At 40.3% G+C, this 144,179-nt stretch overlaps 2 protein-coding genes across 9 annotated transcripts in view; both read left to right on the forward strand.

The window, feature by feature from the left end:
* The first annotated feature begins 15,177 nt into the window (after positions 1-15,177).
* On the forward strand, positions 15,178-114,965 carry OSBPL3 (oxysterol binding protein like 3). 8 transcript variants are annotated; one of them, XM_068405566.1, is made up of 26 exons: positions 15,178-15,379; positions 28,929-29,013; positions 35,510-35,635; positions 62,423-62,665; positions 74,448-74,564; positions 74,780-74,833; positions 75,042-75,155; positions 75,940-76,110; positions 77,015-77,089; positions 79,365-79,491; positions 80,335-80,438; positions 80,585-80,677; positions 81,289-81,445; positions 83,825-83,955; positions 86,813-86,920; positions 89,796-89,930; positions 90,629-90,722; positions 93,758-94,008; positions 95,953-96,090; positions 98,752-98,815; positions 101,805-101,883; positions 104,759-104,903; positions 106,237-106,381; positions 107,079-107,205; positions 107,764-107,886; positions 109,452-114,965. In XM_068405566.1, the coding sequence occupies exons 4-26, from the start codon at positions 62,573-62,575 to the stop codon at positions 109,546-109,548; spliced, it is 2,742 nt and encodes a 913-aa protein (XP_068261667.1). In that variant the 5' UTR covers positions 15,178-15,379; positions 28,929-29,013; positions 35,510-35,635; positions 62,423-62,572; the 3' UTR covers positions 109,549-114,965. The 8 variants fall into 8 exon arrangements, with proteins under 8 accessions (XP_068261667.1, XP_068261664.1, XP_068261665.1 ...); XM_068405563.1 differs by lacking the exon at positions 28,929-29,013 and having other exon boundaries at positions 15,178-15,392; XM_068405564.1 differs by lacking the exon at positions 28,929-29,013.
* Positions 114,966-129,200: 14,235 nt separating this feature from the next.
* Positions 129,201-144,179, forward strand: part of GSDME (gasdermin E) — a 24,134-nt gene continuing 9,155 nt past the window's right edge. Inside the window, exons 1-5 of the mRNA XM_068405435.1 lie at positions 129,201-129,280; positions 130,791-131,021; positions 132,175-132,367; positions 142,187-142,358; positions 143,384-143,504. Coding sequence (XP_068261536.1) covers positions 130,811-131,021; positions 132,175-132,367; positions 142,187-142,358; positions 143,384-143,504 — 697 coding nt within the window. The 5' untranslated portion in view covers positions 129,201-129,280; positions 130,791-130,810. The remainder of the gene's footprint in view (positions 129,281-130,790; positions 131,022-132,174; positions 132,368-142,186; positions 142,359-143,383; positions 143,505-144,179) is intronic.

The raw sequence follows: 144,179 nt of genomic DNA on the forward strand, positions 1-144,179 counted from the left end.
CAGTGTACAAGGATGCTAAGTGTGCACACTCTTCTTAATGGATTATTTTTCTTAGAGAGAGAAAGAAAGAGCAGGTTTGTCTGTTTTTTTTTTATTTTCGTGTCTTAAGGAAATAAAGTCTTTGGCAAAGAGTTTTGAACATGTTGGCCAATTTCAGCGAAAGGGGTGGCTGGGCAGAGATCTGAGAGACATGAAGATCTGACAGGTGACTGGAATGGGGGCAAGAAAGAGGAAGCAGCAAGGGAACTCAGCTGCGATTTCTCTCTGACAGCAGCTGGTTAACCAGTGACTGTGCCTGTAGTTCTTCATACCCTGTGCTTGCTCATGCGCAGCAGGAAGCCTGAAGGCTGTAAACAAGGGACATAAGTAGATCTTTGGATGTTGTATGAACAGATCAAGGGACTGTAAGAGGAGCTTGAAGGGGAGGAGGATTTAGGAGATACAAAGATTGGGGGCATGGTGATGGCAGTGTTGCAAGAAACATAGGTGAGAGTTGGATTACATATATGGATTAGTGCTCAGGACATAGAAAATACATTTGTAAGAGTCAGGCTTAATTTTCTTTACTGCTAATGGAATAAGTTATTTCCCTCTTCAGTCCCAATTGCCATAGCTTTGTTTTTGTATCGGCTCTCTCATCAGCAATAACTAGAAAGGCAGATGCAAACTTCCACAGCTGCTTGAAATTTTAGCATGGCAAAAAAGTGTTTCCTAGCCAGGGAACAGCCCCCTGAGAACCGCAGTAAGCAAATGGAAGAGTCACGGCTCTAAAGCGCATGTGTGCGTGTGTCAGGAGTGGTTCTCTCTTTCAGTGCAGCAATCTGTACGAATTAAAGGCAGAAGTCACTACAGAGCCAGCTCGTGTAAGTAGAGTTACCCGAAGTGTAGTGTTTAACATCTTCTCCTGCTCTTGGCTTTCTGATGTGTTTAGTGTGGGTGTTCTGCAAACGTGAATAGGCCTTATCAAGCTGTGACCTTCAAAGAGCTGCTGTTATGCAAGAAACCAGATTCCGCTTGTACAGTGCTTGTGTAAAAGTCACTAGCAGCCCACCATAGAGTTATTTATTTGCCACTTCCTCGGTGAATGGAGTTTTTTTCACTTGGCTTTATGCCTAGTTCAAAGTTCATACCAACCAACTACATGTTACCTACTTCCAGGAATAGCATTTGCAATAGATCTGATCACTGTTCCCTTTGTCAAGGTAACTGTCACCCTTTTGCAGTTCAGTGTTAATGTTCTTACACGACTTGAGCTTTACTGAAGTTCTAAGGCAGATGGCAACAGCAATAATATTTCTGTGAGCCTCCAAGAAAGTGGTGAGATAAAACAAAGTGAAAAGACACGGGATAATTACCCCCCGACTTCCAGGATCCACGTTACTCATCATGTATATGATCTGATGTAAAGTATTGTGGAACTTTACAAGGACCTGAAAAAGGAAGCGCTGTGCCTTGTCAGGGAACAAATGGCATCTGGAAAGCCTGGTTTCAGAGAGCAAACCAGAGGCTTTGCACGATACTAATTTCACCAGGCTGAAAGATGCTGCAGCAATATTCTTTGCAGACAGGCAATCGACACAGTCTGCAAAAATTGTCCAAAACAAAAAAAAAAGAGCACAAGTTTACTCTGCAGAAAATAAGAAGACCATAATTTATTTTTGTCCTAATCTAGAATTTGGAAGAAATATCAGTAAAAAGTGAGATGGAAATGATTTGCCAAGCCAGTGACACCCTCCTTTTCCTTCCAAGAGTTACAGTAGAGCCAGAGTCCTTGCTAGTTTGTCTTGCTCCCCTCACCAGTAAGTTTCACAAACTCTCTGAGAAGATAATTGTTTGCAGCTTTTATGATTACATCACTGGAATGTTGTCAGAAGAAAATGCTTGCCCTGAGCTGCCAAAGGATATTCTGCTGCAGGAGAAAGTGGCTCTTTGTAACCAAGGAACTAGAGATCTCAGACTTTTCTCAGCAATGCTTACAAGACTTGTTGAAAATAGTGACAAAAGGCTTCATCCACATGGACAGTTTAATGTGTGCATGAAGCACATATTTGACCACCAGAAAGAGTTGTCAAGAATTTATTGTGGAGACAGAGGAGAAAGGAGAAGCAGATTGCTAATACAAGACTAGTGCTTATTATCTAGATGAGCTTAATGCACAGTAAGATGTAAGATGTCATTGCGAATCTCCAGTGCTTCACTTCACAGCATGAAAAGGACTTGGGCTTAGTCACTCAAAGGCATATTACTGTTGTATGCCATCAATTTGTTTGAAAAATAAGTATTACTATGACTCAGCTACCCACTAATCAATTTTATTGCTTTGTAAATGAGTTGCATTCCTGATAAATTGTTTTTAATTGCACACATTTTAACAGTTTGCAGACTTAATATTGGTGAGTTTCTGTATTAGCTCTTTTTATTACACCTGTAAAAGGCCCTTCTCCTGCACAAATATTTAGAATACCAGCAGTTTTTTGAACCAGACCAGTGTTTACCTTTTATACTGCATTACTCTTGTTCAGGGGCCTACTTTCAAGGTTAAAAATGTCAGTGTGCCTTTCCCACTGAAAGGCGTGCTTTGGAGTGCTTTTGTATTAGCTGAGAAATCTTTGGAGGAATACAGTATTTATATGACAATGTTCTGTTTAATCTTTTGTATCACAACAGCAAAGAAATGTACAAAAGTCACACAAGCTGACACCATCTCTAGCCCAGGAAATGCAGGCTACTTTAAAAAGGGCAGTGTCATGGATGAGACTGAGTAAATGACAACCCACAGTAAACTGTGGTTTACTTAACAACCAAGAAGATTACAACTTTTACCCTTCTTAATTATTTCACACATTCACTCCCACCACCACCCCAGTGTTATGTCTACTAGGTCTCAACTTCCCTTCCTAGCAGGGACATCACTGTCCATCCAGGAAGACTGGTCAGAAGGTTGTGTCGGTTCATGCTGTGCCACTGCTCACAGTTAGCAGTCTCAGATGTTAGTGGCCAAGGTCTCTGGCCATCCCCTGGTATTCACCTACACACAGCCCTTTGGTCTCTAGGATCTTCCGCCACTTTCAGGACCTTTCCTCTAGCCAAGACCTTCATCTTCCTTTTTCCATGCCACCTTCTTTTTTATCGAGACCACTTCTTTTCAGGAACCCTTCATTTTATCACCAGCTCTTCTTTCCAGAATTCCAGGACCCCATTTTTCCCAGTCTAAACAGCCCATGTGCAGAAGCACAATGTGCATGATCAGCCTTGTAATTGGTGGTTCTGTCTCATGTCTCTTCATTAATTGCAGGATTCAGGATGTGCCACTTCTGTTTAGTCCAGGTGTTACCAAAATTTACTACCAGCTAGCACCAGTTGCAGTTAGTAAGTAGCAGGCTTCTGCCTGACAGTTCAGAAGTTCAGCTTCAGACATTCACCCCCACACCCATACATCTAACTATCTGTCTGCCCTGTTAGCTTTCATAATTTAAGACACTTTTTTCACCTAGGACAGAAGCTTTCCACATTCCTCACCCACGGCATTAGCTGGGACTGGGATTAAAGGGCTTGGGGTGAATGCTTGAGGACAACTAACTTTTAAAGTATATCTGGCTGGAGAAACACTGCTGAATCTTACCTGGGTTCCACTGGAAGAAATAATCTAGTTGGGAATAACTTGGTCATTTCTATCTTCCCTGGCAGAGTCCACAAAGGCCACCATCAGGTTGCTGAGTGAGAGTCAGGAGCACAATCCTGCCAAGTTAGTTGTGAGGAAGTTGTTAGGATAAGCTAGACAAGACAATAACAACATTAATACAAAACACCAGTAAAACTTGGCATCAGCACATATAAAGAGATTTAATAGTAGGCAACTCTGCAGTACAAGGCTCTCCAAACCAGCATAAACTCAAGCCAGTAAGTCCTAGAGTGCATCCCCATGAGAACATGGGTATATTGCTTCCATATTCAAGCTGTCTCACATGGAGCCTGTGTGGCTATCTCTGCACTGAGAGCACAGTTACCATGCCACCTAGTTAATTCTTCCCCAGCCAGCTAGGAGGAGACTGTAATTATTTTGGTTTTGGATCAGTTAATATCAACTAAAACTCACTTGTCTGTGTTTCATACAAGCTAAAAGAGACAAGAATGACTGGATCTGGTGCCTAGGATGGCGGTATTTTACCAGAAGTTTGCTTCATACTTGCAATGCCTCAACCCAGCTTTTATTAGAGACTTTTTTTCCTTTTTCTTCCTTTGTATTTCCAGGAGCTTATTTCCATTTACCAAGTTATTTCAGCTTGATCAAATAGCTAGGCTTTACTTCTTTTAAAATGACAGAAAATTATTTAAGTCTATTCACTGTGAAAAGAGCCCCCAGAGTGCTGGGCATTCACAACAGAAGACTATTTTTAGTCTGTTCTCTTAAGGAAACAATGCCTACGCAGCCAGTGGTTTGTTCACCCATCTATCAATTTAGTTCTAATAACTATGAACCTGCAGACTTGTTTCAGCCAGATTTGGCAAATTTGCAAAGTTCTTGCAAATCATGTAAAAAAATCTGTGGTTAGATGGAAAAAGCCTATTATTTCCTTCATGATGCAGGAAGAGGAAGAAGAATTCAGCCACTGTTCTTTTGGGTGAGAACAGGCTGGTCCATTAGTCTGTGCTACTAATTGACCAGGTTCAGCACATCTAGCCTCTTGCCTGCCTGGTAATTAGAGGACACAGAGTGAGGTGAGATTGTTGTAGGAGAGCTTGGGGATATGTAGGTAAACTGGAAAAGATGAGGGGAAAACTGGGGTTATTGAGTGAAGCTTTGTAGGAAACGTAGAGAAACAAATCTGCAGGAGATCAGACTTCGTTAGTTCTGCTACCCATGAAATGCTGTCTTCTCTTTCCCTCTGGAGTTTCTTACTCTGAATTTTTTTTTTCCATTTATATTCAGAAATCTCACCTGAATGACTCAGATCTTTTCAGCTGGCAGTTTGAAGATGTCATTGCCATTCAGCCTCCATTTGCTGGATAAAAATGACAGCCACCTTTCTGGGCACCGCCTCCCTGAGCTACTTTGAAAGCACAGAAGCGCAAGAAGCACACTCCGTCCCCCGTCCCCCCCCCCCCCCCCCCCCACCATTGTCTATGTCACTTTCCTTTCTTTTCTTTTTTTTTTTTGCGAGTGACTACTGAATATACACCTCACACTGTCACTGGGGAACTTTTATGATGACAGCCATGATTTGTGAAAGTGTCAGCTGGTTGTATCTGGATCATTTTCTTTTAAGTGTGAGATTTCAATTGAAATTGAAATTGAAAGCATAAAGATTTTTAGCACGTACCTGCTAAACAAGGTGCTTTTCAAATTCAAGTTATTCTCAATCTCAAATACACACAGAAGTTACAGGATGGCCACCTGAGGAGGTGAGAGGGGAAAAATAGTACAAGGAATGTTTGGGTCTGCACTTATGGTACATGTGGGTCTGGTGAAGGAACGAAAGAGAAAAAAAGTAGATGAAATGAGGGAGTGGAAATGCAAAAAGCTGCACAAGAAAGAAATGTGGGATGTCTTTGAAAAATGCCTTTAAGTTTCAAACCTCCTCTGTAGCAGCCTTTTGTTAACTGACAAAGTGAAGACCAGAACAACACTGCGTGGTATCATATTGTTTTGTTTATTACCTTTCATTTTCTTCTTACAAATGTTAATACTTTACTCACTTTTTGACATCTGCTGAGCACTCAGCAGATGTCTTGGATGAGCTGTCAACAGGCATTTCATCTTGAGCACCACAAATTGATTTGACAGCTAAACTGGACAATTTAAAAAAAAATTGGTTACAATCAAGACTGAAGTCTATCTTCTCCTTACCAAAATAAAACCCTGAAAAACACTGGTTCATTTGACAAAAATATTCCGTTCAGCCTCAGAGAAAGGCTTTGCTTAGAAGTAGAGGAAAATATAACTCTCCAACATAACTGGTCCTGCTTCTTCAGTGAGTAAGCGCTTACCCATGATATGGGAGCCCTAACCACTTGTCTAAAGCATTCTCTGGAACAGCTGAAAGGAATCAAGGTTTTTTTGGCATACAACTAGTTGAACATCCTAGATCAGGTAGAGGCATTAAAGCATTGCATCTTCTTGGGAACAGTTTAATCACTGCCAAAGTCAGGGATTCATTCTCCTTTTTTTTTTTTTCTCTGAGTAAATGAAACCCCTCAACCCACACCCTTTGGCACAGCTTGTGCTGTGGTAGCTCTGGCATTCTCCCATGAGATATGTACCTCCCTCACAGGGGAGGAAGGGGAACTGCTTCTCCCACATCTTTGCCAAGTGCTCCAGTTACTGCTTCACTTTTTAAAATCTGGCCCTCAAATACTTATGGGTCTTTTCTTGCTGAAACTATTTGGCAAAGTCAGTTCATATTTGCAAACAGTCTCAAGATGACAGCAATCACACTGGTGGTTTTACTGGTGTTTTTTTAATGGTCTTCTTGCCAGTTCTGCTTAGAGCTGTCCTCAGAGGTTACAGTTCATTCAGAGCCCACTGCACACAAGTTTCTTCCAACAAGCTTTATCTTGAACTTTCTCTGTTGGCATTTCATTTACAATTATATTGCTTCCAAACATTTACAGTAGCTTTATTAGATCCATCTGGTATTCTGCATAATCCTCCCCATCTGTGCCAAACCCAAATAATCTGTATCACAAGCAAATTTTACTAGCAGACAATTCATCCTCCCAGACTCTGAATAATATACAGAACACTGGCTCCAGCCAGGGTCCTTGGGGCATCCTGCTATTAACCTTTTTCCATTTTAAGAGGTAGCAATTTATTCTAGCTCTTCGTACTCTCTCTCTCAGCTAATTTTTAACTCATGACAGAACTTTACCTTTCACCCCTGATTCTCAAGTTCCTTTACAGCTTCTTTGAAAAAGACTTTATTGACAGTGTTTCAAGGATCTGAATTAATTGCATCCCCTCACCCTTCGTTAGCCATTATTTTAATATTGAAATAACGTTTGCGTCTTAGAAAATAAATGCTTTTCCCACCATTAGGAAGTGACTTTACTTTGGCTTATCGAAGCCAGTGCATGGGAGGCATATTTGCTTGCTTTTCTCCCCCTGTTGTTATGACTGCTTCCAGCTGCCTCAGAAATGCACCTTTGATTCTTTACCTCAACACTGAGCTAAAACTCTGTAACCTATATGATTCCTAAAGTCAACATGAGTTCCACTTTCAAGAGTAAATACTATGTTTTTCATTTTCTCCTTGCAAAGGAAATGTTTGCCATGACACATTGCCTTAGCTCTTTGAGGTCAGATAAACAGCCCATATAATTGAAAGTGCATTTTTCGTTTTGTGGGATGGGTTTTCCTGACTTCAACTGCTTCTTATGTTAGTTCTCACTAGACATTCTTATATCACCTGCTCCCAATTATGTAACGTGATTTAATTTCATCTTTTCAAAGACGTCTCCAGAAGTCTTTTGCCTTTATTACTTCTAAAAACCAAGATAAAACCCTGACTATAGGTAGTTATTTCTTGCTGTTCCTTATATTAACTAGTGTGACAATGAATGTACATAAACAGCTCTGTGTCTCTGCCAAAATTTTTCTTCTTCCTCTATGAATGGAGGTCTTACCCTTTTTAAAGACTTTAAAATACAATTGTTCACTCTTGGTTCCTACAAATGTGTACAGACCAATGACCTCAACATTTCTGCTATAGTATTTGCTTAACTTCTCAATATTTTTTTTAATTCCATTAAAAAAATAGCAGCTTATTAAAATAAAAATCTTAACAGCTGGTGAATCCGTGTCTATTTGTATTCACAAAGAGATTTTAAAAGTGGCTGGCTTTAAAACTTCGTACTGATATCTCTTTTCCACACCTCTTCTGGAGGCAGGAAAGTGGAAAGGCAGCTGCACGTCTGTCATGGTTGAGGGCACTGTTAATTGAATTTGTGCAAAGTGACTACTTGCCTGATTAGCAGCTGACTGGATTGAGGTGACTGTGATGAACTGACTACACCTGGGCTGCAGGTGAGTAAACTTCTTTTCATGCCTTTTGCTAGTGACCTCTATATTTGTGTTTGCCCAAGGCAGGCGGTGTGGGAGGTTTGCTTTTCCTCTATTTCAGTTTGTCAGTCAGTCATGTCAGACTGGCACTAATGCCATAAATACTTCTGTTCTTCTCTTTCTCGGCAATCACCTTTGAGTTCAATTGAAGGCTTTAATTGCTTTATCATTGTCAAAACTTTTTTAACCACAGAGACACATTCCTCAGCAGTAAACCCTTAGAAAAACTGCACAGATGAAAGGATGCATTGAGCAATAGACTAGGTAGGCTGTCTTGCCTCAATTGTCACGAGGCAATAGAGGGGGGAGGTGGTTGTCCTTCCAACAGCTGCCAGGATTCTCATCAATGTCTTGAGATGCAAGGGAAAATCCCAACTACTCAACATTTTGATCCGTTAGGCGAGGCATCTGACCCAAAGCTTGCTGAGCTTGAAGGATGATTTTTCCATTGATTTTAACAGCTCTAGATCTGGTATGACGCAGCTGCCTGGAACTATAATGCTACTTCAAATAAAGGCGAAGATTTCATTTCTTGGATGTCCCTTCTGCCTGGAACCATTGCAGGCTTCTTGCAAAAAATAAAAAAGCAAATCTGTCTGGACTTACTGACTTGTTTTGTGTGGAGTCAGGGTTATGATGTCTGGGAAGACGTATTTTTCTGTCAAATAAGGTCTGGCGGCAGCATTGAAAATGAGAAGTAAGCCATACTAGTATGCTTCTGAATTGTTTTAAAATTCAGGCCATGACACTAATGGCTGTGGTACAGAGAGAGGAGAGGCAACTACTGTACATCAGCAGAACTCAACCCACCTAGCTTAGCTTTTCCCCACTGCAACTTGGCAGCCAGACTGAACAGTTTTCCTGTTGGAAATCTCCTGATGCAAAATGAACAGTTAATTCACACCAGCAACAGGCACACTTTCTACTCTCCCCTAGTGAAATTCTTACCAAACTACATATATCTAAGAGCTGTGGCAGTGGACAGGTCTGGTACATTAAGATTTTACTGAAGTGCAGGTCTGGGGGTGCAAAGTATCAATAGGCACAAACTGGCTGTAACTATGCCCAGTCTGAGAACTGGGAGACTGTCTGATCACTGGAGCAGGAAGGCTCTGGAACAGCTCTTTGGCTGGAGGCCAGAAGCCTAACTTTCAAGTGAGCGTGAGCAGAGTTGATTCTCTGCTCTTTCATTCTGATGCCAGTCAGGAATAACTGTTTGCTAACAAGTTTAATGTCCGCAGCTGGACTTGCACACATTGTCAGGGTCATGCTTGTTACTGCCATTATTGACCCTTGCTGAGTATCACATACACTCAAATGAAGCACTAGCAACTTCAAGGAGTTCGCACAATGGAAAACTTGGCCCATGCTGGCAGGAAATGTACCTTGTAGGTACAATTTACAAGGTTTGAACAATATCATTTATTTTTACTTTGAAGTTAAATGCAAAGGCATCTATCCTATGGCCTTCCAGAAAATGTCTTCCAGATATAAATCCAGTGCCTTAACTTACCGTTTGCTTTCATGATCCTGAAAGAATGAGATAACTCGATGTCAGCAGTTTTTGTGCATTAATGTTTCCACATTTTTTCCTATTGTGTGTATTCAAAGGAAAAGAATAGCAAAGCTAGCCCTAATAAGAGAAATCTGGATCCCATTCTCACTGCAGAAAACATGAGTCTTCAAAGATTAAAGAATCTGTGTGCTGTTCCTCTAGGAAAAGGAAAGCAGGGACCTAACCCCTGGACTTGAAGTGCTCCACACTGTGTGCAAAAATTACGGAGAAAGAATAACACAAGAGGTATGCCTGGGCCTCACCCGGTGTAGTAAGTAGAAACTTTGGTTGCAATAGACAATATGTTAAATCTTCCATCTGCAACTACATAAGACTTTAGAAAGGCAAAAGACCCGTGGGTGTGGAGTATCTGTGCTAATCCTTTGTGCCCCACAGGAAGTTTCTGTCTCTCCTACTCCAGAGAGAACCCCTCACTAGTAACCCAAATAACCAGGCTTGCATCACTAGGGAAGAATAATCTGGCCTACAGTGTACTGAATTACACTGTTTCTTAATAGCTGCATTGCCCTCAGCCAGTTGAACAGCATCTGGATGCCAGATTCCGCAGAGACCTGTATCACAACTCTGTAAACATGCTTTCTGAATACAGTAAATATCCATGTACTTTGATACTTTCTGCCTTAACTAATATGGAAAAAATAGGACTATTTTCTTCCATCTGACTGCATTTTAGATAAACACTAAAATCCCAGAATATTTGGAAGAATGAGTAATAGTCACCAATGAGGGGGAGGAGGATACATGTTATAAAACAGCGTCTGGCGTGTACGAAACCAGCACAAGACTGACAAATCCAGAATCTTCAATTGCCAGTTTGTTTAGCTTTTCTCCTTAAAGGAAAATTACTATTTTTAAAAAAATCAGAATAATTTTATCTTGAAAACTTCGGAGTTGCCTCTCATTTCCAAGTCAGTATTAAAGTTACTGCTTGAAGCACATCCTTGTCTCTGTGAATCAGAAGCTTAGTGATCCTTAACTCCCTGTTTCTCCAGCGCTCTGGATATTAGATTTGCTCATTCATCACACGGTGACCACTTGACATTCACAAGTTGGACCTCAAATCCAGTAAGCCTGGGAGCTAGACCCAACACAACTGGGCCCTCCCAGTTTCCCTGGAGCTAAATGGAACAGACAAATCAACAGCAAGAAAAGTACTTTTAGTACCAGTGATGAATGTTACTATTTGGAATTCAACTCTTTCCAAGTCCACTGATCCTATTGTGGCAGGTGCTGCACAGACAGACACACAAAAAAGACAGGGCTCTCCAGAGTCTGCATTTTCAGCTTTTGGGGTTTTTTTAAAGAACTTACTTACGTTGCATGCTTTCTCTATTTCTTTGGTGTGCACTGGTGCCTTCCTGGATGGATCAGTAGTGCTATGGAAAGAGGCTGTAAAGCTATCATGTATCATGTTACCCAGCAGGTATACACCATGCACAGTCATGGCAGCTACAGTAAATCTGTGCATCTTATTAATGTTTGCTGCCTAGTTCATCTTACTCCAGCTTTGTAAGTCTTGGGCCAGAGCGAACTTCTTTTGACTATTTAGCACAGAGACTTTCTTGAAGAGCAGTTTGTGTATGGGGAAAGGAATGTCTGCTTACTTTCTTCACTGTGGTACAGTCCACAGGGGTAATTCCTTGCTGAGTGCCAAGCTCGTGGATGTTCACTCCTTTTCAGTTTTTCGCCTTCCCATTTTGACTAACTTCTGGCCACACATCTGCTTTGCCAACATGGAAAGACTGTAAGACTTCCTGCTGTCTCTGCCCTCATCTGAATAAGTAAACTACAGCCAGTTAAGCAGTTTGTATGAAGAAGAAGAGTGAAGGCTGCTGTGACCGCAGGTTTGCTTTCCCCCACAGCTGTAGAGCTCTGATCACCATACAAATGAAGGGCAAAATCAAGACTGCTAAAAGTATTTGCCACAATTAATGAATTTTGCAACACACATGAGATGCTTTCACATGGGCATTAGAGCATCAGGCACTTCAGAGGTAAACTTGGTACCTCAGAGGTATTCAGAAAGGCTCCAAAGGGAATTTAACAAGGCTAATTCTAGCTGAGAAGCCAGAGAAGCCATGGAAGAAGACCCAGTGACTACTGGATCATGTGAAAAGACGCCTGCGCACATTAGGGAGACAGGCAAGCATTCAGACATGGGAAAGGTAGTGCCAGTAGCTCACATAATACCAGCCTGTAAATGCAACAGGACAACAGCAACATCTGCCAAAGCATTGTCAATGGGATAGAAGGCTTCTCAGTGGTAATTGAGAATAAAATAAAAGGTACTGGCATAAGGACAGAAATGACATGATGGGGAGGGCTGGTGGAAGGAGGAAAGCTACCAAGGACAGACTTATTTTGGTGCACAAGGAAAGACGTTGCTGAATTTCAAGACGGATAACTCCTGCCCAGGACTGAAGATACATGTGCATAGTCATCTGAAGAGAAAGACAGATTAATCCAATAACTGCAATGTACACAACTCTGCTGCTGCTCACACCTTCTCGGCCACAAGGATACTAATACATATATTCCTTTGTTGTAGATGTAGAAGCTCTTCACAAGTCTTGTCTTAGTTTTTCAGCTCAAACCACAGGATATAACTTGTATCTCACAATAAGCCTTTCCCTGTCTGGTCCATATACATAGTATGGAAGCTTGTTCACTCACACGAGACTAAGATTGCTTAAACATGAAACATCATTGCATGTCTTTGAGTTCAATAGAGATGCAGTAATTATTTTCACCTAATAATTAAAAAAAAAAGCAGCTCGAAATCAAAAGACAATACCTTTCATTGCACCACTGGAAACATTATTGTGAACTGTCTTTACAAAACCACAGGAAAGAGCAAGCTAAAAGGACACACATAGTGGTAGAGTTTTAATTCAGGCCATGGAATTTAATTCTGAATTATATTAGATAAAAGGGAAACTGAATTAAAAAAAATACCTGTTGGATTATGCCGAATGGAGTTCCTCCCCTTAATAGCTCTGGAAAGATTACAGTGTCATTAGGCTCCATCAATCAGAACAGAAAAACCAAAGAGCAAGGATAAATCAAAGGTTAAGTGCATGGCGCTGAGGAACACCCTAACCACCTCCCTTTTACTATTATGAACCGGATGGGTTTGTGTTGATGGATCTATTAAGAAGGAAAAACAGCAATCTATATTCAGACAGAGGCTTTCTGCCTATACATTTCCCTTGATGTATACAATCATCTTGTATTTTGCCATGTCAGTTAACAGATTGTCACTATTTCTCTGTGTGTTGATTTTCTAACAGAAAGAATGATCTTATTCTTAAAGGGCTGCATTAATTTATTTCTAAACTTTTCTTTAGCCCAGGAAAAGAGAGCACTCCAATATTTTTTCATTGTTTCTGTTCAACAGACAGGCAGAACAAAAGGAAAGGAAACAAAGCCCTACATCCATAGAAAGATCAAACTCCTTACTGATGTAACTCCAGTGAAATCATTTAATGTAGCCCAGAAATGTGCTCAGTCCATGTTTTTCGCCGTGATGAACACAAGAACAGTAAATGTCCTAAATGTTTCAGGAACCTCAAATAGTGCAATGTCTATACAGCAGAACTCAAGATGGAGATTTTGGACTGAAAGATAATTTTATTTTTGCTTTGTAAGTTTACTTTTCATTGCAGGGCCTGGACACTCTACATGCTCAGGGAGCCACACAGTTCTTTTCTAAATCAGGAGGTGGTCCGAGTTTGGTTTCAGTGGGAGCTGGAACAGGTCACACATACATAGGAATCATACTGTTACCTAATAGTATGTTATTACATCATGTGATCACTGGAGAGGTGTACCGTCAACATATTCCAGTTGCCTAATTTTTCCTTAACTGATTTGCTGCTGCAGGCTACTTGGTGCCGTTAGTTCAACAACTGTGCTCTTTAAAAAGACAGGGCTAATTTTGTCCTAAAACTTGTATTTAAAAAAACAAACTTTTCTAACACCTGAAACCTAAGGAATTGCTGCTGTATGCTATTTTTAAATTCCAGTTGTTCACAAGCTGATAAATACCCTCTGGCAACACCTGAATTCCCACACAGCAGCAACTTGAAGCTACATTAAACAACATAATCAAAACTAAAATTGCTTCCGTTGCTTTTCATCGACTTTGTTACTTGATGCTGACCAAAACATCATTGCTTGAGTTTTCATTGTGTAGGCAGCAACTCCTTAAGCTATCATCAGGGTGTGTGGCTACAGTCAGCAGCGGAGGCAACAGAAGCCCTCTCTGCTGTAGTGGCACATAGGCCAGCTCTGAAAGCAGCATTCAAGGTGTTTGAGTCACTTTGGCATATATGGTTTGGGAAGCCTCTGCTGGATAGTGTTTTTAATAAATGTGTTCATACTTTGTGGTGTCTCTCACGCCCTTGTAATATTTAATCCAAAGTGCAAGGTACTACTCTACTCCCAGGTTATGCTACCACAAGTTCTCATCCACCAATACCTTCCCTGCCTTTTGAGATGTCACTTGAGCTTGCTTTTCCAAGTGCTCCAGCTCTTTTCTAATGCATTATGAATGGTATAAATGAAGAAAAAGGGTTTTGATTCCTATAACCACTCCAGTTGAGAAAAGCACCAATTTCTGAATGGAATCGAAAAGCAGCTGATGAGTTTCAGGCACATAAGGCTGACTAGGGAAATCAGGGTGGCTCTTCCCGCCCCCCTCCCCTTCTCCTAAGTGTGGATTAAACGGCACTTCGTAAATAAAAACTGTGTGAATTGTGAGCCCGGTCACATTCCGTCTGCATCCTCGCAAGCGGTAATCATTATGGAAAGATTTAGCGCACACATTAAAGGGTTCGTGGAAGCAGCCCAGAGCGCTTCTAACGGCTTGGATCTAATTAGTCATTTCAGTTGTTTCTTTTTAAATAAGACTCAAGAGGAACACGCTAATTTTAGGATGCCGGTGCGGGGGGAAGCGGAGCGGGGCGGGGAAGGGTGTTTCTCTCCCACCGGAGGAGCCGTTCCCGAGGCGGCGGGTACAGCCGGGCGCGGGGAGCGCTCCCCGGTCGCTGATGCCCTCAGGCCGCTGTGGGTGCGGCGGCCCCCTCACAAGCCCTGCCTGTCAGCGCCGGCTCGCGCTTCTCCCCGAGGGCGCGGGAAGCCGGGGCTGAGGCAGCCATCGCTCCCCCGCCTCCGAGGCTCCCGCAAGGCCGGTGCGGGATCAGCTCCGCTCCGCGCCTCGCCCCCTTCCCTGAGGCACCGCGTGCCGCGCCCCGCCCGCGGCCTGCCCTGTCCCAGCTGCTCCAGGCCGGCTTGCGGGCTCAGCGCCGGCTTGGCCCGGGGCTCCTGTCCCCGGGGCCCCTCAGGGACCGCTCCCCACCTCTCCGTTGGGCGCCGCCCGTGACGTCATGGAAACACCCCCTTCCCCCGCCCCGGCGGACGGACGGACGGGAATAACGCCTCCTTAGCACGGAGCAGGGGAGCGAACGGGCTCTTCCCGTTGGTCAGAGTGGCTGCCAATCGAGCGCGACTGTCCCGCCCCCAGCCCCTCTCGTGCACCCTGCCCAGAATCCACAGGGAGCAGAGGTCTTGCTCCGCGCGCCCCCGCCGGGACCGGCGCAGGTAGAGCGGCTCTTTATGGTTGCGGTTGTCGCTCCCGCCCGACTCCTTCCTCCCTCTCTCTCTCTTTCCTGCTGGCTGCGGGGCGCTGCTGCCCGGGGGCCATGGCGAGGGCGCCCGGCGGGCGGTAGCGCGGCCGGCGGCAGGTGAGGAGCTCAGGTGGGTTGCCCGGGCGGGGCGCGCAGCGGCGGGGCCGCTTCCCCGCCGCGCCGTAGGGACGGGGCAGCAGGGTGGCGGCGTGGCGGGGTGCAGCCCCCGGGCGGGCGGGCGGCGGTCGCGGCCCCCCTCGCTGAAGCGCCGCGGCGTGCCGGTGGCCCGCGGGCCGGGCTGGGGGGGGCGGCGGCCGCTGACGAACTCGGCACGCGAGAAAAGTGGCTTTTTGCCACACAAAAAGCACCTTTCTCGGCCGGCTCACAGCGAGAGCCCCGAGAGCTTCTGGCCGGGGCGCGGGCGGGGGGCTGCTGCCGGCGCAGCGCCTTAGCCCCGCCGCCTCCCGCCTGCCCCGCCGATCCTCTCTCCGGTCACCTTCTGCGGCCCTGTCACAGCCCCGGGCCGCTGCTCCGGAGCGGCAGCCAACTTAAAGCACCTTTCCCTGCTTCGGGAGAGTGCTGCTGAGGGGCCGCTCGTCATTTGTTTCACTCCCGATATGCTCCGTGTGGCAGCGAGACGGAGCGAATTCCAGATCAGCTGCGATACACCGGGCAGCTGCTTCCCCAGAGCAGCCTCCCGGCGGAGGGGTGGCTTTCCCCGAGCGGGTGGGCAGGGGCAGGTCTCCCCGCTTGCTGTGTGCTCTGGGGAACCGAGCTGGCAGCCGGCTGGCTCTTAAATGTAACTTCAGAAATCCTGGGCGTGTTTGCAAAGCCGTCACTCTCGTCTAGGTCTGTGGTTCTGTGATCGTGTAAAACAAAAAAAGGGCACCATTATTATTGGTTTTGGTTTTTTTTTCTTCTTGCCCACATCTTCAATAAAATAGGTTAATTAAATCTAGCCACTGCAGTTGCCAGGTTGATTTAACTTCCATTTGAGGACAAATGAGGCAATATAAGCATTTAAATACTCCACTACTTAAAAACTGTTTGGTACAGTTCACTGACAGGGAGGTACTCTTCACTGGCACTTGCTGATTTATTTTTACTAGGAGTACATCTGGAATGACTAGAGAAAACGGCATTTAATTCACTTCTTCCTTGTAAGGTAATTTGTCTGCCTTACGTTTTTGTCCTGGGCCTCTAATGATGGTAACAGTGTTCTTCCTTCTCTGCTTTCTTGAGAAGGGACACAGGGAACATTTGGTTGTTGCTTCATCCCTTGACTTTCATCGATTAATCATAACATTCAGAATGTTTCACTCCACTTAATTTCAACAGAGCTTGTAAGTCTGGTTTGGGTATTTAAAGGAAGTGTTTTCATGAACGTTTTCTGTGAAGCCATGGGTAGCAACAGTTTTCATTTCCATGAGCTTTGTTTTATATTGTTGAAAATTTAAAAAAAAAAAAAAATCTTAAGTAATACTCCCTAGTCTGTACTTCTAATCAGTTAAGCTAAATATTTTCCCTTGTGGCTCCTAGTCCATTTTCAAAGCAATAGCATTCACAATTATTTATTCTCTTTTTCTTTACTCTGATATCCCCCTCCGCACACACTGCATTAGGCCCATTTATATCCTCTCTTATAATTTTGTATAATATCTGGGTTTGTGTGCAGGAAAGGTGGGAGGGGAGTTTTAGGGATTGGAGGTGCTCTCTGTGTATGACTGTGCGTGTGTGTGCGCTGAACAGTCATGGTTGGGCTGAAATTACTGGCCTGTTCACCAAGGACAGGAAATGATGGTGAGACTCAGCTGGAGTCTGCTATTGCAACACTGCACGTGTGGCTAGCTCGTTCCCTTTTGCAAATGTAAGTATACTGTATTTTATGCAAAACCTTGTTTGGTTTTTTTTTTAGTAGCTGTGTGTATGTCATCGTAAAGAATTGGGTCTGGTTCAAACCGCATCTATTATAAACAGTTGCATGTCAGGCTGACAGCCTTTCTTCGTTTGTTGCATTCTGTAGGTCTTGTTACATGCTACCTAGAAATTGGGGCAAAATAGGGCATTATTCTGGCAGTCTCGGATCTTACGGTTTCTAATTGTAAAACTGAGTTTTCAGTTGCTATAAACAGTGATCTTAGCTACAAAATGAGAAAACCCTTCCTGTTCAAAAGGTAATTCACATATAAATTGCTAATATATTTTAGGCTTAAATTCAATTTGCTGTAATGTGCATTTCAAAAAAATGCAGTAATGAATGAGGCAGCAGAATGAGTATGTGACTGCACAGTCATGGGGTACTTTTCTATGTCAGAAGCAGCATAGTATCTATATCGGCATATCTTGATCTTATTGAAGTAAATCTCAATTGACTTCAGTTATGTTAAGATTTGACTCACCAAAGACACAAAGTTTGGCTGGTAAAAGGCTAGGAGATAGATACTGTGATACACCCCTACTAAGGTAGTGAAAGAAACTTCTAGGAGAATCTAATTGCCTTTTTCTGTATCAAGTTTCAGTTAATAGGATGTAGATATTGTGAGATCTGACAAACAGCTCTCCAGACAGGGACTAATGTGTTTCTGTTACCAAATTTACCCAGCTCTGCTCTTTGAGATGCTGGATTTTCATGTTTGTCTTCTGCCTTTGTGGTTGTGTTCAAGCAGTATACTTTGGTGGACAGACATTGTTTTTACTCTCCTGAAGCTGTCACTTGTGGTACAGGTACATAAATCCTTGAATATCGTGCCTCGAAATACATGTTTCATTGCTTTAGTTTCTCGTTTGTCAGAAGGACAGGGAGGTTTTGTGTATGTAACATTCTGTCTTGTTGTGGGTGCTTGTCCTTATTCTGCTAACATAAAATATATCTCCTCGATGTTCATTTCTAATTACCTTATGGTGATATTTGCTGTCTGCCTTCAAAGTTGAGTGATGTGGGTGTTGATGCTAATGAATATGACAATCTAGGTAAAGTTGGAAACGTAATAGCTAAGAAAAGCGCGGCTGTGGGTCTGATCCTGGGAGGCAGGATATCCGTAACTCCTTCTCCTCTCAATCTGTTTTAGCTTGCTGCTCATGCACAGTTCTTGAAGCTGCTTGTGACTTCCGCGTAGTGCATATGTTCAGAAATAGCAGATTCTGTTATATATGAAGTTATGATGTGAATTAACACAGTGTTGGAGTATTGGTTTTGGAGCTCTGTCAACATGAAACTCATGGCATATTGTTGCAAGTTGCTTGAAACATTTTAAAAAAAGTTGAGGACAGCCTCGGTGGAGGAAGAAAACAGAAAACTTGCACAAATTCTGTCTGATTTTCTGTATTGAAGTGTCCCAATTGAGATAATTGTTAAATGATCAGAGTTTTGTTTTTTTTTAAATACGAATTCAATGGCAGTTCTGGTACCTGCCTTGTTAGTAAAAGCAGTGAGTGCTCTGAGAAGCGCTAGCTGAGACGGAGAAACGCATTTGGTCAGTTCAGCGCAGTGCCGCTCAGCCGCTGCTGTCCTGCCTGCCTGGTGTGCCAGAACAGCACTGACTCAGTGCAAGCTCCTTAGGGTAGAAGTCACGTGTTAGTGGGTAGCACTAAGCACGGCGGTGGCTTAATCCTGTTTCAGTGTCTGGGCGCTGCATGGTGCTAACCACGAAAGTAAAGAAATAGTTGAGCCACTTTTGATATGGAAGGTGCTAAGCAATTTTTGCAATGCCTGTTTGCTAATGGTTCACAGTCTTTGGATGAAGGCTATTCTAGACGTGGCTCTTGAATCTTTTTCTGTGGAAAATAAGTACTGATAAGCACAGCTTGGCAGGAATTCCTTTTATGTGCAACAGGAGGGAGGAATAAGAGTGAGAGCTGACTTTCACTGACCTCTAAGCCCGAAGCTGAAGTAGTGCATTGAGAATTGCTATGAGTTTCTAACTCACAAACTTGCTAATTGTATATCTGGCTGTAAGACAACCTGACATAAAGATAGCGGCTGCCTAATAGCATCTGGTAATTCCCAGAAGGAATGCTGCAGATATGATTCTTTATGTGCCTCTGTGCGTTGTTTTTCAGTTTTGTAGCAGTTTAGACTGAATTTGAAAAATCCTTCCTCTGAAGTTGTTGAATAGCATATTAGCCAAGCTCTGTGTTCCTTGTCTGACCGAGAGGTATGTATATATTTGTGTTTCTAGATTTCTCGCTTTCAAGTCCAGCTGTTGAAGATTCCCTCTTTAGTCTTTAAGTTGTGGGATTTTGATGGCTGAATCATATTTAGGTTGGCAAACACAGCTGCTGCCATGTCAACACTTAATTATTTCCTTCTGAACGTTTTCTTTGGCACTTATATTAACATGGGTGTGCAAACAAATCTCCTTTTCTTCTGTCTTCCAATGTAATGCATGAATTGGGAATTAAGACAATTTTTCTTTTGATTTATCTTTCCATAATAGCAACTTTTTAAGTGATGGCTTCAGATTCTGCCAGCATGTTGGTTGAGCTGAAACCTGAAAAACCATCACAGCAAAAACATGACGGTATGTGGTGCTGCAGTTGCCATGCAGCACTCGTACTTAACTGCTGTTCTTAGAATGAAGACGGTAATGATACAAAATAGTAAAGGTGAGAAACTAATCCTTGTTTGTACCAGTGTTTATAACTATTCGGTGTTTACTGTAATGATACCAGTTGGATTTCAGTAATGACTTTTTATTGCCATTAGAAAAACCTGAAGCACTGGGCTTTCTGGCCATTTGGTGTATCCTTTGATGAATGTTTTTAGGGTAGAAGTCTGAAATGTTTCCCTGGCTGAATGTAGTTGTACTCTTCCCTCATCTTAATTTCTGACAATTCTGTTATTGCTGCTTGTGATGATACTGCAGAGAGTCTGTTATCACAAGTGTCATCTCTTAGCTGTTGTGGTGATGACTTAGGTCACTTTTAGGTCACTTCTCTCTGATCTGACTTACGCCACTTTTTCTTGTGATTCTGGAGGCTTTTTTCTAGTCACATAATATGCGTTGTTACTGTTCTGATTTTAGTCTGTTCCATTTTCATATAGTTACTGGTAAAAATGAATGAATCTCCTGGTCTTAATGGTTCCAATAAAGACCAGCTTCGTGGGTATACTCCATTTGTCTTACATGTTTACTACTTCCTGCCTGGAGAGTAGCTGAAACCACAGAAAAGACAATTTCTGAACAGCTTGTCAATCACCAACAGAACCGTTTGTGCAGGAGACTTTATCCTTCTCAATGCACAAGCCCATCTGTGTCACTGTTAATTCTGCTTGTTATAGAAGGTTAAGTCCTGCCCTTCAAGTTTTCACATGAGCAGAGTAGCATGTAGGTGTCTGGCACTGCTTTCTTCCATCTGGCCAACCACTCACGTTAAAAAATTTTGTTCCAATGCCTCCCTGTTCAAGATAATTGCCTTGTCAGTGTGTCTTGGAAAATAGCCTTGAGGAGGGATAGAGAGAGTTTCTTCATACTCTTAGTTCTCCAAGTGAAGTGTACAATTCCTATTGTTACAGAACTTTTGCTGTCCTGTCTGCAGTGGCAACAGATGGCTTTGAAACCAGCCTTGATACGTTTTATTGTCAAAAGGGTTCTGCTGCTGCCTCAGGCTGTGAGGCATAATAGCAGCGTCTCCCCTGAACACGATGGAGAATGGGTCTTGCTCATAGTGGTGCCTGGGACTATGCTGGCTGCAACTGTATTGCTAGAGAAGAAGCATGTTTAATAGTCTTATAAAATACTGTATTCTGAAGGAGAGTGAATGGTTCTATCATTTCTTTCTATATCCCTTGCTTGTCACAAATACAAATACCGCGATCTCCTAGACAAAGCTTTGACAATATGAACTGTGAATTTAAGTGCAACTTATAATGCAGGGGAGGGAGGAAGTTTCACTATGAATGTGATTCAGTCATTGACTGTCTTGTATACCTTAAAAAAAGAAACAGCAAGTGTTCGTTAATCTTCTGTGGTGCTGCTTTAGCACTTTAAAATAATGAGGTATAAATCATCAGTAGCAATGGGGGTCCCGAAGACATGCTAGCGATTACTGTCTGCGTACTGGGGAGCTGATGAAGCTAACTCCAAAGGACGTGGGCTACTGAGTCCTTGCTGGTTGAAGATGACTGTGTTAGGAGTTTGTCGCGGCTTTCTCAGGTTTCCTCCCTAATACCTTGCTGCTCGACAAAGACAGGCAGGCTGGTACTTGCCGAGAGAGATCTTTCTACAATATGGTAAATTTGTGGGGTTCCCCCCCCGCAACTGAATGTATCTGCGTCTGTGCAGCTTAGTGGCACGTGACCTCTCAGTTTTTGGGAACTACGCAGCCGTTTAGGTAGCAGATGTTCTAAAAACTTGTTAGCCCATTCTTTTAGCAATGATTTCACCACCTCAAAAGAAGCAGGCCGCCTAGCGCGCATCAGGCTATTTGGAGCTGGCATTATTGCTAAAAGATTGCAGGTTTTTGCTTTTTAAATAAGTGATAATTGATCAAAGAAACAAAAAATAGTAAGCAAAAGGTGTTAAGACTATGCCTGAAGATAAATTTCTCCCTCACTTTTTTTTTTGCTTGTAAGTAAGAGTAATTAATAAGGCTCTGTGGTCTACCCTGGTGCTATCATGTCCTGGAAGCTTCTCAGAACTGCATCTTACTTGCTGTTACTGTTAAATGGGGTTAGTTGAATCACCCAGAACAGCCATGTTTAGTTTCCTTAAAAGATAACATTCTGATAATGGTTTTGTCACTTGTTAAGATATGTAACAGGACAGGACCAGAGGCAATGGGCACTGAAACACAGGAGGTTCCCTCTCAAGATCAGGAAGTATTTTTTTCACTGTGAATGTGATCAAGCACTAGCACAAGTTGCCTGGAGATGTTGTAGAGTCTCCCTCCTTGGAGATGTTCGAAAGCTGTCTGGACATGGTCCTGGGCAACTGGCTTCATGTGGCCCTTCTTGAGCATGGGGAGATGGATCAGATGACCTCCAGAGGTCCCCTTCAACCTCGACCATTCTGTGATAATTTTACTAGTGTATTCTGAAGTTTAGTGTAGTGCAACTCTGCTCTTCAAACTCTGTTAGATCTAGAAATTATTTTGGAAAAGCTAGTTAGAGTCCTGGTGTTCTTTTCCGGTCCTGCTTGGGTCTTAACTAAGTCAATAAGCAACCTTGTGGTTGGGATACATGTCATCTTTCATACAGCAGGGTAGAACCATTATTGGAATAGCCTTCTTATGGAGGATTGGTGGTGTCTATCTGGCGGAATTTGACTTCTAGAAATAGAAGTAGAACAACTGGGGTTTGCTAATTTGCTGATACTAAGGTCAGATAACAGGCAATTTGTATATGAAGAGAGGAGAATCTATGCTAAATCTAGCCCTGTTGAACTCTAGTTACAACCATGTTGGGAAAGAAGAGTTGATATTTCTTGTTTGGTTTCTGATCAAGGTTGAACAATGGAAGGAAAAGAATTTAGGTGTTGGTCTGCAGGACTTTGTCATGTCTTGGCAAGAAAGCTACTGTTTTTTAAGAAGTGAATTCAGTAGGTGTACCCTTAGTAGCATCAACAAATACTATTTACTGAATAAAATGATGGACAGCTAAGATGTATCATGGACGCTCATTTGCCTACCACTGTGGTACCTGTACAGCTGCAAGGCTGAGCAGGCACCCAGCTGGGTTTATATTCCTGGGCTGGGTATGAGGGGCTGTTTTACCATGTTATTCTTGACCTTCCATCCAAAAAACAGATCTAAAGGGAAATGAAATCTGAAGTTTGGGTGTTGAGCAAAATATTAGGCCAAAGTACTAGGACTGATTTTTGTCTTCCTTAACTGAATGGTACTGATAATTTTTTACTGAGTGACCTGGCTAGGAAGTAACAATTCAAAGCTCTTGTACTACTGCCACAGCTGCTGAAATTCAGGAAGTATAAAACCCATTCATTTTTTCCTGTTTTTTTTTTTTAAAAAAAAGTTATATCACTGAGTTTATTTGCAGATTTCTTACTGTCCTTCAAATCCACCTATCTCATCTACAATGCATTAAAACCAGAAGCACTCAATATTATGATAACCTTATAAAACTAAGGCTCACTTACTGAATATTTCCCAGTGCTTAAAGAATCTCAAATTGTTGAGAAAGGAGAACTTAATGAGGTAGGGAACTGCTCTTGCGGGTAAAGTTCTTGCCTTTTAGTTGATGTCCAGCTTGTTTTGTTGAAACAAGCTTTTTAACATGCTGTTTCTTAAAATAAGAAGAAAAATGCACTGCTGAAATCATATGCTTTCATTCATTCACTGAATAAGTATGGAACTTCATTTCAGATTCAGAGATAAGATGTTAGAATTTTCCACAGGATAGCTGAATCATAGGCTGCTTCACACACACACACACACACACACAAAAAATTCATTTCACAGCTTATATTCCTACGTATGATACTATGTTGTAATGTAGTCTTTGAAGTTCGGCAGGATCAACACTTGGACTTGAAAATCAACAGCAGAGCCATTGCCAGGATCACACTTTGGCAGATGAGACTTATTGTTTGTTTGATTGGTTGGTTGTTTTTTTTTAAATAAAAAGGAAAAAAAAAAAGTATTGTCAGGCTTTCATAAAATGGAGTGTTAGTTAAGGGTGACTTGTAAAATTTTTTTTTTCCTTTATTGCAGGAACACTTAAGTATACAAGGTCACTTTCTTCTGCCATGTCATATGCATGCAATTACTGGTGTACTGAAGATCCCTTACTGGTGATAATCTTACATTTTAAAACATTGAATTTCAAGTAATGGGACACCATTGAGTGTTTTTAAATGCATACAAGGTCATTGTTTTCATCAGGCAGGCTTTAATAATCTGCTTTTAGCCCTAGCTGATTAGTTTGATAAGCTGAGCAGGGAAGATGCAACTTCCCATTTATTTCTAGCTGTATTGTCAGCAATCTCTTTTAAACAAGAGTCTTCCTTAATTTCGTAGTAATTCAGTGGTAGAACAGTGGCTGTATCTCCGTATCATTAAGCAACTGAGTGTTCTCATTTTGGGAAACATTTGTAGGGCTTGTCTGTGGTGGTGACTGCTTCCTACTTGAAGAGGCTTAGGAAATCTTGGTTTCTGAGGCATGGCTCAGCATTTGAAACATCCACATTTTCCAAACTCTGGATGCCATTTCAGTCTTGGTAACACAGACATAATGACAGTTCACATTGAACTACCAAATGTTCCTTGCCAAATGAGCTTGCAGTACTTACTTTAATATGACTAGAATGCATGGTTAGCATAAACGCACCCTCTATTCCGTGCAGGATGAGAGTTGTTTGCTTCTGCTTTTCTCAAACCATTAAATAGTAGTTCAGTGTGCAGAGCACTTATGCAAAAGGATCATCTTTGCTTGCTGTTAAGTGAATTTAATGTTCTAAACAACAACAAAAAAAGTTTGTCACTTGAATATTAGGAAGATGTAATGCCTTTCTCATTATGGCCTGTCTCCCAGCACTCTCATCTTGCAGAGCTTCAGTTCTTGAGGGATTTTCATTCTTAATGTCGTTGCTCAACAGTCCACAAGTGCATTGCCACTAGATCCACCTCGCGATGGGTTACTAAAGGAGAGAAGGTGTAAGCTGTGCATCTGTTGTGCATTACTTTATCAATAAAATCATATCTTCTATACTAGCCTAGCCTAATGCACTTAGAGCTGAGAGGAAGGGTGGTATTTGGTAAGGGAACTAGGGATGAAGGGTGGGAAAACAGATTTTTATATATTAGTGTATATAACATTAATTATCACTTCTTATTCTAGTTGACCAAACAGCTTTTTTACTTCTCTGTGATTCTTTTTAGCCCTTGAAAATAATGGGGGTGTTCTGAGTAAATACAGGCAAGTCATTTTATGAAACTTTTTTGCTCAGTCTGTGAATGCCACTGAAACATTTGCATGCAAGAATGTTTTCTGGAATGTAGGAGGAGTGCAAACAAAAATCACAAGGCATAGATTGGCTAGACTTGTGCTTGCATTGGCTTTGTTGAAGAAGGGAATTGAAGAAAACTGTTTTGATCCCCTAAATCCTCCCTGCACTGAGATTCTGAAACACATGTTTCTGTGTCTCTAAGTCCCAGAACTCTGGAAACTACAGTCATCATTTTTGGAAAGACATGGGCATGCAAAGTATTGACATCAAATCAAGAAGAAAATATCAACAAATTTCATTGTCATGGTGTATGTCTGGTAGCCTAAACGTAGATTCTAAAAAGTGCAGTTTCCTTGATCTGCCACTTTGAAATTAATATTCCTTAAAGAACACCAAACCTATGTTCACAAAAGAAATACATGTAAGTGAGTAAAGCTGAAGTAATTTCTCTTTATTAATGGAAACTTTAGACTATTAAGGCAAGGTCAGTTTGCAGCCCAGGTTAAATCAGTAATAGTAACGTTGGTAAGTGGTATATAAAGACTTCCTTGCTGAAAGTGGCTGTACTGACACATCCCAGGACTGCAAGAGGGTTCCTGGATACTCATGTTCAATATTTGTGGCAGTCAATGCATTTGTATATTCCCTTTTGTAAAGTGACCAAGCATCATCTTAATATAGTCAGAGCTTTGTCCCCAGGTGTCCCATTAACAAATTATTTCAAAACTTCCCTGCTTTGACTAAAGCTTATTCCAGGATTCTGGCTAAATGTATCTATGACTAGTTTGTACACCTGGGTAAAACTAGTATTTTCTCTGTGTTTATAAGAGCATCTGCATTCCCTCTGAGCCTTTGTAAACTGGTTAACTTTTTTCTCTGTTCACATTGGGGAGACTCTCCCTTTCCCTCAGTCAGTCTAATAGACTTCCATTTAGACTTGAAGAGATGCAGAGAATCTTGTGATGTGGCTGACTAGGTATGCTCATGGTATTCACTTCAGGACAATATTCTGCTGTCAGTCTTCCTTGCCTAAGCTTACAGTGATCTCAGGTATGTCTTAGGTGCAATTTTTTTGGTTTCCTCACCAGACTAGATCCTGGCAGTGCCTTGCACAATGGCTTTTTTTTTAATGCTTCCCTATATGTCTTTGTAGGAAATGCCTTACTTTATGTCAAAGGGTAGTTTTTTTCTGGTTTTGGACCTTCGTGAAATTGGTGATGGAGTTAATGTGTAATCAGCTCATGCATGTGAGTACCTTCCCCTCCTTGGTCACTTCCAGCTGTCATAGCAGAACTTCTGCTTGTCTGTATTCTCGAGTCCTGACCTTGCCTTCAGAACTGATGAACTGCATTCCCTATCACTGCTTCTGTTCATGTGGTTCCTCTCACCCGGTGTTCTAGTCGTTCAGTGCATCAGAAGTGCCTCTATACTTTTTGTCAGCAGCAATTTTTATTAGACAGCTCAATTCTCTTGCCACTAGTAGGACCGTTAAATAAAACTAGGCCCAAGATAGTTCTTGGCAACCTCTCCTGGTGATCTGTGTCCAGCCTGGTATTTTTTTATCATCTTCAGTTACGTAGTCACTTTGCAGTTCTTCTACTAAATAAGATTATTGCCAGCTTTAGTAATTTTTTTTTTATGCAGCTGTTGTCAGGTCCAGATGAGATCTACCAGTTTCCCTTGTCTTTTTAATTTTTTTTTTTAAACAAAGTTAATCTGTTACCGTTGGCTCTGGTATTTCCTTCTTACTCTGACTTAATCTGAAATCTTGCATGTTATTGATTGTAGTAGGGCTAATTTCTTTTCCCTTTTCTCCCCTCACCTCCAACTCTAAAGACAGATATTCTGTTTGCTCTCTTGCCATCATAGAGTATATCCCACTGTTTTTTTTTTTCTACTTGAGAAGTATAGATTATGGTTTTTAAATGTTTATATTGGTTAGAGCTGAAGTAGGCACAGTAACTTGAGAATGGATAAAAGTTTTATTTGCAACTATATGTACAATTTAGTCTCCCTTTTCTTTCAGAAATCTGTTTCCTCAACTCATGCTCAGGAAGCTGTTACTTTTAATTCCATGCTGGTTGTGATAGCTTCCAGGCCTGTTTCATAGTAGACATCCTGTCTTTGTTTCTTTACTAAGAAATTTTCACTGCCAGGTTACTTCTTCACTTAATTTCGATGTGTTGTTGAAGAACTTTGTTTTTAAAATCTTTAGAATCAATTTTTTTAAAAGTTTTAACTTTATTCCTGTTCTTCCACATATGAGGTACAACTACTTTTTTATTCAGCTCCTTCTTTGCCTTTTTGGGAGGGGTGGGGAAGCTAGTTAGGCCTATTTCATCTTGCAAGTTGTCTACAGCACACTGCATCCCATGAGGCATTTCCAGATTTGTTTCTGCACATTTAATGAAGCAGCGGCTCAGCATTGTAAATTTAGAGGGTCTGAAGTCCTCAGTCTACGTGACTACTTAAACTAGTTCCTTTTGCTTATTACTCACTTGAGACAGAGAAGTTACTCTCCTGTAGTGCCCAATTCACCGTGATATTTTTAATTCTAATAAAACAAAATCTGTACCAAGACTGGTTTCTTGGGATCTTCTGCAGGCTCCCAGCACTCTGAGCAGGACTGTCTTTAAAAAAAAAGTTTGTTTTTTGGACCCAGATGGATTCTGTTTGTTCTTTTGCAGTGGTGTGTTGGGTTTTTTAATCTATCAGACTTTTAAGTGGTGTAGATATGTATTGCCCCTACTTCTACTGGCTTTTCTGAATAGCATGTACATTTTGGTATGTGTTTTAGCCACTAATATTTTGTTGTCCCTGTGATATCTAGCCTTGTATTTAATACCTAATTCAAATTCATCAGTTTCATAGTATAGGCCTCTTTTATTTATTTTTCTTTTGAAGTACACAAATACTTCAGAATGTTTTATCTGGTCATGCTTGTTTACCAGGGCAGACTACTTGTCTGCCTGACCCCTGTTCTCTCATCTGCTTTAGGACTTTCAGTCCTTTATCAAACAATCAGAGATAAGAGTCGTTCTTGGCCACGTCCTCACTTTCCTCAGCTAGTGCAGTGAGGTTAGATGTGGAGATTGCGTGGGTGTGCAACAACTTTCACTTCTCGCTTTCATCTGTAAGTCCCTTCTTGGGTGTGTCACCTTGTCAAGGGTCAATGTCCTTGTCTCAAGAATGAGACTCTGAATACTCTGGTGTTTCACCTGTCTTTCTCTCTCCTCATTATTTTAATGCCTCTTTATCAAATCCCTTGAGATATAGCTGGATCAATTGTTTGGAGTCCTGCCATATAAATAATCTTTAGATTCTGCACCCCCTCCTCTGTTCTTTGACTGTAACTTAAGTAACCTTGAACACCCAGAAAGAATGTAGCTTGAGATCAGCAGGGAGATGCATAAAGTGCAAGGAAGAAGGGTAAGGGCTGATATATGTGAATCATTTGTTCAGATTGTGAAAGCATTCACTTAAATGTGACTTTATTTATATCCATATCAAAACAAAAACAAAATCTCAAGTTGCATTTAAGTGAATATATATATATTTAACTGAAAATGTTTATATATTATTTTCTTTCCCTATAAAGTCACCGATACAGTAGTAGCTGTTGCCAGTTTTTCAGCAGATATTGCTACAGCTGAGGCAATTTTGCAGGTCACCAGATGTAGAGAAAAGCATCTGGTAAATAAATTAGATTCTGGAATTTGTAGACATTGTAACTGGCCACATCTATTTCTCTCTTTCTGCAGGAAAAATCCTCTGAATAAACTTACTGTGAATAGGTTGAAGTTTCTGCAGGATGGTGTGTATTTATTCGGTGGATCCTTGAGGATGGTATATACTTACTCTGATGGGTCTTTTTGTTTTAACATAATTGCTTTTTAATTAATGCTTCCATGAAAGTTTTGTGAATGTTTAGGCCTCAACTGTCCTGACCTGAGGCTGATGATCCTGCTTTTTTTTTTTTTTTGTGGGTTTCTGTGTATACTGTGACGCTAAGGGTTATACTTACGTAGGTGCTCTAATTTTGGAGAGAAGAGTAAAATCTCTCTGGTATTACTGGTGGCAAGAAAACAAATCACCTTTTTCTGCTGTCTTTTCTCTCCTGCTAATCCCAGATCCAGATTTAGCGGACAGTCATGTAATGCTGCTGTAGCTGCATGCTTACTTTCCCAGACTAATGCCATGGTTGCTTTGGCTGATCTCCACTGTTCTTCCATCCTCCCGCTTGTGTGGGGTTTTCTACTAATTTCTTAGAAGGCAGCATGTTGGTATGTCTCTCCTCAGTGCACCTTACGTGATAGTTTTAAATGTGGGGAGAGGGTGAGAGGTTGTTTGGTGCTGCAGACTTGTGCAGCCACACCTGGCAGCCTGCCCTGCCTGCGTCTGGGTGCCGCTGCCTGAGAGCGGAACAGCTGAACTAGGAAGAGCCCCGCGGAGTTCTAGGTCACTCAGCTCTCATTCATGACAGTTAACACATAGCATTAAGAGTATACTTATCCACAGCAGATGCATGACGTTGTCTATGGTTTGTGTTTGGTTTTTTTTGTTTGTTTTTGTTTGTTTGTTTGTTTTTAAAAAAACATTCGTCTGTACTGAATCAGCTGTTGTGATTGGCAGAGTTTTAAACCAAAAATGTCTTCTGTAAGAGTGGCAGATCTAGTATACAAAGTGCCTCCAGTATTCATCCCTGTTTTTTTTATGCTATTTAGCCACATTTTGGTCTGTTTCTTCACAGAATCACAGAATGTTAGGGATTGGAAGGGACCTCGAAAGATCATCTAGTCCAATCCCCCTGCCGGAGCAGGATTACCTAGACCATATCACACAGGAACGCGTCCAGGTGGGTTTTGAATGTCTCCAGAGAAGGAGACTCCACAACCTCTCTGGGCAGCCTGTTCCAGTGTTTGGTCACCCTCACCGTAAAGAAGTTTTTCCTCATATTTATGTGGAACCTCCTGTGTTCCAGCTTGCACCCATTGCCCCTTGTCCTGTCAAGGGATGTCACTGGGAAGAGCCTGGCTCCATCCTCATGACACTTGCCCTTTACATATTTATAAACATTAATGAGGTCACCCCTCAGTCTCCTCTTCTCTAAGCTAAAGAGACCCAGCTCCCTCAGCCTCTCCTCATAAGGGAGATGTTCCACTCCCTTAATCATCGTCATGGCTCTGCGAAGGAAAAATCTTCTTCAGAAGGAAAAATCTTAATGGCAATGAGAGTCCGATTTTGTGCTTTATCAGAAGTGGATAAATGAAGTCTGTCTACACCTGCACTGACAGTGGGGAGCCTTTCTGTTCTGTGGCAGCTCAGCTAGCAGTAGAGCATGGATGTTCCAATGCTGATCAGCTCATGTCAGGAGGCTCGCTTTAAAATCTCTCTTAAGCAACAAAAAGACATAGTTACTTTTAACCTGTTTTATCCAGCCTGGTCTGTGCCTCAGAAATGGTAGGTCAGAGGATAGGTAAAGCTGTGGCATACCTTTGGTCTTATTCAATGTAGCAGGGAGACCTTCCTGGCAGACCTCCAGCTGGCACTCCTACAGTGAATGCACAGGTCTGTGACACAGGCAGACCTGGAGCCTTAGCTGGTCCATCTCGTCAGCTCTAATGTGGCATTCGGTAATTCATACAGTCTGACAAATACTTTGTTTTCCATAAGTAGCATTGGCTTTATTTTCCCCACTTGCCAAAGATGGGGACGAAGACCAGAACTCTCACAAAAATTAAGAGTTCAGCTCAGTAAAGAAGAGAAGATGGATGAAACCACAGAGAAAATAGGTAGAAGGCACAAGCCAGGTGAGGAGGGGAGGAAGGGGATTTGCAGTCATGGCCTGAGGGAAAGTAGAAAGACTATCATTGCAGTAGTGGCTTTTTTTTTTAATTTTTAATTTAATTCCCAGAATTGTGGAGAAAGTGTGGGCACTTCAATTACATAATGACCTCTAGAGTGAAGGTGAACAGAAATGCTGAATCTGTAGAACAAACTTCTAGGTGTCAGCCAAATTTTCTGCCTGAAACTCGTTATCAGCTCAGAGAGGGAAATGAAAGCCTGCTACATAAAACTTCTCATTAAAATTTTTGGAAAAGTATAAGAAAGCAGAAGAGAGAACTTGTTTCATGCCTTTATTGGGGTGCTGCAGTCTCTGCTGCCATAGCAAATTTTGGACCCCCTTGTGTATGTTATGCCAATACAACTGCTGCAGGGAAGGGTCAGGCTGCATGTGTGTGCAGGAGACTCACTCCTCTTCTTCCTCCTCTGAGGTGCCTGGCTCGGTGGCACAGGAGGAAGCATGTGGGTACCAGGGCAGCTTTCTGGTAAAGGTAGCATCTTGACTGGAAACATGGGGTGAACAAGATTCAGTACAGTCTGCTAATAAAGCAAAAAAATGGCTTAGTTTGCAAAGGAGCAGGTATGCATGCTTCCGTCACCTGCTGTAACGGGAAACAGAGCGGTAGAACAGGAAAGCAGTTGGTCTCTTGAAAATAGGAGTTCTGAATGAGTGTTGGAGACTCTAACTTAATAATCTTAATGGTTTGCTTCCTGCTTCTCTGTGGTAACAGGCAACTGTGCATGCCTGTGTGCTTTTCCTGATGAAAAGATTTTTCTCTCCTTGGAAGACAGAAAAGCTGAAGGGGAGCTATTAAATTCTGAAAGCTATATTTAGCCCAGAGCAATTAAAGCTAGCACTATGTAATGACACTTGTAACTAGCTTATCCATCATGCAAACCGTAAGATTTTTAATGTTTAGTTTCAATCAATCAGACTTGGCATTACTGGCAGCTCTTGCTCTCATGCATCAAACTCTGAATTTTAGAAGGCGTGTCTGTTGCAGGTTGTTTTGGACAAGTCACTTGCTTTCTTACTGTTCCGTGTCGCTTTGTTCCTAGTTCCATTTTCAGAGTAACCAGTGTAATCCTCTTTTGCTTCCAAAAGGGGTAGTTCTGCTCTGCTCTCCCATCTGATTTGCCCTTTTCATCTCCTGTATGCTGGCAGCACGTTCATGCAGTGAACTGGTTCAGTAAACATTGTGGCTAAAAATCTGGCTTTTTTTCCGGCTTAGTTATTAGCTGGATTCATTTCCCACTCTCATTGCGCTCTGTAGTCATGTTGCTACTGGTTTTAGTAGGAGTTACAGCAGAAATAAATGGCTAACTTTGAGAAGCGAGAGAATTGGCTGATTCATCCTCGAGGGTTTAGGTCTGCCTGCTGCAGATTTACACCAAATTACACTCTATTGCGAGATTAGGTCTTTGCACTACTGGTGGGCTTTTCCAGAAATACTTAGAAACGTGTGGCTTCTTTGGGACTACTACAGTACAAAACAGCCTAATGAACTGTTGTAGAGTTGTTAAAAGGTCAATTATTGCACATTCATTCTTTTTTTTTGCCTTGGGTACCAAATAATTAATTCCCTCTGTTCTGCATTAAATGAGCATCCCTCTATGATGCTTACATGAGCACCCACTGTGAGATATGTTTTTTGTTGAGTTTATCCTTTTATTCCAATGTATCAGTCTCTAGAATTTTTCTGGTGTCTGTTTGTGAGTATGTCTGGATAAGTGTGGATTACTTTTTTATTTCACAGGCACAAAAGAAAGTTATAAATCAATCAACAGTGCAGTTCAGCTGGTCTGGATTTCCCAGATGATTTTAGGAAGTGTGTACCTGTATTGCAAAATACTCAGAAACAAAATACCATATGGGTGCATGCCTATGCTCACTGATCAGACTAGATCACGTCAGCACGGTGGTTTGAGCAGCAATCGGGAACATGGGACCTTTTTTTGGACCAACAAGTTGTGGGGAGAATTTTGCCTTTGGAGGAGGAAGACTTGCTCTGTGTGCAAAAATGTGGAAAGATTGTGGAATAACAAAGGAATCAGTTGGCTCTATGGGGTGAGTGAGTGGTTGGTACAAGCCTCAGCTCCCTGTTTGACTTGTCAGATACCTTTAGAAACATCATTCAAGGTGAAGGCCCTTGCATTTGGCTTGTCCTAGGTGAATTCATGAATTCTGCAGTTGCAAAGACAAGGCCAAACTCTTATACAGGGGGCTGCACAATAAAGTGGAAAATTCTGGATATTGTTTTGGGTAACTCTTAGCTCAGTAAAGGCTTTGAGATTGAAATGGTGGAGATGGCAACTCCCCTTTCCTGTCCCACAATCTGTGGAATTGCTGCATAAGGTCTGATCTTGTGGGCTGTGTTGAAAAGCTCAATTGTTTTTATTAATTTTTATTTTTTTTATTTTTTTTCCCCCCTAAAGCCATCATGTGTTTTGGAAGTTAGCACGGAACTGCTGATGGCCTAATGTTCCTCGGGAGGAAGAATGCTTAGGTTGTGTTCTCTTGTATCTGTCACTTCCCTCTGGGGTCTTTCTAGGGTCCTGCTCTTTCAATGTGATTTGTAATATACTCCTGATAACTAACTTAATTGTCTCTAACCTATATCGGATTATTTGTTTTTCCTATTTCTCTTACATTGTTCATGTAAATAGCACAAAGAATTAAAGGCACTGTTTTTTGAAGCTAGGTATTTTTATTTATTCTTTTTTCAAAGGCTGATCATAAGGTGATTTTGTGGCCTTAACCATGAGAAGTTTTTAGTATATGATTAGTTGGAAGTTTGAAATGTAGAACAGCTTAATTTCTGAGTTACTGGGAAAAAGGCCAGCCATAGATTTAGGAAAGTCTGAGTAATAAAATCGTAAAGCTGGTTCACCACTCAAATATGTTATTATTTCATCTGTGTCTGCCCACTGCATGCTCCTACAGGCTAAAAATGTCAATAGGCTCTTACATGAACAGCTATTTCAGGTCTCTAATCTTAAAAGGCAGCGCAAATGAGACAACCTTAGATTAATATAAAATATCAGAGCTAACACATCAAGTATTCTTTCTTGCTTTAGTTTTAAAAACTTTCAGCCTTAATATTTGGATTATTATTAAAAATATACAAGTTTATACATTAAAAACATCTAATCCTAAAATTAGATCACAGATGTTTAGACTCCAAACCAGCTGTGGGTGGTGACATTTTCAGGAATGTAACAAATAGAAAAAGCAAGGCATTGAGTATATGCATGAAATCAGAAGTTACTAAATGTAGACAACTGATAAGAGAAGGCAAAAGTATTGCTCAAAACTCAGTGAGTTGAAAACAGGGAAAAGAATTTCCTTTTTGCTTGGAAAATATGGTAACACTTTAAGAATAATACTAAATAAGGGCAGTAATGTCAATAATTCAAGAAATGCAGAATAATTTAGTTACATTACTGAAGTGAAACTGTGTGGTCTGTTGAAAGCATATAAAAATAATAACTAAGAAAAAAGTTAAATTATAACTACTAAAGCTATTTTAGAAAAACCCCACAAACTACACAGTGGATAACAGTTTTTGAATCTAGGGTACAAATAATTTGAGGAATTCTCTGTTTCTCATATTGATCTTGGAAAAAAGATCAGGAAAGCCTCAGAGCACTGGAGGAAGCTTACTCATGTGCTAATTTTTATAAACAGTAGATGATATGTGGTACCCAGACACGTGTTCGTCTAGTGTTGATTACAGACTTTTGGAAAGATTATCATCAAGCTGATAGGGGAACTGACTCGGTGCAACAGAAATTCCAATCTAATAATTGGAATGAAGCACCATACAGTCTATGAATATAGAGGCTAAACTAGTGATCCTTTTTAGTTCAAGTTGAGCACATTAAACTTTGTCATAAACAATTTCTGTTTGGTAGTATTCATATGGTACAGAGAAGTCCTGCAGGCTGCTAATACTGGAAAATTGGATTGTCTTCAGAAAAAGTGCATTTGACCAGATGTCAAACCTGCATGTTGGTTGCTTCAGAGCAACAGTTGAATAGTGATACGAGTTTGTCACAGAGTTGTACCCTTGGCACCTCTTTCTATGCAGGATTCTTCTTTCTTTTTTTGTGCTGACAAGATGTTTGAGTGGGGTCCCTACACCCTCAGCAGAGTTACACACAATTCTGGATCCTTGCGGCAAGAAAGATTTCTGTTACAAAATGCATTGCTGTGTTAGTGTATTAGTAGGCTGAAACTTAGTTGCTTAGTTATATAGGAGAATGTTGCTAACCTGAACTTCTAATACATATCTTTCAGGAGAGGAAGATGTAGCTGTAGATGCTGTATTTTAGGGAAACTTTTTTTTTAAGAGGGGGGAACACAAAAAAACAACGTAAAAAGTTTTCCAGATATTTATATATTATACTCCTTAACCTCCTTCATGCTTCTCAGGTATGGAAGGATAATGCAGCAGGAAGTTCTGTTTCTCATCTGATTTTTTTGTTTGTTTTTCAGATCCAGCACCAGACTCATGTGAGCTTACCACATCTTGCCTAATGGAATTGCTCAGGCTGTCACTGCTGTAAAAGAAGAGAAGATTTGGATTCTTCATATTTGGCACTGAGAGACTACCCACTCGCTGTAAGTCAGTCTTCCTTATATCATGGATATGGTGCCTGCCCTATAGGAAAGCCGAAGTTAAACTGACGTGGAGCCTGTTTCAGCCTAGGGAGGACATAATGAAAGAAGCTGCATAAGAAGCTTCTTGCTGTGAAGAATCACTTCATCAATGGAGAATGGGAGAGGACTGTAGTATAGCTGGCTTTAGGGATGATATGTTGTGCTTAATTGTACTTCTAGGAGAAGAATTGAAGGATGTAGTAAGGAAATTGAATAGGTAGACTTGAAGTTGTGCTAATGTAACCTTATATTCTGCTGGACAAGGGTAATTGTTCAAAAATACCTCAAAGCTGTGTTACTTTTGAGGGAACTGGAAAAAGCACCATTTGTTGGGTTGTACTGTGTTTGGATTCCCTTTATTTTTAGGCTTTGGGATTTCCACTGGTCACCTACTGGGTCAGGAAGGGACTGTCTTGCCCGTTGCACCATTGGACTCTGTGGTTTGTGTCTCATTCTGAAATGCTCTCTATAGACTGCAGCCCAAGATAGGACTTTGGCAAGGTTGAGACTGTTACCTGTGATATTGAAAAACTTCTTGTGTTGCTGATGGTTGTGTTTTTTTGCCTGAGTGCTCACTAATTGTGAGATTTTCATTAGGAGGAAATTCTGCCCCAAGTCATATTGCCAGTCATGGCACTTGTGGCGTTTTAGCTTCTCTGATAGCATTTAAATGTACTCGCAGTGCATCTTGAATACTTCACAAGTTGTCTTTTGGGGTAGCGATGTTGATAATGCACTTGAACTTCCTGGCTAGCTGCTTGTGCTTCATTTTAACTTTTTTTATATTTTTTAATATATTCTTGGCCTTTTTAACCTATAGGCATTGAATTAGTATTATAGGGCCCATAGGACAGGTAGGATGTTGTAGGTCTTACATGCGTATAACTTGCTTGCAGTTGTGGAAGGCTGGATGTTCTGAACTGTGCAGTTCTTGCAGTCCTGCGATTGTCTGTAAACTAATGTTTTGGAATTAGTCTTAACTGGCTTACATGGATCTTTTACCTGTAAAGCACAATATGGCTCTGCTGTTCTGCACTAATTGCCCATTATACTTATATTTGTGTTTGTGTAGGCTTAGTCACTGCTTTAAGCTTGGTGAATTCTTTTAGGCTACCTCAGTTTCTACTGTGAGCATGTAAAAGGTATCGTTGGCGGTATATTGCCCAGTAGGATTTACTTTCCTCTGGAAAGCTGGAGATGAGTTGTGAAAACTGAAGGATGTAGTAGGCACAAGGGTTGAATCTTTGCTAGATGTGGCTGCTGTAAAGCACAATAACATCTGTGCGTGTTTTCAGCTTCTACAAATTAAAGTTGAAAAATTTGAGTCTGAAGAGGAGAGCAAGGAGTGGAAAATACTTCCACTTGGTTTATTTGTGCTGGTAGGTACTGCCATACTGCTACAATGGGCTCTCTCTGGGAGGTGCCCAGTTGCTGTAGGATCCTTTTACCTATGCGGATAGCAGAGTTTTTATCAAATACTGTTACAAAAGAGTTGGCTGATTATGTTGGGAAGTTTTATGTTAGAGTAGCAAAGCAATGTTTCATGATTGTCTAATGACTTTCAAAAAGTTTCAGCGTACTTGGCCTCACCCCAGTATGCAACATGTGGTTATTTTATTTACAGAGGGGGTTTCTGTGGAACAGGTATGTTCATGACTTCACATGGAGTCATGCAGGAAACCTGCGAAGAAGTCAGGGCAAGCCTTCACTTTGCTTATCCTAACGTTTCCAGTGCAAGAATGTTCTCCATTGAAAGACAATTATGATAGCTGCTAAAAAGAAGGGTGGTAGATCTACAGGGATACAAAACTAACAGCGTTTGAACAGTTACAAAAAGGAGATTTTTCATTGTTCTTCTAATAGCTGTAGCAGAAGGCTGCAATGAGAACTACTATTTATCTTAACAATAGTATTTTTATTTTCATACTGACGTAGTACCATCCTGTTGGCGTATGTTCTTGGAATGCAGTAATAATTTGTAACACCTTTTTTTTTTGAGATTTAATATATCTCACATTAACACGTGGTGTAATTTGACTGAATAGCTCTACGTCCTTGAAAAAGGAAAGAAACAGTACTTGGTGCTCAGAGTGAAATCACCTTGAAGTGAAGTTATCTTAAATTAATTTTTACAAAGTTGAAAACTGAATCTATGGCTGTTATAGAAGCAGTTTCCCTATGTTACTGAGCCTTTAGAGAAATTCTTTACTGCTCTCTTGAAGGTGGGAAAATATAGTGTGGGAAGTGATCCTCATTCCTCAATCCTCATAAATTTTATTTAAGAGGCTTCATGGAACCCCTGTGTATTCCTTTGTTGGTATTTTCTCTCAGTTTTGCCAACCTAAATTCCAAGCTTAGTTCTTCAGTACAAATATTATGTACATTAATTTTTGTTTTTCTCCCACTTGGACCACTGACATAGGAAATCTTGTGAAAGGTATTTAATTTTATTTTGTAAGCTGAATATTGACAGAAATGTTAAGAATATTGGCAGCTTGACATTGTCTGGTGGCTCTTTAATAACTGTCTTATACGAGAAACTCTTTGTACAGAACTAAATTCTGTGCTAAAATATGTCAGTACTTCCTTCGAAGGAAAATGAGGTCAAATCTTAGTGTGCATATACTTGTAAATGCAAAAATAACCAGTGTGCACAACCCAAGCTCTTTGTGCACAAGCTCATGTCTATGAATTTAAGCTACTTCTCTCGGGTGAATTACAAAGTGTTTCTTGTGGATTTGGTTATGAATACTTGCACTGACTTGTTCGATGAATAGCATAGGTAGATATTCCTGCAAAAAAAAAAAAGAGTGGAGAAGGGGAGGGGGGGAAAATCACAGAATCACAGAATGTTAGGGATTGGAAGGGACCTCGAAAGATCATCTAGTCCAATCCCCCTGCCGGAGCAGGATTACCTAGACCATATCACACAGGAACGCGTCCAGGCGGGTTTTGAATGTCTCCAGAGAAGGAGACTCCACAACCTCTCTGGGCAGCCTGTTCCAGTGTTCAGTCACCCTCACCGTAAAGAAGTTTTTCCTCATATTTATGTGGAACCTCCTGTGTTCCAACTTGCACCCATTGCCCCTTGTCCTGTCAAGGGATGTCACTGGGAAGAGCCTGGCCCCATCCTCATGACACATGCCCTTTACATATTTATAAACATTAATGAGGTCACCCCTCAGTCTCCTCTTCTCTAAGCTAAAGAGACCCAGCTCCCTCAGCCTCTCCTCATAAGGGAGATGTTCCACTCCCTTAATCATCTTTGTGGCTCTGCGCTGGACTCTCTCTAGCAGTTCCCTGTCCTTCTTGAACCGAGGGGCCCAGAACTGGACACAATATTGCAGATGCGGCCTCACCAGGGCAGAGTAGAGGGGGAGGAGAACCTCTCTCGACCTGCTGACCACACCCCTTCTAATACACCCCAGGATGCCATTGGCCTTCTTGGCCACAAGGGCACACTGCTGGCTCATGGTCATCCTGCTGTCCACTAGGACCCCCAGGTCCCTTTCCCCTACGCTGCTCTCCAACAGGTCTGTCCCCAACTTGTACTGGTACATGGGGCTGTTCTTGCCCAGATGCAGGACTTTACACTTGCCCTTGTTATATTTCATTAAATTTCTCCCCGCCCAACTCTCCAGCCTGTCTAGGTCCCTCTGAATGGCTGCGCAGCCTTCCGGCACATCAGCCACTCCTCCCAGTTTTGTGTCATCAGCGAACTTGCTGACAGTGCACTCTATTCCCTCATCCAAGTCATTAATGAATATATTGAATAGAACTGGTCCCAGTACCGACCGTTGAGGGACTCCGCTAGACACAGGCCTCCAACTGGACTCTGTCCCACTGACCACCACTCTCTGGCTTCTTTCCTTCAGCCAGTTCACAATCCACCTCACTACCCGATCATCCAGACCACACTTCCTCAGTTTAGCTGCGAGGATGCTGTGGGAGAGCGTGTCAAACGCTTTACTGAAATCAAGATAGACCACATCCACAGCTTTACCATCATCTATCCACCGGGTTACGTCCTCATAAAAGGCTATCAAGTTGGTTAAGCATGACTTCCCCTTGGTGAAGCCATGCTGAGTGCCCCTAATGATCCCCCTATCCTTGATGTGCCTAGAGACAGCACCAAGGACAAGTTGTTCCATCATCTTTCCGGGGATGGAGGTGAGGCTGACCGGTCTATAGTTACCCGGGTCCTCCTTCTTGCCCTTTTTGAAGACTGGAGTGACATTCGCTTTCCTCCAGTCCTCAGGCACCTCTCCCGTTGCCCACGACTTAGCAAAGATGATGGAGAGTGGCCTAGCAATGACTTCCGCCAGCTCCCTCAGCACCCGTGGGTGCATCCCATCAGGGCCCATGGATTTATGGACGTCCAGATTGCTTAATTGGTCCCTGACCCAGCCTTCATCAACCAAGACAGATTCCTTCTCTATCCTGACTTCTTCTGAGGCCTCAGGGGTCCGGGGCTCCTCAGGACAGCCTCCAGCAGTATAGACAGAGGCAAAGAAGGCATTCAGTAACTCCGCCTTCTTTTTATCCTCTGTCTCCAGGGCCCCCACCTCATTCATCAGTGGGCCTACATTGGCTCTAGTGTTGGTTTTACCTGCAATGTATTTGAAGAAGCCCTTTCTGTTGTCCTTGACCTCTCTTGCAAGGTTTAATTCCAAGGAGGCCTTAGCTTTCCTAGTTGCCTCCCTATATCCTCTGACAACAGACTTATATTCCTCCCAAGTGGCCAGCCCGTCCTTCCATGATCTGTACACCCTCTTCTTCCACTTGAGAGAGATGCTTGTTAGTTTATTGTCTTACTAGTTGCTATTGAAACAAATTAATTTTGTGTTATTATTTAAGATTATAGATCTGAGCATCATGGGTGGCTTCTATGGAAGGGAGGGGTGAAGAAGCAGGATAACTTTACCTCATAGGAGCATAATGTGTAATTTTTTGTTTTAGTCATAGATACTTTGGTCTTAAACAGATAATACCTTATTAGACAGAGGAACTGTTCAAAACAACTGGACTGCTGATTTAGTATGATTACAGAATAAAGTAATTTTTAGAATATGTGTCAGTAGAAATCAGATGTTTGTGAAATTATGAAAAGGTGGATCAAATGTACTGGCACGGTTTCATTAATATAGCATTGTAAACCAGTCATAGCTTAAATGCATCTTTGGCATTTACAAGTGACAACTTGCCCTTGTCAGGCTGATGTTGGGCTTGAAGTGGTGCGAAAGGGTTGTAAACTCCTTGGTCCTGGGGTGTCGAGGCCACAGACCATTCCCCCTGCGGTAGTGACATGGTGTGTCTCAGAGTGAAAATCCAGATGTCTTTAATAGTTACTGCTTCCTACCTTCGGAGAGGCAATGAACTTAAGCACTTGAAATAGGCAATTAGCACAGCCAAAAGTCACTTGTAAGAGAAGATTGTGAATCTTGTCTCCTGTTATTCAAACTTTTGGTTCCTTATCCTTATATGCAGAGAAAAGTAGCAATTGCTGTGTGTCTCATCTTTCCAGAGACAGTCAGGTTGGTCACCCTTCAGACCAACTGTTGTATAGCTTCAGGGCCCCTTGCTTTCCAGTTATGCAACAGCGAAGGTTTTGCACACAAGCTAATTGCATGAGAGGGGAAGAGAAGGTTGCAGTTGTTGATGGACTCCTTTAGTAGTGTGGTAATGAGCACGTGGGACTGAATCTCCGATCCTGGCGTGTGTAATAGTGAATGAGGTATGTCTTTGGCCTCTAGTGACCACTTTGCTCATTGACTGACTCCTAGTTTAAATGCCTTATACTCCCATTTGCTTTTGGGAAAAGATCGTATCCTCATTTTAATTCATAAGGCAAGCTCTTGTAGCAGTAGGTATTTGAAGAAGAAACGAAAATTGCATTGTTCCTTTAGGTTTGAAGACGCTCGTACACTAAGCAGAAATGCTAAGCAGGTCCAAGCGTGTAATCTGTTGTAGATTTTTGTTGCACATCTTATCAAAGTGTATGTGAAGGATGAAAAAAGGTCAAACCTGATAATTATCAGCAGTGATTAATGAACAAAAATGTATTTATAAAAATGTAACATTTGCAATATTTGTTTAATGAGTTTTTTAAACTTACTTTATGCACGTGCCACGCAGTTATGAAAGAAAATGTCTGTTGGGGAGACACATGCTTTTTAGTTACATAGCAAGAACTTTTGAGAAATAAAATATATTCTACCATCAGCTAAAGTTATGTTGAAAGAGCATTAAGATACTGGCAGAAAACCGGGCAAGGTCTTCCCTGGTAGGGAGTAAAACATGCTGGCTGGTAACTTGCAGGCACAATAGTGAGCATCAGAGCAATACAGTATAAAATTATTTTTAAAAGCTTTAAGAAGATTTCAGTGCAGCAGCATGTTTTACTGTAACTTTCACTGGTCTTCCATTCTGTCCTGGTGACTTCTGTGCTTTTGTATTTCCTGGAGGAGACCTGGGCTCTGCTGCTGTATTTTTGGAGGATGGCAAGTTATTAAGGAAAAGTTCTTGATCTAAGACCAGATTTCATATGATGCCTTACCTTAAAAAGTATCAAAAATTTTCCTTATCTCTGCACACCTCCCCCCCCCCCGCCCAAGTTTTTTTCGTGTATATATTTGTCCACGGGAGTTTTTTACTCCAAGTACTTAAATATCTGAACAATTTGACAAATGTCCTCAGGTGTGTTTGAATGTACTGCAAGTAGTAGCTTATTTAAACAGCAGGAACTGTGCTTTCAGAAAAATTAAAGAAATTTAAATTATTATTCTACTTTAGAAGTCTAATACTAAGTGATTAATGAAAATGTTGATACTAGAAAATTGTCCTTCTGTAGTGCAGCAAGTGTTTGGAGCTGCTATCAAGCTGTCAAGTGCTACAAAATGAAATAATTTTAGTTCTTAAGGGCTCTTATGTTAGCTAAAAGGTGGATGCTGTCAGCTATAGTAACAGTCAGAGACAGCAGTGCTCGCTGACGGTGAAAAAGCTGAGTGTGTTTCTGGTTGAGAGACATCAATAGAATTTGGTGTTGCTGATGAGAAGGATAAGGAGGACTTCGAAAGTGCCCTGTCCCTTTATGTGTGATTTTAATGCCAGCTTTTATTGGGCAGGAACTCGTTGCTTCTGAAGGTTGAAACTGTTTGTTAATGCAGTTTTTAATGTTTAATGACATGCCACTCCCTACTTGCTGATTTTATTTTTGTCATCAATGGACAAAATTATATTAACAAGTGGTTGGCAAGGTAAAAGGTACCCTAAGATAAGATAGTTTATAATTTGACCTGTAATACCTTCCAGCATCTGGCCAGCAGCTTTTGAGAGAAAACATTTGGTTCAGGGGAAGTGGAAAAAGCATTCATCGTTGGCTCAAGCTTTGGGACTCTGAAAGAAACTGGATTCTCCACTGTATGGAGGGAGACAGGCTGCAAAGTTAAGAACTGAAAAGTTCAGTGGATTTCAATTTATCATGAGGGTAGTATAAATTTGCAAATTTTCTATGCCTGTAGATGGCTTTCATAGCTAGTAAACTTCTGACTAAACTTAGCATGTTGTAATGAAATGGGGATGCGAAAATATAAACAGAGCAGACTCTGTTCTCTGTCCATAAAGAGGAAACATGCTACATATCTCTGTGGTCATGTAAACTAAGGTGATACTGGAAAACTACAGAAGTGTCCCTAAATCCAGAAGAAAATGATATTTTATTTTTTAGTTGGCTTTAATCTTTTTGTATGTTTGTGTTTTATGAAGATATGGAAAGACTGATTCTCATTAAAACCTAATGAACTATATGTGCATATTTGGTAGTAAATTTAGCTTAGCAAAACAAAGTACTTTCACAGACAGCTGTACATATTTGCTTAGTTAAGTAATAATTTATATAGCATTGCATATGTCTAATTCAGATTCTTAACTTTACACTTCTTATTACTGTTGGAATGATGACTAAGATGATATTCCGTGTATGATCTGTGGTAAACTGCATTTCCATGGAAATTGGTTAAAATACTGAAAAAGTACTTTTAAAAATTAAATTTAAAAATGTGCCACATACATAGTACTAATTTACTGAGCCAGGAATGTAAAATTGTGCCACTGATCTGATTTGTTTCTGGTTATACTTCAGAAGGGAAAAGCTGTTCCCTTACACAGTTTGGCATTTTGTTAATTTATTAGGTGAAGAATTAGCAGTTTTTTCAATTCTCATTTGCCTTCCCCCTTTTAAGTGAGCAATATACAACACTTAAGACTAGGCAGCATATATTACTTGAAGATATTGCTGTGTAAAAGTTCATGTTAACTTTCCATAGCAGCCTTAATTCCAAGTGGGTGATTAACAGTTCTTCCTAATCCCATAGTTAGAGTCCCCTTGAAACCTTCCATTTAAGCATATGCTGCTTTAATTTGCTTTTTCAATTTAAATCATGTTTAGTGGACTATTGTCAGGCAGTATAATCATAACTTCAGAAACAAAATTTCAAAATTAAACATTTCAATAAGATTCTCTTTTTGCTGGTGTTTCGTGCTGTCCATAATGACAATCATCTGGGGTGACAGAATCCACCTGTCCTCTGAGAAACAGAGGACACAGCTCTCCTCTCTCCTTCCTTTCAGTTCTTTTAATGGGAAAGACAACAGGTCATAAAATACACAAAAGCTCTAACTGCTGTGCTCTAAATAACAATCAGACAGTAATTTACTCCCTGTAATACATTTTACAAGGAGTAACTACTAAAGAATTTTAAAGCAACACTGGTTAAACTCAGGGTTTATGATCTGTAGCATTATAGTTTGGAAAAGATATTAATGAATACAATGGTTCACTCATATTTTTTTCTAAGTAAACACAAAGGAATGAAAATGTAAATAAAAGTGAGGGTTTTTTTCTACAGCAGACCACTAAGCCTGGAGAATTTCTTGCGTGTGCTGTGTCTTTGCTGTATGACCAGCTGTAGAAGTGTGCACGTCTGCGTCTGAAATACTGAAACTTTTCGGTGTGGTTTTCTGATAAATCAGTCCTTGATGGCATGCATCTTTATTTTTATTTCACCCATTGTTGTTGAAGGATGTGTTGGAGAGAAGAAAAGGGAGGCCAGCAGTGGGTGAGGGAGGACTGTGGCTGTCTGGCTGTAAGAAAAGTTGGGGGGTTTACTGTTCCGGTTAAATAATCTTCTTGGCTTTGTGCAGCATGGGCTCTTCTACAGAAGTAGGCTGTATTGGGCAATTTTCCAGAGAAATACTTGGATGTATCAAATTTGGAGACAAGGTTTCTTTCCTTACTAGCCCAAATCCTGCTGAGGGTTGGTTGAAGAGTGAGGGAGTTCCCTTGCCTGTGTTCAAAGTCGCCTCATGACCAGAAATTCCAAATGTTTTAAAAATCTAAGTGCAAAATTGTTCTTCCCTCAGGCCATGATTTATGCTTTCACTTAGACACTGAATCTAGACGGCTATTTGTTCTGTCTGGCCAAACTGTAGTTTATACTTCACCTTTAAAATTTTTGTGTATGTTTTGGTTTGTTGTGTTTGTTTGTTTGTTTTGTTTGTTTTTTTTCTCCCAGTGCCATACAGTTATCAAGGGAATCTAAAAGAAACCCCTAATTAAGAGGTGGTGATGGCTAAGTAACAGCTGTTAAGGGCATGATTCAGCATCTCCCCCTGCAAGTTGTAAGATTTTGATCTACCCTGTATTTGCAAACTCCTTGGTGCAGGAATGCTGGTGACCGGGGTGCAGGGGCTGCCTCCATGGATGTACTTAGTGCTTCTCTGTGCCTGTGTCTGGCACTGGATGTCTTTATTTTTTTCAAGTTTATAGAAATTGCACTTCCTATTCTAATAAGTGCATACCTTGATGGCATACACGAAGCTAAATAAATCTATATTATAGGGATGACTTTGGATATATTTGGCAAAATATAATGTATAATATATATAAAATATAATATATAATGGTCATTTCATATTAAAAAAAAGCGAAACTACAAAAAAGACAATCCCCAAACACCAAGCTAAAGAAAGCAATGACTGTAATGAACTGTAACAGCTACAATAATAAACAAACGAAGTTGGCCCTTGAAATGAAAGGGGGAGGGGGGAGAACAGTGAAGTAGCTTTACACTGTATCATTAAATCTCACTTGACAAAATTGAGATGTCATCTTCAAGACACTTGCAATGAGAAACTTCATTTTTCATTTGAGGCTGTTCTCTTCCCACTCCCAGAAATGCCTGTGAGTGCTCACTGGTTTTGGCTGTGTTCTTAAGTTTGTTTTGTCCCTGCAGTTGTATTTCAGATGGAAGATTTTTGAACAATATTACAGAAGTATTTGTCAAATGAAGAAATATATAACATTCCTAAATACTGAGTACCTTTCAGATTGTCATTATGTCAAAACAGAATCACTGAAATGAGCCATGCTTTAGTAAAAGTGGATGTGTTGGTAGGAGAGTGGCACCATGCATCGTTAGTCATCATCTCTGTGTGGTGGTGGGAAGTATGAAGGACCGTAGGGCTGAAAGCTGTAACGGGCAGTGACTAGAGCTGTAGAGAAATACAAGGAATGAAAGAAAGGAGTGATAAGGATTTATTACAACTTTGTATTTCTGCACTTAAAATCAGTTATTGGGCTTTGTGTAATACATGTATCTTTCAAAGCAGAAAGACATTTTCAAATCATGAACAGATTTCAGGGTTCTGTAAAACATAACCAGGCTAAAATCTTATTTCTAAATATATTTAATTTTATTCCTGTCAGTGCTGTCTTGCCTCTTTTATATTTTGAAAAAGCAAATTTAAAGGTTTTGAAAATCCCCATTAAGACCGAAATGCAGCTCAACATACGTGACTATCACAGTTTTATTCTTTTCTTTGAAGTCCTAATGGAGGAGGATGTAAATACCTCTGCAAAGTTCTGTTGGTCAAGCCACAGGTTTAGTGTGCATCTGTTTAGGCAGATCTGAATATTTTGGGATTTATCTTGTTAGCATCTTCAGACTTGGTTAATTCATGACTAGCAGCACAAAATTTGAGGAATACTTCTGAAGTGAGATCCTTGGCTATAAGCTGGAGGCCCTTTTAATAGTGGCTTGCAAGGAATAAGGAACCACTAACTCTCTTTTGCCTGGATGTCTGGCTGTGGGGGGGATGCTCCAGCTGTGCTGTTAAGACTCGTCACCTGTGGGAAGATAAATCCATGTTTTTCAGTTACATAACTATGCATCACATGTTATTTAACTTATAGCCCAGAAGTCTGACCACAACATGCTAGATATGATGCATGCATTTAAAGCACAAAGGCGTTGTCATAGGAAAAATAAATGTGTTACAACTTGATCAAAAAAGGATCATTAGCACTTGAACCAGGTGATAGTATCACTGTGGATGTACAGATAGAAAGCATGTATATAAATATGCATACACTTTACATAGGTATTGGAAATAAAGCAGCTTTATGACCAGCAAGAATTGTGGGTTTTGCCATGGAAGGTGCTGCAGAAGTTCTTAGCCTGATAAATGGAATACAGCTGCTGAAGGTGTATTCGGTACAGGGGAAGGCTGCGGTCCACCTGAGTCTCCCAGGCATACTGACGGATCTGAGTACAGTGGCCAGCTCAGAGAGCACAAGTGATGCAGGTGTTGAGTGAAATGTTCACATCTGTTCAGACTCTGCAGTGACTCAGAGCAAGGGGGCTTCTGCCTTGGCGTCCAAACATGCTCTGTTGTGGGGCTCGTGTAATAGGCAGTGACATTTAATTGTCCTTCAGCCTTGGAGCATCAGGCTGCCATGATTTAGTATTAGTCAAATTCCTCTCGTTAAGCTGGAAACTGAGAACAACAAACTTTTTTTTTTTTTAGGGATAGCTTTATTTGAGGTCTAACAAAGTGTCCTTAGCAAGGTCTTTGCTTATTTAGCTGGTGTGAAACAGAGTAACCTGTTACAAAGTTCAGCGTAAGGAAGATGTACATTCCTTTATAAAGAATATTTTATTGCTGTCACAAAAAAGTACTTTTATTTCTGCGGGTGTTTGTATTTCAGAGTACTCTGAAATGATTGTGAAAACCAGCATTGCTGATTTTTATTTATTTATTTATTTCTGTTACCAGTGGTGAACAAGTCCTGATTCAGTATGTTACAGGGGAGATGAAATGGAAGGCTGTTTAGTGGTTTTGGAGAAATTGAGGCGACCCAATTTGAACTGTTCGCTTTCACGTGATTTATTTAATTTGCTACCTGTGAAATATCCTGTTTCTGTGCGTGTGGACATGAAGGCTGATTAAGTGGATGTTGTTGAAATAATATTTCGCTGCTTGCTCAGCTGAAGAAAAATCAGGCATGCAGCATCCATGGAATTGGTTCAGAATATAAAAAAGCCAGTGGTAGATTATGTACAAAATGTTAATTGTTGTTCTGCTCTGTTCAGGCATAACTAATGCGCGACTTAATATAGATACATTAGCTGAGAATCATTACATACACATGGGAAGAAATGCATTTGTCACATGTATTTACTTTCTCATGCTTAATGCATAACATCCAACTTGACAATTCCTGCACTTGTTGGTGAGTTTAAGCCTCTTAAATTTACTATATAAGGGGGTTAGGCTGCTGGTTTTAAATTCCAAATGCCTCATGCTTTTTCTATGTCCTCAACTAGCTCTAAAAAAGTATTCCAGGTACAGGGAGTGAGGCAAGGAGGAAGGGAGAGATGGAACTGTGAATGTACAAACTGGCAGCAGGAGATGTGAGCTCTGTTTGATGTTTGAGCAGTTTGTTGAGTCCCCAGGCAAAATTAGCATAAAGTCAGATCCCTCTGCACAAGGGAGCAAAAACGGTGCATTGCAGCATTTACTGGAAGCTCTAATATTTTAAAGTACTGTATGCTGGAATTGTATAAACAACGCACAAGAGCAAATGACAGACTTTTCAAAATGAGTTGCTGGACACCATAGGGAGCAAAGGCAAACTTACATCCAGTTTTTGGGAATGATACCAAATTTTTTAATAGGTTGGTGACTGGTAATAGGTCAGAATTTGTGTGGCTGGGAATGCTATCATTTATGTGAAAGCAAAATGTGAATTGTGAAAGTTTTTAATGCAGTTTTGGGTCAGTCTAAATGAACTGCGCTTCAGGGTGGGTGTTTTGGGAAGCATGAAGATGCAGTCAGCTTTCACTGTGTGCTATTCAGAGCCTGGCATGTGGCTCCCCATTTGTCCCACTTTCAAAATCTTTGTTGAAAAACCTGACAGTGGTGAAAGGAGAGAAATATAAGGAGAGAGATCAGAACCTTTTTTTCCAAGTAATTTGATAACTTTTTTGTACTTGGAACAAATATAAATTATTTGGATTTTGATGTGTGGGTTTCCTAAATGAGCTGGCATGCAGCTCTAAGAGCATTTTAATTCAATTTACCAAAATGAAGAGACAGAATACAACACCAAGTTCTTAAGAAATGTGTTGTGTTGTGCTGTACGCTGTATTTCTTGACTTTCACCTTTTCACCCATTCCTAGAGAGATTTGCATCTCTCTAGGTGATGCAAATGATACTGGAGTGTTACAGGAGATCTTGCTTGCTTTGTCACTGTATTTTATTTAATCGTTTGGTTGCTGACTTGAAGCAATGGTCAACCTTCACTGTTCATCTGCCTAACTGGTATTGTAAAATCTCGCTAGAGAACCACCTTTCAATCATCTCACTCTGGAAACATGTAGGAATAGCTTCAACAACAGCTGTAGTAATCTCCAGATCAGTGCCAGTCTTCTACTCTGGAAGATCATTATAATGAGGGACATCATGGGGCTGGCTGGTCCTTCAGTCAAAATAGGAACTGTTTGTCCTTTTGATTCTCTGTCCATATGTGCAGGCTTTCAGAGTTTTGTTAGGCAATCAGATATGTGTGGTACTTTTCTTGACATCTTTATGTTGCTAGCCACAAAATGCAGCTCATAAATTTCATCTATAAAGAATTTGTCAACATCGAAGCTGCCCTTCTCTACTCCAGGGAAGCCTGTAAGTGTTTCTGAAAGGGTATTTTTGCAGCAGTCTCTCCATTGCATGTGAAGTGAAAATATGCTCAAACTACCTTGCTCTTTTCCCCAGACGCTGATGAGCAGTCAGGCGAGTTAGCACACCTGAGAACGACAGGCTGAAGTAGGAGCTGGGGGACTGCTGGCTCCCACAGCCACCTTGTTTGTTTGCTGCTGGGACAGACAGTTGACTTATTTTCTTATTTTTGAGTACAGAAGAGAAGACTGGAAAATTGCAAATGCTGATGATGTAACTTTTCCAGATGTAATCCTTCCAACTGCCATCCGTCATTCCAAGATTTATCTTTAATGTGACATTCCATGGAAATTCTTGTCACTTTGGAGTAACAAAAGTAAAATATTTGAATATTTTTGACATATTTCTTGATGTGCTCTCAAAAGCAGTACAACATAATTCTTAGGAGAAAAGCTTGGGTGCATTTTATACGGAAATTTTAAATTCTCTTGACTTAAATTACCATTCACTGTAACTTTTTTTCATATTCCTCTTCCAGCTCTTCACTTTCTACATACATTTAATTTTTCTACCTTTTCACAATTAAATGCATAGAACAAAATAATGAAGTTCAGTTCAATGGTTGTGCTTTAACTGTATGTCACAGGTGTATTTTTTCTAGAAGAAAGTGTGAGTTATGAAAATGCTTTAATGTCTGCAAACTTCAAGTTTTGTGGTCAAGACTTGATGAAAACTTCGTAGAGTTTCAATTTTGCACAGCCTTTGAAAAGACAATTTTACATCAAAAGTGCAATTTTATGGCATAAGCTTTGTAAAGTTGTTTTCCTCCTTTATGCATTCTGTATTTTACCATGTAAAAAAGACTTACTTGAATGAGTTTCTCAGACCTTTTATCCTAAAAGTATCAGTTGCTGGCAAAATTATGGAAAACACGGTCAGTGAAAGATGAATATTAATAAAAGTTAAGATGTAGGTCAGCATGGATGAAGGTGAGCATGACTGTCATCTGTTAAGAAATTAGCTTTCAATATTATGTTTCTTGCAACTTCATTACTGTTACTATTTTAAACATTTTTATTAAAAATAAAACTCCCTTTTAGCTCCTTCCTCTAAGAAATTGCTCTTTTTTCTCCTATTTTCCTTTTCAGAAATTCATCAAGTGCATTATATGAAAAATCGTGGAAAATATCTTAAGTGTGTCACAAGGTACTTTATGCTACACTACTCATAATTAACCACAGGTTAATTTTTGTGTTATAACTCGTGGTGGTCTAGAAAAGCCGGTACCTTATGCCAGCATTTTAGAAACAAACACAAAAATGATGAGAGTTTGGGAGGAGAGTACAGAGATGGAAGGCAAAGACCAAAAATGGTGGCACTTTTCTAATATTAAGCAGTTTAAGAAGAATCTACATCACTTGTAAACACTTCTGTTTATTGCTGCTTTTATAGCCTATAATTAAAATCTAGTTGTTAGTTGCAGTTCAAGTATAGCCAACCTCAAAAATGCTATGAAGCAACAGAGATGCTAGACTGCACACATTGTAAAACTCTTCACGTTGTTGTCTGCTGTCTCTATAGCCTGTTTACAGTGACTGGAACTGCAGTAAAAAATGTGTGTACTCATTAGAAATAAAAAATATGGATTGTTAACTTGTAGCACCCTTTCACTGAGCTCAAATCAAGTTCTTTGTAAATTATTCATTATTTCATATTGCTGAGGCATCCTAATTAAAACCTTCCATCTTTTAAACCTCTAAATGGTTTAGAATGGGAATGTAGCTGAAGCTTTTTTTAATTATGTGGAATTTCTTTTGGTTTTAATTAAATTTAAATAGATAGCCAGTAGCTTGCACTAACCTGAATCTAAATGTAAGATTAGGGACAGAGTATCTTTTTTCAGATCTGTCTGGCTCAGTTGAAAATAATAGTGCTTCCACTTTCTTGCCCACAAGTTGGTGATGACCATCCCTGCATTTTGGCCGAAGCAAAGTGTGCGAACTACCCCCTGTGAAGAATGGCTCGCCACTGAAGTGGATTAGGTGGACATGCTCCTGTGTTTGTTTATTTATTTTCTGTCAGGGGAACTACTGATCTTCAGAAAAGGGACAGTAACAAATTGCTTGGAGGCAAGAATTTCTTTAACTGCTTTAGCAGTTCTAAAAGTGATTATGAATTTGAGCTCTAACCTGTCAGTGGAGGCACTGAGCTGCTACTGAGACTCATACAAGTTCTCAGCAGCTTTGTATTAACTCTGACCTCTGTTGCTGGAGGCAGGCCATATTTTTACATTGGGATGTCATACTGTAGTAGACTTGTATAAACAAACAGTACATTAAAACTCTATGCATCTTCCTTGTTCTGGGCTGTCTGTGGTAGTGTTAAATTATTCAGAGTCTTAATTGAAGCTTTCCTTTTTGGCCAATCTCCTAACTTGCTTTTAGGTTTTGTTCCGTTGTAGCTCTGCAGTGGCAGGACAAGATCTGACATGAAAGCACTCACTCTGAAATGGACTTTCTGTTCTTCCTGAGCATGGTTGCTGCTTCTGCAGCTTTGTGTTCACTTTCTTCCTTTTTCAAGGTCAAAAATTCTCTTACCAGCTCTGTCCATGTAGAGCCTAGCTGGATTTGGGTTCTCCTCCATCATTTCAGAACTTGAGATGGTGGTGGGATCCTATCATTTGAGGGGGGGAGAGGATCCCTTTTATTGTCTCTTTCCTGCTCAAGAGCTACCCTATTAACCTAGTCAGAGGCCCTCCTGTCTAGCCTGCATCTTCTTTGGCTGACCCAGCTCTTGTGATTAATACTTTCCCATTTCATATTGCTTAGGCAAATGTAATCATTCAGATTTATTATCTGGCTTCCCACATCTTACATCTCTCTGCTTTAGGTTTCTTTCAGTTCATCTTGTATCTTGTGCCATGAGGATAATATTGCAGGAAAACCTGATCCGTGGAACCTCTTTCCTGGTTCCCGTTGTCAAGGTGTTCATTACAATCATAAATATTAATGGATTTAAGACCAACTGTGATGTAGAATCTTCCAAGAGTGTTGTTCACTCTATTTGCATCTGCTTCTCACAATTCTTGTCACCTGCATACATGTATGTGATACATGTTTCCAAGTAAAAGGACAGTTGCAAGCATTGTCCTGTCTGTCCTTGGAGAGTTCCAGCCCAAGCCTTAACATTTTTAAGTTTTATTTAAAAGAAACACATTTCTGTGTACACTTTTTTCTTTTTATTTTTGCCTTTTTTTTCATGGAAAGCTTGGAGTTAAAGAATTCTTACCTTTTGGAGTCAATAACAAAAATACTTAGCAATTGTAGTACTAATTGCCCTCAGTATACTTTGGGTGTTAATTGTTTCCTACAACACATCTCTGAAGTGTCAAGGCTTATTCACACGTTGCGTGTTCAGAAACAGTGTTGGGAAGTTAGTGGCCCCTCGCCTAAGATGATGTTAAAAAGGGTTAACGCTCATGTGCTAACAACTATCTGCCCTTGTTCAGAATACTACACACCTCTTTTGATGTTTCAAGCTATCTTAATATGAAAGACGTTCTGTAAAGAAATAATCTGCATAATATTTAAAAGAAAGCTGTAGCTCTGTCTGCATTTATAAATACTAATGTTGTAAAGTACACTGAAAAAGGTGTACAGGAATGGACTTAGAGACAGAAACCTCTGAAGATATGGTAAGTCCATCGAGAAGAAATGTAATATTTTCATAACCCATGGTCATTACACTTTATAAAGTGCATAAATGAATTTCTGTGTATCCTAGGAAGAACTGAATCTTGTTACCATGGTCATAAAATTTAAATCTCATTAACTTTAGAGCTAATAGGCCTGCTTATAAAGGAGAAGCACTAAACATTCTCAAAGGGAAGTGGTGTTTCCTTTGTAACTTTTTTCTTTTAGAAATTGAGTGACATACACAACACATACATGACAATTCCAGTGTATTGTGGAAAAACAGATACCTAGGAGGGGGACCATATTTTGGGGGGGTTTGCGGGAGGGGTTGTGTTTATTTGGTTTGGTTTTTTGCCTTTTTTTTTTTTTTTTTAAGAAAGTAGATGATGCCAAAGTGTGAAAAGTAAAACACCACATCAAAAAGGACAAAGCAAGTTTGTTAGATCCTGCCACTCTTTAATGAATGCATCTAGCTTACCTGCATGAGATAAAGGATCTCTGTGTTGTGTTTGCTGTTCATGCATACCCCATGGTGTTTTTCTGCAGACTTTGGTGAGGATCATTCCTGGGCCACCAAAACTCTTCCAATAGTCCTATTTGCTGTGCTGTCTGAAGCCACAGGTGATTGCTTTTGGGTTTCTTTCTCCATAGTTAAACCAACTATGTCAGCTGGTTTAATAAAATATATTGCTTGATGTCAGCCTTGATAGATTTATGCATCTCACAGCATTATGTAGCTTATCAGGTCAAAAAGAGACAGTCTGATTTGAAGTTATGTGGATGTCTTCAATGATTTGACAGGAAGGTGTTGTCTTTTTCTTGATGTGCAGGCAGTGCTGTCTTAAGATCTTGAATTACTGCATACTGGCAGACTGACAGATATTTCCACGAGAAGGCACTGACTTCCAGAACTAACATTGTTCCTATCAGAACTGAATCTAGGAAAACAAACAGTGTGTATTTCAGTAACATTTTAGCAATAACGAGTGCAGTTTTGGAAGGGAATAAGCCTTGGGCCGTAGTGGAGTATCTTTGTTTTAGTGAACAAAGCAAAGTTTTAAATAGTAACAGCAGAAAAATTAAAAGCCCAAGCTCATGCCAAAGCTCTGATGGCAACGTTTCCACTCGTACCAACTCTGGGATGTTACCACTAACAGATGGGCCTTCCCAAGGTTCTTAGTACAGACCCAGTTCAAGAAAGATAAGGAATTACTGGAGAGAGTCCAGCAAAGGGCTACAAAGATGATCAGAGGACTGGAGCATCTCTCTTATGAGGAGAGGCTGAGAGAGCTGGGTCTGTTCAGCTTGGAGAAGAGAAGGCTGAGGGGGGATCTTATCAACACTTACAAATACCTTAGAGGGGTAGGTGTCAAGAGGAGGGGGCCAGACTCTTCTCAGTGGTGCCCAGTGACAGGACAAAGGGCAATGGGCACAAGCTGAAACATGGGAAGTTTGATCTGAATATGAGGAGGAACTTCTTTACTTTGAGGGTGACAGAGCACTGTAATAGGCTGCCCAGGGAGGTTGTGGAGTCTCCTTCTCTGGAGATATTCAAAACTCGCCTGGATGCAACCCTGTGCAACATGCTCTAGGTGAACCTGCTTTGGCAGGGGGTTGGACGAGATGATCTCCAGAGGTCCCGTTCAACCCTTAACCATTCTGTGATTCTGTGACTGTAAAATGATACCACATGCCTGTTACTTTCCTTACTGAAAATTATTATAAGCCTTTCTCTCTTTTTCTATTGCGTAATCATCCTTTGTCTTTTCACTTGTAAGGTCTTCTCTAGAGGAAGAGCACTTCCAGTGCAAACAGACACACTACTTCTTTATTAATTGAGCACAGGGAGGGCTGTCAACCTCCTTAGCATTGCTGTGTACAGTGTATGTGCTCCCAGTATAGGATTTGATCACAGCTCAGTAGCTCTTTTTTTCTGCTCCATCCTCTTGACAGGGAGACTGTGGACCCCTATGTTACTGGGTCACAAACCAGGTCCTATGATCCCCCAGCTTCTGGCTTCTTAGTCAGGTCTATGAGAGTCGCACTAAGAGCTGAAGGGGGTGTGTGGGACCCCACTCGGTCTGGTAGCTCCTGCTAGAGAGCCCTGAGCTGCCAGGCTGTCCCTAGGCAAGGCTCTTTCTGAAAGGGGCGAAGGGAGAAGGAGAATTAATTGTTTAGGACCTGACTGTGAGCTAGGTCAGTCCTATTAGTTACGAATCTCAACTATGATTAAAAGTTGGGTGTAAAAGGTGGTATTGACAGCTGACTAATTGCTGTAATAATACAGCCATTACAGCATGTGTTTTCTGTATTGCTAGTCACCAAGATTTTTAACATATCTGTCTAGAATATATACACAGCAAGGTTGTTTTACACAAGTGTAATCTATCGCAGATCTCCTAGCGGGGGTAGGGAGGGGTGTGGAAACAGTGTCAAGATTAGGCATTTAAAATGAATCATGTCACATGCAGTATTATAGTGAGTTTCTATGGTGGATGTGAGGGAAAGGTGGTATTTTTATATATACTTATATTTCAGGATGCCAACTGACCTATTTCTAAACTTATATAAGATTTTCCTAATATAAGGATTGAATTATTCACCTCAAGGGTTAGTGAAACAGCAGATACTTGCTTTGCTTCAGCAGAGTCCGACTAGACTTGACATTGAAGCATGTTCTTCTTTGATGTCTTTCTTGGGATGTGTTCTAATGGATTATTTCTGGGTTTTTTTGCTTTCTGTACACTGGAACATACAGGATTTTCTTTCATCAAGTGATGAACATTATACAGGAAAAGTAATTTGGTGTTAAATGTGGTATGTTTGTCGCTGGTCTAGCTTTTTCCCTTTCCCACTGTCTATGTCTCTCTTGATTAGACAATTAGGAGAGTTCTGTTTGAACTAAATTTTTCTCTTTTGGGTGACTGAAACAGCATGATGTAATTACTACAATAGATTCCTTAAGGAGGCGGTCTAGGTGGAAGTAACTGTTTCTTTGCATCACAGACTACTTCAGAGGGTTGTATGCGTCCATAGCTAATGAAAGCATCTGCTCAGCAGAGGTTGTGGTTTGAACGATGTCTAGAGACAACACCTATATGATGGAGGGCAGTTCTGAAATACTTCCTGTTATTGTTAGTCTCCCTAAGTTGTTTGAACTTTTGCTTTCAAAGATAGTTTTAATAGCTTAGTTGTTTTAAACTATTTTGTGTTTGTTTCTGCAAGTTTTCTTCGTAAAGAGAATAGCTAGCAACAGTACAGTATTTGTGTGCTTTGTCCTTCAACAGGTAATTCAGGAACAGCTAATACCCTCCTCGAAAAGACATCTCCAGTAGTTGTACATGGTGTATTTGTAGTCTAGAAATAATTCTTTCCTTTTTTTTGAGCCAGCTGAGACACTGGAATAGATTACAGCTGACAATTTGAACTATAACAGAGAAAGCCATGAAAGCATTACTTGGAAAAAACTGTTGCTTTGTTTGTCCAGGTGGACATGAGTGAATGTAACTTGATAATTTAATAATAGCTACAGAGCAAGGCTTTCAGTATGGATGCTTTTTCAATTCAGTGAAAGTCACTTAATGTTGCTTTAAACTCTGATTGGTATTGCTTAGTCCTGTGCTTGCTGTGTCCACATGATTCTCATCAGGCTTTCTGTTGTTCCTATTCTTCTATCCACAAAACCTGAATTGACTGCAGTTACAGAATGAGATGTTTGCTTCCAGTTTTGCTGCTCAAAATCTCTCTTCAGTGTTCTTTCACTGCTGAATCAGCTCTGTAGCAGCTGTTAAGGCTTTGTATTTCTTCCAGAGCCATAACAAAAATAATTGCATAATGTTGATATTTTTTTTTTTTTTTTACTGCAGTTTTCCATTTTTTTCTGAATTTCTGCCTTTCTTCTTTTGTGAGATGTGGAAAAACTTGGATTTCGCTGTAAGCTTATTGCTTTGAGAGTTGCAAGAGATGAATGGTGATACTGAGAGGTTGCTTTGAACCTGTGCTATTTTAAAGGTTTGAGAACAACTTGGGATGGTAATTTTTTTTTTTTTTAAATTAGGTCTTTCTGTTGTACATATTATCATATGTTTACATTAGCTTTAATTGATGTAGAATGATAAGGCTCTTAGTAACAGATGATAAGTAGAGATAAGTGCTGTTTATGGGTTTAGGATGTAGTAGCTATAAATAATATTTGATACTCATGTATTCTTTAAAATGCACCTGGCGAGGTCATTTGCAAGAATATTCTTGGCCTACTTTTACTGCTATTGACTTGATAGTGAAGAATTAGGCCAGTACTTAGCACTTGTGAAAATTCCTGTCCTAAATTTATTTGAGTTTGCCTCAGCCTCACACCTCTCACACCTTTTATTTGTCTTTTTCGAGTAGACCAAAGAAAGAAGGAGGAAAGGTGGGAATAAACACAGTTCTGAGGCTGTCCTGTGGCATGGGGAGGAACAAAATGTATTGAACCTGAAGCAATTGGATCGTGATGACCTCAAAACATCAATTTTGGCTGCAATCTTAGCGTAGTTAGCATAATACTGATTTTTATGCCTGCTCTAAAGTTGTAATTGCTCTGGTACCTGGTAGCCTTAAGGTTCACACGTAATATAAAATATCAGTTGCCTGAGAAGGGCCCAGTCACTGCTGCTGGCAGCCAGAAGATGAGAGTCAGTTTGGGATGCAGAATCAGTGTTTTCACACATTCCTGGAAGAGTAAGTGGGTTATCTTTGAAGGGCAACCACAGTTTTCTTTTTTTCCTCCTGAACTTGAAGAGAATTTTAAAAAAGGAGCACAAAGTAGTTGCTGAAGCATGCAGCAGTTTTCACAGATGAGATGGGGCCATGTTCATTATTCACATACTTTCATGTTCAAATCTGGAAGTCTCAAGGTAATAAGTTAAATGACTGGGAAACACCAATAAAATAATAATAAAACACTTTGGAGAAAGGGCACATTTCACTCCTGGCTTCTTCAGAGCTGGTAACAAAAGACTTTTCTTCAGCCCATATAGTAAATTAATTTGAAGGAATAAAGGAAAATTCAAAAGTCCAATTTTGGAAGCAGATTGACAAAATACTTCAGGTGCTCTCTGTCAGATTTACTCCACCTGCCTCCTGCTCCTTGTTTAAGCATCTCTGGTGACGTGGCTGAGTCACCTTCACAGAATCACAGAATGTTAGGGACTGGAAGGGACCTCGAAAGATCATCTAGTCCAATCCCCCTGCTGGAGCAGGATTACCTAGATCATGTCACACAGGAATGCGTCCAGGCGGGTTTTGAATGTCTCCAGAGAAGGAGACTCCACAACCTCTCTGGGCAGCCTGTTTCAGTGTTCGGTTACCCTCACCGTAAAGAAGTATTTCCTCATATTTATGTCGAACCTTCTGTGTTCCAGCTTGCACCTGTTGCCCCTTGTCCTGTCAAGGGATGTCACTGGGAAGAGCCTGGCTCCATCCTCATGACACTTGCCCTTTACATATTTATAAACATTAATGAGGTCACCCCTCAGTCTCCTCTTCTCTAAGCTAAAGAGACCCAGCTCCCTCAGCCTCTCCTCATAAGGGAGATGTTCCACTCCCTTAATCATCTTTGTGGCTCTGCACTGGACTCTCTCTAGCAGTTCCCTGTCCTTCTTGAACTGAGGGGCCCAGAATTGGACACAATATTCCAGATGCGGCCTCACCAGGGCAGAGTAGAGGGGGAGGAGAACCTCTCTTGACCTACTAACCACACCCCTTCTAATACACCCCAGGATGCCATTGGCCTTCTTGGCCACAAGGGCACACTGCTGGCTCATGGTCATCCTGCTGTCCACTAGGACCCCCAGGTCCCTTTCCCCTACGCTGGTCTCCAACAGCTCTGTCCCCAACTTGTACTGGTACATGGGGTTGTTCTTGCCCAGATGCAGGACTCTACACTTGCCCTTGTTATATTTCATTAAATTTCTCCCTGCCCAACTCTCCAGTCTGTCCAGGTCTCTCTGAATGGCAGCACAGCCTTCGGTGTGTCAGCCACTCCTCCCAGTTTTGTGTCATCAGCTCATTTGAATTCTGGAAAAGTGCCTGTCTGTCTCTCTCTTTTTGATTCCAAAAGGACAAATGACATTGCCCTAGGAGATCTTAAGTACTTAGGTGGCGTAAGTCTGTCTAGATGATGCCAATGTTAGCAGGTAAAACGGTGCAGTAAAAGTGGACCTTTGTAGTGAACCAGTTAAAGGCAAGGACCCAACATCTAAGCCCGGATGGGACTAGTCAAGACTAGCTCTAGTCTGGTGCCGTAGGCTCAATGCACTCCTGGAGCACATTTCGTCCAAAAGGGATTTGGTTTCCATGCTCCAAGACTACCCTGCAGTGCAAACCTAAATGTGGCAAGAGGAGGGGACCAGGAGATTTGCAGTGGAAATGCCCTTCTGCTCTGTCCTGAAATGCTAATGTACCCACACCGTAATTTTCATTTAGACTCCACACCAAAAACATGATGATAGAAATACTCTTATGATTATATGGCTTCTTTGTGTGTTTAAGTCCAAGAGACCGTCATTTTTTTCAGTTACCTGATGCTTCCAGGACATCACAACCATTGTGTTCAAACAGGCAAAGGGCATTGTATGACTTAAATCTAGTGTGTTCTGGAGATGGTACTTGCAAAGTAATGATGACAGCAACTTTCAGTGCATTTTGCTGCAAATTAGAGCCTGTTTCTTGCCGTGAACTCTGTCAATCTTTGCCAAAATGCCAGATAGTCACCAATGAAAGCCAAGTGATAAAGTGCTCATTTTGAACATGGAGCAGTGAAGAAGACAGGCGGTTACCTGAGCGAACAGTGTGCCAAAAAAGTAAAGCAGTTGCTGCATGGTACTTTCAAGGGAGTATCTGAACGATGAGTTTGCAGGAAGTGTGTTTCTGTTCCTGTTGTGACTATTTGACTTCTGCTTGTTGATAGAGATGTTATCATTAAACTCTTCTACTAATTGCAGCTTGAAACTAAGCAAGAAAGTTATTCTTTATACTTACTCCACAGTCAAAAACCTGTGTGCATTGAGATAAAGCTAAACCTGTTAAAAGTGCTAATCCTTAACAAAATGCCACACAAATTTATCTTCTGGATAGGAAGCAACTCTACCTTCTCCAAAACGGACTATTCCTAATCTCAGTAGTAATTTCAGTGTAAAACCCATGTGCTAGGCCCAATTCAGGCCTTGCTATCACATTGCTGTGCTGTTCTGGTTTTCTTCAGCTCTTGCATTGTGCTTGCTGGCTTTGTACCTGTCTGATGGTTCCTGGAAATAATTGCCAAGCTGACTCACCAGTGAAAGAGCCCTGGCAGAGCTCGCTTTCTCACCTGACTTTTGGAGACCGGGGCTGTTTCATTACTGTTGCTCAGCGTAGATTTGCTCTGGGGGTAATTGAGTATTTCTAACTAGGTAAGGTAAATGCCACGACAAGAGACCTCATTTCAGGTGAAAAAAGGGCATGTTGGCTGAAATGTTACAGCAAACTGTATTGCCGAAGAGGCACTGTAGATTGGAAAAGGTCTTTGAAAGTTTGAATGCTTCAGACTACAGCAGTAGGGGGAGAGGTTTTCTGCAGCATACTGTTGTCTTCATCTTAGATATAGCACCTGGTTTTGTGGGGTTTTTTTTGGTTTTGTTTTTTTGTTTGTTTTTTTTTTTTTTTAGGGAAACAAACTTTTAAAATACACAAAATGTTTTACTAGGGATCTTAAAATGCTGCTTCTCAGAATAGGTTTTTAAGACTCTTCAAGAAAAAAAATCAATGACGAACTTGAATAACCAGTGAGCCCAGTTCAGGAGTGTTCTGACAGTGCAAGCGAGGGAATTGTGAAGTAGTGCCTCCCTGTTTCAGCAATGAAATTTCTCTTCTCTTTGTGGAAACTTCCTTACCTTTATCAGTGGTGGTTCTTGTGCTCTTCCTGATGTGCAAATTCCTTGCCAAAGACAATAAAATCTGAAGTGATACACAATTCATAAAGCCCCTCTACCACCCCAAGTTTTGGAAAGCATCACCCTTTTGTTATGCCCTCTGGTTAAAAAAAAAAATGCAGTTACCATGACAACTCTTGCCCAAACGGGAAATCCGTTATTGGGAGTTTCTGGCATGGCTTTTAGTTGCATATGCTGCAGACAGCACTGTTATTAAACAGACTGTTCATTATTCTTCCAGTCACTGACTGAGACAACTGATGTAACAATAGTTACAACTTTCTGATTCCAGGTAAGAGTGGTCATGCACAGCTCTATGCAGCTGAATTTGCAAGCTCACTACTTTTATGTATTGCTCTTTTATATAGAGAGATTTTTTTTTTTCCTTACAACCTGAAGCCATGCTTACATGTTTAAATTATCAAGGAACTGGGAAAAAGAGGGTTTTTTTTGATTACTCACCATCCTTTTTGTGAGACATTTTGTTAGATGCTGAAAGAGGGTAGATTTGGATTAGATATTAGGAAGAAATTCTTACTGTGAGGGTGGTGAGACCCTGGAACAGGTTGCCCACAGAAGTTGTCGATGCCCCCTCCCTGGCAGTGTTTAAGGCCAGATTGGATGGGGCTTTGAGCAACCTGGTCTAGAGGAAAGGTGTCCCTGCCTGTGGCAGGAGGGTTGGAACTAGATGATCTTTAAGGTCCCTTCCAACCCAAACCGTTCTATGATTCTTCCTATTTTGAGGATGTTTTGGTCCATTTTATACAGGTATTTATTTATACTCTGTGTCTTCATTAATCTTTTTTTTAATTAATTTAAATCTTTAAAAAGATGCTTGATACTGTACTTTGTCCTGTGAATAAATAGTGACAATTAAAGCATGTGTTTAGGATTCAAAATTCATGTTGTTCCTGTTTGAGACTTGAAAATTTGAAAATCACTTGAAAGTGATTGTTGAATTAATTTCTAATAATGTACAGTAATGCAGTCATCTTGTATTATCAAAGGCTTTATTGTGATTCAGGATACAGCATGGCAGTAAGAGATGGTATCTGATAACTTGGCTTTTTGTTTTTCTTTTCCCTTTTAGGAATTTCCAAGGAATGCAGATCATGCCACTGGCCTGCATTTGGGTAAAGGATGAGTTCTGCATTTCTCTCAGGAGTCTTCCAACACAATTTCTAAATTACCTTTTAATGGTGTTCTAAGTGAGCTTATGTGAAACAAATGGTATTGGATCATGAGTGAAGAAAAAAGCTTTGGTGTAACTCAGAAAATGTTGTCTCCTTCAAGAAGTACTAGCAGCTGCTCCTCCAAGCAAGGAAGTCGACAGGTAATGCAAACTTTTTTAATCAAACTGAAAGCATCGCTAAGATTGGCTGTTACTTTTGCCCTTGAATATTGGTGAATCACTTAAACTCTGTTTTCCTGTTGCTTGCTTGTTTTATTTCATCACTTCGTTGTTTTCCTTACTTTCTTTTCTTTTTTTGCTGGTAGCAGCATCTTGTTTTGAGTCAAGTGCAGTAAACACACACTACTGAATAGCAGGCACTTGTAAAACTGGAATGCTAACAGTGAATTTGAATTTCTGTCACATTGTATATATGTTGTCTTCATAGTGAAATATTGCTGTTGTAGAGGCTTGGTCTCAGTGATTTGATCCTGAAATCCTAAATCTTCCCTGTAGGATACCACTTTTGTGGTAGAATAGTGCGTAACTGCTCAGCTTATTTCAAGTTTCCAGGGAAAGGTATGCATGCATATCTGAAAGAGAACGCATTTTCCTGAAACTTGACGTAGGGCCTCTTTGACAATGAAAAAGTGCCTGTGAATGCCTGTGTGTGCAGGTTGTTGCTGTAGAACTGTAGTTAAGAAAATAAGTATTTGTATAATGTGATGCATCTGGGTGCCTAATGCAAAGGCTGCTTTGTTTTCTGCAGAGATGATGCTATTCTTTAAACCTTACCGTTTTAAAAGACATGTCTGTGAGTGTTTGTACCTGACAGGTGAGACTCCTGAAGACAGCTTTTGTTTGTGGACAAGAAAGATTGACTTGCAGCCACACTGAGAATTAAGCTTAAACACGCTTAATCCGTGCTTGCAAAATCATGAGCAATGTGCTCAACATAAACTTTTATTTGTACAGATGCTGGCTTAGTGGAGCTTTTGAAGCTGCCTCAGGTTGAAATATTCATTGAAACTGAGCATCCCAATCCCCCAAAAGCTTTGGAGACCTCAGCTGTGTTCTGAAAGAGCGCCTGCTTTTCGGGGACTTCTGGCCCTGTACCTTGGCAGACAAATCTCTGAACAATTTATGCCTTTTGAAGTGCTGTGCTTGTAAGAAACGCTGTGCATTTCTAGTATACTGAGCAAAGAAATCCTTGCTTTCAGGATGCCTTTTTTATTTTCCTGCAACATTATTTTTTATATCCTCGGTATGAGATTACCTTTAAAAAGCATAATTTAAAACATTTGTATTGTCTTTTTCATCAGTTTATGTATATCAAGTGTTATCATGTAGTATTTAAATAATAAGATCTACATGAGCATGACTAAATCTACTGTTGTGTTATGGAGCCAGTATAAACAGCTATAGTTATGCAGAAGCAATTTCTGCAAGAACCTCGCTTACCGCCATTTAACATGATCAAATCTGTTGGCTAGCTCAGGCTTTTGAAACTGTTATTAGCGGGTCCCTTTTCTTATCCATTTTGTTCTCACCTGCTCTCCTTGGAGAAAAGGAATAATTCAGTAAGGTTTAATATCATCTTGTCAATCCCCAGTTTTTTAGTCTTTGATCCTTGTACAAAAATGCGAGGTGTATTGACCAAGGTGAGAGATGCAACTTGGTGTTTTGTTTGTATTCCTGGTACATCCATGTGCATCTGTTATAGTCAGGCAGACAGTAAATGCACTCATCCATGTATCATGTCAAGCTAAACGGAGGTATAAAGTAAGTTGTTTCCCAATGTATATTGAAGGGTGATACAGTTGATATTTCTTCATGATAACATGGGGCACTGTGATAAGTATCTCCACTTTGATCAAAGTTTCGGTATTAATCTTTTCATGGTCAGTCATTGCAATACCAAGTAACAGTAATAGTTTTGCATCTAGGGAACCTACATGGGTTGACTGATTGTCCATGTTTTGAGGGGGTGGTAATGATAGAGGCAAGCCCACAGCAGTTGGGGAGTTTGTGTGACTTGTTATATGCTGGGAAATGATCACTAAGCAGGGCTAAAAGCTCTGCTTGCTTGTTTTTTCTATATAGTTTGAAAATTTACAAACATGTTTTTTGGAAATTACGTGTGCTTTTTAAGGTTCCAAGGGTCTTTATGATATTTTTATTTTTGAATAGGGACTTCTAATACTTGTAAGGAATACTTTAAGACTTTCTCTATTTCTTTCTTCATCAAGTGTAATAACTTTCTAGCTTATCCTGTAACTTTGTTTGTATCTGCTGAAGTGATCTAGAGGTCTTTCTTCAAAGTAACAAAATTTAGAAAGAAAAAAAATTAATCCTAAATTGCAGGTTTTTTCAGCATTGTCAGTGTTTATGTGCATGGCTCTGTATTGCTGTTCCTTCCTTAATGCCCTGATGTTTTTGGTGTTTTTTGTATGGCTGTTTTTTCACACTGAAGTTGTCCTGCAGTTTACAGAACAAACTGTTTTGCTGGGGAAACCAAAGATTTAAATATCCTGTGCAGTATTCACTCTGGATGTTGACGTGAAAATAACTTCTGTGGGTCATTTTCCCTTATGTTTTTTAAATTTATTTGTTAATCATAGTTTGTGATGGTAGCATGTTTCAGGGAATGTTTTGTTAGACATACTCTTCTGTGCTGCATGTGGAAAGAGGGACCCTTAGGTCTAACAGAGGCAGGACTCTGCAAGACTTACTGGCTTGGACACAGCAGTGCTTTGGGTGAGGAACAACTATCTTCTCCCTGTTCCTGCTCCCCAGAAGGCTCTGGTGTCACAGGTTATAAAGATCTTTACCTTGCTAGGTGGGCCCTCTCTTTAGTGGTGTAAACTGTATAGTATAGTATAATATATATTATAAAATCTAAATTGTCAGTCTGGGCAGCAAGAATGTTGAGAACTTTCTTGTGTCCTGTCCCTTTGCTCTGCCCTTTGCACGGAAGATTTCTTGTCGCACCTGATCCAGTGGTTTTGTTTATATAATTTATTGCTTCTTTTCTCACTCAGCCTCTTGTATTGGTAAATTGGAGCTTCACAGTCTGTCCCTGCTAATATTCACCTGCTCAGGGCTGACAAGACTGGGGATGAGTGGTGCCACCGCCTAAGAGTTATTTAATTTGCCCTTTTCATCCGCGTGTTAGTTTAAATGACAGCACTGTAAGTGTTCTATTAAGAAAACAGCAACAATCTAAAGTTCGATAAAGCTGTTAAAAATCCCCTAATCTAAAAAGTACCACATTTTTTTTTTTTTGAAAGCCCTGGTAGAAGTGTACAATGTAACACTGTCACTGGTATTTTTTATTAATAGTATCATGAAAGTTTATATAATATTGCCATACTCTGTGCAGATTGGGGAGTGAAGTGCTATGATTTTGATATCCTTTCCTTCATCTTCCAGCTCCATGAAGGGCTGCTTATTCCTCCTTCAAACACTTGTGCCTCTCTTGGAGACCTTCAGAGCTAGGCTCGTTGCTTGCAGGTTAACGACAGATCTGCCTGACAGGTGCTTTTCTCTGTGCTGCTGATCTGACACAGCAGTTCTTTTAATCTGATTAAGTAGAAAGAAATTCTGAAACGCGCAGGGAAAGGAACTTGGACAGTTCATTTGTTTTTCTCCCAAAATAGTGGGATCTGAGTTTTGAGTCTCTCTGATTTCCTACACACAGACTCTGTTGCAGGTACACACTAGCACCAAATAATAAGCTACCTGAGACTGGGATATGGAACCCCCATAGCACAAGGCTGCTGTGCCTGATAAAATTTAGTTACTGCTCCCTGCAGAGCAACATGTGTCAGTGGTATAGGGCATAAGTAGAGTCCTGTGATGCAGAAGATGGGCCACTGTGCCAAAAAAAGGTTGACTTAAGCAGGGCTGAAGGACTTGGAGAGGCCTACTCCTTCCTTTGCTTGGTGCCATTTTTCTGCCAGATGCAACACATGTGCAGTGTGAACTGAAGATGCTAACAGTTAATCCTGTTCCTCTAAGTTCACCTACCCCTTGAAGCCCCATAGCAGGTTGGAGGCTACTGCCATCCCACCTCTCCGCTTTTCTCTGCCCCTTCCCTTCAGTCATGGGAAGGGATCTCTTCCACAAAGCCACAACTCAAACTGTGTTCTGTAAGGAAGGAAAAGTGGTGTTGATCTTAAAACCGAAATTGACCTGTGATCAAAAGAAGATATATTGTAATAGTGATCTTTAAGTCTAGTATGTTAACTAACTTTTAAAATAGATTCAGTAGGGAAAAGCTTTATGTCAGGAATGCTGCCTAAAAAAACTCACGTTCTAAAAAAGAAAATTAAATCATTTCTGCCAATTTTATGAACCGTAATAAATGCTTTAGTTGCAGCTGATGCCAACCCTTTTCCTCCACAAAGCAGGTTTCTATTTTTGGCACTTTAAAATATTCGCTACAACTGACTGCATTTTACACTGGAAGAAAGTCTGGCACTGTCATCTGTTTCGTTCAGGGAGCTGCAGTGCAAGCATTGGTCTGAGAGCCGTTCAAACTCATTACTGCATTCTTGCTCCTGAAATAATTCACCTCGAGGAGCTGTATGGTGCAGAATATTGCAGAAAATGAGGAGGGTTTTATTTTATTAAATAAAGAAAATTACTACAGTTACCTAATGACAGACTTATCATTGAAGACCAAAGTGTATGCTTTTTTTTTTCTCAGCCACAGAGCAGGTATAAGCCAAGTCGCAACTACACAGTGAATTTCCAGTGCTGATTTGAAATGAGCACCTCTGGACCTCAGAAAAGTAAAGAGTATGTTCCTCCCTCAGCCTCAAGCGAAATTTGTCGTTGGGCAACAGAGGCAGTGCTGATCATTTTGTGCAGATGTTGGCCCATAATGATACAAAATCTTTTGTAGTGTCATAACCTTAAGACACTACCAATCTGGGCATCAGGCTTATGCTAGAATTGTTAATGCCATTCAGCTGGGAGTTTTGGGGTTTTTTTTGGGGGGTGTGGGTTTGTGTGTGTTTCTTTTTTTTAAGTTAGCGCTGTGGTTTGGGGTATCTCTTTCAGTTCCCTGTTGGGGGATAAGAATCAGCAAAATGGAGCATAATCTAAATGCTTCCAGTAGCTTTCAGGAAATCCTATATCTCCAGTTAGCTTCTCTGCTATTTCAGACAGATGAGAACAGATGATAACTGACCAGCCTGATTCATTTGCCTTCATTTTAGAGAGTAAGCAGTTTTCTTTCTCTTCTGCAGCTGCTCCCAGCAATAGCCAACTGATGCTTTTTCCTCATTAAATGAGATGTCAGATCTCCTGCAAAACAAAATACCGATCAAGATCCTGTAGGGTTTGAGTCAAGAGCAAATGGATCCAAAAGGAGTTGCAGCAGCAGTGTTTTGAAAAATGTGGCAGTTTGGGGGTTCAGGTGGGAAAGGTTGGACTCTTCTGGACGGATGTATGTGGAAGAGGACCAGATGGTATTACTGCAGTGTTGTACCATGCATATATCCAGCAGTTCCCCAAACTGTTAATTCTTTGAGATGTCTCTTTGGGTAACTTAGTTGATTAAATAGTTGTGTGCTTTTAAAAGGATCCATTCTAATTCAGCTGAAGCTACCTCTATGTAAAGCTTGCAATTGAAGTGTGAGATTCCTTTTAAGGGAGAAGTCACAGCCTGAGCATTCACACACCATTCAAGGAGTCGCACACACACCACCCAAGAGTTTAACTGCTAGGTTTGGAGTCCCTTTGCAGCAGGTGACTCCAGTGAGCTGACGGGTTCCTCTCTCAACTTCTCTCACACACACTCTTACTCTTGGGTGCTTCCTCTTCCCTCAGGCTCGACCCTAGGTTTCCCAAAGCAAAGTCTCCAATAGTGACATACATCAAATGGATTTATTGAGTGGTACAGTGGTGAAGAACAGCTCAAGCTGGGTGCCTTCGGAGAGGGACCCCAAACAAAGAAGTTGCTGGGCATTATACCCTTACAATTTAGGTTCCCCTCCCCTCATGCGACTGTTCAGTCCAGTAGTTATATTTGGGTCTGGGGTCTTCTTGTTCCTCATTGGATCCTTTGTCTGTCTCCAGGCAGGCCATTCCTTTTCTTAACTTGTGGATGTGGCTTCTGCTGATGAATGTAGTGACCTTGTCTTTCTGGTCTGCACCAGTGTCAGGGCTTTCATTCATGTAACTAAGTAAAGTTCAGCATAAGTTCAGTAGTACTAGGTGAAAAGTTCACAGCTTGCTGCCTAAGGCAGCAAGCATTAGTTGCTCTCTACTAATGCTATACAATGGATTCCGTTCAAGCTTGGAAGTGACTGCTGTAACAGTTCCTGGGGCAGAAATGTGAATAGAGACATCCTTGTCTCTAAATTGGAGAGACGTGGACTTGACAGATGGACCACTTGCTGGATAAGGAATTGGCTGGATGGTCGCACTCAAAGAATTGTGGTCAACGGCTCGATGTCCAAGTGGAGACCAGCAACAAGTGGTGTTCCTCAGGGGTTGGTATTGGGACCAGCACTGTTTAATGTCTTTGGTGACATGGACAGTGGAATTGTGTGCGCCCTCAGCAAGTTTTCCAACGACACTAAGCTGTGTGGTGCAGTCGACACACTGGAGGGAAGGGATGCCATCCAGAGGGACCTTGACAGGCTTGAGAGCTGGGCCTGTGCAAACCGCATGAAGTTCAACAAGGCCAAGTGCAAGGTCCTGCATGTGGGTCGGGGCAATCCCAAGCACAAATACAGGCTGGGAGGAGAATGGATTGAGAGCAGCCCTGAGCAGAAGGACTGGGAGTGTTGGTTGATGAGAGGCTCAACATGAGCCGGCAATGTGCGCTTGCAGCCCAGAAGGCCAACCGTATCCTGGGCTGCATCAAAAGAAGCATAGCCAGCAGGTCGAGGGAGGTGATTATGCCCCTCTGCTCCGCCCTTGTGAAACCCCACCTGGAGTACTGTGTTCAGCTCTGGGCCCCCCAACATTAGAAGGACATGGAGTCCAGAGGAGGGCCACGAAGATGATCAGAGGGCTGGAGCACCTCTCCTGTGAAGACAGGCTGAGAGAGTTGGGGCTGTTCAGCCCGGAGAAGAGAAGGCTCCAGGGAGACCTTAGAGCAGCCTTCCAGTACCTGAAGGGACCTACAGGAAAGCTGGAGAGGGACTTTTTACAAGGACATGTAGTGATAAGATGAGGAGTAATGGTTTTAAACTGAAAGAGGGTAGATTTATATTAGATATTAGCAAGAAATTCTTTACTGTGAGGGTGTTGAGACACTGGAACAGGTTGCCCAGAGAAGTTGTGGATTCCCCTTCCCTGGTAGTGTAAGGCTAGATTGGATGGGGCTTTGAGCAACCTGGTCTAGTGGAAAGGTGTCCCTGCCCATGGCAGGGGGTTGAAACTAGATGATCTTTAAGGTCCCTTCCAACCCAAACCATTCTATGATTCTGGGATTGTATGACTTGCCTTCACCTGACATTTGGCAGGCCGTTGGGCCTGCTTGATGGGAAGAAGTGTTCCCACTTCAGCTTTTCTTCCCATTTTCACACTTTTTAATTGTGGAGGCACTTTCTTGGCTACCTCACTGACCAGAACAACAGTGAGAAATGTGGCTCTCCTGCAGGAATATGGGAGACACCTTGTGCCCAGATTGCAGGAGAGGCCTGGACAAAATTGGAGTTTTAATGCAGGCCAGGATGTGCTCTGCATTTGAGGGTTTTACCAAAACTATTTGACACCATGTATATTCCAGATGGGTGCAATTGGCTGAGCTGTTTCTTAGCTGCTTCCTTCTCTTCAGCTCATATGCCTGGTGTCGCATGGGTCTGTCTCACTTTAGGAGTCCCTTCCTTTCTAAGCTTGTAGAAAGGTGAATCTAGATTCTTGTGTTTTTCTTGATTGTGCTCAAATTTCTGCCTGTCTCCTGCAAGCAGACCATTCTATCAACCGTGTGCTGTGCTTAAGCTTAAGCCAAGTCTGTGCGAACTTGATCCAAAGTTCAAGAAAGTTCCTTTGTTAAGTGTAGCACTGGAATATTGAAAAGGATCTGCTTCACTAGTCTTGGCTGCTATCAGGTTAATTCTTAGTGGAAAAGTTATGTTTTTGAGTACTGCAGTTTAATATATTTCAGCTAAGGCAAGGGAAATAGCTTGCTTAGTAATCAGGGAAAACAGCTTTTAAGCTCTTCTGGCTAATTTCAAGAAGAAAGAAACAAAAACAAACACAGCATTTTTCTTAATCTTGCAGATGCTCCTGATAGTTCTTAATTAGAATTATCTTTCACTAGTTCCATCAGATTTCTCACTTTTTTAACTGTTTACCTTTTTCCAAGTCCCCAATTTGAAATCGGCTAATGTTAAGATTATTTGTTTATATTGGCTCATTTAGTAGATCATATTTTCTGAGGAGATGAGATTTTATCCACATGTGGACATTTAAGCAGCAGTAAGTTCAGCTGTTACTCAGTTAATGTAAATGGTAACATTACACTATATTTCATGATATTTAAAGAGGCTGCTCTCTGCCATCATAACAGTCCCAATCCTTGTGATTGTATAAGGGTTAATAAATAATCTTTAACAGGAAAAAGAAATCCAAGACCGCTACAGAAAGCATTTAGTGTCCTAATATTTACATTAATGGCGAAAGAGGTGGTGGAACATCATTTCTCTTTGGCTTTCAAGGTTGTAGACTGGAATGTTCTGTCAAAAAAAAGGAGGAGGAAAAAAAGTCCTTAATTGTGGAGGCTTAGAGCTGCCTTTGTACTCGAATAGCTGTCAAACTGCAGCTAGCAAGCTCTAGCTAACTGTCCTTGCATGGGCACAGGCTGGCTCTCTGCTTCATTCTCTGCCAGCTTCACCCTGTGAAAGACCAGTGCTGTTGGTCTCCAGCAGCAGAGCATGTGCTGCTGCGGCTGGTGTTAGGCTGATGGGCTGGAGACAGCCCAGGAGGCCTTCTGCTCTCCCTTCAACCCGCCAATTCATGATATCCATGAGTAATTTCTCTGTTCCCTGATCTGATATCATAGTAATTTACCCCAAAGCAGGAAAGGGTTCATGATTACTGAGAATTTTAAGTGAGTCTCAAAGTAGTAAAAATAAAAAATAAAGAATATGGAGTGTAACTTCTGGCTTTCAATAGGCAAAATAGAATTTCGTGATCATTGGTTAGAAATAATGGTATCAAAGTAGCTGCCAAGATATCTCTCAAACTGGAGGGAGTAAAGAAGCTATTTGTTACAAAATTGACAAGGATAAAACCCAAACCTGTAGGGGCACAAAATGTGTGCCATGATAACCGTTTCAGTTAGGACAACTGCAGTTTTGAGTTACCTTCAGGTAATAGAACATCATTGCGTGGGCTGTAGGGTGTTGAATGATGGGAGCAGCTCAGCCCCACATTTCTACTGCTTACAGCCTGTTGTGTAGTGCTGGCAGAGTGAACTCAAGCCAGGGAAGCAGAGCACCTTTCCAGTTTGTTCCATGAACTGCAGTGCAAGGAAAATAATAAAATAGCAGAGTGCCACCAGTAACATGGTGGAATAAAAGATCACGTTCCTTAAGCTGTTTAATGAATGTCTTTTCGAAGATGGCTTGCCATTGTGTCTTGTTACTCAAGTAATGAGCATATTACCTAATGTAATTTTTTTTCTGGGGATGAATTTTAAGGATTCTGGAGATGGATAAATGAGCACATGTGGTGGGTTGACTCTGGCTGGATGCCAGGTGTCCACCAAAGCCACTCTATCATTCCCCCTCCTTGGCTGGACAGGGGAGAGAAAATATAACAAAAGGTTCGTGGGTCGAGATAGGGACAGGGAGAGATCACTCACCAGTTACTGTCATGGGCAAAACAGACTCAACTTGGGGAAAAATTAATTTAATTTGTTTCCAATCAAATCAGAGTAGGATAAGGAGAAATAAAACCAAATCTTAAAAACACCTGCCCCCACCCCTTCCTTCTTCCTGGGCTGAACTTTACTTCCGAATTCTCTACCTCCTTCTCCCCAGCAGCCCAGGGGGATGGGGAATGGGGGTTGTGGTCAGTTCATCACACGTTGCCTCTGCTGCTCCTTCTTCCTCAGGGGGAGGGCTCCTCACACTCTTCCCCTGCTCCAGCGAGGGGTCCCTCCCATGGAAGACAGTCCTCCATGAACTCCTCCAATGTGAGTGCTTCCCACAGGCTGCAGTTCTTCACAAACTGCTCCCGCGTGGGTCCCTTCCGTGTGGTGCAGTCCTTCAGGAACAGACTGCTCCAGCGTGGGTCCCCCACGGGGTCACGAGTCCTGCCAGCAAACCTGCTGCAGCATGGGCTCCTCTCTCCACAGGTCCACAGGTCCTGGCAGGAGCCTGTTCCAGTGTGGGCTTCCCACAGGGTCACAGCCTCCTTTGGACATCCATCTGCTCCAGCTTGGGGTCCTCCACAGGCTGCAGGTGGATATCTGCTCCACCGTGGACCTCCGTGGGCTGTGGGGTGACAGCCTGCCTCACCATGGTCTGCACCATGGGCTTCAGGGGAATCTCTGCTCCAGCACCTGGAGCACCTCCTCCCCCTCCTTCTTCACTGACCTTGGTGTCTGCAGCGTTGTTTCTCTCACATATTCTCACTCCTCTCTTCGGCTGCAGTTGCCCAGGTTTTTTTACCTTCTTCTTAACTATGTTATCCCAGAGGCGCTACCACTGTCACTGATGGGCTTGGCCTTGGCCAGTGGTGGGTCCGTCTTGGAGCCAGGTGGCATTGGCTCTGTTGGACGTGGGGGAAGCTTCTTACAGAAGCCACCCCTGTAGCCCCCCCGGTACCAAAACCCTGCCATACAGACACAGTAGAGCACAACTGGCACTCTTACTGATTTTTGTTTCATTTTGTTTTAAAGTTTTTTTGAGTCAGTCAAGTTCTTTTTGGGAATACTTCCCGATGTGTCTTACAGAGAGGACCACAAGTACTTACCTACCTGGTATAGTTCTGTTTTCCCCAAAGTGTTTCATACTAGTCCTTTTTTTCATTAAATTCTACATGTTTAAGTATTCTTTGTCTTTTTCAAATATTTGGGGATGGTACTAGCACGTGATATTTCATGTCAGTTCATCATTCTAGATCTGTCAAATCCTACGATAGCTGGGGATAAATAATTCATGAGATCTCTGATCAGAAATCTTGAAACTCATGTTACATTCTCATTAGCAGTCGTTCCATAAATAAGAACTTTAAAAATACTATGAGATTTATTCTCTTCTCTGTTGTGTTGCTGCAGGGTCTTTCATTTAAGAGTTCCTGATGGCAAAAAAGAGAGATCCTCTTTTAATTAGAGGTGTATCTGATGAAGGGTGGTTTTTATTTTTCTTATACTCTCCCTTTATGTCATATTCCTCATAGTACTTGAATTACTTCCCTGGCTTTTTCATTTGTCTTTATTTTATTTTATTATCTTATTTTAGTTTATTATTTTTACTTTAAGGAGGCTGCAATTCACACTGAACACAAAACCTTGAGTTACTGAATATGGGCAAAAGAGTTTTATAGAAGAGGTCTTCATTTTCAGCATCTCTTATTTTTGCTTCATAACCTACAAAACATATCCTTTCAGCATAGGCTGTTTCTGCCTGTGATGGCAGAAGTTTTTTTATGCTAAATTGTGACTAGACTGTGGCTATACACTGTGTATATGTATGTACAGAAAAATATGCATAGAAAATTCTGGTAAACACATACATTCAGTGAAGGATGCAGTCAAAAATAGTGTTTTATTTAGTTTGTATTGTTTCTATCAATATAAAAAAGAATCTTGTCTCTTGGAAGATATGTAACAAAGTGTAAAGATGGATCTAAGGTTAGATTTTAACATCTTTGGGGTTTTTTTTACTTATAGCCTTCATCTTCTTGAATCTCTCTTAACAATTCTGTTCTTTGGAAGAAATAAGATCTAGATTTGGATTTTCTGCTTAAGCAGGACAGCTGGGAAATTGTAGAAGGACTCCGTGGAGCAATGAATTGTACCCAGGAGCCACAGAAGCAGGAGGGCTGCTTGCTGAAAAAGAGGAAATGGCCTTTGAAGGGCTGGCACAAGGTAGGAAAGGAATGTGTATCTGAAAGCCTGATGCCATGTGAGTGGGACTTGCTTGGTGTGGGAGCTTCTTGTGGCAAGAAGGTTACTTAAGAACAGAGAAAGTGTTCTCCAAAGAAATATGGGGGTTGTGGGGGTTGTGGTGGTTTTTGTTTGTTTTTTTGGGGGGGGGGGCGTTTTGTTTGTTTGGTTTTAATGCTCTGCATTTCCTGTTACAGAGATACTTCTTTTTGGACAGAGGGATTTTGAAGTATTCTAAATGCCAAGCTGATGTAAGTGATCTGAAACCCTTTAAGGCCATTATAAGGTAACAACACTATTTTATCCAAAATAACAATAATTCCATGTTGTTGGCAATGAGAAATAGAGTTTCAGCAGTTCTAAACAGTAGGTTGAAGGGGGTGAAATTATGGTTTCAGCAGGTAATATCTATCTTTTTACTTTATTCTGTAGTGATTGTATTCTTTTTACTTTTTTCAGATAGAGAGAGGGAAGCTTCATGGCTGTATCGATGTCGGACTTTCTGTCATGTCTGTAAAAAAATCAACAAAATGTATAGATTTGGATACAGAAGAGCAGATATACCATCTGAAGGTGCGTTTTCAAGATTGTTATAACCTTGCTCCCAGAATAACAATATTAGCTGTGTATGGTGGAGACCTCCTTTTTTAATAGTAGGAGGTCTGTTAGTGACACTAATAACTAACTTTTTAGTGTCGGCAGACTAGTTTACACTTTATAACTTGAGAGGCCTTTTTGTACTGTTCCAGAGTCAGTAACCTTGTTCTAAATAGAAACTTTGAAGATGCCTTATGTTTAGCAGCACTCTTCACCCAGCACTTTTTTCAGCAAAGGGTATGCACTTGTTGTACAAGTGCTTTTATTTTCAGTGGTTGTATCTTGCTCTTTGTCTTATCTATAGGAAGTATTTTCCACAGTCAAATGTTTAGATTTATCTATCCTTCTGGAATAAATAATTTTAAAATACATCACCAAAATCAAATTTCTACTTGTGGTTAGTTAAACATTGACTAAACCTTAAAAATGGCAATTAAGAAATGACAAATTAAATATTTTTTTACTTATATTGTTGGGTTTTTTTTTCCATCTAGAAGTTGCTAAGTATTGTGTTCTGCATTGGAAGTCATAACTATACTAACTGAAGTTTCTCTTTTTCTTGACTTTGTACTGTGATTAATTTTCTGTCATACTTAAGCTCATACAGTATGCATTTTAGTAGGAGCATCATTAGAAAAACTTTCCTGATATTTTACCAATAAAGGTCAGCCAGGCTAGCTGTCTAATAAGCACAAAATACCTTAGTTTCTTTGTTAGTGATTTTGAATGTGAATGTTATAAAACCTGAAATTTCGTGTAGGTGAAATCTCAGGAGCTGTTTGATGAATGGGTAGCAAAACTTCGTCATCACAGAATGTACCGTCAGAATGAAATCTCCATGTTTCCTCATGACATCAATAATCGTTTCTTCCCTGTGTCTACTACTGCGGACTCTGTCCCTGGTTTCTGTGATTCTACTCCGGGTAGAAAGGTAATAGTTATGTTTTATAAGTAATGAGATTTTATCAGGGATTAAATTAGTCTGATTTGTGTTTATTAAGTAAAGACAATAATGGAAGTTTGTGGTGGGGTTTAAGTTATGATCTAAAATGTCAAGACGAAAATTATATTTATTGATTTACTCCCAAGCAGTTTTGTCTATGATGCTGTTAAATTTTATAATACTGTCTCATTGTTTTAATGCAGTAAATTATATTTTCATTATGACTTTTAAAACTGGATATTGAGTTAGAATCCTCATAATTTTTGAGACATGTATCAGTATTTGTCTGATATGTGCTGGTGACTATTAGTCTGGGTCACAGAAGAGCACTTAGCTAGAATTTTTTTTTTCCTTTAGCATTTTTTCATGTATCCTTTACCTAATAAAACCTCTCCCCCTTTACATTAATGAATACCTTAGGAGTATATAGGAATTATCCAAGAGCCATCACTTGGGGCCACTATTTATATTTTTAACCAAGGTAGGAGAATTATTCAAACCAATCCAAGGACCATGCTGTAGGTGGGTATGGGGTCTGGATGGGTCCAGTCAACATTGTACTTCTCTTTAGGTAGATCTGTGACTGTTAGTTTCACAAATGACCTGACAAATGCTTAGTCTGACACTGTAATGGACCTCTTTGATGCAGTCTCACAGAAGACTGTGTTCTGTGCCTGAAGACAACCTCTGTGCACGTTGACTGGCTGTTCACCCAAAGCAGCTCTTCTGTTCACCCAAAGCTGCTCCAGTCAAGAACCAGTGATCTCTTTTGAGAATAATGCCTTTTTTAGCAATACTGTGTTACTTACTATAACTGAAACGGTTCTGTTTCTGTCAACTCCAGAAGTGTCTCCTAAGCAGTAATCACCTCTTTGTTACCCTCCTATCTAAGGTTTTCTTTTCCCTGGCTGTATTGCTGTATGATCTGAGTGGGCTTGTTCCCCAATACCTGCAGTTCATCACTTTGGTAGGACTATCCTGTAACTGAGTATGAGTTTTACCAAACACAAACATGTGCCTGAACAGCTTTTTGCTAGTGGCTGAGGGAGGGGGGATCTGTGCAAGCAGGCAGCTGAAAGAACAGTTAACTCACCCTGCAGTAACAGAGCTATTCTGCAAAGAGCTGTCTGCATGCTTTCTGTGGTGCCAGCGCCTCTGTGGCTCTGACAGCCTGCTCTTCTGAGGCTGTGTCTGCAAGAAAATGGCAAAGCTTTTGTGGCCGTTTAGTTCTTTTCTCCCAAAAGGCGGCAGGGATAGAGGGGAAGAAGAGTATTGAGGGCAAAAGTGGAACATTGCAAAGCCCATGATACCTCTATGCCTGTGCTCTCAGGGGGGAAAAAAAAAAAAAAATCCATGTGACCACCATACCTCAAATCTACCTAAAATCTATGCTCACTGTCGGGAAACTAACCATTTCTTCTTTGGCATGAAAGACTTTAATTCGCTTCTAATTTATTAATCCAGATTTGCACTGCAAAGAAGCCCTACTTATTGTCATGTGAAAAATAGAAGGGGGTAGTGCTTAAGCTGCAGTTAATTAGCTTAGCTGTGCTGAAGCTAAATGGAAGTTTGCCAATTTACACCAGCCCTAGCTTGATATTAGTTAATATCAATCCAGCAGTTAGGTTATTTCGAGAAAAATATATCGAGTGAACTTTGCATTGCATTTTAATTCCTTCTAGAAACACCTGATCAGTTTTCACATGTGTGTTTTTTGTTGTTGTTGGGAGGTAGGTTTATGTATCTCCATATGTTTATGTGGAATGCTTGGATTCTAAAGCTTAGCCATGCTGATCAAAAGCAAAACTATGCTAACTGGAGCTATACAAACTCTCTCTTGCCTATTTCTTGGTAATGCCTCCTTCCTTCTTCCCTCCTACTCATGCCCCTCATGTATATGAATTCTGGAAAAGTTCGTTACATGAGAGAGATTTCTGAAGAGATATATATATAGGATTTGCTCACAAAATGCCAGTACAATAGCTTATCTTTACATTTAGTTTACCTGTACTTTTAAAGGTGCTGAAATTATTATTTGGGTGTATATACATAGATGACTAAAGCTCATACAGCTTTATGTAGGAATAAACCAGCTAAACTACTTGGATTAATTTAAAAATAAGTGTGCTTATTGATGCTTACTGCTGTTGCATACTGACTATATAAATTGACATACTACTGAATGACATCACATGGATAGTGCATTTTATTTTATTCTGCAATTCAAGTTGGAGCTTATATTGTAAATTTAAAAAGACCAACTGAGAAAATCGCAACTGAGATGTAGATGATGTTTCCTATGAATAGATTTAAAACTAATACTACCTGAGTTTTGATATAAGGTGAGCAAGAGGTAACGAAGTTTGTAAAGTGTATGCTTTAGAGAAGAGCCAAACAATTTAGTCAGCTTTTCTCTTAACCAGTAAAGTGGTCATGTAATGGCACTTAAGATGAAAGAGTTTAAAACTGATTTTAAACAAGATGTTGACAAAGCATGTAATTTGTGCAACTTCTTGACATAAATATTATTAAAGATGAAAGGTTTAGTAAGGTCTAAAAATAATTAGGCATTTGAATGGCTATTATTTGTAGTTACATTAGAGGAGAAAACAGCATTATAGGCCACAATCAGCTGGTAGTAGTAGTGGGTAGAAATTTCTTCCCATTGGAAACTACTTAATTATACTGCTCAATTAGCTCTTACACAGGATTTCCAGCATCTCCTGAAGCACCTGATAGTGGGCATTGCTGAAAATGAGGTAAATTTGAAGATGGTTACTGAGACATTGTAAAAGGTTAGTATTTACCCAGATGAGGTGTATAGTCACACATGTATTAAGGCCTGTCAAGTTACATTTAAGTTACTTTTGGGACTTCTTTGGGGAGCATGGAGAAGCAACAGAATGTCCAACTTTGGTCCTGTTCAGATATTGTGCTTTAATTGTGTTAAGTTGACTTAATTGGTACAGAACTTTGCCCTTCCTCAAAATTTAGTTTTCAGCAAATTTTTAGGGTTCCTTTAGTATTTACACTGCTCATGGACAGCAGTTGTGTTCGATATCCTGACATTGTGCTTAATGACTGTACACCTAGTCTAGTTCATACACTTTTTTTTCCTACATGTTATCGATGCCTTCAGTCCTTGTCCCTGATTGTGGACCTCAACAGTTGGTTGTCAGCATTTGTGCATATAACATTAAAATATTATTTGTTAGTTGTTCACTTGCTCTTCTTTGGTACAGGCAAGCAGCTTGACCAAACAGAATACGTTGTCAGCTGGAGGTAACTTGTCATTTTCCTTTTCGAGTAATGAGTCCAGGATTCCATCTTGGCTACAGTCTTCTGAAGACATGGAAAAATGCTCAAGAGGTAATGATATTTGAAAGAAGTTGAAAGTAGCCTAGTATTTCCCCTAGTTTTTCTTGAGAATGAGAGTACTACACCTAAGTAGTCATCACAGTTAAGAGCTTTCTCTGAAACTGGAGAGAGGAAAAGGGTGGTTGTTGATTAACTAGCTACTCATTTGTTTTCAAAAGGACTAATGATTTTGGATGTTGGGGTATCAATTGTGGGCACCGCTTCAAGGAATCTATGTATTTCAGTACATTTTCTTGAACATCTCCTTCAGTAGTAAGATTTGAACTTTCTTAAGCCGAGTATTCAAAAAAAAAGTGAAGCATCCAAAATCTAGTAATTTAAAAAGCACTAAATCTTTGTACTTCAAAGTCACCTTCTGCTTTCATGATTTCCTAAGAGCAAGAAGATCTTTCTCATGTTGGTAGTGTCTGTGTGATACTTATTTGGTAAAGTTCTACCCACCAGTGAGCTTCAGCTTTAATGTAGATGAGCCTCATCTCTAGCTCTGAATGTACAATTCAGTCTTGATGCCTATGGCATTGCTACCCTCACCATGAGGAGTTCTGACTAGTCCCAAACTGCAGTAATTATCACATTATTCTAATTTTTCTGCAACCAACTAGGATAAAATCTCATAATCATTATACACACCGTATAGATATATTTCAATATTTTTAATTTGAACTTGAAGATAGAAGCATACAAGCTTTTTATCCAGTCATCTAATAATATGCTTTTAGTCAATGAATAACTTAAGCTAGCTACAATCAAAATAAGACTAACCTACAAGGAAAAAAAACTTGCAGTGTGTCTGTTACTTTAGGGCAACTGAAAATATTCTCTTGTTCAAAACAGACCTCTCCAATTGTCACACATATTTACTGGAAATGAACCAGCTGTTACAGAGCATGGATGTTCTTCACAGGACTTATTCAGCGCCTGCTATAAATGCTATGCAGGTTTGTTGTTTAAAAAACAAAACCAAACATTTTTCCCTCGCAATTCCAAAAACCAACCCCAAATCCTAAAGGATCAAGGTATTTCTTATTAGCTCTGCTACTTTTATGGCAATCTCTATTATTTTTGTCCTGTGTGTTGTTAAAAGGTTGGACCTTTTGAAAGCCCAAAGAAGGAAAAGAGAACGCACAGGAGGTGGCGATCCAGAGTTATTGGGAAAGAGGCTAAAGGAATGTTACAGGTAACTTCAGTCCTTTCAGTGCCCATCTTTCTCCAAATCTTAGTTTTTGATCTCTTCTTGGTGTAACAAGTTTAGGAAATACGAATCCTTTCTAAGTAGTGTGCTGTGCTAGCTCATTTTAAGTGGTAATACATCAGACAAAACACAAATATGTTGTCATTGATTTCTGCAATAGGATCTGCACTGTTACCTTCAGGAGACTGGCCATGTTTTTGACCCGTGTTTTTGATCTGCCTCCAGTTTGGGGGGTTGTGGTGTTAGTTTCTTTTTATCAGTACAGATTTTTGCAAATTCTCTGGATAGTTTTGTACATATTTGCATCCAGAGCCCATTTGATTAGATACTTATAAGTGGGAAAAAATAGTGTAGCATATGCTACAGCTCTCAGTGGGCTTGTTTCTTGGAGTTTTGCCAGATCTCTGATTACGATATCTTGGGCAAAGTTATATCTATGGTTTCATTTGCAAAGTGTCATCCATTCCAAACCTATTGGTAACTGACACTAGTTTTTCCATTTTTGGTGTCTCCAACATGTAACCCAAATGGGTACAATAAAACAAAATTTTCTTTACAGTTTGTAAAAACATCACAAATGGCTATCCTCATTACAGGTGCCTTCAGTATTTTCTGCCCCTATGAGACTGCATGCTTCCAATCCTAACTTATCTACAATAGATTTTGTAGAGGAGAAAAATTACTCTGATGGCTCTGAAGCATCATCAGAATTTACTAAAATGCAAGAGGACTTATTTCACATTGCACATAAAGGTAAATGAAATTTTCTTTCGTATGTGATTATATACAATCACAGTTTAAATAATGATGTATCTTATGAGAATGCTTTCTGTTCAGTGTTCAGAAAAAGCAGAAAACACCCTCCCTTCCTTTAATTCCCTTGAGGAATTGCCAATGTTGAGATCTTGAGTTGTTTGAAAAAAGTGGCTTAGTCATAAAATTTTTTGATTTTTTTATTTAATAAAGGACATCCCTTTGTTTTATGTGCTAAAAAATGTAGATTGTATTTTTTTACCAAAAGGTAAAAATCATAAAATCAGTTGCTATAAACACAACAGCAGATTTATACTCTCTTGTGTTTGCATGCATATGTGTATATATGAGTACATACATGTTTGCATATTCGGTGTGCTTCACTGTGTTTCAGAGTCAACATTTGTTGCTATGGTAGTAACCTATTTTTAGTGAATACAGAAGAGTAAAATCATGTAAAGCAGCCAGAGGGGCAGCTTGACTAAGATGTTTCTTCTCAAAATCATTTTTCATTAGCAGTGCTTTGTTCCATCACCCTTGCACCAGAAACATTTTTATTGTTTAAGTGATCTTGGTGAGGAAGGCACTTAAGCATATGTTTATATCTGACAGACTTTTGGGAGTATTGGCTTTGTCCCTTTTTGCACAAGATAATGGTTGATGTTATCAATAAGCGTTCTTTGCTTGTTTTTCCCCTCTAGTGCTGATGTATCTTGATTCTGTTATGCGAGAAATGTATCTAAGTAGTAAACTTTATAAAGTCAGTTATAGTTGAAACTGATATATTTTTTTCAAGAAGAGAAAAGAAGTGGGGTGCAGCTGGAAAAGTTGCTATTAAGCTGAGCAAATAAATCTCCTACTCAAAATCATCTTACCTGAAATGTCCGTGTTGGAAATTTTGGTTAGATTGACCCATGCATTGAGGGGACAACTGACTTGGTACTATTTAATACAGTATCATTTTATTAAGAGTACAAAGAATTTTTTTCCAAAGTTGCTTTATACCACAACCTTTCCAAAAAAGGGTAGTGAAGAAAACTTTTGCTTTAGCTTTTGATACAAATTAAATAAAATGTAACATTAGTAGTTTAGTATGTAATAATTCTTGAAAATTTAAGCTAGTCTACAACTTATTAAATGACATTTAAGGTCACTGAAGATTCTGGTCTTGTCATCCACATATGAAAGGCTAACATAAAATAGATCATAGTGGATAAACATCTTCCTCCCCACCCCCTGTGATACTGTTGAAGATTTCTTCAAATAGGTTAAAGAATGAGAACTAGCTTTGGTAATGGTTTGCAGTGTTGAAATACACCTTAAGAATATTTTCTTATAAGAGTGAATTAGGTTACATCAAGTACTCAAAGAAGTCATGATGATTCAGATTGAGTGGATAATTAGAAGAGAGAGGTATCAGAGATTTCTTGTTCCTCGCTCTTTCCATGCATCCATGCTCAGATTTTATATCTCCATTTCCCTGTAAATGGATACATTTTTACATTGACAGTTCTCATGACTGTATTACAAGGCTTGATTAGGCCCTCAGAAATCCTCTAATTCTTCAGTTAGATGAATGTTGAAATCCTACATAAATAAATATTACTTGAATAAATTTTTATTTCTTTTGGCTAAGGAAAAGATTAGATGTCTCAAAAGTAAAAAAATAAGGAAAGTGCATTTTCCCTCTAAAAATCTAGTGATTTTAAAATCGCATGATCTCTTGTCTGATTTGGATGTTTCAGGCTGGTGATACTGGCTCAGGAACAAGTAGAAGTAGCAGTGTAATGTGCACAACATTCAGGATCTGACCTTTTGTGTCACTAAATGATCTAACAAGTTGAAATTTCTTTATCCCAAAAAGAGATAACAAAACTCAACACCACAGTTGATTTGCTTGTGGGGAAACTACTAACCCCATAGCTGTGGCACAGTATGTGTTATAGCTGCTTTTTTGATCATTTTTTTTTCTATTTCATTTTTTTTTATTTCCCTCTCCTTCTTCCCCACTGGTATTCTTAAAGGAATGTGGAATAGAGTCATGACCATCTGAAGATTCAAGCTAATTGGGGAACAAAAGCAAGTGAAGAGCAGATGTGGTTAGTTAGCTTTGTTGCCATCTGTCACAAATAATCAGAGTAATTTTGACTGTGGCTAATATAGTCAACACAGTAGCATTCACCATAAACATTTTTCCTACTAAAAATCTACCCTATAACCTTGATTAATATTACTTGTTTCTAGTAACCCACCCTGGATTTCTCAACGTAAATTCTTGTTTCTGTCACCATAAATGATGTTTCATTGACGTTTTACATAATTGGTATATATCCAATTGGTAGCTGTTTTTAACTGTCACTTTTTACAAAATGATTCTAGTTTACTTCACCTTGAGGTCAGCGTTCAGCACCATATCTACAGAGAGAGAAAAGCTGAAGCAGATGCTGGAGCACGATGCATCCTTGTCACCATCTGCACAAATAGTTGGCTTGAAGAATGCCTTAACATCTGTAAGTGACATGCTGAAGTTCAGCAAGCTTCATTGTCGTCAGATACTACCTCTAAATTTATAGTAGTTAATTTCTGTTTCTTTAGTGTCTGTTCTGTGCTGGAATTTGCAATTTTGAATCATAGTAAGTTATTATATATGGTACTTTTCGAAGATTCTTTCCTAAATGTTAAAGGTATTGTGAAATCACTGAAGTTTGATAGATTAATTTAGGTATATAGTATAATCTGTATCATTTGGTGTTAAGAATCAGAGGGCTGTTCTGTGACGATGAGTCTACTTTCTCTCGAAATATACACTGTTTAATCACTCAGTTCTGGTAGGTTGCGGCTTTCCTTTTCCTTTTCTTTTCCTAAACAGCATTCAAGTATTCACTTATGACTTGGCATAAAATAAAGGTGAGAGTGGCTGAAAGCACTCAGCTGTCCCTTCTAATGCACTAGAGCTTTACCATGCTGCACCAAGACACTGCAAAGTAAATTCAAGTACAACTTGTTTATATTGACCTGCAACCTTAATTATCTGTTAGTTGTCTAAAAGCAGCAATGGAGCTGTTAGGGCAGAGTTCGAAATGACAAAAAATTGTGCTCTTTAAAAGGTGGGGGTTTTTGGTTGGTGTGCTTTTTGTAATTGGTTGAGACCAGAATGAGACCAGAACTTTCAAGTTGGTCATGTTTGAACGTATCAACCCAACAGTGACCTGATTTCAACGCAGTGAGGACCATCATTACCATGGTCTTAAAATTTCAGTGTTTGTTGCAAATTCCTAATCAGAGGTAGGGGAGACTGTTTGGAATTGATAAATGCGATATAGATCATCTTAGAATTATTTCAGTATGAAAACTTCCCTTTGCCTTACAAAAGCTGCATATGATTATAGTTTTTTAAATGTATAACATGCCTATTTGCCTAGACCTTTAGAGGCTGTGATGTCTTCATAGTATTTAGAGAAAGCTGAAACCTGCTGCATAATAACTATACTCACTCACTTGCACTTCTTTGCTTCTGGCTTTCAGATGTTCCACTTCTGATATTTGAATAGGTGACTTTTATTTTTCCAGTGTTATTTGCCTACCATTTTATATAAAAAAATCCGTTTTAAGATTTCTGAACTCAGTGAACACTCAGCTTAGCATGAAATTTTTTTCTAAGCAATGAAATTCTGTTGTCCATCTTCATCCTCTAAATATCTTTTAAAAGTCATGCTTTTAGGTCTTATTTGATACTTAATAAGCCTTTTGTAGCCCACCAGAAGTTGTCTGTGATCCTTGGCGGTTTCAGCAGAGGTTAACACCTGTAAGAGCTATTCTTAACCTGCAGATCTGTAAAACCATGATGCCAACAGGAATTTTTTCACCCTGTACAGCAGACATCCTGTAGGAGAAAGGAATAAGTTTCCTTTGAAGATGTATGGAAGCACAGATACGATAAACTTGACATATTTCTATTACTTCCTTGCAAGAGAGTCCTGTGTTGATGACTTTGACTTAGTGTTGTTTATTGTTCATTTCAGTTTGTTTTCTGTACATGGGGAACAAAAAAATCAGACTCACAGGTTGAAAGCTATCAAACATAAATCTGTTATGCTCTTATCAGCCTGGCAGGGGAAGAAAAGTGAACAGATTTAAAGTGGATAAAACACCATAAAATTAGCATTTCTGCATCTGCTTCTCCATCAATAAGATAGTATCCTTGAGCTACACACAGTCTAAGAAAAGCAAATACAGAATGGGGAAAAGTATAATATTTTTATTTTGGGGGGAGGAAGAAGACAATAGAAGGAAGAAAACACTTTGTAGCAAACAATGAAAATTGGAAGATGCTATTACAGGAAAGCTGTGTAAATTCTTTTTTGCACTTATTTGATATTGTGGGTATAACACAATGCTGTCCACTTGAACATTTGGCACACAAGTGATATATGCCTGTACGGCGAATTCAGACCACACGTATGTAAAGCCAGACATTACCTTCTCCTCTCCATCATCACTTTGAGCTTACTGTCTTTCCTGCCCTGAAGACTATTTCAAAAAAAAAAATTACTGTCGGAATCAGAAGCATTTGTGGGACAAAGCGGATGTGTAAACAGCAGTTCTCCGCATCCTAGTATTGATTCAGATCACTAGAGGGGGCAGTAAGTCTTCAGTATTGTTCCAAAACTAGAAACCTAGTCTTTTTTTTTTCCCCAGAGATATTTTCATTGCTGGCAGGGTTGCATTCTCTTCCTACAAGTCTACTCAAACTGACATTTGTCCATCAGATGCACCCAGCATAAGTAAATAACATGTAACAAACATGAGTTTGCAGTAGAGGCTTTTTATTCTGATCATTGACATTACAAGCTGATAGGACACAAATTTTACCTGTACCTGTCTGAATTTAAGTCTTATTTCTCTGTCAGTGGAAGGCAAAGGGAACTGTCAATATACCAGGCTGATGGGACAATTGAATGGTTTTGTATGTGGCAAGAGTAAAAATTAATGTTGAGAGAGGCTGGGTTGGAGATAGGAGTGAAGAAAGGGAGCTCAAAACGAAAGAAGATGCACAAAATTCATTTATAACTTAATAAATCAGCTTGCAAAATCTGGTAACTTGAAATATTCCTGCCATCTTTGGCTTTCTTTCTCCATTTGTGTGTCTTTTCCTTCACACTGAACAAAAATAGTTTTAATTTGAGAGATAAGGAACAAGTTTTGAAGCATTTATAATAAATGATTTGCTGAACTAGTAAAAAATCATGTGGTGGTGGTGTTTTATACTGCACTTTAAATACTTTTTGCCCTTTTTTACACAATAAAGCCACGTTCAAGTTAGTTGAGAGAACTTTATATCCCCAATATTTTTGTTAAATATTCCAGGCAATAGCACAAAACACAGATCTTAAAGACCGGTTACGCAGAATACATGCCGAATCTATGATCCTTGATTCAGCATCTAATGCAAAACCAAGTCCAGATTTGGTGAAGGTGGGTATGGATTTCCTCTTTCAGTGATGTCTGTTCCTCAAGCCCCTACATCTAGCCAGTGCTGCAGAGCTGCATTTTGTCCTATTCTTCATGTCTTCCCTATGGTGTATTGTGTTAGTGAAGAGTCTGCTTTCATGGTTATGAGCCATTTCTGGTGATGCATTGTGTAATATTTGATTTCAAAGACTTGTGAGCAGTTTTCCTGAGCACACTTCCATTGCTTTTTGCTACTGGTTCCTGGTGTTCTCCCTTGCCTCCTGACTGTTTCCCGTTCAGCATGAACAGAGCTGCTGCCTTGTTACCCTCATGCTACTGTTTCTCTCCCCCTTATTCCCTTGTTAACTTTCAAGTTCTGTAGTTTTTTCTGTTGCCTGTCTAAATATTGTTATCCCAGAACACTGGCTACCAGTGTGGCTCATGTAAGGTTTAGAACAACCATCAGACATTTCTGTGAAAGGATCAAAGAAATGAGATGTACAAGAGCTCTTTCAGCCATTTAGTTTTCTTTATGTGAAGCCAGGGAATCTTCTACATACCCAGTTAGCCAGTTTGGGGCATACTGACGTTCAGACAGTTTTTTGTCTTGCTGCAGAATGCATGTGAATATGGTGTATTTATAGGTCATAGGATCTAGGTGTTGATGGTGCTGGTGAGGGAAGCAAGAACTCTGTTATTTCTGATGGATTTTCCTAAATGTTAACTCATAACTTCTGCTGTGCTTGTAGTATAAATCTTTCATTGGAACTTGAGTGGATGTAATGCTCTAGGTTTTATATAACTTATTATTTCCTTTTATTTTTAAAGACAGTTTAATCATTCTGTCTGTTCGCTTCTGGTTTAGTTCTGTTTTGGTCATATTTAGCTGTTCATTGGTGTTTTGTTTTTTTTTCTTTAATGTAGTTGATAATTCTAATGCCTTTTGCTTTCAATCCCATGAGAATTTGAACAGCACTTAAACTGCTATCCAGACAAGCATTAATGCATTGTTTTTTATTTTCAGGAGTTCTTTATTTTCTTATTTAGTGGAGGTCCTTGCAATGACAATGGATGATTTCTGAAACTTGTTCTATGCACTATATATATATACACACACACACGACAAAAATAGCTTTCAGAAGGTCCTTTAGAGGTTTCATTCACAGATTCCCTCTGGCATGGTTTGGGATGGAACTTAAGGATGAAATCACTTATACTGGAGAAGTTTCATTTTAGATTTGTCTGAGGACTATGGTACCGTACTGCTGCTGTGAGGAAGACAGGGCAACTGCACAAAACTTGGCTCTAAATGATGACATCAGGTGCTATGATAGACCTGTGAAAACTGAAGGTGTATAAACTAGTATCTCAAGCCTTTGCATAAGGTAAAAGTTTAGTTTGTCTATTGGGCAGTTTATGTTGTAGTTTCTCATGCCAGAGTGGGAATATGAAAGAAGACAACCTGAAACTCTGATGTAATGGATATAAAAACCTGCTGTTCTTTTATGAGCCTTTCCTGTTCACTTTCCTCTTAGATTCAAAATAGTATTGGAAACAATCCCCCTAGCAATGCTCACATGTGTAAGATTTTTTTTTTTTTTTCTTATAGGCTAGTGTAAGTGCCTTCCCACAGAATCATAGAATCATAGAATGGTTTGGGTTGGAAGGGACCTTAAAGATCATCTAGTAGAGACAATGTTGAGGTTTCCTCTTCTCTTGCTGCTGTATCAGAAGTATTTTTTTTTTGAAAAAAAATTTTTTGTATGATAACAGTTTGGTTTGTTACCATATCACCATTATCAGCATGTACTGAATAACATTCCATACTACAGTGAAATCTACCAGCAGAAAAGCTTTGAAAGAAGATTTGTCAGTTTGATTATAGATTTGACAGATTGTTCATTATGTTGTTCTGAAAGTAAAACACTACAATTCCTGCAAAATTATGATAGGGCAGTCATGGTTACAAGTTAGTAAAACATGTCATGCAGAAAACCTTGAGAGTAGCTAATACACTCCTTTGGGCCAGGTAGCCCTTTTCGTTAGCATTAGTGGAGTTATCAGGGCAAACAATAGTGCACAATGTTCTCCAACTTTTTTACTGCATCCACAGAATGAACCAGGTCTCCCTGGTCACCTCACCTTTGCTAGGCCACCTTTTGGAACTCTGCTTACGCCAAAGATCTGTAGAGCTTCCACGGGAGGTGTTACTGAGATCTCCATGGCAGTCAAACGTGCCTGCAGCAGCAAAAGCAATGTCACTTATGTGGCTTTGATAATAATCTGGTTTTGGTCAACATGGAGTTATCTCAGGTGTGGATATGGAAGTAAAGCTTTCCAAAGCACAGCATAGTAAATTATCTAGTGAAGAAAGGGAGCTAGGAAGGCATTGCTATTATATAGAAAGCAACGTTGCCCCTCTGAATTTTGTATGCCACTGCACCGCAGGCTTTACATTAAGCAAGGCTTGGGAGGGAAAGGCTAGTTTGTTTGCTAAGATCAGAAGGGAATGTGAATCTAGGATGTAATATAAAGAGATGGGATTTTTGTTCTTTTGGGGACTTTTTGATGATACACTCTGGCTAAATCACTCAAATATCAAAGCTTTTTTACTTTTTTTTTTTTTTTGAGGAAAAAGTACATGCAGCTCCATAACTGATTTACTGATTATGCATTGATTTTTTTTTCCTTCGTTTTTTCTTCTTCTCTTTGGTCTGTTTTACTTTGTTTTTAAATCTCTCTTTGAAACACGTGCTACCTTTCACTAAATTGGAGAGGAGCACGTACAATCTTCTCCCACTGTTTTACAGCCCTTTAAGTTATGCGACTGTGGAATTGCATGCATGAATGCTATTTGTGGTACTTCTCCTCTCAAAACTTTTTTATTTCTTTTAAACAGGAAAATTCAACAGAAGAAAGCAGAGGTCTGGTTCACCAGGTCTCCAATGAAAGCAGGCTGTCTATAGCTGACTCTCTTACAGAATTTTTTGATGCACAGGAAGTCCTGTTGTCTGCTAGCTCTTCAGAAAATGAGGTCTGAGCATTAAGATTGACATCATTCTGATGTAGTTTCTTATCTGCTACTTGACGTGCAGTCTTTCTTAGTACCAACTGAACATCAGATGGCTGCCAGAAAATTAAAATTTTCAAAACATTTAGAAATTAGTATGCTGCCTGTATTATTTGTTATCATTGTGTCTTTACAGTAAAATGTAACAAATGTTATGGAGAAGTCATATGGACACTGAGGCAAATGGCAATTCAGTAGCTAGTATGAAGATACTGCATATTATTGTACTGTCTGCCTTGAGTCGTTACACACGTGCTTAAGAAATTGTATCATAGAAATATTTATTCATACCTGTCCTTGTGGTACCTGTAGGTATCTGGGGGCTGATGTCATGCATATTGAAACTTAATAGCTCGTTTTGTCACCTCTCATGGACACCATAAAATCCTTGGCTTTTGATATGAGGAAAGCTTTCTTAGCCAAGAAGATGAAGCATGTCTTCAGTAAAAGAATAGTTGAATTTTCAATGATGGTGATCTCTCCCAAACTCAGTTGTGTCTTCTTAGGACTTCTTAATACTTTCCTGTACTACTGAAACAGAGCTTAAACAGTTCAAGTCTATTAAAATAGATTTATTGCAGTGGAAAGCAAAAATTTTCATGTGCATATGGGGTTATTTTAATGAGTGATGTATCTTGATTATTTCCCCACCTCACACTCAGGTATCAGATGATGACTCATACGTAAGTGATATCAGTGACAATGTCTCAGAAGATAACCTAAGCAATGACATGGAGAATGAAAGACACACTTTAGGTAAGTTCAGTGTTTTATTATAGCATGTTTTGAGAATTTTCTCTGTTTCTTTTTGTTTGAGATTTTTTTTTCTTCTCTTACTAGAAATAATTTGATATTACAGGTTTTGAGATGTAAATAGACTGCATTTTTTTTCTCTTACAGCCTCAGATTGGTTTTGAACAGCAGATTCTGGCTAACCTGATTAACAGGGCCTGGGCACTGTTGATTAAGCAGGATGATGGTTCTGTATCAGCAGAGAAACACCTGTTTTCTTGGCTGCTTTGGTGCAACTTCAACTCCTTTTCAGTTCCTTTCATGGCCACGGGATTTTTCAAAGTAGCAAGGCCTAGCTGCTTTCTTTTTTTCAAAAAGTAATTTTCTTCTTGTCACTCTTTTTTCAGTCTGCAGTTTAACAACTGCATTCAGAATTCTGTTGTTTTTAGCAGAAGTCAGTGTTTAAAGGAACATGAGAATAATTACACACTGGCAGGCCTGGTGTATGACCATAAGGATTTCTTTTTTGCATGTTTTAATCATGATAATCTTATTAGTACATATGCTTATTTAACTGTCGTGCTAATTAGAGACAGAATCAAAAAGAGGGAGAAGAATTGGTCGTAACAAGCTAATTGGCTTTGTGCCTTCAACCACAATGTTCTTCCCACTCTGTCAATATATTTTTATCTTCAAAAATGCTGAACAGTGGTTTCTTACTAGCAGTTGTTTCCCGATAGTCTCCAAGGGCCAGTGGATCCCTATGAACTTGGGTAGTTTGATATGCATGGAGATCTGTTGTATCTCCAACTGTTTAAAAATTAAGATTTTTTTTTTTTGAATGATAGAAAAAGATATAGATTGATTTATCTCATGATCTGGACCTTAGAAAACTGTTTTAGTGTGGCTGTTCATCTTGTAACAGACTGTCACTGAAGCTCTTCCGTATTAGCAGCACCTCCACATGCTTCTGGTACCTGCTATTTCTGTGCTTTGGGCAGCCTGACACTCCCATTAATAGCAAACTGGATGTCTTTTTCCTACGGGGTTTTAACTGAACCATAAGTTGTGGGATTATGATAAAATGCTCTGGCCACTGTAATGTACAAGGTCAGACCAGATGATGACAACGGTCCAGTCTGGCCTTAAAAATCATTGAGTCTAGCTGGAGGTCAGATGTCGTGATCTCCTTCAGTATTGTTGCTGGCCGTTTGTCACAGCTTTTGCAAACCAGAACTGCATGGGCTTTTCTTTTCATGAGGTGTGGGCAAACTTCACTGTGTAGAAAATTTGGTATCTGAATATCTTAGTTGTTTCCCTACTCTGTTTTGTCACTGGTTTACCCCAATTAGTAGGCTGGGCCAGAATATGTGGTTCAGTCAATTAGTATTCTGCTTTTAATCAGAAGCTATCAAAGGACATAGCCAAATCCCATTTCAGAGAGCTCTTTTAAACAAGGATAAATTTTTAGCATTTATCTCCTTCCTCTCCAGATAACCCTTCATTCCTGAGGTATCTAAGGGAATATCCTTCTTTTTGGCCCTTTCTCATATTAAATAAATTCTTCCAAGAGGGAAGTATAGGATCCAACCTCTTAACAGTGTAATTGTTTCAGGTAGATTTTTTGATTCATAATGCCTATGCCATTTTTATGCAAAAATAAAGAAAGAGGCAGTAGACTGCAAATAGTTCACCTTTCCTTGTTACAGTAACTTGGTCATATGAGATTTTAGGACTTCTAGTTTGTGAGTGGCAGGAAAGATGGAAACTTCTTCCTCAAAAGTTTGAGGCTGCTGATTACACTTGAAAACCTCCATCTGAGGCACGGGCTAGCATACATGGGAGTGATGGAGAAGTTAGCCCTTGTGGTTATCTGTACTTTGTCACTGTTGGAAGCACTGCTGATATCATGCTTATCTCAGTGGACCAGCAGAGGAAATACTGGTTGCAATTGTGCATTTAAGGGTAGTGATTCTTTGGGCACATGCAGCACAGGAAAGATGTGCTGCCCAGTGCTGTTTTAGTTCCTCCAAGACAAAGCTGTGTGAGGAAAGACAGATGAGGACAGGGATTGACAGACTGGGGCTATACCCGATTGTCTCCAAATGGTAACTGATTCTAGGGCAGGAGCTTCCTAGGTGCTTCTAAGGACGTGTAAAGGTAATATGTTCTTGTGGTGGCAACCGTATTGCTCTCTGAAACGAGATTGATGTACAGCTAAGCAATGCAATCACTTCAGACTATTGCCCGTTGCAGAAGCTTGTAGCTCTATTTTGAACCTGCCACAAATCATTTCGTGGCACACTTAGAACTATTTATCCTGTTCCAATTGCTTTGACATAGCAACATAGACCTCAGATATTCATGTCAAGGACTCTTGACATGAGTCCTTTTTTATCTTCAGCAAACCCATAGTCCCACAGTTACTTCAGCTTTTCCATCTTTAAAACAGGCCATTTCTCCACTGATGTATGGGCATATCTAAAAGTTAACATCACTAAAATTTTTTAAATGCTAAGCACCGTGGAAAAACCTCTATGTAAATCTGTGGTACAGTAAATTTCCCTGGTAGGAGTATTAAAAAAATTAGGAAAAGATAGGTAGGAGTTGTTATTATGCTTGGATCTGTAAGTTACACCTTGCAGTCTGAGAAGTGTCAACTTAATTGAAGCTCTGTCAAGGAGGGAGGTTTTATGTCCCTTAAACAGAAAGGAATCCATCTCTGTTACAAATAATAGTTATAATATTTACTCTTTCCAATTCAATGGAAAGCCTAAGACTTTCTTACAGCCTTTAAGGGGAAGGAAGGTAATTTTTTATGCATCTTTTGTACCTGGCATTTACCTCAGTCAACATACAGAAATTAAAAACTTGTTCTTAATTTTATCATTTTTATAACAGGCTATCTTCAAACCACAAGTGAAATACATGAAGGAATTGTGAGGGTGGAAGGAAGTTTTGACAGAACAAAGACGGTTGCATTTTAATGTGTGTTTGCAAAGGGGAAGAAAATAAGTAAACAGTGAATTGACTCGTTCTGCCACTTCTTTCCTTTTCAGACTGTATTTCTGAAAGTGGAATTGGATGCAATTCTAAACGGAGAACGTGTTTACCAGCTCCGTGTCCTAATACGAGTAACATCAGCCTATGGAATATCCTGAGAAATAATATAGGAAAGGATCTCTCCAAAGTGGCCATGCCTGTTGAATTAAATGAGCCACTTAACACCCTTCAGCGTCTCTGCGAGGAGCTGGAGTACAGTGACCTACTAGATAAAGCAGCGCATACACCTAACCCATTTGAACGGATGGTAAATATGTTACTCCAAATACTTAGTAACATTCAAGATAATTAGACCAGAGTACATATCAAAACAACCTGCCAAACAAATGAAGATGTTCTGTTCCGTTTTTCTTTTTCTCCCAGCTGAGTGAGGCAGACTCTCCAAACGTGTGTCTGTACATACTTACATACCCACTATTTTTGACTCTTCTGCATAATTTCTGTTGCTTTGTCAGGAAGTCTCTTTCCTCAAGTACCATGTTGTCCTGCAAGGTTAAACAAAGTAGTATAGTTCTGGTTTGCAGCTCTTACTCTATAAGATTAAAAATTTACAGCAAAAAGGGAGGAGGGGTTGAACTAATATACTTCCCTTTTGAGTATGAAAGCTACAATATATCTTTTTTTAAGGATATCTAATCTGATAACACATTTGTGCATAGAGGATGCTGAGTCTTCCAGCCCTGCACTACTGTGATGTCTTTATAAATGAGCTCCATTTTTTTTATTAACTGGTTTTGTGAAGTTTTGGGGTTGATCCAGAATGTTCAGGATCTCAAAACTGGGCAATATGAATGTATGTTGGGTGCAATAATGGTGTCATCTGCCAGTGCAGAACCCTGAATTCAGCATTTGGCAAAAGAACAAGAGAAAAATGCATTTCAGTTGTTCTGCTTCCAGGTGCACAAGAGCTACTTAATATGCAAGCCTGTAAATAAAGGATTAAGAGCTTTCTAAATTCTCTTAAATGAAAGCTATAGATTGTCCCTTAAACTGAATTAAGCCTTTGCAACTCAATATATCTTATCTTAAAATGAGGTTTTTAATGAATGTAAATAGCCATGTTATAAATACTGTTTGAAAAGCCTCTTGCTCCATTCTGACACTCTGCAAGCGTTACAATTTAGTGGTGGTTCTCATGACAGAGGGTGTGGCTATTAACTGGGGTTTTAGGTGCATAGGTTTTTTTGTTCTCTTGAGAACATACACTAAAAGGAAAAGGAAATGAGCAGTAGTTGTTCATGTGAGAGTGAAAAGAAGCCTTTTCCCTCCTTCCCACACCCAAGGATCTGGAAATTACCTCAGAATGGAGGATTCTTTGCCTTTGAGAAATTCCTGAGGCAAAATTAATGCTAGCTGTTGCATAGTAGTTGCAATAGTTCATAAAAGGCCCATTCTGAAGTGGGTTCAGTTTCTGAAATTGTAAAAGGAGAGAGCATCTAGACTTTCACAAGGTGAGGAAAAGGGAATGAAAAGGGAGAAAAATGGTACAAGAGAGACCTGAATCGAGCAACCGTAAATTCTGATTCTTCAGGTTTAGGAGGAATTATGCTTGAGTCAACTGCAAAAATTTGGAAGGGTTACCTGTGCCTCAGTCATAATCAAGAACAGTTTCGTGATGAGGCAATAGCACACAGTAGATAAAAGGCAATTAAATTCAAACTGCATCAGAAATAGCAAACTTGGTGAAAGCTCATCCAATACTTCTGTGCCATGTTCAGGAAAGGGATAGTTGGTAGATCCATAAAGTCACAGACCATAAAGACCATTACTATAAAAGCCAGTTATAATACAAAATCTAACAGCGATTTTTAATGTTACTGCTTTGAACTGTGTTGCAGAGTGCTAAGCTGTTTCAAACAGTTTTCAGAAATGCTGTTTTTAGTTGATGAAATTTGCAGTGTTTGGCCCTAATAAGTCCATCCCTGGACTATTGAATGACTCTCTGAAAACTGAATAATTCTCTAATGTGTGAGCTAGTGCTTAACTTGCAGGAGGAATGCACGTTTGTAGTCTGCAAATGATTGGAAAAATACAGAATCTGATGTCAGGATAAGACCTTATTTTTTTTCTTATGTGAAATCAGAATATAGCAAATATATTAATATTTATTAGTATTATCTATTAGTATAGCAAAAATTGTGCATGGCTGTGGTAAATCAATTAATTAAAATTCCACATATATTATTTCCAGGTGTATATAGCTGCATTTGCAGTCTCTGCGTATGCATCCAGTTACTACCGAGCTGGAAGTAAGCCATTTAATCCTGTACTTGGAGAAACCTATGAATGTATTCGTGAAGATAAGGGTTTCCAGTTCTTTGCGGAACAGGTACTGTATGCTGCAACCCTTAATTTGCTACTTGATACACTTCTTAATTCTAAATGCATGGCTGGAATCTTCTGGAATTAAGCAAAATACAAAATTACTTTACGTAACCTGAGCCCAGCAAAACTCAAGAGATGCTGCAGAATTAGAAATGAAGGAAATTGTTTTTTGAGGAAGTCTGCTAACTGAGATGGAACATGACAGCCAACAGCTGACACTTGAGAAGCCAAGGCTGGCAGGCTGCCTACTACAGTAACTAGATAACTTGGTTAAGCAGAGTGCAGTTCCCCATGCTGAAATCTGATTACAACTGCAAGAAGCATTCACATTCTTGTCATTTTCTTTTGTGTGTGATCATTAAAAATATTGTCTCTTCAGCTGTTTAATGTCTTCTTTTATAACAAATATTTCCCTTGTGTGAGTCAATCAACCACTAATATTTTCTATGGCACCATGAATATTTCTGCTTCCTGTCCAAATACTTTGTGGGCTAAGCCTTTCAAATCTGGTACCACAGCTTAGTAGGTGAATTATGTATACAACACATCAAGGTTCTGAGTGTTTATGAAAATAATTCCCCAGTAGGAGAATAATTATTAAGTATGGGCGAAAAATATTAAATTTAAACCAGCCATGTTACCAAAATTGCTAAGCTTGAGACATATGGTAAAAAGAGATAAAAAATAATCTGGTGCCTAGCAGAGTAAGAATGATTGAAAGCTGTCTCATTCTGTCTAGACATAACCAAAAAAAAAATTACAAAAAGTGCAGTGGGCAAACGTGTACGACCTAGAAATTTGATCAGAGAAAGCCTTCTAAGAGGCTTCCTTTATGAAACAAGAAGTGGTTTTGTACATTGTGTTTTGGAACTGACAAAAAGGAGTGCTATGTGATCTTCCCTTAGTCTTGGGAAATGTCACAGGCAAGCGTAAAAATAAGGAAAAAACAAAAAAGCAAAACAGTCAAAGCAAGAATCAAATTGAAAGTAATGTATCTGGATCTTCATTGTGTTACTTCAGTTCTAAGATGATGTGTGTAGAGCACTGCAGTGGTGAATAAAGGTTAGTACTGAGCTTAATGTTAGATTGAATTAAAGGAAGAGATTTTCCCCTGAATTTCAGATAAATCAGTGCAAAGGCTACTTTTTTTAAAGAGGAATTTTAATACATGAGGGGGCTTGAGCTGTTAACAAATGCTGTTCTAATACATGCAATAAGTGACATGAGTTTATAGAGTGGTAAAGTTACTGTAATAGTATGGGGTGGAAGAATATTAGGAAGGGAGGGCAATATAGGAGGAAAGACATTTCATGCAGTTTGCAAGCATTAAATATTTCTCTTTGCATCAGGAGCTGTTGCTTATTGCTTGTTTGTGCAAGCATTTTGATGCTTACTCTAGATAACTTGTTAGTGCAGATAGTATGTGATCCATGAAATAGATAGGCAAAATGTATAAAATAACAGAGATTCTGTTCTATCACTAGAGTGAGTTTAGAATAGCCCCACTTAACTCCATGACCTTACTCTGGAATTATAACCGTTTAAGTGGGAGCTAAGTTTAACCCATGAATTATAGTCACATCTGGGGTTAATCTTGGTGCAGTATGTGAGAGAGAGTGTTGCTTTTGTTGGATTAGGGCATAGCTGAGAGTAATTAGTACTATTTTCTTTTTTTTTTTTCTTTTTAAACCAAGTAGGGAATGTTCAATAAATAACTGGATGCCTGCAAAAAAAATGCTTGATAACAGATTTGTAAAATGAGTAACAAAGAAGAAAATAAAAGTGCATTTGAGCCATGTAGGTGGTTAAGAAATTAAATTCATAGTAGGAAATAGAAATTTGACTTGAAAATAAAGTTGTCTATCAAAAGAACAGTAGGCATTACACATCAAAGAGTTGGTCCTGGTCAGTTGTTAGTTGTGTTCACCCAGAAGGGAGATTTTACAGCCAAGGAGGAGTGGCTGCTTTCACTTTGTGAAGTTACTTTATTATTCACTATTCCCTTTTAATAGTCTGAATTGTATATTTCTTTATTTACTCACAGTCCTTGCTTTGCTATTTTGTGGTTGCCCTAATTCATGTATATGCTATTACCCAAAGCTGATAAAATGCAGTGTGCATGGTTAGTGTTTCACACTACTTGCGGTAGTAGGGGTTGCTAGATGGAATTTCATGGCTTGATTTCTCCACCCGTGGCCCCTTGAGAGTTGCTGATCACTGTCTCCTCCCTCATAGTTAGGCTTTTGTGGGTATTTAGTACAGAAGAATTTGGCCCTTCGTTTTTTTTATTTTTGTCTGTGTGCTTAAAGTGCAGCTTGTGTTAATATATTAAGGGGGCCTTAAGGGTAAATGTAATTTTCACATTAGAGACAACGTACAAAATATATAGTTAGATTTTCACTCGATGAACAAAATTCACAGGCCTTTTAAAATAAGCGCTTCCCATTTCTTTCAAGGCTTCTTAGGTCTCAGTAGTTTATTAATCTCACTGACTCCTCCTGCAGGACACAACTGCAAAAGGAAAGTAAATGTTCAATTTGTAAATACCATATATGAATGAAAAACGAAGGAGAAAAAAAAAAAAAACAGAACCCAAACCAAAATGACTGTTCAAGTGTTAATATGTCCATCTTTTTTTTTTCTCCTTTCATGTCTTGCTGTTTAGGTCAGTCACCATCCACCTATTTCTGCATGCCATGCTGAATCTGTGAATTTTGCTTTTTGGCAAGGTAACTCTTCAGTCTATCATTTATTTTTACAGTGTTCATAGTATTTTCATTGTATGTCTAACATGAAATATCCAGAAACTGGGAAACGGTGAAATTCCCTGCTTAAATTGTATTAGAATGGCTTTAAGAAATGCTAGCCTATACTTACATGCATGCTTCTTACTTGGATGTTCTGTCATTACAAAAACGTTCAAGTTTTTTTAAATAACATTAATTGATTATTCTTTTCATGTACAAATATCTTCACTTCTTTAAAATCAGGTTTGTTTTGAAGGGGGTTCTTTAGTAAAGAAGAGTTGTACCTCAAGCTGTTTATAAAACAAAGAAGCTAGAACACAGCCTGAAAAACTACAAGTTAAATCCTGAGCCTTGGCAGATCTTGTAAACCTGTTCTGAAAAAAATTTCCAAAAATGAGCATAACAGGAAGGATAAATATATTTACCATGTCTTTCTCTGCTGGCGTTGTTATAGTATGTAAGATTTCGTGCTATTTGACTACTAACATTGTGTTTCAAAACAAGTGTGTTGGAGGTTTGTTTGCTGTGTAGTGCTGGTGAAGATGTCAGCCAGTCACAGTACCTGTGTGGTTAGATATTTTTGGAGTGTGCACAGAATGTAACTATGCCTTTTAACTCAGTTAAAATCCTTCACCTAGAAGTTTGTCAAGTCACAATGTAGCCATATTATAACTTTAATTCTGTTATGATTGACCTTGCTGACTTGATTATAGTTATTACGGATGAAGCCATACTGAACAGAAATTGGAACTCTGTCATTAGTCTGGGTTTCATTATTCAATATAATTCTTTGCTTTGTAAACAAACACAGGGACGGGATTCCTTTTGTTCTTAGCTGAATAGCAGAGGTGACCAGAAATTTATTCAGTAACTGAAAACTATAAATAAGACTAGATAGCAGCCTGTCTCAATAAAAAATTATGAGACTGATTTGTTCAACAGATCTTGACAACTGTTATCACTCAAATATTTTAACACTTGCATTGAGAGAAAAAATCTCTTCTGTAAAGATGAGAGCTGAGAATCTGATCAATGAGAGAGTCTGAGATTTGGTCTTCACGAGCACAGCAGACTCAGTCAGGGTACTGCAGGGTTTTTGGGGTTTGTTTTGTTTTTAAATGTGGCTGGCTGAGCTTATGAGAGATCTAGACAACGATTTTTATCCAATGCAAAAGCAGCTTGTAAATACTGTGGCCTCTTGTTATGGGGTATATTAACTTAGGTGGAAAGATTAGCATCAAATTAATCATAAAGGTAGCTGGTCAATGAGGCAAGTTCTTTCTGTGTGCAAAGATCTTTTCACTTACCATATTATCTCCTCAGCCGAAAAGGAGACAGTCCTCAGCAACATTGCCAGAGTAGTGCTGTCATCCCACCAGACACTGACTTTAGTTCATCTGTTTCAACATGAAGAAATCTCTTGATCATCTCTAGTGAGCCAGAAGACTGGGTTCTGACAGGGACAGTTATTTTGGAATTGTTTCCCTGACTTAGGAAGCTGACTCTGCTTCTGCAAAGGAATGTGGACACACGAAGATGGAAATGCAGAGTAGAAAGTTCCAGCTATTACAGCATCTGTGCCTGAATTAGTCTGAGCATAGCTTTGAAATAATACTTTGCTTTCCTTTGCTGTCCTAAAATTTTTGCATGATCAAGCTGCACACTCGTTCCCAAGATATTTCCCGGGTACTGACCTCTGTGGGACAGCTTTTCCGTTTATGAGAACACAGAACATAACACAATCTGATAATACATTCTAACTGTTAAACTCAGCAGGGCATGCCTTTGCTCTTTCTCTTCCATCCCACTGCAGAAGAGAGAAAGCTAGTACAGAATTCTGCTCAAAGTCATCATACTCAAGGTGGGTTTGGACCTCTTATTGTGCAGTATAGGAATCACAACAGAATTGCTGTCACTAAAGATGCTGACCCAGCATCAAACTTCACAACCAAAAAAACAAAAAGGTCCTTTTCTCAGGTGATAAGAAAAGGATCATTTTTTTCAAGAGGAATTATGCCCTATGACCCATTCCAGCCTTTTCAATGGTAGGCAGCTTGGTGTGGCTCAGTCCTATCACTTGCACATATATACTCTAGAGGTATGTAATCTCCCAGCTACAGTTTGAGCATCTATCTCACAGCCAGCATAGCAGCTTCCCCCCACAACTGCATAGGAAACAGTGTTTTGGTTTTCCTGGTGTTAGTACTAGCATCTCTTTGAGACTAGAGATTAATTTTTCCCTCTTTTTTGGATTGGGCAGGGAATGGAGTTCCTGGTGTCTAATACAGCAAGGATACTATTCCCCTGAGCTCTGAAGTTATGAAAGTTACTGCCTGATTATCTAGACCAGTTTAACTCTATACCCCTTCTGCCATGCTTCTCTGTCTGTTTCTTTCTCTTCCAGGTGTTTTTGCTTAATAAATTTGGCTAAACTTGCATTGAGATTTCTCATCTTTTTTTTGTGAGAAATGACGTGAGACTTAGACACATCTTTCTGTGATTCAGACAAGATTTTAAAAGGCCAGTTAAACTTACAGAGGAAGTTGGACTAAATCCTTCTGCAATTTTGTGCCCTTTGAAACATTCTCTTGCTTCTTCACTGTGGATGTTCTTAGTTGCTATATTTTTGTATTTGAAATTCTGCTTTTATTTTTGGAAATGTCTGCATTCATTCACTAGCAACTGGACTGCCGAGAAATATATGCTTTCTGTAGCTTATTCAAATTGCCCTCTTTTGAAAAAGTTTTTGAGAGAGGACTTTTAAACCTTTGTTGCTTTGCTATTTAAATAACCAATAATGTAATGAAAAACAAAACAAAACCATGTTTGAAGGTCCACAACCTTTGAACACTTTTATTATGTTGCACTTTTTTATTTTGCATTTCTTGAAAATAAAGTAGAACCCAGAAATACCTGTGACTATGACTAAACTTGTCTTTTTTTTTTTTTTTTTCCCCTCTTCCTGTTTCAGATGTAAGATGGAAAAACAAATTCTGGGGAAAGTCCATGGAAATTGTTCCAGTTGGTACAACACACATAACTCTTCCAGCGTAAGTGCTGCAGTCGTGCATTGCTGTTCACGCGCAGGCACAGACATGCTTGTGCACGCTGGAGCCACATTTATGTAGATGAGAACAAGCTGTGCTGTGCCATATTAGACCTTTGGAAGAATTGATCATTATGATTTAGTTGCGGGGGGGGGGAAGAAACCACCCAACCAAAACCAGAAGCATAAAACAGAAGCACTAATTCTTCCAAAGATTATGAAAAAAAGAAAGATGAAATAGAAATCATCACTCCTATGTATCTTCAAAAAAGCAAAGCTGGTATTTTCCATACTTCAGTTGAATTTCAAGCTTCATGCATTTTAAATTCACGGGAAAAAACTGCGTGGTAGAGGAAGCTATAAATTCTTTTGCTTGAATATGGGTTTGGAGGAGGGGGTGGTGGTGTTTTTGTTGCTGTCTTTTGTACCTGTATTTGTACAGACCCTAATACCATGGGGTCCTGCTCTGTAGGTGAGGCCAATAACTGTCATCACTGCAAAAATAATTATTGTAAGTGATAAATAGAACCAGTTGCATATCTGGTGTTTATTATCCAAGGAACTAAGCAGCCACTGTAGTTAAGTGTTGAGTATAGTTTAATTTTTAAAAAAAAAAAATAAAAAGAAATAAAATCTGCAGTGTTCCTATGCTGGCTTGTCAGAGTGCGCATTATAGATCAACAATTAAGATCCCTTAAAATTTGGCCTGTATCCATTATGTTTGCAGAACCAGAGGTCTAAAGGTTGAGTAGTGTTCCAATTAAATCTGTTTTTCAAAAAGAGTCTACAAAATTAATTATTCTGCCATCTGAAAAAAAAAAGAGAAAAATAACTCAAGAACCTAGCCCTCATCAGACTAAGCGACTGAGCATGCCTTTTTCTTTTGAGTGGGTAAAATTGCAATATAGTAAAATAGTATCCAAAAGATAATGTATATAACATGTGTACACAGCGGCTAGCCTAAGCCGTGGAGTGCAAGGTCTTTAGGATGTGAGTGAGGGTTCAGAGACAAGGTAGCTAATAGATTAGGGCCCATGGTATGCTGATGAACTGGAAAATAATCTGATTCATATGCGGTCTCCATGTGCTGGTTTGTATCCCTGTGTATCTGATACAGAATGGGGTACAAAAAAGGTACTGAGGCTATAGGCAAAAATTAAGCATTAGTACTGAGGTTATTTTTGGAGCAAATCCAGTATTTTTAGCATGCATAATAGAGCATGTGACCTGCAGGTAGGGGCAGGGAAACAAGTTACTCTGGGGTAAATTGGCCGCATATCTGCTAGTCTGTAAAAACTGTCCTTGTGCATACTCTTACAATGCAGCAAGTGAAAGCAAGTGATGAAGGGGAGGTAAGGAAAGATTCTAATATCCTTATGGGATGTGTGCAAGGCAGTTGCTATGGGGAAACTGGTGCTTTGTACGTTTGCCCTTTACCTTACCGGTAGCAACTTGTCTATCAATACCCAGAACAAATTGTAGAATATATGTCTTCATGAGACTTTTATTTTCTTGAGGTTTTATAAGAACATCTACTTTAATAAAAGGTAAAATGTTGTATTACCTATTTGTCCTGGTTTGGCCTAAACCAGGCCGATTTTCCTTTCAGTGATTTTTGCTTTCAGCTAAGTCTCCTCTAAGTAACTGCACTTTCTGAAACTAACTGCATGTTTGCAGACAGTGTCTGCCTCCAGGACTGATAACGCCCGAAGTTTGTAGTTATCGCTGAGGCACCGGTAGGGATGTTGTGCAGTAAGGCTCTTGCTGTACTTATTCTTAGAGAAACCAAGGTCACTGCTGAATTCCTCACTGCTTATGAGTGAAGAGCCGAAGGGGGGTCGCAGCTGCAGGGGGAGTAGACAGGGCAGGTGACCCAAAATTGATCAACGAGGGTATTCCATCCCACACACGTCATTCTCGGTATAAAGGGGGGGGATCACGAGGGTCTCGCTCTCTTTCTGCTATGGCTGGTGTCCAAGGAGGACTCCGTCTGTTTTCCTGCTGCCCCCGATCCCGATCTGTGTATCCCTGAATCCAGCTCTCAACCGTCGCTAGGCCCAGCCTGGGCCTTCCCGGAGCCTGCCCTGCAGTGCCGGTGGTGACGTGGCTGACTTCAGGGGAGCTCAATCTTGGTTTTGTATATATATTTGTATATATTTGATTATTTCTATTATTATTATTATTATTATACTCTTTTTCATTATTATAGTTTATTAAAACTGTTTTAACTTTCCAACCCGGAAGTCTCTCTCCCTTTTCCCTTTCCCTTTCCCTTTGGGGGGAGGGGGAGGGGGATAACAGAGGGCATCTGCCACAGGTTTAATAGCTGGCCCAGCTTTAAACCGTGACACTATTGGTATTTGTTCATCTCTCCCTGTCTGCTGTCTTCCAGTGTGCAACTGCATCTTGAACTACCTAGTGAGAACTTTTGTTCTAGCCTGAAGCACACACATAGGCTCAGCCGTGAGAGCTTGAGCCAAGCTCGTTCCACTCATTAAGTCTTCTGATGACTCCGGTGGCCCATGTCTTTGTGTTTTCAGTTGTCACTGTTACAAGCTGTGAAAGGAACATTTCAGCCAGTAGAAGATATTAGAATGATTACTTTTGGAAACTTAAAACTGGTAAAGAGGGACAAGTAAATTGAGAGAAAACTGAATTCAAGACCAAAGTTTATAGAAGTGAAAAGGGTTTTCTAGGAGACAGGATTGTTGTCATAGGGTATGTTTTTGAGAAGGCATGGGACAAGAAGATGAGGCATTCCAGCAAAAAAAATTTGTCGTGTTTTTCTGTTTAAGTTCTCTGCAATTTTTTTTCACAAGTTTATGAGCTTGTTTGAACATGGCATGAGATTTTTTTTCTTGTGTGTATTTTTCTTACAGTTTTAAAGACCATTTTGCATGGAACAAGGTGACATCTTGCATCCATAACATCTTAAGTGGGCAAAGATGGATTGAACACTATGGAGAGATCATCATCAAAAATCTTAATGACGACACTTGCCACTGCAAACTGACTTTTGTAAAGGTACTACAGCAGTAACCACAGCAGTTTTTAACAGACATAGCACTGGGTGGATGCTCTCTGCTGAAGCTCAGTACAACTGCTTCCAAGCTGTATTTTCGCATAGTTCTGATGTAATTACCTGTGATTCTTTGAGAAACTCTGAATGAACTGCCGCTCACTAGGTAGAGCCAGACAAGAAAGAGAAGTAACAACTTTCAGGTGATTCCACTGGAGATGCAGAAAAGTATGAGGAAAGGAAAGGAAGAAATATGATTAAAAACTTACTCTGTGTTTGATGAGAGAGGTAGGCACAAGGTGTCTACTGCCAGTGGTTTACCACATGCCTTCTGCTAACCCATTGGCATGTGCTGTGGTTGCATTCATTCAGCAACTGCAGAACCAGTGCTTATGCGGGATGCTTCACCCGATGCTCTTTTCTAGTCCTTTGCAGGTACTCGGAGAAGTTTAAGTGAGAGGTTGTGATGTTACTCAAAGCTTTTGCTTCAGTACAAGGCATCAAGATATGACTACCTCAGGAAATGCTCTTATAAGTGAAATTAAAATTAGTTTTTGGCAGTAGATGACTTCTTCCTAGTAAAGGAAAATCAATGAATATCTAAAATGATGCCAAAATTTCTAAACTGAGAAATAGTTTTGCAACCCATGCTATAGGAGACTTACCTCAACCTGCATTTTCTGTATTTGATCGCTGGAGAAAGGGCTGTGCTTTACATAGAAACAGACCATATAGATACAAGCTAAGTACTTCAATGTACCTATGCAGAATGGCATGCTCAGCAGCAGAAGGAAAGTTTCCTTTTCTTATTTCTTTTCCTGAATACTTTGTGCTTTCTAAGAAGCATTACGGTGATTTTTTTTTCCAAATACTCGTTTGAAAGTACTGTAATGTATTTGCAGAGTTGCAGTGGATGGTTAGAGTTCAAATTTTAAAGATTGAGAGCCTGCAAATCTTACACCTTTGATATTGTAAATTGTCTAAAGTGGAGATTACTGTATCAGTTCCTTCTCTTCCTCTTCTGCAAATTTGGGGAAGATGTAGATAACTAAGTCAGGAGTCAGTGTTACCTGTCATTGGGCAGAATTCAAGGTCAGCTATGCTTCACCTAGTACTGCCCCTAAAAAAAGGCAAACAAAATACAGTTCTCAGTGTTAATATTTTAATAAGCCGATTAATAGTACGAACAGTTGTTTGCATATGATATTGTAATGCACATGTAAATGAATAGTTTTCATTTCAGAAAACCACTCTACAGCATGGTGCTACTGACATGGCAAAATCACTCACACTTGACCTCTTATGCACCTTTTTTCCCCTTGTTCCTTTTAATTCTAGGCAAAGTATTGGAATCCAAATGCACATGAGATAGAAGGCAGTGTCATGGATAAAGCTGGGAAAGTTGTGCATCGACTCTTTGGGAAGTGGCATGAAAGTTTATACTGTGGAACAACTTCATCTCCAAACTGCATATGGAGAGCAAGTTAGTGATCAGAATGGCTAACGTACAGAACTTCAGATCTGCTTGAGAATAAGCTTACTATTTTAATCTCTTTAATAGGCCCAACTTCTTGTTATTTCTATGTGGAATATTAGATTTTTGTCAAGCATTTAAAATTTAGACCAGAAGAATACATCATTTAACTTAAATAATATGGAGAACTTAATTCCACGGCTTTCTGCATTTTTCTCCGTTCTCCCTCATCTCCATTCTCCCCCATCTTCACATTTGGGCATGAAGTGGGTATTGAGGACTCTAAAAGGAAGGAAAAAAAAAAAGGAACAAAACTCCCCACTTTTTATGTAGAGAAGTGTTATGTATTTCATGTATTAAACATTAGAGGATAGCCCACAAAGCTCAGTTCTGTAATGCCAGCCATATCTGAACTTCTCCCAGACTTGTGAGGTTTTGTCTACTGTAATTTGAAAAAGCACTTGATAAAAGCATGGCCTTCATCACAGTTATGCTCTGATTCAGCTGAGAGAACAGAAAGCTGTTTTGTTGCAGTGCAATTATCAAGGGGGATGTTGTCTTTTGTCACATTATTAAAAAGCTCTTATTGCCCCAGAATTGAGACTGTGGTTCAGAGATGAACAAATGACTGAGGGGAGCTTGAAATTTTCCTTCTAAAGATAACAGCATTTAATTGGAATTCTGAATGTACTCTTTTCTTCTGTAGATCCAATGCCTAAAGGTTATGAACAGTGGTATGGATTTACTCAATTTGCACTGGAGTTAAATGAACTGGACCTGCAAACTAGGTCATTACTCCCATCCACTGATACACGTTTTAGGCCGGACCAAAGGTAAGAAGTTTTAAATATCTTCCTCAAATAGTTCTTAATCTTCTGTACGCTCACTTTACCCTAAGCTCTGACTATTTTGTGTAGATACCTGCAGGGTGTTTCTATTTCTACATTAATGTACATCTGAAACAGACATTTTAATCACTTATCAAGAGATGGTCTAGTCATTTTGGACCAGTGTTTCCTAAAATTTGGTCTTGGATGATTCTAGATAGCTGCCTTTCCAAAGATGTTAAAACTTTAGGTACTGGATGTTGAACATACTGTGTTTGAATAGCCAAAAACTGAGACACTTGAAATTTCTTTCTCCAGTGGAATTTCTACTCTTGCTAACTTCCAAGGAAAAGAATATAATATAAGGATGGCTCTGAGCTTGTTATGAGAGTTACTTTTCCTTGAGTACTTTTTGATAGTGCAGTTGTCTGCAGATGTAGCTGTTTAGCTTTCAAACACTGTGAACTGCCTGCTGTAAAGATTAGATTCTGGAGCTGTAGAGGACCTGTCAAAGATGGGGGACAGGAGCACCGATTGTGTTTCTTCTCACCTCTGGTGCTACAGGTTTCTAGAAGAAGGGAATATTGAAGGAGCTGAAATGCAAAAGCAGAGGATCGAGCAGCTACAGAGAGAACGACGGAAGGTACTGGAAGAAAACAATCTAGAGCACCAACCTAGATTTTTCAGGTACTGTATAATTCTTAGCATATGCTACCATTTACTGAAATTCTTATTATAGATCTGGTTCTAAACTGCCATAGAGCAGGCTCCATTTTTTTCCAGGTTTCTTCTATCTTGATTTTTTTACTTTGGCAATGTAGAACACTCTGGACTTAGCTAAAACTTAGGATTATATATCGCTTTTTCATTTGTGCATCTCTGAATTTCTTTCTAATTTTTTCTTGCCTTGATGGCGATTGATATTTAGTCTACGTTTGAATTTGCCTGAGTGAATGTAGCATCTTTGATTCTTTCAAGCAAAGTGAAGTAGCTGGGTTTAGCTTAATTATCTCTGCTGAACTTCTGCTGAAATAAGTGGGATTGCCTTGTGCAGAAGTGTGCTGAGTTGGGGCCTTTCATTTCCAGGGCTATTTTTGAACATGTTTCCTCTATATGATGGGGAGAGAATTATCATTCAGAGGGCACTTTATTTCTTCCTATTGTAAATTAATTAACAGGAGACTTCAGCCATAGAAAGACAAAAATGAATGCTAGTCAGGTTGTGGCCCTTCAGCTTCTCTGTTCTCCTGCAATGAAAGAGTTGGAGCCAAGGTGAATGTTGTATGGGCCTATGTATCACAGTTAACAGATCTGGGATCCTAGTTTTTTTCTGGATAGATAGGTACTGTACTTCTGAGGAACACCGAAACATTTAAAATAGGTGCAAAAAGGGAATGGCTCAGACCACTACATGTCTGACAAGCTGGTGAGCTAACTCGTCACATGTCAATCACACCTACTAAAGAGAATCAAATGTTGTTTCTAGCAGGCTAAAAAGACAGGATAGAGGCAAAGTTTAATACTTCGTAATTGTATATTCACAATGAGGACTGTGAATGCAGATGAGGATTTAAATCCCTACAATGAGGATTTGAAAATTGAGATTTGTGCTGCAGATATTTAAATAACAGAATAAAAAATTTAATTACTATATAGCAAAAATGTTACCCAGTGTTAGAGTAGACATGAATTATGTATATGGCTTTTCAATAGTGATTTCCCTCTTCAATAAATCAAAAGCCTTGATTTACTTAAAAGAATAATTCGCCATTGTGCCAAAAATGTTGTACACTAGATTAAAAGCAGACTGATTCCTTCAGGGTATGCTCACTAGTGCAATGAGTCTTCCCTCTTGTCTGAGAGCTATAGGCTCTTTTTACACAATAAATGTGGTGAGCCATCTTTGGAGAGGTAAAAGGGAAGCTTCCACTTTCCACTCAAAGCTGCCTTTGAGACCATGAAATAAACCTGGACTGTAGTTTTAAGTGCTGAGCCCTGGCATGTGATAGTGAAATCAGAGTGTTGATCCCAGCTGAACACTGGGCTACTGAGGTGCATCTCTAGGACGCAGTGTAGATATACCAGTTCGACTCTCCAAGCTATCTTGCCTTGTTTGAAGGCTGTACTGAGTTGTACTGCACCTGGTTCATGGGCTGGATTTGGTACCTGTGCATAGCACTACACTACATTACACAGCATACATATGGAAAATATAAGCTTAACATTTAAAGCATTTGTTTAATCTTTGATAGGAAATCCAATGATGACTCCTGGGTGAGCAACGGAACCTACATGGACCTTAGAAAAGAACCTGGTTTTTCCAAACTGGACAATCCTGTCCTCTGGTGAAAAAGGAGCTAAGTGAAGATATTCTGTGCTGTATTCTTGGATCTGATTTAAAAGAAGTATATCTAAAATATATCTATATATATACACCTATATATATATATACCCACACATATAATATATGTGTGGGGTGTGTGTATGTGTGCAAGTGTGCATATCTCCAGAGTTGTGCTTAATTTAGAATCTGATAAATTTGTTTTCTTTACGCTGACTATTGCAGTGATTGTTTGAATGTATAAATGCCCTAACTTCTTTTTATAAAATATTTAATAAATAGTACCGAATGTTAACAGTGAGAGGCAAAAGAGGAGCTTTTACACTACTTTTCTAATGTGTAATAATGTCAGTTCTGAGTTAATTTATGCCTTATTGAATTGCATTGGAGACAGTAGCATGAGCATCTCCTAGCTGTGCTGAGAAATCAGAGTGCAAGCCTTAGTAATTCAAACTGTAAGTAGGCTTCCACAGTTCGGTGAGTAGTTCAGCTGTCTTGTGGGCTGCTATAAATTGCTAACACAGATTATCAGCTGGTGCTGGAATCCAAGTATGATCTTCTGCTGTCTGTAGAAAAGATTTAAATAAGCTTTTGTTTCTGTTAGCTTTCTTCTTAGCATTATGGAAGAGGTAGTTCTGAGCTTACATCAGTGGTTCTACTGCCTTATACATAAACTGTACCCGGCTAAATGTAGTGCTAGAAATTCAGGAATCGACAAAATTTTCCAATGGGAATCTTCAGATTTATAGCCCCCAACAGGGCAAGAGGAGGAGATCCTTTGTATATACTGCATGAGCACTGACTAGATGAAGAAGCTCTCTCTTTTTCCAGTGAGTAAAACCTATACAGAGCACGAAATCCTGTGCTTCCATAGCTTCATTTGCTTTTATTAATCTAAAAATTGCAACAGTAAGACTTTTTAAAAAGTAAGCAAACTGATTGTTTTAAGCTAGAAATTTTTTCTTAGTATTTTGATATTTTCTACCTCTTAAGAAATAAACAGCATATTTAAGATCTTATATTTAAAAAATGACCATCTGCCTTATGGAGAAATGTATGGAGTCTTTGATCTTCCTCTGTTTGTTATGTTCAGATAAATATTCAAGTAAGTGTCTTGCACTAAATCAATTGCATCTCTTTCCTGTAATTTTATACATATGGCTAGATTTGTGAAACTGCTAAACCATAGGTCAGAAATATAGCAGGAAACAAATGTAGCAGAAGTCGCACTTTTGAATGAAGATTATAGTGATGGGCAGTATTTCTGGGTTTTTTCCATCAAATCACAACGCCACAGTCATTAACAGAATAATTTGCATTCCTACCTATCTGCAACTCAAACCTGACCCATGATTCTTCAAGTCTGTTCTGTGTGTCTGTGACTCTCTGGCAACAATGCAGTTTTCAAGTTCAGATCTATATCCTGTCACCACCCCCACCCCCTTTTCTTTTTCTTACATGCCACTTTAATGACAGAAAATAAACCTAAATGTTGTTGGCATGTTTAACTGGTTTATGACTGGAGCAGTTGGACATGGCATGGATAAGGAAGACTCCTACAGGCACTAGTAGGTTAGAAAAGTTTGCCCTTTACTGTGTGCTGCATTGTTCTAAAGAAAACCCATTAAAAATTCATCCATGTATTATATGTAACATGAAGGAAAAATACTATGAACGCTTCCATTTTAAACCAAATCTGTCATGTTAGATTAGAGGTATATTTGAATTTTGCTTTCTGTTACCTTGAAGCCCCATTGTCCTAGAGGCAGATGAATGCTTTTTCACCATTTTTCACTTTGTCTGCCTCACTATCATTCCTGTAATTTATTAGCAAAGAAGTTAGCATAATTCTTTCTATTTAATATGTCTTTAAAAGACTTGACTGCCACACCAGCAGCTTGCAACATGGCAAGGTTCACGTCAATATGAAGACAAAATTTGGGCTTTGATTCCAAAGTTTGGGGGCTGTTTGGCTTTTCAGGGGAAGTGAGGATCTCTTCATTACTTATTCCCTTCCTATGTTTTATTCTTGTATTAACTGTCAAAACTTGGCACAGAAATATGTTGATACTTGTAATTATCATTGCTGTTGGTAATTACCACTTATACTAAAAATAACATTCATTTAACAACAAAAGAGGGTAGGGGAAATTTAAAAAAAAAAACGCTTTTAAGAAAGGGAGCAAAATTTGTCGAGGATGCATTACTGTGATTACTGTCTGATCTGATTGCTGGGTTTGTATTTTCTGTGTATTGAGGGGATTTCCCCAGGCTTTGTCATATGACCTAATAGTTGACAGCATCTGAAATTAAAGGATTAGAGGCTAAAATGAAAAGTTAAAGAATTGTAACGCATTAAAATGAGCAGGTTTTTAACAAAACTAATCTCATTTTGGGTGTTTGACTCATGATTTTTGAGAAATCAGACTGGCAGTGTTACCTTGTATCTTGCAATCTAAAATGTCCAATACGCATTTGATTAATGAAAAGAAGCACTGGGCTGAATAGTGCCTTATATAAAATTTTCTTCAGCAAAATTCCCATATCAAGAAGGTAAACTTCAGAATTTAACTATCATGTTCAGAAAAATAATGCCTGAGAATAATCCAGGGCATTTCTTAAATACATGAAGCAAAATCATTGCACAAGTAATATCTCCTTTTGTAAATCTCTGATACACACCTGCAAACCTGGTGTAACCAGTTGTGACTGATCCTCTGATGCCGTGTTTCCAATGGCAGTATAGTTGTCCCTGCTTACTTTTGTATGAAACAGTTGGGTTTAGTTGTTAAACTTCTGTTAACTGGAAGAAAATTGTCTTGATGTTACTTCTGTGTATTTCTGCATAAAAATATATTCATCATTCACAAACCTTAATATACTCTATATAGTCATTCTTGGTAGAATGTGAAACTTTGGTAAATTTGTTCCCCAAAACTTCAGAGGTGTTAATGGCTGCAAAACTTACATTATCTTTCTGCAATATAACTAAGACAGCTGTTGTTTTTAATAACTGACATTGAGGGCCTTTTTCCCCCCATTTCTACCCTGAATGGTAAAAAGAATGTATCAGACAACTTACTGCTTCCTTTCATCCACAGCAGTGATCCCCAAGCTGTTTAGCTCAATGGATTGGTCTTAAAATTTCCTGATGACCATTGCCTGCTGTTATAGCTCTCTTATTTGATGACTTTATAAACATTACTTAATATGATTTTGGAGGGCAGTTTAAGAAGCACTCATCTGGCACTGCTTTTCTTTGTGTACTCATTCACAAAGTAAACTCACTATAAACTTACGTCAAGATGATGGAGCAGCTCAGGCTTTTGGGTGTTAAAACACTAGCTCAGTTTTCAAAATACACAACAAAGAAAAAATAATCCAAGAAAATAGCGTTCATAGAAACAGAAACCCACAGCTCTACTTCCAGATTTGCAGACTTGACAATTGGTTTCTGATTTTGGTGCATAGTAATTTTGGAATTATGAAACAACAGCGTAACTTGTTTAGGAGACTACTCTTGATAGCATAAAGTGCCCTTTAGACTGAGTGGAACAGGAGTGCACCATTAATCATTGTACTCCTTTCTTAATCTCTGCTCTCTGAGATACGCTTTTTGTGTTAGTTTACCAGCATTGATCTGCTTCTTTTAGATGCTTATTGAAATACAGATCCAGTAAAGTACTTCGGTTCTTTATATAGAGCTCAAAAAATTAGATACATGGAAGGAAGAGTGAAAACAGCCAAAATTATTTGGCAGTTTAGTGTTGAAGCCAGATCACTGTACAGAAATGAACACAAATCCATGGGGCCAGAACGTACAACCAGGGACAGCTTTGGAGTTGCACAAATGTCCAGTGCTGGTCTCAAAAAAAAAAAACCAACAACCCCAAAACCAACCTAACAAAAACCTCACTCCTTTCCATGCACCCCTCTTTCCCTCAGCTGTTTACAGTCCTGTTTAGGTTTTCTATGTGGCCCCCTCATCACAGAATCACAGAATGTTAGGGATTGGAAGTGACCTTGAAAGATCATCTAGTCCAATCACAACGTCCTTATTCAGTGTCCCATTTTCTCTTTATTAAAAAAAAAATCTCTGAAGAATAGGAAAACAGTCCATTCTAACAAGCTTTTAAATGACAAATCATGCCTAAAAACTGTAGTTAAAAACTTTTCCCATAAACATTGTGGCCTACTTCTGTATCTTTTCCTTGATTGTGAACAGGACTTTCTTCCCACTTGCACTCTGGAGTCAGACCACAGCCTGGTAAGGGTAGTGCGCTACAGGAATGTGCAGCTGCATCTGCTCAGCATGCTCTTAATCAATGTCCTTGCATCTGCTTTTGTGTAAATCTCTTCTGTCATCTCTCTAGATGACCAGCTTTGCAGAGCAGGAAATTTTCAGCATATCTTATTTTGTTCAATACAGCTTTTTTTTTGTGTACAACTCATACAGAAGGGGCAAGCTGAAGAGGAGTGCAAAACTTGGCCCACAGTGCATGTATAATAGAGAGGAGGATGAAATCCAACTTCTCAGCATAACTGAATACACATTGCAAGGGCTAGAGTCAGATGGTGCTATTCAAAGGAGTGAAGTTAAAATGGAAGGGTTTTTTTGGTCGAGTGTGTTTTCATTCATGGATTATGCCTACTATAAATGAAATTCACAGTATTCACTAGCTCATCCTTTCTATTTTCTAGCTACTGGTGGGTGCAACTTACTCCAGCAGCTGTGGGTTCATAAGAAACTGCACGTGTTATCTGGCTTATCTGTTGAAACTTAGTAAACCTGTAACTTATCACCAAATGTATTATTGTACTGCTCCATTCTTAGATACTGTTCTTGCTGCAGCTTTTGAAAGCAATAAGAGAAATTTTCCACATAAATAGTTGCCATATGTTAAAAAATTATTTTAAGTGGTTCATATTTTATATAAATTGTGGATTTGGTGTTTTTGTTGTATAAAACAAAACTGTATTAAAGCTTATGAGAATGTTTGGGAGGTTGATCCACAAGAGGTGATGAGCTCCTTCAGCTCCACGCCTTTGAGATGGCTGGTATCCCTGAGAATCAGGCAGTCTTGTATTCATGTTAACAGTATTTTCCTAGTTCCAGTACTGGAAAAACATATAACGTGTATGGGGTATTACATATGCAAAGCTGCTGAACGCTGAATTTGTTGTTTGTTTTGATAGGACATTAGTGATTTCAGGATGAAGAAAGGTATCTTATGCGTTAGAATTATCACTGACTTTCAGATTTTTGAGAAAACTTTCTGTAGTCAGGATCGCTCCTGTTCTCTGCTTCACTTACTCCAAAAATTTGTAATAATGTTGGAGCACCTTGATGCACAATTTGATTTATTATTTTTGTCTCTGTAACCAATTTAGTTGGATGTTAATAAATCATACTTGCAAAAGGTCATAGAGCACCCTGACTTTTTCCCAGGGGTTGTAAGCATCTTTCTTCAAAGGTTGTTAGTGACAGCTGAAATAAGTCTAGCTGCTGTAGTGATCTGTGCTTTTTACACTTCCCAAAATGGCAAGTATGAAAGAGCTTCCATCTGCTAGAAGCCTTATTTATCACTCTTACAATCTGTCCGTCAGTTATGCAATGTTCCAGTTGTTTACCAGTTACCTGCACACACTGTACAGCACTGTCACATGGCTACTATGCCAGACACTGGGGCAGGGAAAAGGGGTAAGCTGATGGAATTCATTTACAGCTGGAAGTTGATTCTTAAAAGCAGTTTTTAGTAGACAGATAGGCAGCATAAATGTTATGCTTTAGCATGCATGTGGAAACCACAAACCACATGTTCTCCATAAAACACCTTTTAAAAACAAGGAAACAGAGTGTTTACTGGATAGGAAATGGTATCAATGTGGTGTTTTCTCCCTTAGACATGGTGATTCGGGACAGCTCTGCCAATCAGATCTCAACTATGTCTCACGGTCCCACCATATGTGTGTAAGATGCAATATGGATGGGTTAGGATCTTGAAAAATGTGGGAGTACAGTGAGTGTGATTCCTGACTGCAGTTCTGCAGCACTTCCCAGACTCAGTGTGTACAAAGATTTGATGGGAGGGAGCATGGAGGTTCCAGGAAGAGCTGGGAAAATTGGATCAATAAATCTTTTACCACGCAAAATATCCTCAGCTGTTGTATGTGGCAGAATATGGATAGAGGCCAAAAGAAAAACAGCTTTTATAGTGGGAAGAATCAGCTCCTGTTTTTTGAAATCCAGCCATTTTGGTTCTGTATTGGGTTAAGAACTTTAGAACTTGCTCATCATGTCAGTGGGAATCACTTCACTGCTGATTAATTTCATAGAGATCTAATATGCTTTATTGGTACCTGAAATAACTACCATTTAGTTCAAGTTGCTGGGAAAATACCAGTTTACAGAAGCAGTAATATTTTTTTCATAATTATAAAAGGAAGAGGAAGATGGCAAGGGATCCTTATTACTGGTGCCCTGATCATGAGCCACCTAGGGCAGTAGGAACTTCTCTTACAGAGAAATGGACATGGAGTGAATTTCTCATGATTGCCCCTGGAGCTAACAGCATGCCAAGTACCCACAGTGTGGTCAGTGCTACCCAAACAAAACAGGCCGTTCTACCCTACAGAAGTGTAAGGTAAACTTGGCTCCTATAAACCTTGCATCCAATTTGTGTTTAAGCTCAGTTGTCTGTTCATTTACAGTAATCTCTATTTCAAAGTCATTTTGCTTACTGCAAAATGATTCAAACCACCATAGCGTGAGGAAAAACACTGACAGCTGAGCAAAGCTTGCTCTGCATAGTAACTGACACATCTTGGCTGCTGCTGCCTTTTTTTTAATGCGTCTTACATTTCTTTCATCTTGCAAACATTGCTTTCCATGCTCAGTTTGTGGATTTTTAACTTAGACCCCCTCTAGTGCAGCGAATGCATAAGAATTTGTAGGATTACTCTGAGTTTTTAAATGGGGTTAAAATCTGGCCACATATCAAATTCTGCTGTATACTTATGAATTTGTATCTTTGCTTACTCTGTACTAAGGGAAATATTTGAAATTGCTACGTGTAAACCCTCATTGGATGTAAATCAACATTGCTCTACTGAGTTGAGTATAATTGAGGCTTAAGTTAACTGAGAATTTGACTCTGTGGGTTCATTGATATAAGTTTTTACAGGTTCTTGGAAAAATAATAAATTCCTGGAAGACGATGTTGTGTACGAACATCAGCTGACATTTCCGTCTGTAATTTCACAGACTTCAGGAATTATTACTGGCTTTCTCTAATGTGCTAGGGCACTATTTCTCTTTGAGGATTTTTTGAGCTGATGTTTCACTTACTATTTTATTAAGAGCAGCTGTTAGAATTTGAAAATATGTTTTTTTGCATAGTTAACATTGATTTTCTTTATTAAAATTCCTTTAATAAAAACTTGCTGTCCTAAATTACAAGTTTCTTACTTTATAACTTGTGTTTAAGAAAAAAAAAAAGAAGCCATGATAAAGGCTGCAGTAAATCTAGTTTAAATCACTGCAGTACATGCCTTGAAAAATCCGTTCCTTCTTAGGTTTTATGAGGATATGTCTGCAATGCCTAGATTGCTGCCTAGAGCAAGGAAGATTATGTAGATTTATCAATAGATAAGAACCTGACTAATAGCTGAGAGAGATTTATTGTTTTGTTTACTCTTAGGTTTGTTATCGTTTCAGCCATTGACAGACTGAAGATGGAGCGAAGAGATCATCCTACTTGTATTATTGTTACTTGCACTTCAGTTAGTGAAACAAATCTTGTGAAAGCAAACAGAGCTATATAATAGCTATACAGGTTTTTTGGATGCGAAAATCGATTTTCGTGTGAAGTTCAAAAATAGTGCGCCAAATTCTTAAGGCCTTTCATGGGAAAAACTTCTACTGAGGACTTTGCCTGAGAAAGAGCACTGCAAGTAGGTCAGTTAGAGCAAGCTTGACTTTTTCTCTCTCAGTTCTCTAGGTACCAAAGGATGGTGAGCCTAGCCTGTCCTTAACACGTCCCCTTTCCTAGTTTTGGAGATAGAGTAAAACTTCAACCAAAGTTGATGGAGGGTAGAGAACTCAAGGATATTATATGCTCACCTATTGTGCATATCAGAAACTGGAAAAGAGATCTGGATGTGCCACATCACAAGAAAGGCCATAGTAGGAGCTCCACTGTATTTTATCTAGCTGCAAAGCTTCCTAAAGCTGATGCTCATGTGAATGCTTTGGTCTTGATACCAACATGAATTATTTTGTTTGAAATGATGAGCAAAAGGAATGAGAGGAAAGAGTATATATTGTTGAAATAAGGTTCTCAGTATTGAAGTGTGCAGTCACAAGGTCCTAGCCAAAAAAACTGACTGCAGTTCATGCTTTCCCAGTACCGGTTGCTCATTGTTTCCTTTCATACGAACACTTCCTCTCAGGACACAGCTGGTCTTCCTTCTCTCTGATAAATTGCATCACTCACACTGTGGTATATTGGCATTGGCGAGGCCAGACAATAACTGCAGAAGAATCAAAGAAGCCTGAGCTCAAGCTGACTACGACCAGTTCTGTAGGAGGAAGTACATTCCCGCCTCCCAGTTGCAGAAGTAGTACTGGCAATATGAAAGCCATCCCACCCACGGTTACTTGCATCACCTGTTAGAGGTGCTACTCACCCAAATCAATGTGTCATTCAGACAAACAAGGGCAGTACAAGCAGCAAGGACACCAGTTTCAGTCCTACGATAGAGCAAATACACGTTTAATCGTCAGAGAACAGGCCAGCACGTCGTTTCATATGTGGGGTTTTTTCCAAGCATAGTGAAGACCTGGTCTGTATGTGTAACTGCAATGTAACAAACAGCATCAATAACCTGGAGTTGTGTGACTCTAGCCCTAGTCACCACCTGTACAAATTTGAAGGCACCACTGCTGTGTACTGGTTCCCTGTCTGTTCAGGACAGCTGCAGCCTTTTACACCCACCAATCTGTTTTCACTCACAGCACCCCGTTTACGGTACCTTGCTGTTTTTTGGGCAACACTGTAACATAATATAAAAGGAACTCCCTTACAATTAGCAGCCCACACAGTTTTGAGCTTCTTGCCAGCCCTTGCTCCTTGTTTCAATAAACTGTTCTTTTCACCATGCTTCCCTTTCGTGGGGAAAACCCAGGTATGTTCTTACCCCAGTGTCTGTAAGACAGTCCAAAGAAGACCCTTCCCATGTGTCACGGTTTAATGCTGGGCCGGCTGTTAAACCTGTGGCAGATGCTCTCTGTTATCCACCCCCTGCCCCGCAAAAGAGAAAGGGAAAGGAAAAGGGAGAGAGACTTACGGGTTGGAAAGTTAAAACAGTTTTAATGAACTATAATAATGAAAAAGAGTATAATAATAATAATAGAAATAATCAAATATATACAAATATATATATACAAAACCAAGATCGAGCTCCCCTGAAGTCAGCCACGTCACCACCGGCACTGCAGGGCAGGCTCCGGGAAGGCCCAGGCTGGGCCTAGCAACAGTCGAGAGCTGGATTCAGGAATGCACGGATCGGGATCGGGGGCAGCAGGAAAACGGACAGAGTCCTCTTCGGACACCGGCCATAGCAGAAAGAGAGCGAGACCCTCGTGATCCCCCCGCTTTATATTAAGAATGACGTGTATGGGATGGAATACCTTCGTTGGTCAATTTTGGGTCACTTGTCCTGTCCGCTCCTCCCTACAGGTGCGACCCCCCTTCGGCTCTTCACTCGTAAGCAGTGAGGAATTTAGCAGTGACCTTGGTTTCTCTAAGACTAAGTACAGCAAGAGCCTTTCTGCATAACATCCCTACCGGTGCCTCAGTGATAACTATAATCTTCGAGTGTTATCAGTCCTGGAAGCAGACACTGTCTGCAAAACATGCAGTTAGTTTCAGAAAGTGCAGTTACTTAGAAGAGAGCTGAAAGTAAAAACCACTGAAAGGACAATTGGCCTGGTTTAGGCCAAACCAGGACACCATGCTGAAAGTAGGAGGCAGCTATAGCAAGCTGAAAAATGAAATGGCTTCAAAATAAACTGATTTATCAGCCCCGTGAGAAATGGGGTGGGTTTTTTTCCTTTCATCCTCCCTTGTGGTGTGCATTTCCACAGTAGAAGGTGCAGACAGCTGCTGGCAGCTCCTGCTACAGAGACCCTGGGGAGCCCCAGGAGCCCTGACTCACCCTGTAGTGGCAACACAGCCTCAGAGCTCCTCAGGACCCTCTGGAACCACTGGCTTCTTTGCCATTTGTGGTGCTCTCCTCAGTGTATCTGCTACTTGTGTGGGCCATGGCCTGCTTCAAATATCTCTAAACAAAACTGTCAATTTCTGTCTTTGTGGGTACTTAAAAAATGCATTTACTTTGTTCTTCTAGAGAAACCTCTTTCAGATTGCCCTCAAACAGGAATTCCAGTTGTCCAGTTCTGAAAGAGAGACTGAGCTGACAGGTAGCGGGTAATGAGGGTTAAGGAGTTGCAAAATAATTGGGAAATACAACAAAGGAGGCACAAAAACCAAAAGGGAGACACAAAATTTGTTTTAAATCATAATAAAGCTATTGCTACAAATGTTGTAGTAGATGAAAACGTGCATCTGGTGTTATTCAATGAAATATTAATGTTAGCTTCTGAACATTTTGCAAGGTTTGACTACGGCTGTGCTCAAGTTCTGTGTCAGTGTGATACAAACACCACCTGGCCGGCTGCCAGGATGCAGTATTGCACTGCGGATTCTTCAGAAAATTCTGCCCAGATCATTTGCTCCTGCCATCGGATAGTGAGTGTTTTTGAGGGCGCTTGTGTGTACACATCCATTCAGAGGATGCAAGAGGAATTGTGTGAACTGGAATAAACGTGGGGAGCTGATCAAAGAACATTGTTCCTTACAGTCAGCTTTTCTCTCTACAGGCAGCTTCAGTCACAGGCTCTTCCCCATGGATCATTTAACTCCTCTTGTTTTGCCAATTTTGTCCTAAACTTTCTATGTATTCTTTAGGTGTGCTTTCCTTAGTTCTTCCATTCACTGTAACTTTAAAATTGTCTATAAATACCAAAATCAATATGAACTGCATTAATTTTAGGATCACATTTTTTTATTGATCTGAAAATGTAACAGCAGAACAACTATGAGTGGAAGTACAATTTATTAAATCAACGTGTATTAGGTAATCATTTACAATCAGTTGTACCTAGCTGCCCATAGTACTAGACACTGTACAACTACACTTAAAATAGTGCCATGTGCTGTACAGTTATATCTTAAAGAACCCTGCCAGAGTGCTTACAGTCTGAAAGGTGTATGCATGCAGGGATACAAAGATGAAGGGCCGCATTTTTTGGAGGCTCAGTGACAGGCATCCTCTGTTGGCAAAGTTTTATTGAAGAAAAAAATCCTAATATTTGTTATTTTAATACAGTTTGTCACTTGACTTTGTAGGTCCTGTTCCAACTGGCCAAGTAAGCTTCAAGTTGGGGACAGACCTGTTGGAGAGCAGCATAGGGGAAAGGAACCTGGGGGTCCTAGTGGACAGCAGGATGACCATGAGCCAGCAGTGTGCCCTTGTGGCCAAGAAGGCCAATGGCATCCTGGGGTGTATTAGAAGGGGTGTGGTTAGTAGGTCAAGAGAGGTTCTCCTCCCCCTCTACTCTGCCCTGGTGAGGCCGCATCTGGAATATTGTGTCCAATTCTGGGCCCCTCAGTTCAAGAAGGACAGGGAACTGCTAGAGAGAGTCCAGCGCAGAGCCACGAAGATGATTAAGGGGGTGGAACATCTCCCTTATGAGGAGAGGCTGAGGGAGCTGGGTCTCTTTAGCTTAGAGAAGAGGAGACTGAGGGGTGACCTCATTAATGTTTATAAATATGTAAAGGGCAAGTGTCATGAGGATGGAGCCAGGCTCTTCTCAGTGACATCCCTTGACAGGACAAGGGGCAATGGGTGCAAGCTGGAACACAGGAGGTTCCACATAAATATGAGGAAAAACTTCTTTACGGTGAGGGTAACCGAACACTGGAACAGGCTGCCCAGAGAGGTTGTGGAGTCTCCTTCTCTGGAGACATTCAAAACCCGCCTGGACGCGTTCCTGTGTGAGATGGTCTAGGTAGTCCTGCTCCGGCAGGGGGATTGGACTAGATGATCTTTCGAGGTCCCTTCCAATCCCTAACATTCTGTGATTCTGTGATTTCAGATTTTATTACTGATATATTTTTTAGACTTTTGTAGTTTAATGTGGAATAATATGCTGTTAAAATAACTGTTTATATAGGACCTACATAAATGTCTGGGGCTCCTACACAATAGTTTGATAGCCATTCCTTTTGGCTAGTTTATGAGGAAGTCCTACTACTGAATAGCTTGAACAATATAGCAGCCAGATGTTTTTTGATAAAACATTAATGAGACCAGATGGTTCATAATAAACTATTATAGAAAAAGACTTCTGAGACATGCAAGAAACGTTATCTATTCCTAAGTCTTCATTTATCATTATTGTAAAAGAAATAAAGTTCTGTGCCTGCCAGCTAATCTACAATTTAAAGTTAGAAGCACTTAGTTTGTGCAGCTTCATGCAAACTGTCCTCCATATTATCATTAGAGACATCATTAGATGACTCCTTAGGTAACCACAATCTATCAGACATGATCCTAGCCTACCCTTTTGGACAGTTTTCTTAAAATCATGGGAAAATCATCAAATAATCGCAAGGTTTTCGTAGGTAGATTTTAGAAAGTTACAAGTACCCTAAAACAGTCATGGCAGGGATAAGAGAGCTTTTACAGTGACAGAGGGGAGCCCTGTGCCACAACACCTTTACTACAGAAAGGTAGATATCGTATTATTTCCCCCCATGCTAACATCAATACTTGAGACACCAAGATCTGAGTTACAGCAAATGGGCCAGACTGAGTTACACTGAACACATCTGCCGCCTCCTGTGTCCCAGCATGGCACTCTCCAGTTGTCCTTCCAAGGGACTAAAAGATTCAGAAGTGAACTCTTTTTCCTCATATTGGTCCCTAAAGGTAGCAGAGCTGAACCTGACAATAAAACAGCCTCTAAATAGTGGCCAAACTCATCTCACAGGCAAAATCTGCAGTTGGTTAAAGATGCCACCTTCCCATTGCTGCTGCCAAGAGCCAAGTGGACAGAAGCTCACACAAACGGGTAGGGAAATGCAGCAGAAGAGCTTTCTGGCTGCTTTGAACTCACACCATCCCTCCTGGCTTACTGCACCCTCTCAGTGGTCTCCCCTAAGCAGGACACAGTAACTTGCTGTTTGCTGAGCCTGTCACTAGCTGCTGGCACTGGGGCAGGGCTGGTGACAGCCCTACCAGCCGCAGAGCAAGAAAGCTGTTGTTTGCAATAGGAAATGTTTTGGAGGACTGAATGGTATAGGTGAAAATTACAGAGCATCCCACCAAAACAGGAGAGGAATTTTAATGTGAAATACAAAGAAGGCTGGTTAATTGATGTGAAAGAAACAAACAAACAAAAAATCTGCTCAGATCTTTTACCCTTGCAAAAGGAAATGGGGGAAAAAAGAAGTTAATTCTTTTGCTGGTGATTTGGCTTATGTTGCTGGACACCTTTAAAAAGATTTGCTACCCCAAGTATCCTTCTTTTCTAAATGGAAGCCCAAAATAGTTTCACGCTTTCTTTCTGTTTCCTCTACCGAACTCAAGCCAGCAGACCCTTCTCCAGCCAGTGTGAGGGTTTAAAAAAAGCCTAGCATGCAGCAACAGAGAGCTTTGGACAATCTCCTGACACGTCAATTTAGAAGCTGAATTTCAGTAAGCACTTTCTAGCCAGGCTGGATGCAACCTGAAACAACTCGTGGATGGCTATAAGGCATTATATACCATTAGTACTGATTTTAACACACATCCCGTGAAAGCATTTAGAGAAGTTTTTAAGATAGACCAAAAAAAATAGCCATTTAAGAAATTCCCCTTTGCAGCCAATTTTGGACTTATGTCCTAATGTCAATGGTTGAAAAAAATAAGGCCAGATTATGCCATCATAGAAAAAAAAAGTCTGATGCCAAACGCTTCTAGGATGCAAAGACCTTTTCTGTACCTAGTAGGAATAACGGTTCTGCAATGCTGACACCTTGTGGCAGTCTGCTCGATGGTCTCTTAGCTTTGTATCTTAGTATCACGCCTGAGGAATTTCACAAAGAGCATGTAACTATTGTGTTGGGGTTTTTTTTTTCCTTTCAGACTTCTGTCTTCTGTGTTATTACTCACTTATTATGTGTATTACTCATTTTTAAAGTTGTGGCTCTGAAGTTCTCGTGTCGATTGTCTCATTTATTTAACTGAGGTAGCCAAATCTTGTCCTGTACCAAAAGCAGTTTTTCCCAGAGGCAGAAGTTTCTGCTTTTCTCCTTCTGCTCTTTCTGCAAGAGGATCTTCTCATGCAGGAGTATTACAGAAGGATCTTCTAATGCAGAAGTGATGCACTTCATGCTTCAGCTCAGGAGATGGAGTGCGTGGCAGATGACAGATCCCAACACAGACCACGCTAACAATGTGTATTTCTCTGATATGATGTTCTACCTGCTGGCAGCCCAGTTGGTCATGAAGTAACCATGTGCTGTGAGTTTGACTGTGCAGTACACCTGAAGAGCATTTCCACGAAGACTGAAGGCTCAAGGTGGGTGTTCAATCCTAAATGTCTCCTATTTGCAGCCAGTTTTGAGAACAGTCTTAGAAGCCTCTTAGTTAATTGCTGTATAGCCTAAAAACTGACTGGTAATACCCAGACCTGTTTCTGTGTCTTCTAATTAATGAGAAGCATCTGAAAACTATCCTACATTGGCTTGTGTCTTTCAAGTGGATAGAAAATTTCTGCTCAAAGTTTTTTCTTGAAAAGATGGAAATATTCCCAGTGTGAGCATGCAACTACTGGTAACGTCCTTAAAATGACTAGCAAGTTTCACTGTTTTTATGTGTGTCCTCCCTCCCCAGTGAATATTTCCATGGTAATGTGGTTCAGTGCAACTTCCTGGCTTGATTTCTCAAAATATGCTTTATCAGACACTTGCATTTGAAATGAATCACACATTGCCACTCCCTGGAAAAACACATGATAGCTGATGAAATGTGTGCTATTACTGGCCACTGTGGGAGATTATTACTGGAGCTAGTGATTCTGCAGCTCGGTGCTGATCCTAAAAAGAGATCTCCTGAGGATGTGTGGGTGCTTTGTCTCAGGATAAGGCTCTTAAGAATAGAGCTTTCTATTTTTTTTTTTTATTAGTCCACAAAAGTAAATTATCACAAATGCAGACACTTATGTAGTTCCATTCAGGCTATTTGTTCAAATTTCTGTAAGTAGGTGCAACCCCAGAAGGGAAATATATTTATCATTGATTCACTAAGGATGTCACCTGGGGGAATCAGAAAGGAGTGATAGATTAAAATCTGCTGAAATTAATTGGAAGTTTTGGGTAATGTATGTAGTTAAACAGAATGGAAGAAATGGATGATATTTTAGCTATATGCATTAATCGTTACCTGTCACCTGGGATTGTTCATTTAAGGACATGCAACTTTCAACTACCCTTTGTTCCAAAGCCAAGGTGTTACTCCATTAAAATCCAGTGATGTGACACTTGTGACTGTACCCACAGCCTCAAATGCTCTCTCTTCAAACCAGAAGGGAAGTACCTGGCCTGTGGCATGGTTCAGTTGAAAAAGATTTCTTTTCTGTGTATTATCTTGAAAAACTACTCCTTAGGTTTCTGCAGACTCATCTGTTTCTCACTGAATCAGTCCTTCGGCATCACAACCAACCAAGTTGCTCTGTTCTGGTGTTGCATTTTTTTCAAAGGGCCGAGATACAGTGATGGAGCTCAGTATTTCATGCTGGGGTTCATGAACCTGCCCCCCATGCTCCATTGAGCACATTTCTGATTTTCCACAGTGCTGCTGTTCAAGGTCCCTGGACTGGGCACCTTGGCTTGGAAGCTCCCATTGGGACCACTGCGCCTTTGCGAGGCCACCAGTGCCAACCCTAAGGCCGCAAACCCTCAGCCAGAAGCGTGGCAGGGCTGGTGCTTCCAGCAGATTTTGCACACAGGCCACTGACCCTCTGTGCTTCTGACGATGGGTGGTCCAAGCCAGATGTGAGAGGATGTCACAAAACTTTTTACTGTGTCACAAAATACCAGAGTCAGGCAATTACGAGTAGGGAGAAGCAGCTTCCTGTGTTATTTGCCGGGAAGTAACCTGCCGTCCCATCCCCTGGCTAAGCTGACGGGGACCATCCAAGCCCTCCACCTCAGCCCCTCGCAGGGCCGCATCACCACGCAGGGCAGCCCCACACAGAGCCCTCCAGCTGGGCACCCGTGCTCGGCCGCTGCCCCGTCACCGCCAGCAGCCCAGGCCACCCAGCCCCTGTGTGCGGCCACCCCATGGCAGGATTTCCAGCCCGCGGGGAAGATGAGGCAGGCCCGGTGCGGGCAGGCGGGAGGGATGGCGAGGGAGGTAGAAACTCCCCCGCGGTTTCGCAGGCGGACAACAGCAGCGGCCCGTCCCAGCTGCCATGTGCCGGGGCGGCGGCCGTGCGCGGCAACATGGCGGAGGCGCCTCCTCCCGCCCCGGGGTACCGCACCGCGCCCTCCCGGCACAGCCTGAGCCCCGGGCGGGGCCTGCGCTCCCCCTGCCTCGCCCCTCGCTGCGCCATAGCGCCAGCAAGAAGCTCCGTGTCCTTTCAGGGCTTCCCCCCGGCTCCTCCCTGAGCTTCGCCCTCGGCGCCTCGCCTCAGGGCGCGGCTCGGCTCGGCACACCCCGCGGGCGGAGCTCGCCGCATCCTCGGGGCCCGGCGGCGGGGATCGCCGGGATAAGCCGTGAGTACGGGAGCGGGCCCGGGGAGGCGGTGGGGGCCGGCCGTGCCCGCCTCCCCAGCGCCCGTTGAGGGGCCCCGGCCGCCGCCTCTCTTCCCTTCCCGGTGGGCTGAGCCCCCGCGTCCCGCCGGCTGGCCGGGGAAGGCGGAGCGGGGCCTCGGAGCGCCGTGAGCCCCCCGCCGCCCGGCCGACCCTGTCACACGCTCCGGAGGAGCCGCTGCGGCCGCCTCGCCGGAGCCCTGTTTTCCTACCCTGTGTGCGCCCTCCGGCTTCACCAGGGGGAGAACAAGGCTGGATGGCGGCAGTTCGCGTGTGGTGGGTCCGAGAGGGGTTTAAGAGTGGCGGGGCGCGGGAGCGTTTGAGGGGGATCCCCGTGCTCGGATGCCTGCCCGAGCCGCCTCGCCGTGTGTCTTGGTGGGGTGGCCTGTTCTGTCCACCAAAGACGAGGCTTGTCTCCTCTCGTGCCTCGGGCCTGTTCCTGAAGCGTGTGGCTCTTGCCCTGGGCCCTCACACCTCCACCTCGCAGGACAGTGCCCGCCAGCCCAGGGTACGGGCGCCCCGTCCCTGTTGGGTGCATCGAGCCGCTGTGGTTTTGTGCGGCGTCAAGTCTTTGGAGGCATGTGCTGTAAAGTCCTCGAGGCATGGAAGAGGGCTGTGTCCAGGGCTAAAATTTATTGGATGTGTTTTTGGGGACCACGTGCGTTCAAGGACTGAAATTCATTGTGTGAAGATCCCTGCTAGGCTTCGCATATTAGCTTTTATGGCTGTTTTTTAAAAATTATCTAGAAGGGAGATGAGAATAACTATAGGTTTTGTAATAAAACACGTCTTGCTTGTCATCACTTTGGTGCTTTAGTTGTCCTTGGGCGTAAACGGCTTCAAAGGCCGTGACTGCTGCTGCACAGCAGAGTTAATGCCTAACAGCTCTTCTGACACTGCAGCTCCTGCCTGGTCATCTTTGGCCTTTGGGGCTTGTATTTACAAGCTTGGATTGGCAAGGGATGTGCACACACTGGCGATCCAGTTGTCACCCTCTTCCCAAATTCCCTGTGTACTGTGCCAGGTATGCTGGGTAGTCTTATGTTAAATGGGAAAAAAAAAGCTTTTTTGTATTTTTTGTAAAGGGCGGGGGGGGTCTGTATACAGAATGTAAGAAATATCAGGCAACTGGTGAGAACTTGCGTTTGTGCTGACAAAGGTAAACACTGATAATTCATAAACTATTTCTTTGGATCTAATGTCCTACTGTGTTGAGTTAGGGAGCTGTGATAAAGGGAAGAAGCAGGGTAAGATTTGTTTGCTTAAGTTAAACAACGACGTTGCTGTAAATATCTTTGCTTGATCTCATCCTCTTCGTTGAAAAATCCTCCCGTAGCCCAGGTTCAGGCTAATTTTAAATTTCTCGGTAGGCAAGGAAGGTACTCCTCCTTCCTTTTCTGCTTTCATGCCTAGCTATCAGTCTGCAAGAGTGAATTCACTCTGACAGGCTTTTCCTACCGGCTTTGTTACCTTCCCTTCTAATTCTGCCAAACCAAGCAGAGCTCTAATAAAATTTCCAGAGGGAGGAACTCCAAAGGCAGAGTTTTCATAATGCTGTGTCCATAACCACTCCATGTCTGTTCAGTCAGGATGCTGTCGACCTTCATAGCTGTATGAGCTCCTTGGTGTTGGCTAAGGGCATATTCAATTGCTCTATGTCTTTGTTTTGTGAGCTAGTGAAACAAGATACTTAGGTGCATTTTAGAATTTGTGTTAAAGCCACTATATCAAAAGAGCCATAAACAGGAATTTGTATAGAATATTCTTACTTTGCAGGTACAGCTGCACCAGCAAATATGCTCCCAGCAAAGACATTCCCAGCACAGCAAAGCGTGGGAGAGGCTGACAGTGTCGCTCTGAGGCTGAAGACAGTCCCATCTCTCCTGCCTGGTGAGTCTCAGGAGTCCTCATAAGCACTCTGTGGTCTTTCCCGGATGTCCTTTTTTACGTGGTGACTGGGAGTGAAGACAAAGCACCATGAATTGGAATTTTTTTTAGAATGGTCTTAATGGTTCTTCTCATGAGATTTAGTGAGTGTGTAACAATGCCAAATCATAGGAACTGGTTTTTGCAATTTGTCTTACCGTAAACTCCTCAGAAATTGGTGGGCCTTTTTCTTTTCAGAGACTATGCCTATGTGAGTTGATTGTGTAGGAATGGGATCAGAATGAGTGAACAGTCGTGTAAAGCACAGAAATGTTTGACAAAGGTTATGCTGGGGAAGAGCAGCTACTGCAGGGAATGAGAATTTTCTTGATGTTCCCCTCCACTACAAATCGGTCATCTGGTTGGCTGTGAAATACGGAGTCATGCAAAAGGAGTCCCAGGGAAAAAGAAAACTATTTTTTTGTGCTGTTTGGGGGTTTGTTTGTTTGTTTGTTTTTTTTCTGCTGCAGTAGAGCTGCATTGCTTATTCTGTTAAAGTGTTCTCATTGAGATTAAAACTGGGGAAACTAAGGAGAAGAAATTTAAGAATGCAAAAAATCAGTCTCAGATCAGAGTTTAGGAAAAGGCCAGAGAACAAGAAAGTCAGTGGAAATACTCCCAGTGCATATAGCTGGAGCTGTGCTGCTGGGTTTGTTGCAGCCACAATTACAATGAAAGTCACAGAAGATCATTCAGTGAAATGTTACGTGACTTTGACATTGTTCAAATCTTTTCCATGCAGGTGTTGTGGGGAAGCACCCTTTACTTGCCTACATAGAGAGCTAAGAGTAGGCCATTGGGGTTTCATGAGAAGGTAGATACCTCAACATGAATTGTTAAACACCGTGTGAAATATTATCTGAAATGGGATTTGGGAAAAGCTAATGGAAAGGTAAGTTCCCTTCTGCAAAAAGGCCTTTTTTTCCTCTGTTCTCCAGCTGATACTAAAACATGGCGCCTGTGATCCAAGCACTAACATCTTTATTCAGTTTTCCATTTTTTCTTGATAATCCTAGTGCCCACTGCAATATCAGTTTTTGTTTGAAGTCTGTTCTAACTTACTCTGGCCAGTATTTGTAAATGACAAATCTAACATCTCTGCAGAGCGAGACAGGTAATTAGCCATGAACGTGTGGATACCCAGCTAAGACATCTTATGCTCTTAGTTGAACTTTCCAGTCAGTGTCAGCTGGGGGATTCAAAGGAATGCTGTCAGTTTTAAAAAACTGATTTAATTCTGGAAATGTCATTAGATCAAGTAACACAGAGTTGAAGAACTAAAAAATATTAGATTTTTTAAAAAGATCAAAAATTAGTTTATTAGAATTGTGTGTTTAGGACTTGTGAATGGTCATTTTTACCATTTCTCCTGTGAGTTTAGCCAGTTTCCCTTTTTGAAAAAGTTCCCTGTAAATATAGCAAAATGCATTGCTTGGGATAAAGGAAACCTTACACAATAAGAGATGCCAATATTTTTTAATTTAAGATATTTAAAAGCTAGAATAAGATAATGTATGTAGCTGTTCAGCAGATATGAATAACAGTTGCAAATACCATATGTTCAATTTAGCTGTAGCTATGCTAATGGGAAATAGAAAATTGGAAAACATAGAAGGTAAAAAGGTTCAGAAAGAAAAAAATTAATTGGGACTTTCCAGGGGCATAGTTCAGAAAAAAAATTTAGTCAGAAAGATGCCAGCACAAATACTTGTTGCTTTTTATAGAATAATTTTTATTATCCCTGCATGTGTTTACTCACTATTAAAAAGATCAAGATAACTTGTGTGAATAATACCCAGTTACCTTATATAGAGTAAGATCATTTTATGTTAGGTAATAAAAGAAGGATTCTGTGTGGAGGCAGAAATCCTCTGCCATTGCATTAGTGCTCCCGTCATCCCAGCTGGTCTCTGTGGGGTGCTCGTTAGTAGATGCTTTTTCTGAGAACTTCAGGTAAGCTGTGTAAAGTTTTTTTTCCTCCCTAACAGATTAATTACCTGTGAGCATTCCTTGAAGGAACTTTTCAGCTGTAGGCTGGAGTATTTATTTTCTCACACATTGATTTTCTTTCTTCATTATCTGCATGAGCATAAATTTCATGTGTTACTGTTGTAATGTTTAAGCCTTGCATATTGTGTTTGCAGTGCATTGTTCTTTGCTTGTTCACTGTTGCTTATTTAAAATTTTAACTAAAATTCTTTAGTCTGTTACCATGAGAATGTTTTTACTTTGGGATAAGTGGTTTAAACTATCATGATTCCTAGCTCAGGGTGGAGAAGGTGGGGTGAAAACACTAACTGTTCCTGCATTAATACCAATATGATGAAGAGCTGCTTAAAGTGACAAAGTAAATATTTATGCTCTCCAGCTGTAGTTGTTGAAAAACAGATGTATTCTTTTAGGCTTTAATTGATTCCCCAACATGTTTGCAAAAGCAACAAAGAATTTTGTGAAAGAAACTGACGGCGGAGGTGACTTGATCCCTGTCTCCCACTTGAACGCTTCAGACAAGCTGCAGCTTCTGAGCTTAGTTACGAAGAGGAAGAAATTCTGGTGCTGGCAGAAGCCCAAGTATCATTTCTTGACAGTCACCTTGAGTGATGTGCTTACTGAAGACAAACCGATAAAGCCAGGTAAAGCCATACTCGTGGAGCGCTATTATTGCAGATAAAAAGAATGAAAAGCCTGATCTCTTTTGTTGTTATTCTCAGTCGTGTTACTAGATGGCTCCTTTCAGAGGAACACTCTGAACTATCCTCTGTCCGTGGAAGTGAGATGACTGGATCTTTTCTTACTTGACTGCTCATTTAACTAAAACCAGTAGTAATAAATGTTGGGTTTTTTTTAAATAAAAATGTTTTGCCTAGATAGACTACTGAAATTGAGTGCTGAAGGTTGTCAAGCCGTATAGTCCTACTGTTTAATAACAGTGCTGTCTGCAGTCATAGGAGCTCCCCTAGAATTTTTTTGGGAGATTCCAGTATGCGATAGTAGCATGAAACCATACTGTGCTCCAGGTCAAAAAGCACTGGATAAACAGTGTCCTGTAGGTGATAGTAGCCCAGGGAATGCTTGCACCAGCAAGGCCAAGCAAGTTTTACCAGTGCTTGCTTTCTTCTTGCACAGACTGTTAAAAATGGTTGACCCTTGTACTTCTTTCTTCATCCAGCTGCAGCAGTCCTAACCAGGTTTTAGGATTAATGATCCGGAATCCCATATTTCTGGGCACGTCACAATTCCATACAGGAAAATAGATAAGTCCCTAAGTTTAGGCTTTAACTGTAGCTGGCTTGGAAGATTAGCTGTTTCTGCATGAGTTCTTTGGTTTATAGATGTGTAAGATTACGAGTTGTTTTAAGCCAGTTAGATGCTTCTGTTGGTTTTCAGTCAGCTTTGGGACAGGCCTATAATAAGATATGTCAAGATAATGGCAAAATATTAACCCTATTGTACAAGCAGGTCTGCTCTGTATTTTTTCTTTGTAGCTGAAAGAGGTTTCAATCATTCTTTATAAATCTTCCATAGCACTTGAGCTCAGCATTTCAATCACCTTATGTTTTCCTAAAATGGCAAAATATATAAGATAGCAGAGCAAAAATGATGAAAATATTGAGGAAGAAGAAGTAAGAGCTGCAGAGCTGTAAATTTTGTTATTTACATGCTCAGTACTGTTCCTTCCCTTCACTAATTTGTGATATTTTCTGTAAGTTTCTGTTTTTCCAATCACTTCAAGACCATTTCAGCACTTCTCTTTACAGGTAGAAATTACTTTTATTGCTTTCCTAGTAATTGTGGAGTCTGACTTTGCAAAATATACGGGGAAGTTTGAAGATTCTGTTCAAGGAAGTATTGAAACTTCGTTTGGAAAGATCAGCCTGGGAGCTGGAGGGAAGGGCTATGTGGAACACCAGTCCTCATTTGGAAACCTGAGGAAGCAGGAGATTGACTTGCAGCAGCTTATGAAAGACGTCAAGGACAGGTATGTTTTTAATGTGGGCATTGTAATGAGGTGAAAAGACTTGGGCCAGCTGCAATCGCTGAACAATTGATTCTGTAGTGTTGTTGTAGTTTGAGAGTTACTTTTATTGTAAGCTTTCACTTTCAGGTAATAAATCATTTATACCAAAATGAAAATTTCCAGTTTCTGAAAGTCGAAATCTTTCCCTTTAATTTTTAAAACATCTCTGCAATTTCATCTTATGTGTTTGCATGAATTACTACGTGGAACAAAAGCCAAATCCTCCCTTCTTTGGGGCTTGTGCTGCGGTAACAATCTGGAAAAAAAAATGATTGGTTTCTCTCTGTTACTGGGGCAAATACTATGGAAACTGAATTCAGAACTACCAATATTCTTGTAAGCAGGCTTTATAATTTTGTGTGTCTGTGTGAGCGACTGTGCTAGAAAATTGGATTATTTGAAGTTGAAGGAATAGTAAAGGTGAGCAAGCGTGGTCAATGCATGTTCTACTGGTTGAACAAAATGTTGTTTATAGAGCTGGTGCTCACTGTTCTCCACTGTCATAACCGAGGGGAAAAAACAAGATTTTTCCAAACTGTAACCTTAATTTTACAAGATACGCAGCGCTTCCTATCCTGCTCTGCAATTGGATTGATTTAATCTTGCAATAAGACAGTCATGGACCAAAGCCTACTTGGCAAACAGTGGGCAAGTCAGGGATCTACTCTGTGTTGCAGGTCCTGACTCATGGGAGATGAGGGTGGTTCGTCTGTGACAGCGTTGTACCCTAGAGCTGTAGGAGGTGGTGAAATACATTTTAATAGCCTTTGCTGATGCTCTGAAGATAAAGGTGATAGGTTTTTGTTATTGGTACAATAGTTGTTGGAAGCACTGTAAATTTTCTTTAGATATACTGATGTTCTAGAAATAATCAATTCTCCATTTTCACAGGAACAAGTGCCTGCTGTTGTTTTTATTGTGAGCATTCATAAGTCAAAAAACTTGTTCTAATCAGGCACCTTGATATCTATGTACCAAATGCATTGTTTAAAGCAGAAAATACAGGGGTAAATGTGTGTGCCAGGCCTGTAAAATTAGCATGCATCTAGTATCAGAAAAGTAGTGTCAGTCAAGATTTAGAATCTTGTTTCTAATGCTAGATAGAGTCCTATAGAAAACCAAACTAGAGTAACTTTTCTTTAGATCAGTAGGCGTTTACTTAGTTTTCTGCAGTAAGTTACCTACTCAGTTCAAACAGATAGTCCTCCCATAGCAAATCAAATTTACTTCAGCACATCTTGGGGTTATAATCCTGAATGTGACTAAATACTTATGAATATATTATCTTCTTTTGAGTGTGGAAAATCAGTAGCTCTACGCTGATCTGAATATGACTTTAAATGAGGTTAATGTGTGTGCCCCTTTATACAAGGAGATAGTTCTTAGTTCATAGAAAAGATGTTCGTAGCTTATTAAGGCTTATGATGCAAAGTATGTAATTGATATCTGGTCAGTCTGGCTTCTGCGAGGTCACTGCAAATGATGAGGATAGCATAATTTTTTTTTTTTTCTTCAGCACTGAGGCTCACTGGAAGTTGTTGTAGTGCCTTACAAATGAAATTCCAGTTACTCATTCATAAATATTCTATGATTTATGATGGATTGTGTCCAAGCTTCTAGCTTTCATCTCATTCATGGAGCATGGTGTGGAATTCAGCATTCAGGAGTACTGGTGCGTAGAAGGTAGTGATTTTTGGATGCAAAGCATTATGGTACTCAGAGGATGTTTACCCGTCAGTCCTTGTGAGATGTGAGTCAGCTAAGTGTTCCTTGATTTCATCTAATGACATACATTGCTTGTGCTTGTTTGATCAATTATTGTTTCATTTATTATTTCTACATATATAGCCTATTTGAGTCAAAGTTGCAGATAAATACCAGAAAACTCTTTAAAAAAGTCAAAGCTGATATGGTTTCTAAACTAAGTCATGTGAGTCTTCAAGGTTCAGCAAGCTGGAAGCGCTGAGTGGCAGCAAATCTGTTTCCTGTCACTTCTTATGTGAACCTGAAGGAGAATCCTACTGATCTTTTAATTAGATTCCAGATGCTGCATAGGAATCCTTTTGTGAAAAGGGATGACAGCTGCAGGATATGGGATGAGATCCTTCCCGATTTGCAGAAGCAATGACATTTTAAATACAGAACACACATTAACATAATATGCAATATAAAAATAAAGTTAAATGGTACTTTGAGGTATGTAAACTCAGCATATTTTATGGTACATTATTCTTGCTTTTTGTATTACATTGTGCTTGCTAATTCAGAGTACGGTAACATACTGATTTTAGGTTAACCTGAGTCCTATGCCTTTAACTCAGTGAGATTACTGTGGATTTAAGAGTATATTCCATCTTCTTTAAGGCTTTCAATACTGTTTGCAGTAAGATCCTCGTAGAGAAGCTGATGAAGTATGGGCTGGATGAGCAGGCAGTGAGGTGGATTGAAAACTGGCTGAATGGCTGGACCAAGAGGGTATTGATCAGTGGTACAAAATCTAGTTGGAGGCCAGTGACTAATGGTGTACCCCAGGGGACAATACTGGGTCCAGTCCTGTTTAACATCTTCATTAGTCATCTGGGTAATGGGGTTGATGAGTGTACCCTCAGCAAGTCTGCTGATGACACAGAACTGGGAAGGGTGGCTGATACACTCAGGTGGTCTTGCTGCCATCCAGAGGGACTTTGACAGGCTGGGCTGGTGGGAACCTCATGCAGTTCAAAAAAGGGAAATGCAGAGTTCTGCACATGGGACAACCCCAGGCACCAGTACAAGCTGTGGGCTGACCAGCTGGAAAGCAGCGTTGCAGAAAAGGACCTGGGGGTCCTGGTGGACACCAAGTTGGACATGAGCCAGCAGTGTGCCCTTGCTGCGAAGGCGGCCAGTGGTATCCTGGACTACATGAGGAGGAGTGTGCCAGCAGATGGGGGGAGGTGATCCTTTACCTCTGCTCAGCACTGATGAGGCCACACCTGGAGTACTGTGTCCAGCTCTGGGCTCCCCAGTACGAGGGAGAGATGGACATACTGGAGAGAGTCCAGTGAAAGGCCACGATGATGATGAAGCAACTGGAGCACCTCACATTTGAGGAAAGGCTGAGAGAGATGGGACTGCTCAGCCTGGAGAAGAGAAGGCTCAGGGGGGATCTTATTAGTGTATGTAAATACCTGAAGGACAGATGCAAAGAGGATGGAGCCAGGCTTTTCAGTGGTGCCCAGTGACAGAACAGGAGGCAACGGGCACAAACTGAAACACAGGATGCTCTGTCTGAACATCAGGAAACTCTTTTCAACTGTGAGGGTGACAGAGGACTGGCACAGGTTGCCCAGAGAGGTTGTGGAGTCTCTCTCCTTGGAGACATGATCCTGGGTAGCCTGCTCTAGGTGGCCCTGCTTGAGCAGGGGGATTGGACCAGATGCCCTTCCAACCTCAACTGTTCTGTATTCTCCTCTCCAGTGAAAAGGATTATGAGGAGGTTATAATATATGTAGTTCTCATGGATTAACGAATTCACTTGTTTGTTTTTACCATTTCACTAAGTTGTCTTAGGTGATTGAACTAGAAGTTCTGAGAGGACAGTGACAGCAGAGAGAAAGAAACAGGACCATGTGGCAGCAGTCAGTCAGTCCACATCAGCTGCAGAAGGGTTTGCCTGTCACACTTCCATTATTTCCTGTGAATGATTCCTGTCTCTATGGTTAGCATATTAAAAAAAAAAACAGGGTGTTAGTAGTAGTATTCTCTGGCATGATTGAAAGATATTGTTATGCTAGTGCAAATTGCACTTTAATATGCACTTTCATAGATTCAATTATTGTCCACACTGAGACAAAAATTGGTGCCTATTCCTAATCATAGTACAGTGGAAATTCAGTCCATTTTGTTATTTATTCTTTAAAACTCCTTGAGCATTTACGTGTATGATGAGGAAACCATTCAGTTTTCTACAGAAGGTGCTACATGGCTGATATGAAGTCACAGAATGTTATGAGGCAGGACTGGATAAAATCAACTGTGTGTGTGTCTGTGACTTTAAAAAATACAGAGGGTGCCAAATAGAAAACAGAGGAACTATCTGTCACTTGCACTCTCAAAAGTCTTTGGCATTCTTGGGGAAGATGTTCTGTGACGTAATTCTCAGGTTATTCTGTAGGGAAAATTGTGAAATGCTATCAATAAGCTGACTATAACAGATACCATGTTCCAGTGTGACTGTAAGAAGTAGGTCAGAGATGTTATATGTGAAACGGATTAACAAAAGAAATTTTATGTGTTCATGTTTGGTGGAAGGTGGCAGAGTGAGGTCTGGTGGATATTACTCCGTGGCACTCATCTAGAGGTCTCTTATTAGAGAAGGAACAAAGCTGGGTGAAGGCTCTCACTGTGCAGCAAGCAGCACTTGTATGGAAGCCATCAGGCTGTTGCGCAGTGAAGTGGAGAGGACTGAACAAGGTGAGGAATTCTGGCTGAGCAATGGGAGGTGTTTTGAAGTTAGTCATGTGGATGTTATGGAAGAAGTTGCATTTGGGCGAGACTGTGAGAGTGGGCCACCCATGTCTCTGCAGCTGGGAGAGGAGGTGTGTTGAGGTGACGTTACCCAGTGCAGGACTGAAAAGATTTTTCACTCGTGGGTAGTTTGGACTGGTGAAAATTTGTGCAGGCAGTCAACAGTGCTGACTTCAATGTGAGAATGGAGAGTACTCACAGCAGTAACCAGTCTTTTTGGTATTCATAGTAAAGTGGCAAGCACCTTGCTTTGAGGATTTGTGGGGTGGGTTACTGAGAAGATTTGATGGAAAAACGGTCCTAGCCCCCTCCTTTGTGGACAGTCCAGTCAGAGATTCTGCACCTGAAGGAAAGACCCTTGGTGTCAGCTGTGGGGTTTAGAGCAGGCTCCTGCCCTCTCCTTTAACTGTGAGAGCCTGCTCTGTTGCAAGGTGTTGTCTGTTTTCTCTTGCTTTCTGTTAGTTTCTGCCTTTCTCCCTTCTTTTCTGCTTCCAGTCTGCAGAAAATTGCCTTTGTGCCTCTCTATTCTCTACTGCTTTCCTCATGCAAGAAAAAAAAGCTGAATAAAAGTGAAGGAAGCCTTTGCATTATAGGACAGTGGAAATGTTTAATCCAATTAAATATGGAGTGAGTCAGATGAAAACTCAAATAAATTCTCTGTTCATGTTTGACCTATAGAGCTTCCAGCATAGTAAATCATTGGCCTCAGGAAGGTTACTTAAGCAGAACAAACAATCAAACAAAAAACCATAATCCTTATCTTTTAAATGATTTATGTATACAGGCTCATACCCTGTGTGTTGATAATGGGACTTAGCAAACCAGCATCTCACTGTGTTTTATATAGTGTTATTTTTGAGTACTTCAGCTCAGATTCTCAAGGTGGGAAGGAGTGCAGTGATGTAGTACAGGGTCACACAAGATCAGTGAGGGCTCCTGTACAATAGATGGTGAAAGAGATGGTAAGAGTGATGGCTGTAGAACAGAAATAAAAGCCCTGAAACATGACCTGTAAAATAAAAAAAATGCAATGCAGTTTGTGTGCCTGCATGCATGTTTTCTCAGGGGTTTAACTCAACCATCTCTTGTTATTCAGGTATCTTCTTGATATTCAGAGTGTCATGCTAGCAAATGAGTTCAGCTCTTGCAAAAATATACTCATAGATTCAGCAGCCATTGCCCTGCAATACTTTAAGCCCTGCTCTGATTGTCAAACTTTAACTCTGTTGCATTTTGCTCTTGATGGCTATTTTCAGTGATAATTTAGATAAGCTGGGTATTTGCTTACCTCATGTTGTCTCACAGAATCACAGAATGTTAGGGACTGGAAGGGACCTCGAAAGATCATCTAGTCCAATCCCCCTGCCGGAGCAGGATTGCCTAGACCATATCACACAGGAACGCGTCCAGGCGGGTTTTGAATGTCTCCAGAGAAGGAGACTCCACAACCTCTCTGGGCAGCCTGTTCCAGTGTTCAGTCACCCTCACCGTAAAGAAGTTTTTCCTCATATTTATGTGGAACCTCCTGTGTTCCAGCTTGCACCCATTGCCCCTTGTCCTGTCAAGGGATGTCACTGAGAAGAGCCTGGCTCCATCCTCATGACACTTGCCCTTTACATATTTATAAACATTAATGAGGTCACCCCTCAGTCTCCTCCAAGCTAAAGAGACCCAGCTCCCTCAGCCTCATAAGGTCTGTTTGAGTCGCTGAGAAGAGCAGAATGTTTTGCCTTCCACAGGCTGCGCCCCAGTGATAACCTGTGATGTGCCCAGACACACCCTATAGTCTAAGGGGCTTTATGATAGACAGGTCAGTGCCAGAAGTCTAGAGGAGAGCATTTAGCTGTGCTGTCGTAAAAGAAAAGGTATTTGTAGCTGTTGGTAAGTGTATGTGTTTTAAAGCTCCAAATCAGGTGGGATTTGCTCACTAAACTTAGTGGGAAGAGGAAAGCTTGTCTGCCAGCTTTACAGCTGAACACATCCCACTGAAGTCACTCGATTTTTGGGGCTGAGGCAGTGGCCGCGTCTCTGCCACACGATGCAGCTCTGTGCAGAGGACCCCACGTTAGTTCTGAGACAGAGTGCCTGCGGCAGTGCTGCGTCAGGGACCGAAGCAGGTAGCTCTGTGCCCCTACGGTGTTAGTGTTGCTGCGGAGCCTCCAGTGCTACGGCAGCTCATCCAACGCTGCCTCAGAAATTTCTTCACTGTGCCTTGTTGCAAGTTTACCTGTGTCTTCTGACTCTTTTGTTCTACCACTGCTGTTAGTTCTGCACCTGAACCTCAAAGCCTAGAGCACGAGGGGATCTGAGTCAGTCCCACCTCGGGCAGAATACTGTAGAAGTAGATGGAAGAAAAGGTCTCTTATGTTACTTTGGTCATTCATTTATATAGAGTTAAATAATATTCTGTGTGCTTCTTACGTTAACATTCATTCAGAAACAGCAAATCTCTATTTAATCTGTATTTTTCTACCTTTGATTGTTTTGTTTCTTTTGCTCTAGCTTTTGGGCATATTTGGTGAGTTTGTCATCCTCTAAAGCAGGCAAAAAATGCACCATATGAAAGCAAAATGACAAATTGCTTCTGTGCTTCTTCATTGTATTTCTTCCCCTGTGGCTTCTTAGGTCAAATGTTAAAATTGTAAGTTCTTAGTGCTTTAATTTGTATTTTCAAGGTGCTTAGCACACCTCTTCAGAATCATAAATAATTGTTGTGAAGTATGTAGTAGGCTTGATGGTCTGTTGTTGTGATAACTAATACCTCTGGTTTGGCAGGCACTTCTAAGAGCAACGGTGTTTGTGATTGCTTGACATTTCTTCAATTTTTGCTTAATCCAAAGATTCATTGCATTCCAAGCATAAAACATGGCTTTGCACCAAAAGAAAAAAAGTTATATTAATAATCTCAGGAATGTTTGGGGGGGGCTTTTCTAGTGGCTGCTGCATTGCTTCAGAGGAATTTTCTTTTCCTTGTTTAAACAACCAACTTTAAGGTTTTCAGACAGTTCATTCCAACTGACTGAACTTTCATATAAGCATGTAACTCTCCAAAGATCAAAAAATGCCTCAGGATATTTTTAATTTAATAAAGAATCAAGCTGACTTCAGACTTATACAGACTGCATAAATCCAAAACTCCGGAATCTAATAAATCTAAAACTTTTTAATTAAAAGTGGAGATATCCCGATTTAAATAAAGTGGAGTCAGACATGTCTTTCTGTCATGTTTTTGAGGGAATTGCCATTTAGCCCCATGAATAGCTATTTACAGTAAATGGGAGGAGAAAAGATAGAATAAGTTGAGCCAGGGATAGCAATCTTTTAATCTTCTAGCTGTCTTGCTAGAGTTATCTGTTCATGGAATATACGACATCTCATCTGAGGACCTCCAGTGGGTATTTTGCAAAAGTATAATATAATGGACACATCTTAATCAATCTAATACAGTTAAGAAGTTGCTTTAACTGTTACCAGAAAGTCTGTTAACACCCCAGAAGACAGGGTAGTGAATTTTGTCATCTTTTCTGAGAAAAGAATCCTCTCTTATTGTTTCTGGGAGTTTACTTTCTTCTGCTCATTCTAAGAAGAACCTAACTTTAAAAATACCTCCAGCAGCATTTAAACAGACACTGAATTGTGTTGTGGAGTAGGGGTTACTTGTTAAGTTGGAGGCATGGGCTAGAGATTTGATGTCCCTCCCACAGTTAATTTTTCTTTTGACTGTGACAGTCCTAGCCATTAATTGTAAATTGTGAGGTTATACTGATGAATAGCACAGGAGTTTATAGCAGGTGTTTTTTTCAGTAATCTTCTCCAATCCCCAAATCCATGAAATCTTTGCTATGTTTTCTCGCTCAGCCCTTTTAAGTACTTGGCTGATCCACTCAGGCAGGTCAGGGTTTAAGTGAACACTGAAACAGATCCATAGCAAGCTGTGAGGACTGGCATTGAGGCGTCACTCTCCTAGTGTGCTGTTCATCCCTCAAGGAGAAATTCTGGTGACTCACAATTTGGCAGCAGCGTGTCAGGGCACTCCTTTGCCTGCACGTGGGCCTTCAGACGCCAAGCCAGCATTCCTAATGGTGGTCACCGCAAGCTGTCCTAGTCCAGGGTGAGTCTGGACATCAGCACTTGGGTGCAAAGGAGCCCATGTTACCTCCCCTGTTGGGAAGCACCTGGTGGCACACCTGCAGCAGATAGAAGGACATACAAAGGCGGGTGACAGGACTGAATGGTGGCAAGGAGATAAATGAGGCTGAGTTTGGCCAGATGGCTGGAAAGTGGTGACAATAAACTGTGAAAAGGAGGGGAGACTAAGGCTGAGAGCCATGGATGGCTGGTAGCATCTAAGGGTAGAAGATGGCAGAGAAATCACACAAAGCGGGATGGGTGAGCTGGCTGTCTGTGGGACAAAGCCAAAATGAAGGAGAAGGGGGAAGAAAATGGGACTTGATCCGGTCAGGTAAGAGAGAGAAAACCGAGAACTATCGTAAGGAAAAGTGGGGTTTGATAACAAAGGGAGAAGCTAAGCAGACTGGAAGATTGCTTGCTGTATGTTTCCTGACTTCCAGTAGCTTGACTGCAACTTCACTCTTTCTAAGCAGAGCTTTGTGATGTGTGCATAGTACTATTACATTACGTGCTTATTATGTCTTAGACTGTTACAGGTACTTTGTATGTGCATGCATAATGTATGTAGTGCTGTGCTAGGCTGCTGGGAGTTCATAACATGGACCATGAGCACAGGTCTTTTGTTTGTACTCCCTGGTAACTTTTTTGATTTAAATAATTCTTTTGATTAAAGACTGCAGGATGTGACCCGATGCCTTACTGACACTGATGGTGCTAACGTGACACTCTGAAGAGAATGGTTAGCCAACGTCCCCTGCCATGGCCCTCTTAATGTCAGAAGGAGTTCACAGTAGCAGAGGATTCAATCCAGTGTCCCCGAGCCTGGCTGGTTGTTGTCATGTTGCACCGGAAGCTGAAAGTTGTCTTTAGTTCTCCCTTGCTTTTTTTTGCTTAGAAAGTAGCCAGACAACTGCCAGTTTTGCTCAGAGTAAGGAATCAAGAATTCAATACGTGTGTTGGGACTTACTGTGGAATAGAGATATTTACTGCTACCAAATAACAAAAGAGGACATCGTAATTTTGAGGAGACTGCTCATACAGGACCATTGTTATTTTTACAATAAATGTTTATTCAAGCAATTAAGAAAATGTTCTTTCTCAATTCTAGTGTTTATGTTGTTAATGGCATCTTTTCTTTTTCAGAACAATAAATCTAAACAGTAGTTTACTACAACAAGTAATAGAAAGAAAACGTGAAGTGCTGTGCATCTTGAGAGAAAAGATAATAACAACTCAGAAGTGTACAATATTTGAACATACGCAGACAGAAGAAAAAATCAGTGGTGTGATGGGATGCAGTACAAAAATAGTAAAGGTAAAAATTATTAAAAAATCTGCAAGGAATAGAACATTTACAGATTATCTGAGAAGAAATTATGATTTCTCCAAATAGATTTCAGAGTATTTTTTGTGCTGCTTTAACATGTTGAGTGTCCCAATTGCAAGAACTCACTGCACTACTTAGTTGTGAAACTTCAGAAAGGTAAACTATTTTTTTACGTTGCCTCACTGGGAAAAGATGCCGTCTTGTAGTGTGAGCCTGGAATGTGGTTTCCATCAATACTATCAAATTGTGATTTGTTTTTTATGTAGAATCCTGCCTACAGCAGAACATAAAACAAACATAACAATTTAGTGAAAGTTGGAGAGCAAAAAGATTGCTGAAGCAGATCCATTTGAAAAGCCAAGTACTCATTCATCAGAAATGTTTGCAGTGTCTACTGAGTTTTAATATTTATTGAGAAGCTATTTGTTTTTGATCATGGGCATAGAGATTAACTGCATTATGAGGATATCTGAAAGATTACCTGTGACTTGTGAAGAAATTACCAAAGTCAAAACACATGCTTGTTAGTTGTAAGTTTGTTTGTTTTTTTTTAAAAAGCTGCAGATGAATCACTTCTGTGTACAGGGTGTTTCCAGTAGCAGAAATCTGGGAGTTGCAGTTCAACAACCTTCTGTGCAAGTGTCACCTTCATGGTACCAGTCTCCAGCTGGGGAAAAGGGCTGTCAGGATAGAAGAGGGCAGGGCAGAATACTGAAGTGGGTGCCAGTTTCCTGGTGACAGAGTGTTTCATGTGGAGCAAAAGCTGCACCTGTAGCTCAACTTTTGTGCTAGGACAGGGTAGCTAAGAGTTTGAGATCTGCTCTTGGCATTGTGCTTCTACCTCGCTGCTCATCTCATGCCTTTCATAGATGTCAAATAGAACATGTGCTTTAGTTAGACATCATGAAGAATAAAAGCACATTATTTCTCTGTATTTTTTCCCCTTAATTAATTCTGTGTTTAAGCTACACAATAGCTGAATCAGATAAATTGTGAATAAATCTGTCCTTTAGGTTTCAGTGAGTGAAAATGGAAGTATGAGGAAGGATTCTAGTGTGATCCTTGAAATTCCTCCTGCAACCGCCATTGCCTATGGTGTAATTGAACTGTTTATAAAGCACAGTGGCCAGTTTGGTAAGTATAAAGCTCATTTTCTGTGTCATGCAGTTCAACTGTGGACAGAGCTGTCTTGTTGGGCAGTGATTTTTGCATTTCCTTGTGTATGAAGGTGATGGCTTTGTATGGTCTCCACTGCTTTGGTAGTTACTTTTGCTGTGAAATGCTGTTCTTCTGATTTAGTGATGCTTTTTGACTTGTTTGGATAAATCATAAACTCAGTATACCTTAGGTTTCAGGGGACCACAGGTCAACTCAAGGCAGGGCCAACTTTTGAAGTTTGATCTAAGTTCAGAGTTAGATCAGATTGCTTGTATCCTTGTCTATTCAAGGTTTGATATCTCCAGAGACAGAGATTCCATCACCCCTCTGGGCAGCCTGTTCTCATATTTGACCACCGATCATGGTGAACTTTTTTTTTCCTTAATATCTAATGAGAATTTCCCTTTCTTTAATTTATGTCTCTTGCCTTTTGTCCTATCATCATACCGAAGAGTCTGGCTCTGTCTTCTCTTCATGCTTCCATTGGGTAGGTGTAGATGGCAATAAGGTTCTCCATTAGCAGTATTTTCTCCAGGCTGGACAAACCCAGTCTTTCAGCCTCTTCTCGTACATGATATTCTCCAGCCCTCAGTGATCTTGGTGGCTGTTTGTTAGATTGCTCCAGTATGTGAATGTCTGTCTTGTACTGGG

This window comes from Nyctibius grandis, chromosome 7, assembly GCF_013368605.1.
Source record: "Nyctibius grandis isolate bNycGra1 chromosome 7, bNycGra1.pri, whole genome shotgun sequence".
Classification (NCBI taxonomy): domain Eukaryota; kingdom Metazoa; phylum Chordata; class Aves; order Nyctibiiformes; family Nyctibiidae; genus Nyctibius; species Nyctibius grandis.

Excerpts from the sequence above, each read along its gene's own strand:
- OSBPL3 (XM_068405563.1), top strand. The coding sequence starts at position 62,573 with ATGAGTGAAGAAAAAAGCTTTGGTGTAACTCAGAAAATGTTGTCTCCT. Across the intron at positions 80,678-81,288 it reads AGGCTAAAGGAATGTTACAG|GTGCCTTCAGTATTTTCTGC; the intron begins GTAACTTCAGTC and ends TCCTCATTACAG. Across the intron at positions 83,956-86,812 it reads TGAAGAATGCCTTAACATCT|GCAATAGCACAAAACACAGA; the intron begins GTAAGTGACATG and ends TAAATATTCCAG.